This window comes from Dryobates pubescens, chromosome 7, assembly GCF_014839835.1.
Source record: "Dryobates pubescens isolate bDryPub1 chromosome 7, bDryPub1.pri, whole genome shotgun sequence".
Taxonomy (NCBI): domain Eukaryota; kingdom Metazoa; phylum Chordata; class Aves; order Piciformes; family Picidae; genus Dryobates; species Dryobates pubescens.
The window spans coordinates 45,078,651-45,221,083 of NC_071618.1; the positions used below are offsets into that span (position 1 = coordinate 45,078,651).

Below are 142,433 nucleotides of genomic sequence, written 5' to 3' on the forward strand. Positions count from 1 at the left end.
AACTAGATGAAGATTTTTATGTGGTTTTACAACAAGGTGTGGTGGGTTGAAATTTGCCCCCAGCATTAACTGCCAGAGCAGCTCAGCTGGGAGCAAATGGAAGCTGTATTTACAGGCTAAAACTACAGTGGAATGCAATGGATGTGTACAAAGCACACAGCAACATTCACAGATAGCTACAATTAATAAGCAACACAAAAGTCCCCCTGGTCAGAGCCCAGGGAAGCTGTCCCTCTGCCCCCCACCCCCTGTCCAAAAGGGAGAAAGGAGCAGAGAGAAAGGAGCTGCTAGGCTTCCCCAAAACAATGCAGCCAAGGTCAAGCAGGAGCAGATTAGTCTCCCTTCAGAGCACGGAGCGAGCAGAGAGGGCATCAGAAGCAGGAGAGATTGTTTTGGTACAGCCACTCTTACAGCAGAGGCTTCTCCAAAGGAATCGTCTGGAGGTCTCTGGTTTCCCTTTTCACACCCAGCAGTGATTCACACCCAGCAGTGATTCATTTAGAGTCTTCTACTTTTCTGCTTGGAATTTGTAACTGAATTTTAAAGGCACAGCCTCAACCTGCCACATGAGGGTGGTGAAACAATGCCAGCCCTTTGGTTTGCAAACCAGCCTACTCCTTTTCTCTTACACCTGCTGGGACCCTCAGCCTCCTCAGAGTTGTTTGCCGTGAATGGTTCGCTAGAAATCGGACTGGGTGCAGCGGTCTTTGCTGTGGGGCAAAGTGTTTGCTCTCCAGTGTGGTGCTGGGAAGAAGCTGGAGCAATGATTGTATGGTTTGGCTGCAAGATTATCAGCACCTTGAGTCCTGTGTCCAGTTCTGGGTCCCTCAGTTTAGGAAAGATGTTGAGGTGCTGGAAGGTGTCCAGAGAAGGGCAACAAAGCTGGGGAGGGGTCTGGAGCACAGCCCTGGGAGGAGAGGCTGAGGGAGCTGGGGTTGCTTAGCCTGGAGAAGAGGAGGCTCAGGGGAGACCTTCTTGCTCTCTCCAACTCCCTGAAGGGAGGTTGTAGGCAGGAGGGGGTTGGTCTCTTCTCTCAGGCAACCAGCACCAGAACAAGAGGACACAGTCTCAAGCTGTGCCAGGGGAGGTTTAGGCTGGATGTTAGGAAGAAGTTCTTCACAGAAGAGATGGAATGTGTGGCCCAGGGAGGTGGTGGAGTCACCATCCCTGGAGGTGTTTAGGAAGAGCCTGGCTGAGGCACTTGGTGCCATGGTTGAGTTGATTGGATGGTGCTGGGTGATAGGTTGGACTCAATGATCTCGAAGGTCTCTTCCAACATGGTCTATTCTATCCTATCCTATCCTAGCATTTATGTCACAGCATCGCTATAGCCTCTGCCCAGCCCAGCAGTTCTGCTCTTTGAGCACTTACCTCAGCACTGGGAGAGAGATGGCAGTGGGGCTAAAATGAGTGGCGTGAATAGGGAGGAAAATCTTGTGCATGCTCTGAAACTGCAGGGAGTTTTTTGCCTAGACCATGTAATTTTAGGTAAACAAGAGCATCAGAGGGGTCCTGGAGTGCTGCTCAGGTCCATTTTCTTGCAGTGCTTACAGAGCTAATAAAATGCCCGTTTGAAACTAGCTCCTGAAGCAGAAAGCAGCTTGCATGCCAGAGGGACCACTGCACTGCTTTCAGGGAGGAAGCTATTTAGGTTTCAGTACGTAGTGTTGCTAATTTTGTGAGGGTCACTTAACAAAGCAACGTTTGTGGATGGAGAAGGATGGCCTGTGAGACTGCAGGGCCTGGTTTTCACTGTGGGCACGCCTGCAGGTGCCTTGGGAAGTCCAGCTGCTGCTGTCACGCTGTCCATGGGGACACGGCGCGGGTGTAAGGACCACCGCGCCGAGTGGCTGTGGCATTCTGGTCTCATGATCTCCACAAGATGTCAGTGTGGATTTATTGGATTAGATAGAAAATCCTTGTGCTGTTTCCCTCTCCCCCCACCCCCCACCCCCCGGCAGATTAAAGCAAAAACTGTTTCAGAGCTGCACAATAGGTTTGATTGTGCTCTGGAATGCCTTGCCTGTGGAGGAGCAGGATTTCGAGCACTGGAGTCTGGGGTGGGTTGTGAGTGACACCCCGAAATGGGAGCAGAGCTCTGGGCCCACAGGGCAATGCTTTGTTCCTATCAAGGTGTCCTTACTCCCCTGGAGAGGAGTTGTAACGTGTACAATGTGCAGTCTTGCACTTGTGCACCAAACTGCTCTGTTTTACTCTAAGAGAAGCTGGAAGGCTGAAGGAACAAAACCAGAAGGGCCAGCCTGGGTGGCATGAAGGATCCGAGGGTGACTGGGTCAAGTCGTGCACTGGAGAAGCTAAAGCTTGCTTTGTTCCTTTGCATACAAAAAGTGTCTTGCAATGTTGAGCAATAGGCTGTGACCCTGCAGAGAAACCAGGACACAGTGTCCAACCCAAGGGAGTTCCCCTTCAGCCTTTTAGCTCTTTTGCATAGCATTCTTGCCTGCCAGAGAAACTGCTGAATGCCCTTTGAGGTGAATTCAGATGGATGTCGGCAGCAGAGGAGTGTTTCCACGAAAGAAGATTCTCTGAAGTACTGGCAGTGGTGATGAAAATGGTGACCCAAGCCTAGGTCGTGCTCTGTGTGGGAGGGAGCTCCCCCAGCCAGGCTGGGCTTCTCCTCTTCTGGAACCACTCTGCCCTGGGCATCGCTGGGCTACCCAAGGTTGCCCTGGGCTGCCAGCTGCTGCGGCAAGGAGCAGAGGCAGCGTGGCCAGCAGGGATGTGCCAGCGTTCCCTCCCCTCTCCCTTGCAGTGCCTGCTAGTTATTCTCATTTTCCCAGCAAAAGCCAAATCCAATGCAGATCCTTCTCCTGTCTCCTTGGAGCTGGGGCTGTGGTCCCCCTGCCCCACAGTGCTGTCCTGCCGTGGGTGGCTCTGCTCCTGCCATCGTGCTCGGAAGCCGCGGTAGCCGCTGAGTGATGATTCATTTGTGGTCCCTGGTGCTGCAGCCTGTCACCCGAGGGAGGGGAGAGAGCAAAAGGTGATGGTGTTTGTCAGTAGTGATAGAAATAGCCAAGTTGCAGGTTTCACTGGGGAAGTGGGGAGGCAGGCAGGGAGGCCAAGGCCATTGTGGTGCTTTGCCCTGCTCCCAGGCCTGCCCCACAGCTGGGAGGAAACAGCAGCACCCTGTTCTCCTCAGGGATGAGCATTTCCCCACCTGGATTTGCTTGAGAGGATCCCAGCCACTGCTCAGCATTTGCACTGTGCAGCTCAGCTAGAGATTGGAATGTGACCTCTCTCTTCCCTTGGTGTGTTGTGTCCCATCTCACCCTGGGGACAGCTGAGATGACTTTTTAGGGTCAAGGGGGTCCCGAGGAAGCGCTTGTGTTTTCCTGCCCTCCGTGCCATGGCAGCCACTGGGCTCAACTTGACTGGCAGCCACTGTGGAGAGTCATTCTGACTGTTCTGCTGGCAAAGGGGGCTTGCCTGGTCTAGGGCCAGGCTCTGTCTGCGTGCTTGCCATTGCTGTGGGCCAGCGGCCAGGATGTGCTCCTGGGATGCCCAGGGTGGGGAATGCTCTGCAAAGCCAGGCAGTTTTCACAGGTAAGGGACAATCTCATCTTTAGAGCTGACTGTTAAACAGAATGAATCCTGGTGCTCAGCATGCTGCAGCCGTGGTGGAGCAGGGTAAAGGTGACAATAAACCAACCTCCCATATTTAAGGGCAAAGCTGTGAGCTTGTTCCTCAGGTTAGCAATTATTGCCTGGAACTGATCTTATGCCCTTTTGGGGCGTAAGAAGACTCCACTGTGAACCCAGCCTAAGCTTCCCTGTTTGAGGGAGTGTTTAGTGCTTTCCAAGGGAAAGAAAGTAGCTGGAGGCACATGCCACCAGCTGCTCCTGAAAACATCCCAGTGCCTTAGATCAGGGCTTGTTCTGTTATATAATGGAGAGGGGAGACCTTACTGCTCTTTACAACCACCTCAAAGGAGGTTGTGGCAAGGTTGGTGCTGGTCTCTTCTCCCAGGTAGCAAGGGCTAGGACAAGAGGAAATGGCCTCAAGTTGCATCAGGGAAGGTCTGGATATTAGCAGACATTTCCTCACTGGAAGGGTTGGCAAGTGTTGAAACAGGCTGCCCTCGGACGTGGTGGACTCAGTATCCCTGAAGGTACTTAATGCATAGATGTGGAGCTGAGGGACCTGGTTTATGGGTGGAGTGGGCAGTGCTGGGTTAATGAGTGGAGCTGATGATCTTAATGGTCTCTTCCAATCACAGTACTGCTATGACTCTGTGCATATATTAGCTACAAGAGCCATGCATAGCAGCAAGTGCAAAACTGATTTGTAAAACTGGATTTATAAGACAAAAAGGGGGAGAATTAAATAAAGTGCATAAGGAATACTACAAGTTAGCCCAATTTTAAGCTGAGAATGAAGGTTTCAGCACCACTACTCTCAATGTGACCAGGGGCTGTGTTTTGCTCAAAAAGGCCTTGTGACCATCAAATTTCAGACCCTGGGAGACATTGCTCTGATGAGATTATGGACAGGCTTGCTGGTGTGATTTGTTTTGGTTTCCTCCCTCACTTCTCTCCTGGAAGCAGCTTAGAATTGCTGTCCTTTGGAAAAGGCTGGGTTAGGACAGTCACAAGATAGAGAAGCCTGAGTGTGGCAGTGCTATATCAGGTTGGCAGCCACACTGAGTGGCAGTATTCAGACTTGGACTGTGCTGAGGGTGTAAATTTGAGTTTCCAAGTGCTCCAAAATCAGAAGCAGCTGCCAGGCATGCGAAAGATTAGTTGCCTGAATTCAAGGCTGCATCAATTTGGTTCCTCAGTCCTTGTGAGCAGTGTGATTTACTAACCAGAGTGGTGGAGAAGGGTGAAGGCTGCCTAAAGCCGCTCGATCCTGTGACTCAATGCATCCCTATGGCTAGTGGGGCTGTTGTGAGCCCTGCTGGAGTGCAGAGCTGAGGAGAGGACCTTCCTGGTGCTCCTAAGAGGCCAGCTGTCTCCCCTGCTATTCATTTCCCACTTACCATGCTCCTAGACCTGAAGGATCTCCTGCTCCTTTGCAATCACCTTTGTGCTGATGTTGTGAAAGCAGCTGGCAAGCTTCCCCGCCGTGGGGGACTGCTCAGTTTCTATCCACTCCCTCTATAGAAGAAAAGAGCTTAGTCTGAGGGGTGTTTGCAGGTGTGAATAATGGAACTAAGGCTCCTTTCCCTCCCTGATTAATTGTAAAGATCTGGTGAAGAGAGGCAAGTGCCTGCCCTGCCTCTCCTGCTTTCCCAGGGGCCCAGTGCTGCTGGCTGCCACACACACAGGCTGTGGAGTCCTGACCCTGTGCGTTGACGTCCACAGGAGCTTTGCTGTCAGCACTGTTGCTCCCAGCATCAATCCCTGTGCAGGACAAGACTGTACCCTCATTTGGGGTGTCAGGCTGGGGGCCCCTTGCCTTTGAGTTGCTGTTGGAGGAGATTCTGTGGGTGTGCACCTCGCGAGGAGATCTGTGGGAGGGGATGCTCCTTGGAGGCTGCGTGGACTGTGAGCACATGTGCCATGTAACAGGTAGGTTTAGCTGGAGCACAACTGCCACCCCAGGCAGTTTTTCTGCAGCATGATGATAATAGGACTGGCCAAAACTGACATTCTGCTGCGGTGGGAATGGCAGAGGCCTTTCCAAAGCCTCAGCCTGTGCTGGCTCACACGGTGGCTCGTTCTCTGCATGGGAAAGCAATGGTAAAGAGAGTATGAGAGTGGGCCCTGTGCTTTATAAGAGGTGTGTTTCAGTTTGGCACTGGGCAGCAAGCAAAGTGGGCTTGGGAGGGCTGGTGCCCAGCCTGCAGCAGCCTGGTCCCCACACCGTGGTGAATTCAAAGTCACTGTGCTTCAAACACAGCAGGATGCAGGCTGTGCATCACAGCGTGGTAGGAATTGGGGACAAGTGTTAATTGTTGATCCCTCAGCATGAGGAAAAACTTCTTTACTGTAAGGGTGATGAATAGAATAGAGTAGAGTAGAATAGAATAGAATAGACCAGGTTGGAAGAGACCTTCAAGATCATCACGTCCAACCCATCAACCAATCCAACACCACCTAAACAACTAACCCACGGCACCAAGCACCCCATCAAGTCTCCTCCTGAACACTACCAATAACAGCACTGGAGCAGGCTGCCCAGAGAGGCTGTGGGGTCTCCTTCTCTAGAGCCTTTCAAAACACACCTGGATGCATTCCTGTGTGACCTGCCCTAAGTGACCTGGCCCTGGCAGGGGGGTTGGACTTGATCTTCAGAAGTCGCTAATGGTTGCACATCCACCAGCTCAGGTCTGTAGCTCCTGTGGCCACTCAAGGCCTGGATTTCACAGAGTTTTAAAAGGAACCTGAGTTTCTGTCTCAGCACTGGCAATGTGCTGGAGTGGGTCCAGGGAAGGGCAACGAAGCTGGTGAAGGGTCTGAAGAACAGGGCTTGTGAGGAGTGGCTGAAGGAACAAGGGTGGTTTAGTCTGGAGACAGGAGATTCAGGGGAGACATTGCTCTCTAGGACCTCCTTTCAGGTAGTTGTAGTGGGGTTGGTCTCTGCTCCCTAGTGGCAAGTGATAGGGTGAGAGGAAATGGCCTCAAGTTGCACAAAGTTTAGTTTGGATATTAGAGGAAACTTCTTCACTGAAAGGATTACCAAACACTGGAGAAGGCTCCCCAGGGAGGCGATCGAATCACCATCCCTGGAGGTGTTGGGAAGATGCATAGATGTGGTGCTAAAGGTAGTGGTTTAGCACCAGACTTGGTAGTTAGATAATGGCTGGGCTTGATAATCTTCAAGGTCTTTTCCAGCCAAAACAATTCTGTGATTAAGTGGAGTTTGGGAAGGACTACACAAGGCTCATTCCCAGTTCTCCACAGCTGTTGGGAATAACTTGTTCTTTGTCTCTTCTGCAGCACACCCTCCCAATGCACATTTAAATCAGATGCCAGTGTAGGAAGCAGGCAGCTTTCACCTGTCTTATCATCACCACTGAAGCATTTTAACTGTGTGTGATTCTTCTCCCGGGTCTCCTTCAGTTGCTAACGTGTTCCTATCCAGGATCTCTGACGCTGTGGGACCCAGCAACATCACCTCCAGCTATTAGCCGGAGCCGACAGCCGACTGCTGCAGTCTTGCCTCTTGTCTGGCCCTGGGGAAAGTGCTGAGACCTCTCAGTCAGATCTCCTTCCTTGTACCATGTGGAAATGGGTAAGGAAAAACCTGCTACCCTCCTTTCCTCATTATGAGATGAGAGAGAAGCTGCATTTACTTTCCACTGCCTTGTAGCTGCAAGGAGGAGAAGAAATGAGGCTGTGGAATGGAAGAAGTGAGAGGCTTGGGTCACAGGGATCCCCACTGCTGACCATCCAGGAGTCCACCAAACCCTGAAACAGACACTGGAGATGAGCAGTTTTTCTGCCTTCTCTTGTGGAGAGAATGTTTACTGAGTCATACAGCAGCAGTGCTGTGCAAACTGGGAGGGTGCCCCAGAGGAAAATCTGTCCCATCTGTGGCTTTATCAGGGCTGTTACTGAATGTCACTTACAACATTTAATTATTATTATTATTTGCACTTGTCCCAGTTTCTCCTGGCCAGAGAAAGTTACTCAAGCCATTGCTCAGGAAAGAGAACAGTGCTGAGCTGGTAAAAGAGAGCAAAAGTCCTGTGTTGGTGTGGGGTTGGTTGGGTTGTTTTAGCATATTTTTGCCATTCTCACTTTGGTGGCTGCTGAGATTTCCTACATCCCTCACCTGAAAGAGAGCTGAGCATGGCTATCAAAAAGATGAGGTGAGGTGACCAGTGCAGAGGTATGGAGGTGACTCTGGGTTAATGCTTGCCAGATGAAAAAAGCCCACATTAATTTATGGGCAACAAGCACCAGGGGCATGTGCCAGGGTGCTGGGCACTGGGGCTGCAGGGGGAGGCAGGCAGGCTAGGGGGAAGCTGGCAGAGGAAGCACAGCCCCTGCCTGCCTCTGCTCTTTCTCTGTGCTGCCTGCTGTGGGGTGAGAGCCTCTTGGAGAGAGAGAAGCAGCCATTCCACCCCGATGGCACGGACCCGGCGGGGACACGCTGGTCCTGGAGAAGGTGGCTTGTGGCAGCAGGTCTGGAAGCAGCTCTAGGGTTATGGCTGTAACTTGCCTCTGGTCATGGGCACTCCAACAGCACATGGCATGTCTGACTTGCATGTGGTCTGAGGTTGTCCCCATCGTGTACTTGAGTTGGGAGGAGTTGGTGGTGCTGTGAGAGGCAGCAGAATCAGGCATAACATGTGAAACATGGCAGGAAACTAAAACCCTGTGGCAAGTTCCCCCTACTCTTTTTGCTCTCCCTATAGCAAAGAGCAGCTGAGGGGCTTGGGGCCTTCTGCAAGCATTGAGCTTGGGCTGTTGGCTCCAAACCTACCCTGTTCAGAGCACAAACTCCCTTTGCCGTGGTCTGGTGTAAGAGTGTTGCGTGGGAAGAGCAGTGCCTGCTCTGCCCTGGCAGTGTGACCCTGCCCAGGAGTAAATGACTGCAGCCCTGATCAGCTAATGACAATAAAAATTAAGTGTTGCTGTTAACACACCTCTCCTTTCTTTGATTCTCCTAATTAGGCCAGATAGGGCAGCTGCTAATTTGAGTAGGTTCTGTGGCTCCCTTCAGCCAGCCTTTGCAGCAGCAGCCCCTGATTTTAGTTGGGCTATGGAAAGCTATCCTTTCCTGAACCATTTGCTAGACCTGCTTACCCCTGGAAGTGGTGCCACGTGGTTTGGCAGCACAGGAGCCAAACACCACCCATCAACAAATAACTCGTGGCATTCGATGATCCAGGGGATGTAGGTGAATAACTGCCTAGGAACTTCCAGGGAGATGCTCAGATGCTGGGTTTTGGTTGGGTTTGGGGTTTTTTTGGTGGTGACAAATGAGCTGTGAGTATCAGGTTACATGCTGTAGCTTTTGCAGGAATGGAGATAAAGATTTGAGGCCAGGCCATCCAGGGCTAAGTCAGTTCAAAGGCTCCTGACAAGGGTTTGTCTCTGGGAGGAATGTGCTGTTATACAATGGTCTTGCATGGAGATAGCTATGCTGCACCAAGCTGCTCTTGCTGGGAGCTAGGGCTGTCTGTGCTATCCCTTGCCACCCTAGAATTCCTGAATCTCCCGTGTGGGAAAGACCAATCCCTTGTGGATCAGCAATCAGAGTGAGGCAACACAACCTTCTAATCTGCTGTCGTAAGCAGTGCAAAAACCAGGTGTCTGATTGAGTTCAAACACAACACACCCCCAAAACAAAACCAACCAACCAAAACCACAACCAAAACCCCTCCAAGGAAACAAGCTCCACATTTGGAACTTAATAATTTCCAGCAGTGGAGAGCCCACAGCATCAGTGTGCAAGTTGTTAGAGTGGTTAGTTATGCTGAAGAAGTCACTGGAGTTACTGTAACCTCAGGTCACACCAGTGTGACCGAATAAAAACCTTGGCCTAGTTACCCAAAAGGAGCAGCACTTTGAGGTCTCTGTGTGCCTGTAAGTACAATGATTCTCCAGTGGCAGATGTGGAGAGGCAAGACCTTGCTCCACGGTGCGCTGCAGCAGGCAGCCGCTCGCCGGCGTGTTACTGGAGTGTTAACACCCAATCCAAGTGGCACTCCTGTTCGAGACAGTTAATTGGGCTCGTTTTATACATGAGGCTGGCTGCTGTCGTTGGGGCTCCATTGCTGCTGGCTCTGATAACATTTTTATCTGTTGACTTCCAAGCTGCTGCCCCTGCCACCAGCCACTCACGAAATGAGTCAGCTAACTTTCCTTTTAACCGTTTGTTCTGCTCCCTGGAGGTGTTATGAATATTGTGGTATGAGAAGCTGGCTGACACTCATTCCTTTAAAGCTTATGTAGCAATTTGGTTGTCACAAAAGGCTTCCTGAAAAACGGGGTCAGAGCTGTGCAGCAGCTGGGCAAGAACCGCTTTGGTTTCGGTGCAGAGGCCTGAGCGAAAACAGTGGTTCTGATTTGCTTAAAAAGCATCTTCCAGTGGACTCTGCTGCTGCAGTGTCCAGGTTTCACTCCCACAGGAGCAGTTCTTACAGGCTCTCTGAACTGCCCAGAAGCTGGCCAGGCAGATTTGTAACTCAAGTGGATTGTAAGGAAATACATGGCAAACCGTGCAAGAGATGATTTCTAATCACCATCAGAGTGATTAAAGCTCTGCCACCTCCCCTGAAGGTGCATTAATGAATGAGGAATTGCATGCAAATGGCACTGTGGTTCTCATTCCAGCTAGACACTGTGCCTCCCATCCCTCCTCTCACCCAGCCCCTTTGGAAGGTTTTCCCTTGAGCTTGTGCCCCAATAAATGGCTTCTCCACCCCAGGTGAAATTTGTACCAGAGGACTGAGGACATTCATCCTAGAGAAGAAGCACCACTGTAAGTTGTTACACCCTAAAAAAGATGTGAAGCCCTACAAACCAGCCCCATTCTCACTAAGGTAAGATGTTTCCAGGCTAGCTAACTTATCTCTTCACATTTAAAATGTCTGTGGTATTCTTCTGAACTTCCTGTGCCTAACTGCTGGTGCTATGCTTGCTCTGCATGGCTGTAAAACTACACTTTCCCACTCTAGACATGAGCAGAGAGCTCCAGCATCTATTTATCTTCTTTTCACACTTCACAGAACTACTCTGAATCTCAAGAAGTCTCTCAGATTATGCCTGTTCAGTGTTTCAGTAACCTCCTGTGGAAGTGCTCACAAAGGATTTCTCGTCTGTGGTGGTTTATTGTGCCTCCAACTCAGTGTCTGCTTCATGGTGATTATAAGATCCATGCATCATTTCCAGAGGTCATTTGCTGTCTTTGGGAGAAAATGAGGAATCACACCCCAGAGGATGCTTCCTGGACAGAGGATGGAGCCTTCTTTTCTGGGTCTGCAGAGTGGGCTGATGAGATGCTGCTGAGCAGTGGGCTTCTGGCAGCCAGTGCTGGCTGAGAGTGGAGGGTGGTGGATAGCCCTGGGTTTGTTCATGGCTGTCAGCATCCAAGGAAGGCCCTATCAAGTGTGATCATGAATCCATCTCCTCAGGCACCCAGAAAGGCTGACATAGTTGGTGGGATGTGGATGAATTTGAGCCCTTTGAAGACAGAAGATGATGGCAGCTCCTCCGTGCTTACTGCAATTGCCATGAATGTGGCCTGCATGGCAGAAACCTTTGATAAGGTTCCTGTGATTTATCCTCACCTAAACCACTAAAACCCAGCAGTCCCAGACTGCCCAGTGCCTGCCTGTCAGTGTCCACCCATCCATGCCCCTTGGGAGACACATGGTCATCCACTACCAGCTCCAGCTGTGAGGCAGAGCACGTGCTTACAGACACCGATGTGTGCCCTGGGAGAGCTGTGCTGTAATTGCTGAGTGCTGGATACCAGTTTATCACGTTCTGGAATCCTTTCTCATGTACACCCACTTTATGTGCTTCTTTCCTGTTTAGAGGAGAGATTATCCCAGCCTATAAACACCCCTGCAGAGAGATAGCTTTGTGCAGCTCTTCTCCATGTGGCAGAGGTAATGGTGAGGATGCCCATTGTAGGGAACCAGTGCACCGCAGGACCTGCCCTCCAGACTGCTCTGCTGCCGGGAGCTCTTTTGAGGCCAGCCCCTCCACCCACTGCACAGCAGCAAACCATCTCCACTCCTCATTCACAAAATGAAGAGCAACCTCCTCTCAGCAGGATTTCACAGCCAGTGGAAGAAGCACTGCTGGGAAGAGATGTCAACACCTGCTTTAGGACGCTCCCATAGCCCGGCACAGATGTCCCTCAAAGGCTGGGAGAGGTGACCCAGATCCAGAGCATCATATCTCCCCAAAGGGTGTTGCTGCAAAGTGCTGCTCCTTGATGCAATTGCTTCTTAGTGACAGCAGTGAGGTAGGTGTGCTTTCATGAAGAGCGCCTGCAGCTTCACAAGTCCCCGTGTGGGAGGCTTGCTCTGCTGTGGGTCAGTACTGTGGGTGGCTTCATCCTGCTCCTCTGCATAGCCACTGGCCCCAGGCCCTGCAGGATCCCCCCTCTGGCTCTGGCCAAAAGTCACCTGAAATCTGTCCTTACTAGTGGTGCCGGTGTTGGTGAAAGAGGTGATGAGCTGGACTGATAGTTGTGTCTTCTCTAGAACAATAGATAAGCAAACATTGGAGGAGGAAGAAACTGGTGAGGGGAGAAAAAAAAGCCCTGTATCTCTCATGGTATCAGGATCCCAGTGCTTGCTGACATGCTGATGCAAGCTGGGGCTCTTTCACGCCAGAATGTTTTAACAGGGCAAAAAGGCCACCTGGTCTTGGAGGCTGACCATCTCCCTCTCTCTGTAGAAGCTGAAGGGCTGCCTCCCCACTGGGTCATCCTGAAAGGAATCAGAAATGCCTCCACGAAAACCTAATGCTTCTGAGAGCCCACAGCGCACCCCTACAAATGTGTGTGTGTGGTTCTGCCTGTGCCAGAGCTCCAGCTCACGGAGCATCACAGAGCGTTTTCTGCTTCAGTTCTTTGGTAGCCTTTTTCTGGGTTTACCTTCAGCTGTTGTTCAATGACTTAAAGGGATGCACTTGCAGAGGGCATTCGTCCTTGGCACTCACTCCAGGTTACATGGATGGCTGCCTGAGAGCCTTCCTGCTTGTTCTTACCTTCATCAGCCCTTGTTCCATGCTATAGGCTCCCCAAGAGGAACCTGGTGTGTAACCCTAGCGGTGTTCCTCCATTCCTGTGAACAGTTCCATGGTTTGCATGCTCCAGGCTGTGCTCTGCTTTTCTCTCTGTCTCATTCACCTCTCAGCTGACCATGAGATGGTTCAGCAAAAGCAGGTTCACTTTTCAGAACCTTTCCTGCTGCCCCTGGGTGCAACACTGCGTTGTGACTCAGTGCCTCACCTCTGGCAGTGAAGAGCACCGCTCTCGGTCAAGAGAACGTTTCTGCCGCTCAACGCAGCTGTCTCCTGAAAAGTCTCTTCTGCTCCTCTTTAATCTTTCCAACTGCAGGTAGTGCATGCTCTGCTTCTCATGGGTACTTGAAGCCTTTGTCTGAGGACTCTTGTAAAATGTTTGTGGCTCTTTTAAGCGAAACAGATCCTTGAGGAGGCAGAACCTGCATGAGTGTTTCTTCCCGTGCTTCAGACGGTCCTCCGTGTGGTTTTCTGTAAGTTTGTCCTCTGTGCTCCTTGCTGGTTTCGCTCATTTTGCACCCCCTTTCAGCACACATTGCTCCAAAGGAGTCCTTCCTACCTTCATGAAAAGACAAAAAAATCTCCTGCTGTGCTCAGTGCATTCCCAGGATGCTTCAGCGCCTTGGATCCCCGGCTGCTGCTGCGAGGTTCTCACTCTGCCGGTTGCCCTGCTTCCCCATCGCTCTTTGCCCTGCCTCCGCTTCTGATATGAAATCAGCATTCCCTGCTGGAAGATAAGGTGAGCCCTGTGGCAGAGTAGTTAATGAGGATGAGTCTGTGTTACTCTAGCAGGTCACCTGTTGAAAGGAGCAATCCGAGAGGGCGAAATCAACCTTACCCTGTAGTATCAATGCCAACTGACTCCACCTGCAGCTCTTCCACACAGGAATATTCTGGCCTCCTAAATGTCACTGGTAATGATGACTATAATGCATGCAGGAGATCAGGCTTTAAAGTTCCTGTCATTCTTCTCTCCTTTTCCACTGACATCAGGTCAACTTATTCATTTCTATGTTGCTGATCTACAGCACTGGCATGACATCTTGGAATATAGTCAGGAGCAGAGGCTGAACAACACTCACAGATTACTAATTTATGTAAGGGTTTATCAAAGCAAAGCACAAAGATGCTTTTAAACAATAGTCTTTTGTTAATACCATCAATGCTATCAAACACACAATGTCATGTTTAGGTGGGAATGTGTTTTGCAGAGAAGAATGCAGTTACAGATGCAGATCTTTCTGGTCAAAAAATGGTGTCGTGTATAGCGTGACTGCTGCCTTCAGTTTCATGTCTGGAATGATGTGGTTCACCTTTGTATAAAGAGAGTGGCTCAGACTGGATGTTAGGAAGAAGTTCTACACAGAGAGAGTGATTGGCCATTGGGATGTGCTGCCCGGGGAGGTGGTGGAGTCACCATCCCTGGAGGTGTTCAGGAGGAGACTTGATGGGGTGCTTGGTGCCATGGGATAGTTGATTAGGTGGTGCTGGATGATAGGTTGGACATGATGATCTTGAAGGTATCATCCTGTCCTGTCCTATCCTATCCTATCCTATCCTATCCTATCCTATCCTATCCTATCCTATCCTATCCTATCCTATCCTATCCTATCCTATCCTATCATCTCTCAGTCTTCAGTGCTGTTGGGCACCTGTAAGTTACCTCAAAACTGAGCAATATGTGAAGGTTTTCCATCCAGCACTGAAGTGGGGGTGCTAGCCAGCACCTTGTCCTCAGACACAGCAATTGCCTCAGAAAGTATCAGTTGATGTTTGACATAGATTGGATCGAGCCCTTGACAACCCTTAAAGAGAAGGCACTTGAGTGACAGCTGTGAGGGTTGGGGAGTTTTTATTTTCCTTTTTTCCCCCTCCACACTGCTTTAAGGGAGAGCTTTCTTGGTCAATGCCCTGTCAGTGGTGTGACTGGAAGTTTTGAACCAGAGCCAAAGCTTGCCAACAAGCTCCTGCTCATTGACATGCTCTGATGTTGGATTCTGTGAGAGCTGGGATTTCCCCTGGAGAATGAGCAGGGCCTGTTGAAGAACCTGCACATAGCACTAGCAGCCTGCAGGAAGGGTGGGCTGCAGAGGTATGAAGGTAACTCGTGCCCAGGTCATGCTGGCTCCTCTGTGTTGCTCCCATCACATCAGCTCCTCTGGCTTTCAGGCTAGGGTTTCAATAAGAGAATATTCTCTGCCTGTTCCCCCCGCCTCCAACATTAGGTTTGCCAGAGCAGCTCAGCTGGAAGCAAATGAAAGCTGCATTTACAAGCAGGACTGCAATCTACAATGAAACACAGGAATATGTACAAGATACACAGGATTTACAATATTTACAGGTATTCACAATTAATAAGCAGCACAAGAACCCTGCTAGCTTCTCCCTCCTGCCTCCCCCTAATCCCCCTCTACAAAAGGGACAAGAGACAGAAGCAGAGATGTTAATACCAGTCACAACAACAGCAGAGCAGAAGCAAGTTAGCATCTGCCAGCTCGAAGCAGCAAGAAGAGAGCAAACTAGTTTACATTACTAGCTTAAATCTGTAATCCTTCCAGTGGGATTGCTTAAATTGCCATTATTTCCCTTTTTACACCCAATAGTGACCTATTGGCATCTTTACTGCTTTCTGTTCAAGATCTGTGAAAAAGTTTAAAGGCATGGCCTAAAACTACCACAAGCAACTACAAATGGAGCTGAGGGTGGTTGGCAAAGACCTAAGCATTAAATCTGAGGTGCTTGAGTCATAGCAGGCGAATCCTACCCACATGCTGAACCTCTGCATGAAGCTGCATGCAGGCTCTTAAATGGCTGTCTACCCAGAAGCCATTGGCCAGCACAGAAACAACTTGAAACCCACCCTTCCAGCTTATGACTGGGGAGATCGTTTAGCCTGGAGCAGAGGAGGCTCAGGGGAGACCTTCTTGCTCTCTCCAACTCCCTGAAGGGAGGTTGTAGCCAGGTGGGGGTTGGTCTCTACTCCCAGGCAACCAGCACCAGAACAAGAGGACACAGTCTCAAGCTGCACCAGGGGAAGTTTAGGCTGCAGGTGAGGAGAAAGTTCTTCACAGAGAGAGCTGCATCCCTGGAGGTGTTCAAAAAGGGATTGGAGGTGGCACTTGAAACCATGGTTTAGTAGTCATGAGGTCTTGGGTGACAGGTTGGAATTGATGATCTTTGAGGTCTTTTCCAACCTTATTGATTCTATAATTGCAGGTGCTTTCCCCTTTGTCTGGAGTCACAAGCTGTGCCAGGGGAGGTTTAGGATGGATGTTAGGAAGTTCTTCCCAGCAAGAGAGATTGTCCATTGGGATGTGCTGCCCAGGGAGGTGGTGGAGTCACCATCACTGGAGATGTTTTAGAAGAGCCTGGATGAGGCACTTGGTGCCATGGTTGAGTTGATGAGATGGTGTTGGGTGATTGATTGGACTCGATGATCTCGGAGGTCTTTTCCAACCTGGTTAATTCTGTTCTGTTCTACTCTACTCTGCTCTACACTGTTGGAAGGCAGCAGAGGTCCATATTACCACCATTAACAAGACTCCATTTTCTCCACCTAAGCTGAGCAAAGCTTTTGTGCAAGCCACGTGCACTGCCTTGAGGAAGGTGGCCTTTCTCCCACGTTCTTGCTGTGCCTGCAGTGATATGGCTAACAGGAGCTGTTGTTTCTTCAAGAGCAAAACCAGACTTCTGAATTGTTTCCAACGGCCTTGGTTGCTCTTTTGGTTTCTAGCTAAACTCGCTGCCTTAGAAGAAATCCCTGTTGTGAATTGCCTGCTTCCCTCAGCAGGCCCTGGTGAATCATCCACAAGGGAGCAACACGGTGCTGCTACCATGCTCAGCTCAGCAGCTGCCAGGCTGCTCTGCATCTCTGCTGCAAGATGATGCCCAACATGGGCACTCAGCAGCTTTAGTGGCTCGGTCCTATGGCTTCCAGAGAAGGGCAACGCAGTTGGTGAGGGGTTTGGAACACAAGCCCTGTGAGGAGAGGCTGAGGGAGCTGGGGTTGCTTAGCCTGGAGAGGAGGAGACTCAGGGGTGACCTTATTGCACTCGACAACTACCTTAAGGGAGGTTGTAGACAGGCAAAGGTTGGTCTCTTCTCCCAGGCAGCCAGCACCAGAACAAGAGGACACAGTCTCAGGCTGCGTCAGGGGAGGTTTAGGCTGGAGGTTAGGAGGAAGCTCTACACAGAGAGAGTGATTGCCCATTGGAATGTGCTGCCTGGGGAGGTGGTGCAGTCACCATCACTGGAGGTGCTCAGGAGGAGACTTGATGGGGTGCTTGGTGCCATGGGTTAGTTGTTTGGGTGGTGTTGGATTGGTTGATGGGTTGGACGCGATGATCTTGAAGGTCTCTTCCAACCTGGTCCGTTCTATTCCAAAATTTGTGGCCTTTTTCTCTTTCTCCTTCCTAGCTGATTCAAACAAGACATGTCATCAAGATTTTGCAAGAGAGGTTTCCAGATAGTTTTTGATAGCTGGGCTGCCTGTGATGGGAGGCGTGGAAAGCCTCTGCGCACCGGGGAGCTCGCTCTGTGGTGCAGTTGGTAGGGGAGGAAGCTGAGTCGCAGCTCTCCGTGCTTGGCTCTGCCACCGCAGAGTCAACATCTTGCAGCTTCAATTCCTGCGAAACACTCTCAAAATATTTGTCACAGGCTGCTTGTGCTCTGAAGTCGATGGGAGCAGAGCAAGCTGTGCAGCACAGCATGCCAGCACGCTTGTGAACAATCCTTTCTCGATGCCTGTCACCGCTCTGCTTAGCGCTTACCTTTGTGCTCGCCGCAGCCACTTTCTTGACCTGGCATTTACCCCCACGGCACTTACACACTTCTTTGCTCAGCTGCTGGTCTTGTTGGCTGGCTTGGACATTGCTGCACGTGTCAGCTAGACAGCAACCCCACTGAGGAAAAGATGTGCTGCTTTCATCTGACATGGGCACGTGAATTGGATGAAAATGTCACAGAAAGGATCCATTGCCGAAGGTGGTTTTGAAGACCTATTTGCACAGCCTCACAGACCTTACCCAGATGGTTTTTTCTGATCACCATAAGAAAGCCTTGGGTTTGATGATGGAGAAGGAGGTGCTACCCATACTGTAACAGTGATGCTTGGGATGAAGACTTCTGTAATCAACGTGCCAGTGCTCCGCAGCCGATGTTTTCCAAACCACCCATCTGCTGTGCTACTCTGGTTGCTGATTTCACAGCGCCAGTAACCGCTGACTCTGCTTCTTCATCTGCAGCTAGATCTAGCTGAAAACCAAGGAGTAGACAAAGATGATCTGGCTGACCGCTGCTGCAAGAACTTTCCTCTGCGCTGTGTTAGGCCATAGCCTAACTGTGTACTGAATTGTCCCTGGAGAAACCAGAATTGAGGGGAAAGATTGTAATGCAAACCCATGCTGCTGCAAAACAGCAGTAGGGCAAAGACAAATTCCTGAAGATCTGTCAGAAAAGCAAACAAAACTGAAAGCTCTTCTGGTGAGTCAGAAATACTTGGCCAGCACTGTCTGTGAGCGTCAACCTTTGGTACAACCTTTCTCAGCTACTGAGAAATTCAGTATCCTGAAGGGTGATTTCTGCAGTCTCTCAGCCACTGATAGCTTTTTTAGAGTATCACAGCATCTTTCAAGGCTTTTTGGCCCTTGTCCTCTCTGTGAGCTTCTCCTTTTGTCAGCAGCTAGGCCCATTCTTGAGCTACCTTCCCACCCTTCCCAGAGACCTCCATAGGATGACTGAACATTGCCACCTTCACTCTTTCTCTCTCTTCAAGCTGCCAGATGTTCAGCACTGGTTAAAGTTGGTGCCCTGGAGGAGTCTGGATGCCAACGCTGTAAGATAAGAAGTGTAAAATGCAGTTATTGTCCGTTTGTCAGTCTCCAGGGTGACAAAAGCTGGAGACTGTTGCTGACAGACAGTCATCTCCACAGCCTCGGGGCTATGGGAGGGTAAGTCCTTTCCTTATGTCTGTGCATTCTGGCAGGCTGAGGCTCAGAGCCTGCCTGGTTTGGAGTACTGACTTGGAATGGGTTGCACTCTACTCTGCTAGAGTTTGAGTATTGCTCTGGAAGAGGCTGTATGTCTGCTTCACACCTTAAATATGCCTCTCTGCTAACACGAGGTTGAGGAGAAAGGGTCTAGACAGGGGCAGGCTGGTGCCTGCATTTGCACTCTTGATTTAGTTTTGATATTAACAGAACCCCTCATTAGATTCACATGATGGAGCAGCAAAGAAAGTGCCTGTTTGTGGAGGCTGGGGAGAGTCCACAGAGATGTGGGTTGCTGTTATTTGGCTGAGTGGCGCCTCCTGACATCACGAGTGGCTGCAAATCTTGCTCCGGAGCAAGGGAAGGGAGCTCTGCCTGGCTGCATGAAAGCATCACACATGCACAAGCCTTTCAGCATCCAGCATTGCATGTCTTCTCTTTTGTGATGGAAGCCTTGTTTTGCAGCAAGTTTCAAGTGCAAAGAGGGTAATGATTTTTGAGTTTTGTGAGGAAAAGTGTGCCCCCAGCTTGTGTGCAGAGCGAGCTTCTAACCACACCACGGGGGGGTTACAAAGAGTAAGACTGGGGGTGGGGTGGGGGGGTGGTGTAGAAGAGGGTGAAAAAAAATAGGTTGTAAGAGAAGGTTGTACTGAAAAAAACCCCTAGGAAGATATCAGTTGAAAGGAAGACACATCTGGCAGATCTGGAAAAGCAACAAGCAGTCCTGCTTTTCTGCACCACATTTCCTGGGATGTGAAACTGCAGGTTTTCAGCACAGCTCTGCAAAGCTCAAGTTTATAACAAACCAACATATGGTAAGGACTTTTTGGGGTTTTTCCCCCTTTCTTTTTAATTATTTTTTGTCCCTTGTCCATTTTATTTTGACACCTGAGTCCTTCTTCGAGTGTGTATCCAGGCATTCAGTGGCCATTACTGCTGGGTCATCCTGGGCAGACTGCTAGCAGGAAATGCTGAGAGTGCCTTGGCATTTGTTCAGGTGGGTCAAGAACAGAGCAGCTGTCTGCCTGATAAACCACTTCATCAAGAGCTGTCAGTCCCTGGGGTCCCTGAACCCCTGTCGATGCCTGGCTATTAAGAACGGAGCACCACCGGGCAAGGGCTCCTTTGCAGCTCCAAATCTGCTTCTTTCAGCGCTGACTGGCTTTGCCGGAGACACCGCAGGGAAGCACCGCCTGGGGGTCCTCACTCTAGACGTGTGGGTGCCGCAGGGCATCGTCAGCCGTGCCTCAGGATTAAAGAGGAGGAAATGACCGGCTACCAGCCAGGCAGTGAGGCGCAGGGACAGCTTTGCGACAGACGCTCGACCAGGTAAACTTCACTGCGCTGTTAACTTTGGAAATGCGAAACTGCTGCTGACTGCACCCAGGGCAGGAACTCTCCATCCGCTCACCTGTTAAACCTCCCCAAGGCACGCTGTGGTGAAGATGTGGATGTGGCCAGGGTAAACCCTCTGGGAGGCACCCACGCAGACCTGCCCCGCAGATTGCCCATTGTTCCTTGGAGCCACAGCTCTGGGAGGACAGTCCCTCAGCGCCTTTTAAGTGTTCTCCTGGGTTCTTTGTTTTGCAAAAGCTCCAATTCAGGATGCTTTGGTACACATCTTGTTTAGTTCTCATTTTCCCTCTTTCCCTGTTATTTTCCTTTCTTGCTGTTTTTTTCCCATGTGACTTCTTTTTTCCATTTCCTTACCTCCTCCCACCCTCTCGTTTCCCCCTCTCTTCACTCTTTCTGCCTCTTCATTGCATTTCCCCTTCTCCAGTGGCTCTGGCAGCCGTTGGGGTGTCCCTGTGAGCTTGTGCCTCAATGAACCGATCCCCATCCCCACAAAGAGAGGACATCAGGGAGCCCAGTTGTTTGAGGCTCTCCTTTGCTTGCCTTTTGTTTGTTTGGTTTTGTTTGCTTTGGTTTTGTTCGGGTTTGGGGTGGGTTTTTTTGAGTTTTGGGGGTTTTGTTGCAAGCTGCTTCGTCAGCCAGAGAGGCTGATAGCCACAACTGGAGCAAATAGTGAAAGTGGGTGGCTTTCAGGGAGCCACTGCTGATTCCTTTGCAGCTGCAGTATGATTTCTGTAGCACGTGGGTGGACGGATCTGAACAGCTCCACCGTTTACCTCTTTGCACCTGATGCTTTTCTCCACCTCAAGCCCCCTCCTCAATCTCATTAGAGATCCTTTCCTTCTTGGATAAAACCAGAAGCCACCAAACTGCCACTTGCCATGTGCCTGATCACATGGCAGCTCATCTGATCCTGCTTGAGGTTCACTATTTGGGGCTTGGCAGGTGCAAATGTGAAGTTGAAACTTCTGGTTGCTCCTCTTCCCTGTTTTCAGGCCAGTGCGTGGTGTGCCTTTAACTTCAGGCAGAACCTGCTGCTGGGGCCTTGCTTAGTTTCAGTTTCATCAGTATATTCTCCTGGTAGGCCAGGCATAAGCAAGGTTTGCATTTGCAGCACGAGATCTTAAAGCACTTAAGTGAAAAGCTCTTAAGTGGAAGGGTTGCATTGGCAGACCTTTGTTATGCCCATTTTGCACAGAGGTTAAGGAAAAGCACAGAGTTGACGTGATTCATAAGCAGAGAGTGAGTTGCTTGGGGTTGCCATCCTTCTGCTGTGGACATTTATGTCATGGACAGCATTTGTACACTACCTATTTATTGAGTAGCCTGCCCAAAAGTTGCCTTCTGCAGTGTGTAAGCCACCAGCAGCATATAAGCATATGTGTCACAATACTGTCTTGCTGTCATTGTCTAACCATGCTTGCATCTATATAAATCTAGTGTAGAATGTATATAAGGATGTCATGCATATGCATTTGTGTAGTGTATACATAATGCACTCATTTGTATGCAAATGCAGGGCTATACATTTATAAATATTCTTTTCAAACATGAATTCATCAATGGGGGGAGGGGGGGAAGTGTGTTTCTGAAGTAAGTCTTTTATTATGCCACAGCCTCTCTACTGATTCTGGCTCCAAAGGGTTTTTTTCCCCTCACTGATGACAGGTAGCTATCAGTTTTCCAGCGAAACAAAGGGAAAAGAAGATGAAATAGTTGTCAAGCATTGTGTTGTGCCATGCTATGAATTTGCCTTCCTACAGACTGAGGAGAAAGCACTGAATTGTGCCGGAGCTGTCAAGTGTCCTGCGTGCAGTTTGGTGCTCAAACACAATGAAACCACCTAACGTACCACAGCTGTCGGCAGCCGCTCCCCCCTTCAGCCATACATCCAGGGGAACGAGGAACGCACCTGAGAGCGTTGAAACATTGACCCCAGGACGTGGGAGAGTGTTGTAGTAGATCATATTTACCACAAAACAGAAACCCAACACCCTGCAAAACAGCCACCCTGCTCGGAGCGCGCTCGCTGCCAGGCACAGTGGCCTTTGCAGAGGGGTGGGCCGGGTGATTCAGCTGCAGCTGAAACCTGATAAACTCTTGCCTTCTGTTTTTACATCACAGCCAGTGATTGCACATGACACATGAAAACCAGACACTGCTACCTTCGGTATTTGTGATATCAGTCCTGGTAAGGATCATTTCTTGGACGTGCTGTACTTCAGTCTTTCACTTGTGGGTGTAAGAGGATATATACAGAATAAACCAGGTTGGAAAAGACCTTCGAGATCATTGAGTCCAACCTAGCACCCAACACCATCTGATCAACTCAACCATGGCACCAAGTGCCTCAGCCAGGCTCTCCTTAAACATCTCCAGTGATGGTGACTCCATCACCTCCCTGGGCAACACATTCCCATGGCCAATCTCTCTTGCTGGGAAGAACTTCTTCCTCACATCCAGCCTAAACCTGCCCTGGCACAGCTTGAGACTGTGTCCTCTTGTTCTGGTGCTGGTTGCCTGGGGGAAGAGACCAACTCCCACCTGGCTACAACCTCCCTTCAGGTAGTTGGAGAGAGCAAGAAGGTCTCCCCTGAGCCTTCTCTTCTCCAGCCTAAGCAACCCCAGCTCCCTCAGCCTCTCCTCACAGGGCTGTGCTCCAGACCCCTCCCCAGCTTTGTTGCCCTTCTCTGGACACCTTCCAACATCTCAACATCTTTCCTAACCTGAGGGGCCCAGAACTGGACACAGGACTCAAGGTGTGGCCTGAGCAGTGCTGAGCACAGGGCAGAATGACCTCCCTGCTCCATGTTTAAATGGAAGGATCCTGAGCCTAGATTGTGAGAGTCAAGAGATGGCTTGAACTCAACAGTGCCAGGTTAACATGCATGTTTGGTCTCTGTGATCTTCAGATCCTTTCCAACCTAAACACTTCTATGATTGTGTGAGCTAGTGTCAAATATTTCTGCTGTTTATGACACGTGGGAGCAGAGTCTGGTTCCCAGTAACCTGTGCCTCGCTTGAGCTCCTTCAGTGAACGTGGTTTTGTACAAATGCTGAGAACCACACCTCGTGGGAGTCTGAGCTGTGTTAATCTCTCCAACCAGAAAAGTCACATTATTATTTCTTTTCTTCAACTGGAAAAGCATACCAGTGCTTGTGGCCTGAGCTCTTGCACAAGGATATCTGCAGCTAAATTCTGATTCCTTCAAACAGTGCGACTCAGAAGTGGTTTCCATGAAAGCTTGCTCCCAAATCTTGTTTACATTTTTTGCAGATGCTAAGAACAAATGAGGTATGAGTGACATCAAAGGAAATTGTCCAGAAATACTTAGTAAATATTTTTACTAGCTATTTTGAGTAAAAAATGGTTTTAAAGTGCTGAATTATTTTAGAACGTGCATGGCTAAATATTTATTGTGGCATTTCTTTTAAGTCAGGGTGATCTAGCAGTCATTAGGTCTGCACTGGGACTTTGGTGGTGCAACACCCTGCAGCTCCATCTCCCAGTCTGAGGAGCACACCTTCACCCCTCTTGGAGGCTCTCCTTTCTCCCTTCATCCTGGTAGCAGCACCTGCTGAGCCCTCTGCTGCTCTCTGCCACTGAAGCTGCTATGGAGAAATTGGAGAAGGAGGAGTGGGTTGGCTGAGGATTGTTGCTGTCCAGTTTGAAGACCTGCTGTCAGTTGCTCCCAGTGAAGAAAAGGATGAGGAGGAGGAAAAGGAGGGGGATGCAGAAGTTACTGTGAGAATCCCAGTCACAGCAGCCCAGATCCTGTTGTAAGCAGTGAGGAGGTGAAGGGGACAGTGTTTGGCTATTTGGGCAGTTCTCCCATCATCAGCCATGGTTCCCCATCTGAAGAAGTGCAAGGGTGAAGGGTAGGCTTCCTGGAGGCTGGAGCTGCACCATGCTGTGCTGGGATCTGGCAGCTTTCATCTCAGAAATATGTCCAGTGAGGTAGGCAGCCAGCACAGCCGGTGTGTGGCCCTAGTTTCAGCCATGGAGATGTAGATTCAGAAGGGCCTTGCTGCTTCTGTGGGCACCATTCCCTCCTGTCTGTAGCTGGAGATGTACCTGAGACAAGGTAACATCAAAGTCCTCATCAGCAAGCATCCTGACAACAGCTTGGTGACATGCATTTTCTTAAGCTTAAGGATTGGGTCATGGCTTTGAAGTCTGTCTCTGCCTATGCATCTTCTGTGAGGTCTTCTGCATATAATGTGAGGTCATGGTGGCCCAATCTTCCCCCTGTGAAGTAGGACTAATGCTTCTGCCTTTTGTTTGCTGTCTCTCTACAGTGACCATTTAGCCCACTAGCCCAATGCTGTGCAGCACGGTCTTTTTCTGACTGCTGAGCTTGGGGGGGCTGCAGCCCTTCTGGGGTGTGCAGGGGCTCGGTGCATTGGATAACAGGAAAAGACATGAAAGTTTGTGCCAGGCAAGGCTGAGGGAAGCTTGTTTCGCTCCAGCAAGTGACCCCTTGAGGTCAGCATCGTCCTGCCCATCGCTTGCACTGAGCCACGGGACACTTCTGGATCCCCAAGTATCCTGAGGATGTGATAGCAAGGGAATCACAGAATACTCTTTCCACATGCTGTGAAATGGGATGAGTGGAACTGGCTGGCCTGGAGGAAGCTAGCTGAAAGCAAGTGTGAACTACTCAAACAGAAAGCTTAGCATCCCTGTGGCTGGTCAGCTCTGCCCTCTGGGCTGGTGAGTCAGCTGCCAGGGGGATGTGTTTCCCTCCCTCAACCATGGAGTGGACCTAAATAGGATGGATGGATGGATGGATGTTAGGAAGAAGTTCTACACAGAGAGAGTGATTGCCCATGGGAATGTGCTGCCCAGGGAGGTGGTGGAGTCACCATCATTGGAGGTGTTCAGGAGACTTGATGGGGTGCTTGGTGCCATGGTTTAGTTGTTTAGGTGGGTTGGATTGGTTGATGGGTTGGACACAATGATCTTGAAGGTCTCTTCCAACCTGGTCTATTCTATTCTATTCTACTCTAGTCTATTCTATTCTAAATGTGACACTCACTTCTCCTCGGGCCAGCTTGGTCCCACACTGCCTCTTAGTGCTGCTGAGTGAGGTGGGAGGCAAAGGGCAGGGCAGAAAGAGAGTGGAGGCATTAGCACCATCGAATCATAGTGAGGGATTAGCAGATCTTTGAACTATCTCTGTGGTTCCTGTGGTTGGTGGGGAGAGATGCATAGTCCCAGGAGGTAACCCACACCGGTGAAGTAAAGCTCCTGCTCCGAACTGTGCTGCAGAGGGACTGCCTTTCTCCATCACCTGTGTAAGAAGACTCAGGCTGGTTGGAAGAGCTTTTGACATCTTGAAATCCCTTAACTGGGCAGTGAGAACACTCTGTCCACCTGGGACATGTCCAGAATGCTGTGTAGGGAGGCCCTCAGTCACCCTGGGCTGGGAAATGTGCCTGAAGTGTTACACCACCCTTCTGATATCTAGGCTGGTGGAAGCATGGACTTGTAACCAAAGCAAATCCCTTCTGAGAAACATGAGGGAACTGGAGGTGCTGAACTCCCCCACGTTTCCTCAGAAAAGAAGCTTTCTCCCAGCACAGACTGGTGCTTCTCTCTGCTTTCTGTTCTGTTAAGATGTTTGTACTCTCAGTGTGCACATACATGCAGAAAAAAAGAGCTGCACATGAAGTATGAGTGCTTTCAAATTCATGCAATCTGCTGAATTTTATCAAAACCTCAGCAAATGAATTACACAGTCAGTAGTAGAAAGACAGTGCAGATCCTTTATTTTGGCTGCCTCAAGCCCAGAATGTGAATAGGAGGCTCTGCTTTATTCCAGTGATGATAAAAGGCAATCTTCAGGTCTTTAATTTGAGGGGGGAAAAAAAAGTACAAGCTGATGCTAAGGATGATAAGAGATATTGTATTGTAGAGGAGGGGAAAACGGGAGCAGGAGTAGGAGTAGAGAAATGCAAAGGTGGAGTGTAGGAGGAGGACTGTGGGAGTAGAAAATGAATTGTGGTGCATCCATCAGCGTTTCGGCATGCTGGGAGATGAGATAAACTTAATGCTGTCACTTGTAGATGCAGGAAAATTTATTGTAGTGAGCCTTTGCTGTGCTGAGCTGGTTTAGGATGAGGGAGCCCCCCTTCAGCAGAAAAATGTGTGGTTTTGTTCATGGCAGCATGTCTCAAGTGTGGTTAACAGCGTTGGGGTGCACCAGGAGAGCAGTGCAGGAGTTAGAGCATACTGCTTGTGTGAGCCTCCCTTGTGTCACTTTGTTGCTTTGACTTTAAAATTGGTTGACCTGAAAGGATTAAACCCCCAAATACTTTCTGAAGCCTTGAAGAAGGCTTAAGCAGAGGATCATGTACGTGTGGATTGTGGCCTTACAGAAGGACTCATTCACCCAGGCAGTTCCAACAAAGTCAGAGCAGAGTGCATGGATTACTCATCCCAGGAAAGTGCACAGCATTGTCTCATCTGCCTTCATCCTTATTCCAACCCTTGGCAGACCTGGGCCGAGCCAACAGCATGCAATGATCAAAATCCCCATGGCAGAGCTAAGCTCTGCATGTTGCATTTGTGAGTCATGGGTCCCCATTTGCCAAGCAAATGCAGCATTTTGAAGGCTCTGGTTTTATTGCTCTCTACCTCCATGTGTCTCACCCTGCACTGCAGACTGCTGTCTGTATTCATTGCTGAGTTTTGAGCTGCAAGAATGTCACTGACATGGGTTCAAACATGGCAGAGTCCCTCCAAGAAGGTGAGGTGAAGGACAGCAATGTTGTGTAGGGCCAAGAAGGGGCAATACAACTATTATCCTGCAGAACCAGCCAGGCTGAACTGCAAACACGCCAGGGCTTCCTAAAGTCCCCCAGCAGTAGCTTTCTTCCCAGTTTTCACAGTTGGCAAATGACAAAAGGAAAAAAAAAAAAGCCCTTTTTTTGCAACATCTGCGTGTAGCAGTGGGGCACAGGGAGCAACATCTCCACCTCTGACCACAGGGAAAAGCAAGGAGTGAAAGAGTTACAAAAGATCTTTAGAAGAAAGCCTGGTTAATAAATCCATTTCCTTCAGCAGGATGGGTGCCAGCCTGGCTCTTAGATTTCTCTTTTTCAGACACCAAGGAAGGCAAAAGAAAATGTTTCAGTGCTCTCAGGCACTTCTTTTGTTTTGGCTCTCATTTAAGCACATCCATTCGCTGCGCGTCCCTGGCTACTTCTCACCATTATATAATCTCTGCTTCTCCAAGGCAGGGTGCTCTCCCTCATTGCAGGGCAACTACTGCAGCCGAGTTGTGTAACGCTGCCGGATAAAGCTGTTCCAAGCTGAAACGTGGCATGAAAGTTATTAGGTTGAACTGGGACTATTTTGCCTAAACTGGGGGGAAAAAAACAAAAAGGGAAAAGAAAAAGACATACGAGAAAAAGAAAAAAGATTAAAAGGAAAAAGAAAGAAAAAGAAAAACAAAGAAAGAAAAGGAAAAAGAAAGGAAGGAAAAGAAGGAGAAAGAAAGGAAGGAAAAGAAGGAGAAAGAAAGGAAGGAAAAGAAGGAGAAAGAAAGGAAGGAAAAGAAGGAGAAAGAAAGGAAGGAAAAGAAGGAGAAAGAAAAGGAAAAAGAAAGAAAGGAAAAGAAAAACAAAGAAAGAAAAGGAAAAAGAAAGAAAGGAAAAGAAGGAGAAAGGAAGGAAAAGAAGGAGAAAGAAAGGAAGGAAAAGAAAAACAAAGAAGGAGAAAGAAAGGAAGGAAAAGAAAAACAAAAAGAAGGAGAAAGGAAGGAAGGAAAAGAAAAACAAAAAGAAGGAGAAAGAAAGGAAGGAAAAGAAAAACAAAGAAAAAGAAGGAGAAAGGAAGGAAGGAAAAGAAGGAGAAAGGAAGGAAGGAAAAGAAGGAGAAAGGAAGGAAGGAAAAGAAGGAGAAAGGAAGGAAGGAAGGAAAAGAAAAAGGGAGGACAAGAAGGAGAAAGAAGAAAATGAAGGGTTTTTCTAAAGTCTGTGGGTTAATATAAAGTTGTGGGCTGAATACTTTAAAGGATTTGGAAGACACAGAAATGACTTAGAGGCAAAGGGGCTCTGAAATTTGATGAGCAGCCAACCTAAAATAAGGTATAATCACCTTTGGCACCTGGGAAAATAAACATGACAAACCCAGTGCTTGAAAATGTGCTCAGTTCCTATGCACTTATGCATCTGTTGCACTAACTGCAGAGTTAGGTGTCAGTGCTTGTCTTAAAAAGGGTTTTCATAACAGAGAGCATGTGCACGTAGATGTATGATCTGTCAGCAAATTACACGCTCTGGGCCTAAATCCAGCCCTAGACTCTCTTCCCTTCATCATTGTTATTGGTTTTCAGAAAATATTTTTATAGGAACAATGAGCTGTATTTAAATAACATTAAGGCACTCTGCCTGGATGCAGGCAGGAGGGAAGAGTAACAGGTTTGCTGGCTCAAGGGTGACAGTTACCCCGCTTCAGCGGCTCTTGGACAGGCAACATCAAAGGCCAGGGCCGGTTGTGATTTTTGTGATTTACTAACCCGTGTCTGGAATAATTTCTTTTTAAAAGGCACTGCAAGCAGATTTTCTGGAGAGAAGGGTTTGCCAGTTCGGTGTTCAGGTAGTTGCACCTCATCCTCGCGATTGTTCCTCTAGCTTAAGCGTACACCTTCATTTGAATTTTAAACAGACTAACGCTTCTGTGTCGTCGCTTCGTATGTGTATGGGCTCGGGAGGCAAAGCTGGCACGTTCTGTAGCTGCTGCCTCTTTGCAAGGGAGAAAAGCAAGTCTTACTAAATGGTGTGGCCTTGGGCTTCTCCGGGAAAAAACATGAACTATGTCTAATAGTTGACTTAAAATGAAATTATCCCGAGCTCCCGTGCCTGCCCACGGAGTAAAAGACCAGCTCACGGTATGAAAGCACGCTCAGACGGAGGAGGTTTATCACTTCGGGAGGCGCAGACACTTTCCGGCGGAGAGCCTGCCTAGGAGCGACGAAGGTAGGGCAGCTGTCGCAGCCCCTAGTCCCGTCCCCCAGCGCGGGCCCTGCCAGGGCCCCTCCCCGGGCGGCAGCGGCGCTCCGCACGCAGCCAGCGCCACCGGGCTGCCGGTGGCAGCGGGGAGCCGCCTTGGACCCTCCCACCCCCTGCCGTGCAACCCCCTGCAGCCGGCGGATGTCCCCAGGATCCCGCAGAAGCGCGGGGCGGCAGGCGCTGGCACCGTCGGTGCGGGTGGCCGGACCCTGGCAGCAGTGACCAAGGCAGAAACACTCGCGGACTTCTTTTCCGCCCCCCTCAGCTCGCCGTTACTTCCTTCGCGTCCCACGGCCGAAGTGCACTCACTCTCCGGCCGGGCAAGGGAGCTCCGACACCCCGCGCACCGCCTGCTCAGTCCCTGCGCGGAGCCAAGCCTGGGGCTGCGGGGGGCACCGCCGCCCACCCACCGCTTCTCAATCCCCCTACCGCCTTCGTCGCCGGAAAACAAAAACCACCCAGAAACAGCACGGGGGCACGGGCACCCTCCTGCCAAACCGGCCCCGCGGCGGGAGGCGGGCGGGCGGCGCGGCGCTGCCATTGGCGCGACGCGGGCCGTCCCTCCCCGCCGGGAGGAGGAGGAGGAGGAAGGCTGGAGGCGGGCCCGCGTGGGGCGCTCGTTGCAGTCGGTGCGCGCCGGGCGGCCGAGTCGGTGCTCTTGGTGCCGCTGCAGAGGGCAGGGAGTTGGGCAAGGGACAGGGCGGTGGGGCCGGAGCTGCGAGGGGAGTTGGTGGCCGCGCCGTCGGGGCCGCGCCGGTCCGCATCCGGAGCCTGCATGGGGCGGCGGCGCTGAGCCCAGCCGCCCCGCTGCTGCCGCTGCTGCCGCCGCGCTCCCGCCCCGGCCCCGCCATGGCCGAGGCACCGCAGCTGGTGGACATCGACCCCGACTTCGAGCCGCTGCCGCGGCCCCGCTCTTGCACCTGGCCCCTGCCGCGGCCAGAGTTCAATCCCCCGAGCTCGGCCACCTCGAGCCCGGCGCCGTCGTGCGGCGGGCAGCCCGAGGGGGCGGCCGCTGCCGGGGCCAGTACCGCTGCCTCGGGAGCGCTCAGTGCCGACTTCATCAGCAACCTCAGCCTGCTAGAGGAGAGCGAGGACTTCACGCCACTGGCCCCTGCTGCCGCTCCCCCGGAGGCGGCCGCCTGCCGCTGCGGGGACTACCCGGCGCCCGAGGCCGGCTGCCGTCTCCACCCGCCGGGACCGCCGCCGGTGCCGCCGGTGCCGCCGCCCGTGTCCGGTCTGTCTCCTGGCCCCGTGGCCGGGCAGCCCCGTAAGAGTAGCTCGTCGCGCCGCAACGCCTGGGGCAACCTGTCCTACGCGGATCTCATCACTAAGGCCATAGAGAGCTCCCCCGAGAAGCGGCTCACGCTCTCCCAGATCTACGAGTGGATGGTCAAGAGCGTCCCCTACTTCAAGGATAAGGGCGACAGCAACAGCTCAGCCGGCTGGAAGGTGAGGGGCGGGTGGTGGGGGACCCTCTGTCGGAGAGGGATTCCCGCGGAGCTGCGGGCGCCGTGCTCGGTGCTGCACATGCTGCCGCCCGGGCAGGGAGCCGTGGAGCTTCGGACAGCCGGGCAGGCTGCCCGCCCCCAGGCGGCTCGCTGCCCGCCTCGCAGTTCGCAAGAGTTCCTGCTCCTTGCCTTTTTTTTTGTTGTTTGTTTTCCTCTCCCCCTTAAATTTTTCCTTTCCCCCCCCCCCCCCCCCCCATCCTTCGTAAGGGAGAAGAGCGCTTTTGCCCTCCCCGTTGTGGAGCGCAGTAGGGGACGGGACCGCACCCCCTCCTCCCGGCTCTCCGCCTACCCCACCCCCCACCCCCCCGCCCTGCTCTGCCGAAAGCAAAAGTTCACGCCGTGTCACGGTGCCGTCTCCGGGCGAACCCGCCGGGAGCGCCGCCGCCTCCCGCTCCCCCGGGGCGACTGGCTGGGGCCGGGGTTCAACACCCAAGTCGTGGGGGTTGCTGTCGGGCGCAGCGGAGGCACCGCCGCCTCGCCCGGAGCTGCCCGAGCGCGGGAGGAGTGGTGGGGGGTGGAGAGGTGCCGTGCCGGCGGCCGCCCCGACTCGGCGGGGTTTGCCGTCGGGGGGTGGAGAGGGGGCAGAAGCAAACAGGGATGGGGAAAGATCAGAGCGGAGGCAGGACAAGGGTTGCAAAAATACCGTGTGTTTAATGAGTAAGCTGGTGTATTTGTCTTGATGGCTTTGTTAAACTTAGGTCGCGGGAATGTCTTTCTTCTGTAAAAGAGTGGGACGAAGTTTCTGCTGCAGCGTAGCCTCTGCAGCCGTAGCAGCCTGGCAGCAGTAACCTGTTGGCCGTGGGGATTTGCGTTCAGGCTGCGCAGCCTGGAGCCGAGCGGCCGATGGAGCTCAGAGCCAGTCTGTAGGGCCAGATGCCCGAGCGCTGCCTCTCCCGGTCCAGGGAAGCACCCGCTCGCCAGGTCCCGTGGCCGCCGGCTGCTCTCCCAGGCAGGTGGCCCAGAGCCTGGCATCGCTTTGCACGGGGCTGTGTGGCCACGCGGGACACCGTGGTGGCGGCTGCGTGCGGCCAAATGGTACCCTCCAGCTCTGCATCCCAGTGGTTGGTGAAAATACTGCCGTTGCAAACAAATCGTCTTCCTCTGAGGCCTCTGCTGAGAAAGTATCACCCACCTGTGCCCTTGCTCGCGGTGCAGGCAGAGCGCGTTGTTTCGTGGCGCTGCATGAGAGCGCTGTCAGGATAAGCTTTAGCCGTCTGCGTGAAGACGAAGCCTCCACCGCCCTGCGGAGAGGTTAAACGGTGACAATAAATGTGTGAAGTGCGGTGGCAGTACACGGTCCTTTTGTGTTCCTGAGTTTGGTCAAGTCAGAGCCAGCCAAACCCTTTGCTTTGCTTTATAGAATTTGTGTTATTTGCCTTTTTTAGAAGCAAAGCAAGTGTGAACTCCTGCTGTATTTGTGTGTTTTAACTGCCTAGCTGGGAATGTTTGTTGCAATCTTTTAGAAGATGTATTCTCGTAGAGGTAAGCAACATCCTGCTAAGGAAATGCAGATTAGCCTTAAACTCCTTTTTAGAGGAAGGCTTTTAAGGCTTTTAAAAGTAATTTGTTAGTTTCACTCAGTGTGTTTGACTAAAAAATTTAAAGGATAATTGTCTTAAGACATCTTTCATGAACACCTTAACAGGAGAGAAATGACTGATAGCTGACAACTAGCTAAGGTAACTTGTCACTTGAAAATGGTGGGGGTTTTTCCAGTGATACTTCACTCTCCCTGAAAACAGCAGGCTGTCAGTTTCGGGAGGAGTGGAAGAGAACTGAGAATTTAACTAAGCGAAATAAAATCAAAACAAAGGACTCCCAAGTTCAAGCAAGCAAATAAACTCTGCTGGCTGTGTAACTCAGTAGGTGCTTCTTACTCGATGGCTGCTCTTTCTGTGGTGCTTCGGCGAGTTAAGAAGCCTGGCACTCGTCTTTGCAACAGGACGACCTCTCCCTATGCCCACATAGCTCTGCTATGACAGGGACAGCCGTTACTGGTATGGTTTTCGGTTGTGGTACCCTCTGGTAGGGTGCAGTCAGTCCCCTGCCAGGACTTGTGGGTTAATACACATGTGCTCTCCTACCATAATTAAGTAGTTACTGTGTTCTGCTTTGGACACATGTTGCCCTAATCCCTTTTTTTGCCTGCGTCACTGCCAGGCCGCTCAGAAAGCTGTGTGCTTGCAGGTTTTACTGCTTTAACCAGATAAACGCGATGTTTCCTAAACACCTTTTCAGGTTTAGTTACCGACAGCCTCTGTGTGTCAATGTTACAACTGATCTCCGTGAGCCCGTTGCCTCCTTTGTCACCGCTTACCACGGCTCAGCCTCCGTAAGGATTATTTCTACTTTCCAGTGCAGGAGCTGTTGGTTTACTCACGCTCTGAGGGCTGGGGACCTGCTGTAGGTGCAGACGCAGGGCTCGGAGTGAAGCCCGAGTCAGCCGAGGGCCCCCGATGGTTGCTCCAGCGATGAGCACAGATTAGCTGCGGGTGTTTGTGCTGACAGAGGGAGCGCGGGTTCGTGTTAGACTCTGGCACAGGCTTAGGGTCGGGAGTATGCTGTGTGCGGGGGCTCCGCAGTTTGGGAAAGAGCGGGCAGGTTGTTTTTCTTGCCACTTAAATAAAGCTGTGAGACACTTACCTTGCTGGAGTTTGCATATTTGTAAAGGCACCTTTCAAATTATACATGAAATGTATGGAACGCACAGGAAATTAAAGAGACTGTGCCCTTGCTGCGTTGCAGCAGTGCTGTGCTGCTCACCCAGAAGACACGGGTTAACTGCTCTCGTGCTTGTGAGTGCGTAGAGCCCCGATTTAATATCTGATGCTGAGCTGCTTTTTCATTTTTGCCTGAATGAAAAAGTTCAGCAGTGTCAGCACTATCTGTTAGGAGCTCAAAATAGCACCCAACCTCTTCTGAATAACATAATTCAAACGAAAATGGCTTTTAAAATAAGACTATAACAGTAGTAACATAAAATTATCAACAGTGGATTATTAAAGTAGGCAAGATTGTTCTCAGTAGTTTATTCCAGATTTTCTTAGCACAAACTCTGCTTTATAAACAGAACATCTCCTTGAACTCGAGGGAAGCAAAGCTCCTATTACCCCCGCCGTGCAGTAGCTACCTTGAGTGAAGGAACACTTGGTGATTGGCGCTGCCAGACCTGCTGTATTGTTCAGTGCGGAGGAGAGCTAGTAGCAACTGGTGTTGCTCAGAGAAAGCTGAAGCAAGAACAAGATCTGTTTCAGAGATAATAAAGAAATTGTTGTGAAAGTTCCATGGAAGATTGAAACTTCTCCTAGCAGCAGTTAAGTGAAAGCAAACTTTTCCCCTTACCTGTGCTAGTGGGAGGCATAGGGCTTAAGACAAGTCTGCAGTCCTCCAGGAACCTTCCTGCAGCTATAGAAAATCCTTCCTTTACTTGCATTTGCTGTCTTCTTGGCTAATCATCATATCTAACGTGCAAAACACCTCTGCAGTGTGTTTATTTCAGGTTGTCCATGCTTCATGGCAAGATTGCTGAGATTTGTCATTAAGGGGCTATCACAGTTAAGCTTCCTTGAATGGCCTCATCCCTTTAACCTACTTTTAAAGACAGGCTCAAATAAAAACCTGCATTTGTTTCTTAAACTGATGACACAGAGTTTTGGTGGCACTCATCTAGAGCTGGATGAATGTGTTGTTTATTTTTCACAGTGGGAGGTGTTAAGGACACATGGGTATTTACACCTCCTTGACTTCTGGTCCTGTGGAAACTCGATCACCTACATTTATTTGTTGCCATTGCTGCAGGAATGAGAATAGAGGGTATCTAGCTGCAGAAGGATGAGTGGATGCAAGCCTGGAAGTCTGAGGGCAAGCCAGTGTGGGACAGGTGCTCTGGGTGGCCTTACTGTGGGAATACTCCGTGGTCATGACTGTTCTGTGGTAAATCAATCTCCATGCAAAACAAATCCCAGGTTGTGGTGTTTTTCATTTGAAAGTCACATGCAGGTTGAAGTGTGTGAAAGATTTTGTGAAATCAAGAAGGATTTTCACAGAAGTTGTTCCCAGCTCGTGGCTCTAGATCTGTGAGCAGTTGAAATTGTGGAAATGTCTACCATTCATTGGAAGTGAAATGAATGCATCTTCGTGAGAGATTTTCTTTTACCACCAATTTCTTTCTGTGTTGGAAGTATGGCAATTGAAGATTGCCCTGAAGAACTGCTGTGTGTTCCCTCGGTGCTGGTGACATATCTGTAGTCATTTACTTCTGTCCCTGCAGGATGTTTCCCTAGGCGATTGGTGGACCCCCTGGCATCATGCGTTGTATTAGGCATATGGGCAGCAAGGGCACATACATATGCACGTATCAGTGTCTATGTTGGGTTTATTGTTTGTGGATTCTGCCAAGTTACATGTGATGACAGTCATACCTTTTTCCATGTGGTACTAGGAACAGACCCAACAGCTTGCATCTGCTCTGCCTTGACGCCTGATCTCAGCTGGAGCAGGCTCAAAGCAACGGCCAGACCAGTTCCAGCTTCTTGCCCATCCTCTTGTCAGTTTTACTATTTAGTGGCTTGAATATCTGCTCACTGCCACTAGAAAGTCCTTCACAGCAGCCTTCATTTTCTAGCTGTGAGTCACCAGCTTGCATTTTGCTCAGTTTCAGATATGAATGTTCGGCTTGATCTTTGCAGGTGCAAGGTGCTCTCGTGGCCTGCACCGGAAAGACTCCTGGTGAAGCTGTATTGCAGTGCTGGCCCTTACACACTCATGCCTTTAAAACTTACTTTTGTTTTTCCTTTTATGTTTTGCCCATTTGACCTCAGCCCTTGCTTGAAGGAAAAAGCCCATTCTGACCTCAAACCTGTATGTTGCTGTCCTGTTTTTGGGGTGGTGCGCAGGCTTCCTGGCTCCGTCCTGCAGGCAAGGTGTGGCCAGGAGGGACTAAGCCACAGCCGGGATGCTCAAGATGTGTCCACTGCCAGTGGCTTGTGCTGTCTAGTGCACAGTGGCCCAATGTTCATTGGTGGTTTTGAGCTTCCCATCAGGGCCCTGAGTTATGTATTGGAAATACTCCTAATTTTCTTGGGCCATTTTCTGTTTGCTGTGATGTCTGTTCAGTTATTTGTATGATTGCAGGCAAGATTAAACACCAAAATGAAATGCCTGAGTGGTTTTGTACACTGACATAATGAGCTTAATTCTCCGCAGCTGCCCTGACCGTAAAGAACCGCAACACACAAGTGAGGTAACTGCCGTCTTCACCACATATTCCTCATGGCATGCTCAAGTACTTCCTTAGCATCATTATCACAGTTTTGCATCACTTACACTCTTTTATGAGTTGTCAGTGAAGTTGGTGCTTTAGGGAAGCGGGGGCTTTTTTCTGTTGCCTGGGGTGGAAAGGGCAAGCTGTGTGGTACAAGGGGCTAGAGATAGCCAGGTAAGGAACATAAGCTTTTCTTTCACTTAGGGATTTTTAAGACTCCAGAAGTGATGTGCTCCTGAGATGTCTGTTCAGATTGATCTGTCTATTCATTTAAGTTTCCAGAGCATAATGCTATCTAAAGCCATCCTCCTCTGTTTACATAACCAGTGAATATTTTGTAACAGGAGTGCTTGGCTTGTGGAACAAAACTGCTGATACATCTTGCAGCCACAGATCTGTGAAATAGGTTGGGCTCTGGCTCCAGAGCTTCAGCCTTCATCCCCTTCTGTTTTGGGGGAAAGTTTGTATGTGAAGCAAGGATTGCTAATGGAGACGATTTTATTATCTGGAGCATGGAATATTGAAGTAAGACATGGTGAAGCTACTTGGTTTATTGCTTTCCTCTTTCAGAAACATGTAAAAGATGGATATATTTACTTTGTTGTGAGCTCCTCTGAAGAAGAAACCTCGAATTCACTGATGGTGGCTGCAGCTGGTCGTAGATAAGCACATGGCAATGCACACTAATATTGCAATGAATTGTATGGCATTTCCTTTGTAAATCTGGCTGCCAAAATGGGTTTAAATGTTGGGGAAACTGCTCCTTGTGATGATAGGCTGCACTTCAGAAATGAAGTGCACTGGGAAGAGCAACATTTCTGCTGCTCCATAGAGAGCTTCAGCGTGAGTTGAATTGATCTCTGAGGACAAGTGCTACTCACATTTAAGTATTCTTTCTAAATATACTCAGGAGATGTTGTTCACAGATGCTTATCAAACAAAGGTGTTTCATTCCTGTACTGTGATTTGTAACATACAGACATCTTAAGTTAGCTGTGCAGCAGCTGTATCATGAAGTTCCTTTGTAGGTCTCCATTCCTAGCGGAGGAGGTGCAGGAATAAAAAGGAAGGAGTCAGCTGCTGTTACTGAATTGGTGGTTATCTGCCTAGAGCTTCATTAGGCTCCATGCTTGTGCTAGTAGTGGGTACCGATCTTCACCAGATCACTTACTACCTAAAGAAGCAAATGTATTTAGTTTTGAAGCACTTCTGCAGTAAATGGCAAAGGTTTAGCAATGCTTTGCTTTGTGGTACGTGGGACAAGAAGTGGCTAGGTTTAAAAATGTATTCACTGAAGCCTCCTGGGACTCTGACAGCTGCTGCACCAGACAGAGATTAGGCATTTTGCTGGAGAAGCAGGGGACAACACTTGATTTGCTCAGACAACTTACTGTTGTTAAAGGCATCTTGCATCACTGCACAGTATCAATGATGTTATAGTTCTGTCTGAAAATACGTCTTGTTCTAGAGTTAATTAAACTTAAAGGTACAAGTCTCCTCTTGTTCTAGCCTTAGAAACCTAATTTTTGGGAATGCTAGGAATCCATGCAGCTGGAGGTGCATTCAGTCCTGTTGCTGCTTCAAGCCAGTGTGCCAGGGATGGCTGTGCTGCATTTCTAAGCAGCCGGTGTTGGCCCGGGTGCTTTGCTGGTGTGTTAACTGCAGCCCAGGCTCACGCCGGTGAGAGCCTGTGGGGCTCCCTTCTTGTTTGGTCAAGGCCCTTTTTGTTGCTCAGGTCTGAGCGGTGTGTAAGCTCTGGGGCCCGGCATGTGCACACTTGAGTGAATGTACTGTGTATGTGTGGGACATGGTAAACCAGCACAGATTCAGATTTCAGTTGGGCTTGATTGCCAAAGAAGTGCTTGCAAGCAGAGATGCCCTTAGCCCCTAGCATTTGCCAACTGAATTACATCTCCTCGCTATACTGTGTAACATGTAAAATATTTAATTAGCTTTTTAAACTTAAAAAAGGATTCAATATCTATCATTTAGAGGCTACTTCGTGCCAGGACTCCATGAAAGGATGAGGTGGGCTGCTTGCTGATGCTTCTTGGATGCTGGCATCTCCTTCTAAAAATGTAACACCCGCCCCCTCCTTTTCGTTAGCACCAGAATGAAATTTCCACCGTGCGAGGAAATCAGGAAATTAAACCATTTTTGTAATAGAATGAGCAGTATGCATACATGAGGGACTGTTGTATGGACAAGCAGCCCTCGTGCTCTCCGTGGAAACCTCAGTTTTGGGGAAAGCTGAAGGTTCATAAAGACAGGGGATGCAGAGGGCAGCTGGTCGCTGTGAGGCTGATCTGCAGGCTCGGTGGCTGAGCAGCCGGGACTCACTGCCACCACTTGCTCCACTGTTGATGTTTCAGAGGAGGTGGGCAGCAAGTGAGCAAAAGTGCTGTATCTTGGAGGGCTCTACGCCACTGCTGTTCACCTGAGGCTGATCTTAAAACCTCCAGGCTGAAGCTGGCTGTGTGTGGATGGGTAGCAGCTGCTGTGTGCGGGCTGATGCCCTGGCTGCCCGTTCTGCTGCAGATCCACCTTCTGGAGAATCCCTGTCCTTGCTGGTGTTCTCTGCTTTAATGCTCCAGTGATCTGTGCCTCCTGATGCAGGCAGAACTTGTGGCTGTTTTGTTTATATGCTGACTTGTTTTGAGTTTAGACAATTGATGTTTTAGTTGTTTTCTTTTTGGCAGTTCCCATGTGCAGGCAGCAGAGGGTCTTTGCTTTTGCTTTAGCGGGGAAGGGGAGCTCTGGAGCATCGCAATATGGACATTTATTTTGTAGGAGAAAATCCAAGTGCAAAGTGCATGCTCTTCCCCCCCCCCTTCTTTTCCCTTCCTGAAGAAGAGTGATGCAGAGAAGTAAGAATTTGGGCTCCAGTTGTCAGAACAGTGTTGGCAGCGTGGCTCGCAGCGAGAAGGTCGCGACTGCTTCGGCTTTCTTGTGCTTAGCGCCAGAAACTGTGACGTGGGTGGAGTTTCACTTACCCATCACTGACTTCTCAAACTACGCAGTTAGATAAGGCTGAGGCAACCTGCTATAAATGTGGTGACTTGTTAGACCGCATTTATTGTGCAAATGAGCTTACATCCTGCAAGATCAGCAGAAACACACTTCAGTGTTTGCTTGGATGGAAATTAATTAAAACCTGGCGACTGAAATTAAAGGCATGGGTTTGCTGCCCGTTGTGCTCCGTGCAGCTACCTTGCAGTTCCCACAGTGGGAATTAGCACGCTTGCAAATGTGTTTTTGGCGTGTGTGAGTTTCATGCCAGAGTCAGAGCTGGGTTCTGGCATTTGTGGCCTCCTTAGATTTAGGCAAAACCCGTTTCACTTTGCCTGCCTGCCCTTTAATGTATGTCCAATGTACTTGAAGCCACCGATGGGAGCAGGGTTACAAACGCTCCAAAAATACATTGCTGCGCTGGTGGTGGTGGTGGTGGAGGCTGATTTGCTTGTAGCTGGCATTTGCTTAAAACTGATCAGAGCTGATCTGCTAATTTGAATGTAATTGTTAGAATAACAACAATGAAAAGGGTACCTGTGCCATACACACCTCTGATGTGTATCCAGATTTCCATTTTGATTGCCCAAAGCATGCTCCCAGACAGGGAGATCTTTGGTGTTTGCCAACTAAACTGGATCCTATGGTGATGCTTTGCAGTCTGTAGAAACTCTGAATCAGGTAGCCAACAAAATGAAGATACTGTTACTCAGAGATGCTTTAGAGCGAGCTGCTGCAGTTCTCCCCTGTCAGAAAGGGAGAGGCTTTCGTGCTTTGTGCCTCTCTTCACTGTTACTGTGTTGATTTCTTTTTTCCAAAAATACTCTCTTAAAATGCGAGTTATTTGCAACACCCACAAGCCCTTCTCCCAGGAAACCTGGCTCTGGAGACAACCTGGTGGTGTGCTGAGGGAAGGGGGCATTATTCCTGCTGTTGTCTCCTCTCTGGAAATGTCTAATTAGCAGGTGTAATTTATAACTGCTTGATTACTCTCCCTCTTCCCTTTCCCTTCCCCTTGCAGCAGTGCCCTGTGAGGCTCCAGCATCAGTGCTCTGTAGTGCTAGGTTCCAGGGGTCCTTCCAGCTGCCCTTAACAGCAGTCTCCTCAGGTGCAAGCATTGGAAGGTGTGAAAAGGAGGGGAGGTGTGAGCAGAAGGCTTTTCAGGAAAGCCTGAAGCCTGGCTTCTGCTCTGGTTCTAGCAGGGTGCTGCTGTGCAGGTTTCTCTGGGTGTTGCAGTCGTGACCTAGCAGCTCTTCCAAGCTAGAGCAGCCTACCGGCAGAGTCCTGCTGAAATGCTGCTTGCTGTTGGGCCTGTTTGTGGGTACAGATCTGGTTTGCTGCTCAGGTGAGAGGAGCAGGTCAGGGAAAGGAAACACGTTTACTGTTACTGGTTAGAGGGAGGTTCCTGTAGGTTCACCTGTAGGTTCCTCATTACTTAAAGCAGTTAAGGTAAATCCTTTGGCTTCTCCTGAAGGTATTGTGGTGGTGTGTTTCTTCCTCAGTAAGGTATTTCATCCTCTCTAGAGGTTCAAGGTGGGGAAAGCAATGCTTGTGCTAAAGTGCAAGATTTATGATGGAGTTGTTGCAAGATACATGTTTATTGATGAAGTTCTTACTGGTATGTTACTACTATTTTAATTAATTTTGTCCATAAGCTTTGTGGTGATGTCAAGGGAGGTTAAGCTGCCAGAGCCAGATCTGGTTCAGGTCTTTGCAGTTGGTGTTTGCCTGTCGCCACTGCTGAGCTTGTTCTACTTCAGCCCTTCTGTCATGGTTTAACCCCAGCTGGCAACTGGACACCGTGCAGCTGCTCACTTGCTCTCCCAGAACCAGTGGGGCTGGGGAGAGAATCTTAAAAAGAAACAAACCCCAAACCCAGAGTCAAACTTACAGGTTGATAATAGGACAGAAAAGGAAGGGAATAATAATAATAGAATATAATAATAATTATAATAGAATGCCATACAGCAAGTGATGCACAGTGCAGTTGCTTACCACCTGCCAACTGATGCCCAACCAGTTCTTGAGCTGCAGTATCCCATGGCCAGCTCCCTTTAGTTCATATACTGATCATGCCATCATGTGGCATGGAATACCCCTTTGGTCAGGTTGAGTCAGCTTTTCTGGCTGTCTCCCCTCCCAACATCTTGTGCCCCTCAGCCTCTGCTGTCAGGCTGAGAGGAGAAGCTGGAAAGTCCTTGGCTTAGTATAAACAATGCTTAGCAGCAGTTAAGTGTATTCAATGTTACTCTAAATCCAAAACACAGCACTATCCCAGCTACTAGGAAGAAAATTAACTTTATTCCAGCTGAAACCAGGACACCTGCTTCTTTGAGCAGAGCTGTGCTCAGCTGAAGGATCTGCAGCTCCAACCAGGAGCTGTTAGAAATTCAGGGTGAGGAAGCAGCCTAACATGTGAGCTAATCAAATCGTGTTATATAATTCAAACTTAAATGCACCACATATTTTTATCAGGCTAGATGTATTTGTGTCCTGATTAATATCTCGAAACCTATACTGCAGGAAGTAATAACAACAAAAGAGGTGGAATTTAACATTTTTAGATATGAAAAGCCAGAGTGGTGCTGCATGTTTAACTCAGAGCAGCTTCACTCTTTCCTATTTGTTATGCTATCCTGGCCCTGCCATCCTTGGAATGGCATGAAGGCAGAGCTGGGAGGCACTTCCATGTTTTAAATGCTGGTGACACAATGCTTGGAAACCTTAGAGAGGGTTGGAGAGGGCTGAACCAGGAGCTTTCTCTTTCAGCCCAAGTTGGGGGATTGTTTTTCCCCCCCCTTTATTCCCCATTTTCCCTTGATGAATATGCACAGCCTCCAAGTAAAACTGTGGTGTCAGGTCCTTGTATCTGTGGGACTGCCTTTGCTGTGAGAGCTGAGCATCTCTCTTGATGTTGTGTGTCTGTATTCCAGCTGGTGGGGTATTAATTCTGATCCAGGGTCTGGTGCTGGGTGCCATTGGTGTGTTGTGCCCTTATCCACAGTGTAGGAAAAACCAGTAAGTGCATTCTTGAAATAAAAACAGGGATGTGAGTTTCAAGCAGTACTCTAAAACACAGCCTGTTGCAACTGATTTGGGGAAAATAAAGAGATGCTATCTTAAATGCAGACTTTTCCATGCTTGTTAGGAAACTTGAGTCACTCTTGAATAATCCAGTTTGTTCAGTCTATGAAAACCTGATATTGCACTCTTGCCTGTTTCTTCTTTACAGTTCTGTGGCAATGGCATTGTAATAAGTATTAAAAGGAGAAGCCATAATCTTCTCTCCTTGCAGCCCAAGCCAAGGCTAGTCATTCCCTGATGCTATGAAGTCATCTGTTGCTTTGAGGTTTCGAAGTAAGACTTTGCTCCAAACGTCTGCTCTGGGCGAGTGCTTGTGGCATTAGCGAGGGGGTCCCGGTGCCCTTCTGCTGCCTCTAACCCCTTTTCAGACCCTCCTCCTGTGGCCGAGGAGGCTGCTGATGCCTCCTCCTCCCTTCTGGAGCTCTGGGACAAGCATGAAGGTGTAAATGAATTTGCCATGATTGCACAAGGCAGTTATGCAACAAGGCTGACGTGGTGGCGTATACATATGTAGAGAACGCCTCACTGAGGAGATGACATTGAGCAGTCTCACCCCCTTCTCCTCGAAGCAGTACTAGTCTTACCCCCCTGCTTGGTTTAACTTGCATATTGAAGCATATCAAATCCTCATCTCACTTGGCTGAGGATTATTGTTGGTAGAGCAAACCAATAAATTGGTTCTTGTGGACCATGTATTTGGGAAGGAGTTTCCATGAGCTTGGAGCCCGGAGCCCAGGCAGTGAACGCTACAGTGGCTGGTCCTGGGGCAGTGCCCTGCCTTGCAGTCAGCTCTCGTACTGTCAGCGCAATCTGAACCATCTAAGTGTGTGGTTTGGTTCTCGTTTCTTTTTTTTCCTTTCCAAATGAGTGATGGAGTTTCAGTTGGAGGCATTGTGTGCTGCTCCAACAGGTCAGTGAGCAAGTGCTCCTTGCATCTGGAAACCTAATTCCTTACTTCCTATGTTTTCTAATTTCTCTGGAAGAAAGTGTGCAGCACTACAGGCTCCTGTCTTGTGTGAAGGAGAGAGACCAATGGCATGGTGCTGGAACTGCTTTGTTTGGGGCAGGCTGATTTGTAAGGCTGCCTTCACGCTGAATGTGATACTGTTTTGTCACTTCCCTGGCAAGTTACCCTGTGTGTCACCTGCACTGGCGAGCGTTGCTGCCCTGGGAGCCTGGAGCAGGGCTGCAGCTGAGCAGAGAGGTGGTGATACCCCACCACTGCATTCACTCACTGCCTTGAGGTGTGTGTGTCTGCTGCCTACCTGTGTCCTCCATGATCAGTGAGCTGAGGGGCTGCAACTGGGGCTGGAGGTGCCTTCCTCGGTGGATGTTACTGCCAAGCAACTTCTTGCAGATGTCTTGGACACAATTTCTGATGCCTTGGGGTAGAGGATCGATTTCCTGAGGTCTCCTGCATGTCTTCACCTGAGCACTTCTATGTTCAGCTAAGATGTCCAGTCTCTGGAAGCTGAATGTAGCCCTTCTCACCAGGTGTGACTGGTGGTGGCAAGATGATGTGCTGCAGCTCCTGGCCTGACTTTGGGTGGCACAGTTTTACCTGTGTGTGGGAAAATAAGCCTTTTTGTTCCTGTTTCTTCCCTTCTTGTTCCTGGGAGGTACGACAAGCACGTGATGGTGTCTTCCTGTACAATGCTTGTTGCTGATTGAAAGAAGTTCTGCAGACTAAGCAAGGAGACTGACCTGATGACTCCTCTTGACAACTGCCTAGTTTAAGTTAACATTCAGAATATTTTTATCCTAGTTTACTCCTTAGAGGCTAATAGAGTTCTGCTAGAGTAATTTTCAGATGAATCATACCATCTGCCATGCATCCTTTGCTGTTTCAGCAGTAGGGGAGGAGAGGAAATGCACACATACAGTGGTCTGAAACAGTGTGTTTGCATTCACTTGAAAACAAATTCAGTCTCAGAGTTTTGGGTGTGGGGGCTTTGGGTTTGTTTTTGGTTTTCCTTTTTCCAGCAGGCATTTTGTGTTTCTTGCTTTGGTTATCAGTTCAACATGCAGGGATATTGCTCTGCTGGCTGGTCAGTGCCAGACTTTGCAGAGACTTGCAAGGCACGGGGCATGCTTGATCTGGCCTGCTAGTGAGTTGAAGAGAACCACCACCAGGTCCCTTTTTGAAAACACAGGTCAAATATTGACCCTTGGGATTTCCAAACCCAGCCAGCTGTGACCTGCACCCCTTTTGAAAATAAAGAGAATAAAGAGGTTGGAGGCAAATGGAACCAGAGCAGGTAGCCTGGCAGTGTAGAGGGAAAGGCTACTTGTGAAGTAAGTTCTGTAGGGTTGATGTTCAAGACTTGTTCTTCCAGGTGCAGTTCTGAGCCAGGGGAGGAGCGTCCCCAGCATGCAGCTGCCTTACCTGTGGGAAAGGGCAAGCTGGCATTTGAAACCAGCAATTCATAACCACAGTGGAGCACTGGACATGTTGTGTCCCAACTTGTGTTTTGTCCAGAAGCAATTATTTGGGAGACTAGCCAATCTGTTAGAAAGGTTCATGGGTTTGGATTTGGGGTTGGAAAGGGCTAGAATCACGATCTTTGTGCTTCAACCCTACCCTGCCTTTGAGAACAGTCCATGATATTAGATAACACTTTAATTACTACCAGGCAGAGTTAATTCATAGTTAAAAAAATCCCCTGCTGCCTTTCCTGAAGACCTCATTTTCTCATAAACTGATTTGGCTGGTGAACTGTTGCACCAAGAAGTGCTAATAGATTTTTGTGCTTTGTTCATGTCTTCAAGCTTTTTTCCAGAACTTTATCTCCTGCTTGGGTTTAGTGCTCTGAGGAACCTTGTTTGAAGAAGTCGAGAGCAGAGCATTGAAGTGCAGAGCAATTAAACTGCTTGCTTCCCTTTTCATGCATCTCACCCATGCCCCTCGAGGGAAAGCTGTAGCTGGTAAACTGCAGAATTAATTATGTGAGGTCAGTTGAAGGCCTGGACAATGGCATGCTCTCTTTTTCAGGCAAGAAAGGCACTTTTTAAATGCCAGGAACTAAAAGCAAGGATTGCTTGCCTATGGATAGGAGTTGTTGCTCCAGATATCAAGCTGACATGCAGGCAGATATATGCTACACTTAGATGAGGATTAGTTTGTGCCCTGAAGCAAATGGGTTATTAACTCTTGTAATTTTATTTTAGCATGTTTAACAGCAGATACTGTTGTTTATAAAACCCATTTAATCCTTTTTTAATCGTTGCAAGTTATTTTCCAGTAGTTATCCTGCAGCCATGAGTTCCGGTGCTTAGTTCTGCACTGAGCAAAATGTCTCGTTGGTCTCTTTGCAGGTATTTTGAAGTCATTCTTTAACACATTGGATTAGAATTAACAACAAAAAACCAGTGAAAAAAGTTGGGTCTTAACTTCTGTTGCCTTCTCCTCCCTCCTCAATTGCTTCACTCTTCACATACCTGGAGATTCATTTCCTTTTCTTCTTTACTCTTTTGACTTTCTATGATGCATCCCCATTTCCCTTCACTTTTCCTTGGTCACTGCTGTTGCTGATGAGAAACACTAACAGATAAAGCTGGCAGATTTTTATTAGCTTGGGCTTTGCTCTGTACCTCAAGGCATTTATTGATAAATAGGGGCCTTGTATTATGGGATGTACAAACAGGAGCATGTGACTGCCCCCTGCACTGGATTTGAGAACGCAGGAAACAGTGGTGGTGTTGGTGACATCGTGATGCTCTTAAAGGAGGCAGTGCCTTTTCTCAGAGCTGAAGGTATCATCCAGGAAAGGCTGACAAGCTTTCAGGTGTGCAGGAGGCTCTTTGTGTGTGAAATAAAAGCTGTCAACAACTTCAAAATATATAGCTGAGAAAAAAATATTTCCATTTTCAAAGATGGTCAGAGTCAGAACATCAGATGTAGAGGTGGGGCATCAGGGAAGGTGGAGGGCTAAGTGGCTCTCCCAAGGGAGAGAGGTAGAAGCTGTTCAAGCTTGAAGAGGTTGATGTGAGGGGAAGAAGAGCATAACCCACTATAGTTACTGGCATCATTGCTTGATCTTTCCCCCCATGTTTCCTGTCTCTTCCTGGGGTAAGAGCTGGTATTTGCTGTGTTTCTTCATTGCTAGCAAGCTGCCGTGCTAAGCCGTGGAGATACCCAACAGGCAAACAGGGGCTGTGGTCTGTCCTTTGGAAAGCAGGCTAAAGTGAAAGTGCATAAACCACCTTAACTTTCAAGTTATAATCCAAGTTGAGACAGAAGTGGAGTCGCCGTCATTGGAGGTGTTCAGGAGGAGACTTGATGGGGTGCTTGGTGCCATGGCTTAGTTGTTTAGGTGGTGTTGGATTGGTTGATGGGTTGGATGCGATGATCTTGAAGGTCTCTTCCAACCTGGTTTATTCTATTCTATTCTAACTATTTACATCAAAGATCACATACCAGTATGAGTCTTTTGCTAGGCATGTTGTGTGGAAGCAGCATCAGATGGTGGGTGCATAAAATACAAGTCATGCCGAGGTCTTCAGGTCTTTTCATCTGTGACTCAGCCCTGTGCTGTGGCAGTGGAGATTTCTTGTGAGGTAGAAGCTTCCAAACTGCCCCAGTTATTCTGCTAAACAACAGGGTTCAGCAACACACCAGCTGAATTTGCAGCTGTGGACCAGGGCAGCGTTTTGTTTTCGTGAGCCTTCTCTCGGGCTAGCATCCCTGTGGTGGCTCAGCAATTGGTGGCCCTGCCCGATGGCAGTGTGCGAGACTGGGGATGCAGGCATGAGGGGCAGCTTTGCTGTGCTGCCCCCTAAGCTTTTCAAGTGATTGACTTGAGTCCTGTCTCCCCTCCTTGCTGGAGGTCAAGGAAACTGGAAAGAAGAATTCTGTTCTGTGTATGGATGGCCCGTCTGCTCAGCAAGAGGGGTGGAAAGCCTCAGCCCTCTTCAGGTTTGTTGCTCAGTCATGGCCACTGTGTTGGGGCCTTTCAACCTCTACAAGAATCTGTCCTCTCCGTGCCAGCCCTTGAGATGCAAGGTAGTAATGCTGCCTTGCATGTGGAGGAAGTTCTGCACTGTCAAGCACGTGTCTGAAATGGGGTGCATGCACATCTGTACAAGAGCTACTTGCCAATGCAGTGTGAAGGATTAGGAATGAGAATGAGACAGGGATAACATTTATGGCTCTCCAAGGGTAAGAGCTTTGCCTCTTGGCTCTGATTAAGCCACTGCTTAGCCTGTGAACATTTTTGTCTTTTAACATGGGGAGATCTGCTATTAGAAGAGATTTTGCCACTGGGGTCGGATGGCATAAAGAGGATACTTGACTGAGTTGAAAAAATCTGATTAGTCTGTCTTTTGCTGGGAGAATCCTTTGCTCAGACCTATCCCAGGGATACGTGAATCACGCAGGGGAGAAGTTGAAATTGGCAATCAAGGCTTTAAGCTGTTGCTGTTAAGCGAGTGCTAAATGAGCTTTGCTCTAAGAAATGTGCCTGTTCTTAGAAATGTCTTTAACGGGGTCTGAGTTATACTGAAATGGAAAACTTCCTTCCAAATTAAAGGGGAAAAAAATTACAATGAGCAGAATATGCTTTTATTGTCTGAAACTTCTGACCAGGTTTATTGCCTGTGCTGCTGCTTTGCTAAAGTACCACTTACACTGAGTTTTATTACACGAGGCATAGAACAGCAAAATGTATCTGTACTGACTTGAATATTCCTACTCTCCTGTAACATCTTTTTTCCTCTGCCAGGTAAATCTTGATTTAAGATTTGACTTCTCATCTTGTTCTGGCAACCTTGTGATCATGTGTGTAACTGCTGATGGGAACTGGTTGTGTGAGAGCCTGGTGAGGTTCTGAGGTTCCTCTGCAGCACTGAAGCTTCAAAGTAGGAAATAGGGGTTTCTTCTCTGTCCCTCGCTGATGAGCTGATGTGTAGACCACAGTCCTCTTCTGAACTCTTTGTGAGGTTGCCTGAAGTGGACAGGTGTCATAGTTGCCTTTAGTTAAGCCTAGTGGTTCCTTTCCGTGTGTTCACTTTGTCGTTCAAAACACCTGCTGGTGTTGCAAGGAAAGCCCTGGGGTAACAGGAAAAGGGAAAGAAGGCAGATATGAAGAGGGTTATGCATTCTCTTCATAGGAGGCTGCTCTGTTTGGGATGGGTAGCTGGTGAAGGAGAACAGGTTTCTGTTCCAACTGTTCACGAGGGAAATACATTAGCAGGCATGATGAATAAGTCCCTAGAAAGGAGGCAGCCCGTGTGAATATTCCCACAGGTCCTTTTGGTCTCAAATGATGAGATACTGTCAGTTTGGGGAAAAGGCCAAGGGGCAGCGTCAAGTATTGACAAAACAGCCTTGTCACATCCAGTCCTGTGGTCCTGAGTCCACGGTGCTACAATGGTATCACACACTTTGTTGTTTCTATGTTGGGTCCTTGAGGACCTGGCCCGCTTTGCCCTGTTGAACAGACATTCAGAGCTTAGGAACCTTTGAGTTTCTCTCTGTGCAGGCTGTACTTTGGCAAGTTGATTTGGAAACCAAGGTCTGGATACCTTCTTGTCCTTACCACAGTGGCTTTTAAAGGACCGGGAAGAGGGTTCTCTAAGAAAGATTAAAAATGACCAGTTGTTAGGCCCATGACTTCTCTACTATTGCAGTAGCAATAGTTGGCTCCTCCAAGGAGGTGCAAAGGTGACAGTCTTAGATGGGGTTTAACCAGTGCCTGACCCTGCTTTGCAGCACTGGAAAGTCTTAACTCTGATCTCTGAAAAACTGAGCACAACCACAGCATTCACACATAATGTAGGGGGTTTGTGTTTGTTTGTGGGGTTTGGGGTGTTTTTCCCCCCCACATACCTTCCATGCATATCCAGCCCAAGAGGGGTCTCAGCCTTTTGCATTTTGAAAATAAGACCCTTTGATAGAACCTTCAATACAGGTTAGGAGGTGAACCCCAAGGCAGCCCCAAGGAGAAGGATCTGGGAGTCCTGGTGGACAAGTTATCCATGGGGCAACAATGGCCAATGGGATCCTGGGATGCATTAAGAGGAGGGTGTCCAGCAGATAGAGGGAGGTTCTCTTCTCTCTCTACTCTGCTCTAGTGATGCCCCACCTGGAATATGGCATCCAGTTCTGGGCTCCCCAGTTCAGGAGGGTCAGGGATCTACTTGAGAGAGTCCAACAGAGGGCTACAAGGGTGATTAAGAGACTGAAGCATGTGCCTTGTGAGGAAGGGCTGAGAGTCCTGGGGCTTTTTATTCTGGAGAAGTTTGAGAGGGGATCTAATAAATGTACAGAAATAGACGAGGGCTGGGTGTCAAGAAGGAAGGGACAGCCTCTGCTCACTTGTGCCCTTTGACAGGACAAGGAGCAATGGATGTAAAGTACAGCACAGGAGGTTCCACCTCAACACAAGGAAGAACTTCTTTACTGTAAGGGTCACAGCACTGGAACAGGCTGCCCAGAGGGGTTGTGGAGTCTCCTTCTCTGGAGACTTTCAATACCTGCCGGGATGTGTTCCTGTGCAACCTGCAGTAGGTTCTGTGGCCCTGCTCTGGCAGCGGGGGTTGGACCGGAAGATCTCCAGAGGTTCCTTCCAACCCCTAACATGCTGTGAGCCTGTAATACAGAGCCACACACTGTGCATCCCAGTTGCATGTGATAGAATGTGCTCTTTGGGCCGGTCTCAGGCTTGCCTGCTCCCAGGACAGATGTAAAGGAGCAGCTGAACTCCAAGTCGTTTTGTGCTTCCTAGAAAGTCTGTGCAGGCTGGAAGGGTTTGACGTGAGGACAAAGGCTCTGAGGTGCTGGTAACCTCAGCGGGTTGCAGAGGAGTTTCCTCATATTTGGGAGTTACGGTAATCAAAGCAAACAAATGTTTGGGTTGTAGTGTTTATAAGACAAGACTGAGAGAGGAAATGAGAAGCCTTTGAAATGTGAGTTAAATCAGGAGTGCCATGAGTTGTGTTTTTCTTGCCTTTTGCTGTGTAGAATCCTGCATTCTTTTGCTGAGGCTTGGTTAAGGAAAATTTTACTTTCTAAAGAGAAGAAGCTGCGTGTCACAGAGAAAAGGAATATCTTCAAGGTACACAGTCTGCTACGTGATGGAAGGGCTTGTTACGGAAAAAACCTGCAGCTGAAAGGTGTGATAGGATTTCCTAGCAGTTAAACAAACAAGCCAAACCCATTTTTGCCTGGAAGCATGAGCTCCTCAGCTGCATCTTAAGTGCAGAAGCAAAGGAAAAGGTGCAGAATTCCGTGAGTTAGCTATCAACAAGCTGCAGTTGATGAGGAAGGTGGCTTGCTATGAGTTGTAATTAAAAAAATGGCGATCCCTCTGCTGAAAATGGCAATAATAAAAAGAGCTAAAGGAAGCTCTTGTGTGGTTCCCAGCTTGTGTGCTTTTCCAGCTGTTGTCCAGTGCAAGGTATGACGTCTGTCTGCAAGTCTTGTCTTCAGACATACGTATTCTTTTCCATGATCTTTGGGTCAGAAGGAAGAGATTTTTTGCTTCTACTGGTGTAGGATAGAAAAGCTTTCAGAAGCAGCACTGTGTAATGTCAGTGAACAGGTCTGTTCCTGTCACAAGCCAAAATGGAAATAAATGAAGGAAAAAAACCCAAAACCCAGCCCCCCCCCCCAACAAAAACCCCAAACCAAACCCAGAAGCTTGAAACGAAGCATTCCTCCTGCATTTTTAAAGGTTGAAACCCAAAGTGTGGAAGAGAGGGAAAAAAATCCTGTCTCTGTCTGTGGGACATTTATTAACCCTAATTTCTTGCCCTTCCAGATGCTGAGTGCTTGTGCTACCCTGCAGTGTTGTCATCAAAATTGTTTTGATTTGCAGCACTTTCTGAAGTGGAGCTCTGATGTGAAACGCGGCCCAAAAATGCTGGAAACTCAGTTGAGAAAAAACCCTTTAATGAGTCACAAGGCAGTAATGAATCCAGCCTCTATGCTCCTTGCTGTGGTGTTCATTACTATGGCTAACTGTCACTGAACATCTCTAACAAAACAAAAACTGTCATTAAACATCTCTAACAAAACCAACCAAAGGAAAAAGGAGCTTTGGGTCAAGAGTTAAGTGGCCTTGCTTAGGATCTGTTCCTGGTGGGTAGCCACTTGCTGGCCAGACAAAGATTGTGAACCTAGTGGACCCCTGAGGGATGTTTAGAAGGGGCTGAAGGGTGCTGTGGGGTTTGGGGGGCTCTGTACAGGGAGCTTGCAGTACATGGGGACTGCAAAAGGCAAAGGAATGAAAGCAGTTGAGTTGGAAAGGGGGTGCAGATTGTGGGGGTGAGGTTATGTTTGTGGGAAGCTGTGTGGGACATGGTGGAAAAGGGGTTTTGTAAACCCTCAGGAAACCATGGCCTGGCTTGTTGTGTTTGTGTAGTTTTAGTGTATCAGCCTTTCACATGCCAATGTTTTCACTTCTTTTGACATGTGTTTCTCTTGAGGACAGCTGGGACGAGCAATTGAAAACAAAGGCAAACCTGAAAGTACCACAAACGTCCACAAAAGAGTCTGAAGCCCAGGGAAGCCCAAAAGGAGCAGAGTTTCAGTGTCCTTTGCTGCTGCTGGTGGGGCAGCTGAGAAAGGAGCACAGGGCAAAGGAGAGGGCTGGAGCTGTGTGGGGGCTGGTGGTGGAACCTGCAGCTGAAGCTGGGACTATGAGTCAAAGTCCCATGACTCCATTGCGAGACCATTAGTCCTTTTAAGTAGCTGCCTTCAGGGCTGCCAAGAATTATGGCTGATGGATAGCACCAGAACAGAACTCGAATTATTTGGGGTTTTCAGCTAGAAGGCAGCACGAGGTAGAGACCAACACTGCAGCCTGTCTCACAGGCAGACTCTGTCACTGCAGAACATGTATGGGAAAGAAAACTCTGACCTGCTGCAGCTATAGCTCTGAGTCCTGGCCACCGTTAACCAAAATCTCTTGAGGTTTTAAAGGTTGTGATAAATCTGATTTACCAAAGAATGCAGAAGAAGCTGCAGAAAGGATATGCAAGAAAAGGAAATTGTCCATTTGTATGCTTAAACTCTATGCTGGAAAAGCTTGCAGTCAGGAGACACCCCTGCAAAACCAACTGCACTTTTATCTGCATTTTTGGTACAGCATTAGGCTTTGGGTCATAAATAACTTAGTAGTTATTGATTGCCAGTTTATTAGCAGCGCTACTCTGGGAGTTAACAGTTGCTTTTCATACTCCAAAGCATTAGATTACAATTTGCTATTCTACATATAATGCAGAAAAATGACATTTCCCCCCCCCCCCCAGAGTGAAATATTGGAGAAAATTTATATTCTCAGTAGGTTGTTTGAATCCAAAGACTTTTGCATTCTTGGTATGTCTAAGCTCAGCTACTGTGCATTGCAAACATGCAGGTTCAGAGAGACTGCAGTTCTGTGAGACAGATACCTCCCCTGGAAGCGATCAGGGCTGCCTCTGTGATACTCACCCCAGATTTCTTCTGTTTTACAATTTCTGCAGGCACCAGGCTATGTTTGTTTCCTACTATTTCAAGTGTTTTTCTTTCTTTTTCAAATCTGAGCGCTATTAACATTTTTATACACAGAAGAGAATTAACCAGGTTGGAAGAGACCTTTGAGATCATCGAGTCCAACCTATCGCCCAACTAAACCATGGCGCCAAGTGCCTCATCCAGCCTCTTTCTAAACACCTCCAGTGGTGGTGACTCCAGCACCTCCCTGGGCAGCACATCCCAATGGCCAATCTCTCTTGCTGGGAAGAACTTCCTCACATCCATCCTGAACCTCCCCTGGCACAGCTTGAGACTGTGTCCTCTATATAATTTGCTTATAGTTTTTGTTTCCCCATCTTGTCGTATGCTTTCTGTATTCTTCTGTTCAGTGTTCTAGGTATGTAGGCCACTCTGTGTGTGTGTGTGTAAAAATATGTGCTCCAAATTCAAGCTTGAAATAGCCATCTTAATATGTCTGCTTTTTGGCTAAGGACATAAAATAATGAGGCTTATTTTCTTCTACTCGTTACCGTTCTCTTCGCTCACAGACAGTGTAAGGACTGATTGCACCTCACCGGCCATACTCCTGCTGTTATGTATTTCTGTGCTAGGTACAGGATGAGTATTTTTGGGATACTGGTGCTTTGTCTGTCTCTGAGTACTTTTCAGTGAAACAGTTAGTGTGGTTTGTGCGCAGTGTTTGGGCAGATCCAGCAGAAGTAGGGCACTGTTGCTTGCCAGCAACGCGTGAAGCAAGAGATAGCACCGTTCCTCTGGAGTCTGCAGCCAGAGGTCCTGAGCAGCTGTGAGCACGTTGGGAGTGCTGGAACCTGATTAAAGACAGTTTCTCGGGAGCAGAAGTGCAGGTGAGGTTAGGGCCTAGACTTTTACCTTAGCTCGGGCCACCCGCTGTTTACAGGAGCGGAGCGGTGGAATCGCTCTGGCCAAGAGGCTATTTGTCACAACTTTCATATTTGCCTCCTTGTGCAGTGTTTTTGCTCCTGTGTTTTTTTCCCCTCAGGTATTGTTTTTGCAGACCGTACCGAAAACAGGCTGCCTTTTCTCCTCTGATTTGATTGTAACGAGGGCTTTGTTAATCACAAGTAAGTGTATCAAGGCAGAATGACTTGGTTATTTTTACATTTTCCTGTTTAAAAAAAAGGCAGCCTCAGTAAGTGAGCCACAATGAGCCGTGATGTATTTCCTCCATCAGGATGGAAAATAAGCCATTTATTATTGCAGCTCTGACTCACAGTGAACCTGCTGACACTGAGACATTTTATAATCATAAGGAACAGGTTAGGGCAGTAACTTGGACGCCAGGCTGGGGATTACCTGCTTATTACAGTGTTTTACAACCTGGATGCTTTAGGTTTTCTGGCAGAATGTCCTAAACCTCACACTAAACACTACGTTGTTATTGTACAATTACTGCTTGCATGTCTTGCTGTAGGTGGTGCCAGCTAGACAGATGCCTTCGTTGTAATTATCCTTTTTACTATATATAAAGATTTCATCCCTTTAATCCATGTAAATTTTACTGCTCTTGAAAGTGACACTAATAGTTATTCTTCTCACCCTTCCTTCTTGTCCTGTTGTCCCAAGCTGACCGGGGCTGGGCTTGCCTAATCCAGCAATGGGATGTTTCTAAGGAGAACTTGGATTCTGCAGGACACAGTGCTGATGACTCAGTAGACAGCAGTGGTGGTCATTGCATAGTCCCCTGACACAGTCTGCAAGAACAGCAGGGCTAGCTCCAGCATCCTGGCCAAATTCCAGCTGAATAATTACTTTCTGCCTGCTTTGAGTTCCTCTGCAGCTTCAGCTGGAGAAGTTGAGCCTCATTTCCCTTCTTACAAACAAACCCAGGGTGTTCAAGCGGAGTGGCTGCTTCACCGCGCCTTGGAGGTAACTGTGCTTTGATGCTGAGCGAGCGACTTTATCCTTGCACTTGTGTATAGCCCAGGAAATGTCTGCTGCATCTTTGTATGATAAGTCCTGGCTTGCGTTCTTTGTGTTCATGAAAGCATCTGTCCCATTATGCTTGGTGCTTGTATAAATAACTTCAAAATATATGGCCTGGTAACAAAAATAATCAGAATGTGAGCGTTTGGCTCCCAAGCCAGCGCCCAGAATGCTCCTTTGGTTGTGACATGTCTACCTTTTCAGTAGCAGCCTGTGACTGTGACTGCATTTAGTGATAAAAGGGGCACCTGTGCAGTTGATAGCCTTTTGGTAGTTATATATTGAAAGATATCTGGGAAAGGAATATTGAGATCCTCAGGAATAGAATAGAATTAGCCAGGTTGGAAAAGACCTTTGAGATCATCGAGTCCAACCTATCACCCAGCACCATCTAATCAACTCAACCATGGCACCAAGTGCCTCATCCACTCTCTTAAACACCTCCAGTGATGGTGACTCCACCACCTCCCTGGGCAGCACATCCCAATGGCCAATCTCTCTTTCTGGGAAGAACGTCTTCCTAACATCCAGCCTAAACCTCCCCTGGCACAGCTTGAGACTGTGTCCTCTTGTTCTGGTGCTGGTTTCCTGGCAGAAGAGACCAACCCCCTCCTGGCCACAACCTCCCTTCAGGGAGTTGTAGACAGCAAGGTCTCCCCTGAGCCTCCTCTTCTCCAGGCTAAGCAAGCCCAGCTCCCTCAGTCTTTCCTTACAGGGCTGTGCTCTAGACCCCTCCCCAGCTGTCTCAAGGATGAGCACTTAAGATGAGCTAAGACTCTTCCCATATAGCTCTTTAAGCATAGCAGATGGTCTTTTGCTCTTTGATATGCATCACAGTGGACAGCCTCTTACCATATGTCTCTCTTCTGCTCAGACCAACAGCTCCACACAGATAATGAAAGAAGTAGGAAGTTAGGTCAGAAAGTCATCTGCCTTGAGAGTGTCTTCAGGAATGAGTTCCCTCAGACGTGTAGTTACTTGCAAGAGACAAACAGCAGGTAGAGGAACTGGCTGACATGTCTGAAGATCTTAGCCCCTTGACTTTGTGTGGGGGCTTATGCACTAGAGCTTGAATTGCTTTCTTAGGAGGAAGATGGAGAAATGAACCTCAGAGTAAAGCTTCTCCAGAGATTTCTTGTTGAGTTCATCTGCCAGAGGCTAATTTTGTGCTTGCCAGATAGTACATGTTTGAGTACAAATACTAAATCAAGATTCAGTGAGACTTCCTATGCATATAATACCTGTGTTTTGGCCATTTATTTCTCCTGAAGAAGTTAGACTTTGCATAATCTGCTCTTAAATTACTCTTTAATTGCTTCATCATGTCTATTCTTGATGAGGAGATTACTCATGTCTTCTTGAAGCCTGATACTTAGCAGCATTCTGTAGTTAGCCATCAAATACACTATTCAACACATGTTTTACTGTTTTGTCTCTTCTCCCCATGGGTGCTCAGAAAGCACACCAGTGTGGCAGCATTTCTCTCTTCTAGTATTGAATATGTGCAGTATTTGATGTTTGAGGGAGTCTACAACTCCCTGAAGGGAGGTTGTAGCCAGGTGGGGGTTGGTTTCTTCTCCCAGGAAACCAGCACCAGAACAAGAGGACACAGTCTCAAGCTGTGCCAGGAGGTTTATGCTGGATGTTAGGAAGAAGTTCTTCCCAGACAGAGGGATTGGCCATTGGAATGTGCTGCCCAGGGAGGTGGTGGAGTCACCGTCACTGGAGGTGTTTAAGAAGAGAGTGGATGAGGCACTTGGTGCCATGGTTTAGTTGATCAGATGGTGTTGGGTGATAGGTTGGACTCATTGTTCTCAAAGGTCTTTCCCCACCTGGTCTGGTCTATTCTATTCTGTTCTAATTTGTTGTTTAACCAATGCAGGTTGCCCACTTAGCTGTTCAGCTTAATTTGAACAAAGCATCAGAAAGGCTACTTAGTAGGTTTCTGCAGTAAACTCTGCTTGGTAGTTTGTTTTTAAATCCTCTTCAGGCAGTATGTGATACTTAGGAGCTGTCAACATCAGAATGCAGGAAAGCATATGGATTAAAACCTGGCAGAGAGTGTCTGGTAGCTTCAGACTCCATGGAAATGGCAAAATCAGTTCATCAGAGTAGCCCAGGAACTTTTCATTAGCTCTGTTGAAACTCTAGTGTATGTAAGGATGTGTAACAGGTAAAGGCATAGACTTTCTGGGAGAAAACATCTGATGGTCCCCACAGGAGTGGGGTTCTTTGTTTGTTTGGTTGCTTGGTTTTTTAATAAGTAAATGTTAATTCCAGGCTTCATAAATTATTGTGTGATGGAAGAAGCAAACCATGTTCCTGGTCTCCTTGCTTTTCGTATGAAGCCTGTCTTTTAAGCTACCTCTTCATAAATTTGTAATCTTTGTGTATTTGCATGCAGAAGGAACTCAGGTATGCAACCAGCATAGCTCTCCTTAAATTGTCCAAGGACCCAATACCTTGACTGCTTTTTCTGTAGGCTTGCCATCACTCAGCGCCATGGATCTGCACAGATGTTCCAAGATGAAGAGGAAATGCTAGGCTAAAATGTTGCCATATCAAATCTCAAAACCCCCAAACAAACAAAACCCACGATGGGAAGAGGTTATACAAAACCACATAAGCTGAGAGTGGGGTAGACCCAAGGGAGAATTTGTCATGAAGCCTTCACGGTGAGAAGCAGATTGGTAATTTGTCATTTACTGACCTGCACTCACTTGAAGAGGAAAGTGAAAGGCACAGGTTTTGAACAGACTTTGACTGTGGTGTTTGCAGAACAAGAGAGCTTCTCCCAGGACAGGCTTAACATGTGAATGGCACTGGAGCTCCTGTGTGAGAGTCAGGTAGCAGCTTTGGAGGTTGTTAGAATAGAACAGAACTAACCAGATTGGAAAAGACCTTTGAGATCGAGTCCAACCTCTCACCCAACACCGTCTGATCAACTAAACCATGGCACCAAGGGCCTCATCCAGGCTCTTCCTGAACACCTCCAGTGATGGTGACTCCACCACCTCCCTGTGCAGCACATTCCCATGGCCAATCTCTTGCTGTGAAGAACTTCTTCCTCACATCCAGCCTAAACCTCCCCTGGCACAGCTTGAGACTGTGTCCTCTTGTTCTGGTGCTGCTTTCCTGGCAGAAGAGACCAACCCCCACCTGGCTACAACCTCCCTTCAGGTAGTTGTAGAGAGCAACTGAGCCTCCTCCTTAGCCTCCAGGCTAAGCAACCCCAGCTCCCTCAGCCTCTCCTCCCAGGGCTGTGCTCCAGACCCCTCCCCAGCTTTGTTGCCCTTCTCTGGACACCTTCCAGCACCTCAACATCTTTCCTAAACTGAGGGGTAGGTGCTTTTTTGGGGTCATGTTGGTGTGCAAGTAGGAAGAGCTGTGTGATTTAAATTCAGAGTAAGCAATGAGCCTTGTGTGTGTATCAACAGAGAATGTGTAAGTGTTCCTTAGCAGTTACAATGTGGCTTTTTTTTAAGTACCCTTTTTGTGTTGTCAAAATACTTTGTGTTTTCTCTGCTGTTGTTACTTAGTCCAGCTGCGTTGCATGTTTGTTACCACAAGTCTCTTTCTAGGGAAGCCACCTAAGAGAGCTTTCTTTCTGCTTGATGCTTTCCTTTAAACTTCAAAAGGCCTGAAGTACATCATTATTTATGGAACAGCAAAGACATTATTGCACATGTTTTGGAAGCGTTAAGATAACAATGAGAGCTGCAGGACTGAATTCTAGGTACTTACATCCAGGTCAGCAAAGAAACATATGGGGGTTACATCTCTTAGATGCACAGTGCTGGGTAAGAGGAAGCTTTATAGTAAAGTAGCAATGTACTGGTGATTAACTTCATAAATGCCAAACCTCTTTCTACTGCAGTTTTTGATATGCAAGTCTGGTTTAAGGCTAATAATGAAGTGGATCATCCCAAGCCCGCATTTCCCATCAGTTTCTCAAGCTAGGTTTGTATTCGTCTCAAGCACATGGGCCTCCTGCAGGCCATTTGCTTTATGGTAGAAGAATTTTTGTTGAGAAATTGTAGCTGAATAGGTGTTTTGGAAATTCTCCTTCAGGATCAAGCAGTTACAATTGGACCACTTCTCTATTTGTCCTGTACATAGCTTATAACCCCCAGTGAGCAGCAGTCTGCTAGAGAGCCTGTTGGTGGTAGTTATCCCAAGTATTTAACAGGAAGAGTTCCTCTAGGAAGCATATTGCTTTGTAAAAAAGACTACAGTGGGAGCTCTGAGCTCAGCTTGCAGGAAACCCAAACCAGGGTGTGATACTTCATGCTCCTGGGTCTCTACTCACCTTCTTTCTTTGAGCCATTACTTGCTCTGTGAACCCACCACTGAATATCCACCGAAGACGACTGCCCCCCAGGGTTGTCATTCATGGAAAGTCAGAGAAGGCTGCAATGAATTCTTAAGCAGTTGCATTGTAGGAAGCATTTAGGTGTGATTTTTGAGGTGTCTGTCTTTCTGGGACATGGAAACAGTCTTTTTATATGTATATACACATATATAAATATTTTTAATATGAAGTATATTGCCTGCTTGTTAAAGTTCGAAAATGGCTTGTTCTTCCCTGCCACAACATTTCTGTTCTCTTCCCTCTGTTATAAAATATGCTCTCTGAAAAGGCTGCTCCCAGGAAGAGCTCCTGTACTGCAGTTAGCAGCTTTTTCTTTATACCTGATGGGAAATGGACCTTCTAACATGCTCTCTGCAGAGCTGGGGTGAAAACACCTTCCAGTGTTCTTGAACACCAGCCGTTGTGCAAATAGTGGGGGATGTTGAGGCGCACTCTGACACAGGTGAAGCTGACAGGGGGATGGCTGCCAGTGTTGTCTGAACCAGAGACTGTAAGGACTTCCCCTCCACTCAGTCCTCTGCTGCACTGGGAGGAGCAGCTTCAGTCACAGAATCACACAATGGCAGGGGTTAGGAGGGACCTCTGGAGATTAACTATTCCAAACCTCCTGCTAAAACAGGTTTGCCTGGAATCATCATTGCCCCTTTGTAAGACTGCAGTGAGAGAAGAGAGCTCAGCTCTCAGTCCTGGTTCTTCTTCCCCACCCCACTGTTTCCTTCTCCCAAGGCAAAGAAACCCCCAGCTTGGTCCTTTCTTCCCTGCTGCAGCAGCCTGGAAGTTGCTGGCCATGAATAAGGATTGCAGCAGGGCAAGACAGCTTTTTGTAGAAGGCATGAGGCTTGGACAGATGTGGTTAGTTCAGTCTGAGTTTGAGCAGATAAGGGATGGGTATGCTGCGGTGGAAATGCATACGAGGTGGATGGGGGAAGTCATGCCACAGGGACGGGAAAACATGTTTTTTGGGGTTGTTCTCCACTTCCCACATACCAACCTGGTAATGGCACCAGATTCAGTTTTGCCTGTGCTGTTGAGAAACTTTGAGCTGTTCCTAGGCAAGTATCAGTCACACATACTTTGTCTGGGTGAGGGTTTGATGCCAGGATTGCTAATCGGATCAGGAAGTCTGGGTCTACTTTCTTCTACAGCAGTGTGTGGGCAGAATGCCGTGCCTCCTGCTCCTGTGGGTGATTGAACTTGCTGGGTTTTATAGCTTTGAGACTTTGGCCTCTATCACATGCATCAGCATGAAAGTGGTGCCAGGCTAGAGCTTCTCAAAGAGGCGTTTATGCGGGGAGGCTTCGTTCTAAACCACCCTTGGAGTCACCGGCTGCAGTAACATGTTAAAGAGGCTGTTAAAGTATAAGGGAAGCTGTTACTAGAAGTATGAGAACATGTACAGCCAAAGCTCAGTGTTTCTGCTGTGCATGGCCTGTGCAAATGGGAGTTTTGACTGAAATGGGGTAGAGAAACACAAGTGAAACTTGTATTTCTGTTCCAGCATAGAGAGGTAAAGGAATCAAAAGCTGTGATATTGCCAGAGTGGACAGCCTTTAGAGGATCCGAAACTCGTGTTTGTGCTGGCATTTCAAAATGGATAAATAAATGGCATTGAAGTTGGAAATGTGGAAAACAGGATAGACACATGGCTGAGTGTTTATGAAGATCTATCCTGTCCCAGACCTGCAGTGCAGCATGTGATGCTGTTGTTGCTCCTCCAGCAGAAAGTGAGGGGAGAGAAAGCATGGTCACCAGAGAAACGTAAGCATTCATGTGGTTGAGGATAATCTGAAATCCTTTCACAAGGGCTTTTTCCTTTTGGTTTGTTTGGTTTTTGTTAGTGCAATGCAGAGCACACAGGACTCTGAAATAGCAAAAATAAAGCAATTTGTTTCTCCCAGAGGTGTGTTCAGTTCATTCCTTAGTTCATGACTTCTGTTGTAGTCAGTGTGCGGCGGTGTGGGAGACTGCAGCAGCGCTCAAATGCACTTCAGTCCCTTGGAAACCACAGGTCTGTGTTTTGGTTTGGCAGATGCTTTTCTTTAAAGACCTTACTTGTTGCTGCTGTTGGAAGTCGTCTTAGGAGAGGGAGAAGTCCTTCCTTTATGGCAGGTGTTGCAGAAATTTTTCCTGACTCAGGAGAGGGAGACCTTGAATTCCTCACATGGTGCCAAAATGCAGCAGAGCAGAGCCTACTGCAAGCTTGCAGCAGCAGAAAGCCGAGCGAAAAGGACTTTCCTAAGTGCAGATCCTTGAGATCCTTTCTCAATTCAAATGTCCTGCAGCCTGTGCAGTGTGGCAGCTGCATGCCACTGTGTGCTTTGCTTCCTATAGAATGGTAAAGGGCAAAATGCATTTCTTCTTCCTTTTCCCTCTGCTCCTGAAACTCATAGCCCTGAGAGGCCCATTGCCAGCCAGGGCAGGGTCCTGCTCTCAGCAGCATTTCCTGTGTCAACCTCTGCCCTCCTGTCTCGGGGCACCATAACTCTGTGACTGGGCTGTCACAAGCTCTCTTCCTGTGATTGTTATCCCAGCATCTCCCCTCCAGTTTGTTTTACAGCACAATGATAGTGAACACAGGGAGGAAGAGGCACGGGGAGGAGCTCCAGTCATAAAGGGATTTCTCCCCCCGAGTATTGCTGTCTGGCCAGGACAGACCATGCCTGGCTTCCTCGCCCGCAGAGAGGAGGACTGATGTACAGGGAGAACGAGGTGGTAGGCATCCAGTGGCAGTGAATCTGTGAGATGGAGCTGGTGAGAATTGGAGACATTTGACCCACCAGGCCTAATGTCAGGATTACAAACGATTCATCGGGGTGCATTTAGCACGGTCTGCCCGCAGGCTCCGTTTGCTACGTGACAGCAACCACAGCGGAGGTTTTAAAAGTGAATTTCAGAATATCAAAATGGCCTTCAGTGGAGCAGGCCTAAGATCCTCTGCTACAGTTTTTTCCTCTGTGCCTGGCACCTCTTGTATTTAGAGTTCAAGGCAAAGTCATGCATTTATCCAGTGAAACACCTTCACATTCAAGCAAGGAAGGGCTATCTGGATGGCTACCTGGAGCACGCCGAGTTTTGAGGTTACACCTGTCTCTCTTCATAAAGACTGTATTTTCATGTTCTTGATTTGTCTTGTTAGATTGAATGAATAGCAAATAATGCTAGTGTCCCACGGAGCTCCTGAGCCATGAGGCGGTACTGCTGTTACTGGTGTGCATAAAATGCTCGCTGCATTTTGCAAGCTGAGAATCTCCATCGAGAAAGCACTTGCTGCTGTTGAACTTCTCAGTCATATTTCTTGTTCAGAGCAGGAAATCACAGAAAATATTAAATACAAAAGAGAATCCTCTTGACTGTCCCCCCAAAAATTAACACTAAAATAGTGAGAGTCTCTTTTAGGATAACTTTCACTAAAACCATTCCAACCTTCTTAGAAGTCATATATTGTGTATAGTACCTTCAGCTGTAGGAGCAGGAAGGCAGAATGAGGCTGACTTGCATGTGCAGACATGTCCACAAATAGCAGTGAGGACAGAGTTCACCCCTCAGCTGTGAATGGGGCTTGCAGAGGCAAATTAAAATACTGTGGGTTACTTAAGTTAAACCTTTGGTTAAATATGTAGTCAGAGCAAATGTGATACATAAAAAGCAACTGAAAACACATGACAGGCAAAAATATTTGTGCATTGGTATGAGCATTAGGGGAAAGTAAGTTATCTGAGCTTGCCTCTGCATATTCCTTGGGGAGGGGAGGAGGAGATGTTACCAGCTGTTGAGCAGCGTTATTCAGCAGGGTGCCTCATCTAAGGATTTATATACACACATATAAGGAAATAGTTATGTCTGTCTCTCTCAAAAATATTGGTGTTCTGTTGCAAGTATGTGTATCATGTCTTCTATATAGATATAAATAAATGTATATAATTATATTATTTTTGCTTTGTAAATGGTATTAATTATATGTAATCTATAATATAATATATAGATATATTTATTCTATATATAATTATATAACTCTATATATACAAACAAATATATATATGAAAGTATATATAAATATATATATATAAATAAAACCAGCAACCAAAGCCAATAATCAAAACCCTAAAGCAAACCTGAACTGCATAGGCTGACCAATGGCTAGGTAAGGGTGCTGCTGCCTAGGCAAACGCTTTACTTGCATGCAGCCTGTAGGAGACAACTAACATCTGTGTGCTAAAATCCTGTCTCTGCAGCAGTTGTTTTCATGGAGAGAAAAGTGGAGCAAAATGTGTTTTGTTGTTGTCTATAGGTTAAGGTGAATCAGGCTTAAGTCTTTCTGCTAATTTTCCGTACACAGAGTTTCTTTGTGAGCAGAAACTTTCCTCTGTACCACAGGTCACAGTTCTCTTCAGCTTCCTGACATGTGGTTTAGTAGAGGCTGTTTTCATAGGAAATCACTGAGTGGGAAATGCTGTTTGCAGGGTAAGAGGGAGACAGCTGTGCTATATGGGGGTTTGTTTTCTGTTCTTCCATGACTGCCACTAGATGCAGGCCTGGGAGGACTGCTTCCAGTCTTACCTGTATAAGTAACCCAGCTTTAGCGGTGTGAATGGAATGAAGGTGTCCCCAAACCAGATTTCCTGCTTCATTCATCTCCTCTGTTCACATTTCACTTATTTGTTAAGGCCAGCAGACATTATGAAACAACTAAAATGAAATCATACTGCTGTAACCTGAGGGAGGAAGAGGAATTTTGCTGGATCATGGCGAATAAGAGTACCCTATAAATTCTGTGAGGAGAACAATCTGCAGTGCCAGAGCAATGCTCACATGCAGCTTTTTGATGGAAACTTTGTGGCAAACAAAACTTCAGTGTTTGATGCTGTTAATGAAGCTGCTGGCAGTGATGTCCACAGAACAAATGCCCACTTTGATTTTGCCTTGGAAGTGTAGTTTTGTGATACATAAAGAGAAAAAACTCTGAAGGTAAACCAGTTGTGTCCCCCGTGAAAGTATGGTTGCTCAGTACAGTGGGAACTTGGGACAGAGTAGAGCCTTCCAATTTCTGTCTCCAGATCAATTGTGCCTTGTAGGAGATACCTCAGAGGAGACCTTCTTGCTGTCTACAACTCCCTGAAGGTGACTGTAGCCAGGTGGGGGTTGGTCTCTTCTCCCAGGAAACCAGAACCAGAACAAGAGGACACAGTCTCAAGCTGTGCCAGGGGAGGTTTAGGTTAGAGGTGAGCAAGAAATTCTTCCCAGAAAGAGAGATTGGCCATTGGAATGTGCTGCCCAGGGAGGTGGTGGAGTCACCATCCCTGGAAGTGTTTTAAGAGGACACTGGATGAGGCACTTGGTGCCATGGTTTGGTTGATTATATGGTGTTGGGTGATAGGTTGGACTTGATGATCTCGAAGGTGTTTTCCAACCTGATCTGGTTTACTCTAATGGGTAGACTGGAGGTGTTTAGGAAGAGACTGGATGGGGTGCCTGGTGCCATGGTTTGGTTGATTAGATGGTGTTGGGTGATAGGTTGGACTCGATGATCTCAAAGGTCTTTCCCAGCCTGGTTAATTCTCTTCTATTCTCTGCAGGTGTATTTGGGAGGAAGACTTGTTTCTACTGCACTCCACGTAATACATACCCTCCTCAGTCTCTTTCACGTAGCCTGGCTGTCCTGGGCTGTCAGCTTGTTGGGTCACTGACTCGATAAACTTCTGTGCCTGGCACAGTGAGGCCCTTTCTGCTCAAGGTCTCTGGGTGCTACTGCAGTACAAATATTTAATGATAAAACATGCTTATCTCCCGCCAAAAATCTGGCAGCATCCTTACCGAGCTATTATTAAATTGTCAGCTCAGCCATATGCCGAGCGGTCGAGGCGAGCAAATGTTCGCGCTGGCGCTCGCCCGGCGCGTGAAGGCTCGGAGGGAGACAGGTGGCCGTGTTTACACCATCCAGCACTGCCTGGTTCCTTACAAACAGAAAGTTGCATTAAGTGACTTGTGCTTCACAGCAGCTTAAAATTCTACGGACTCGATATGCTTGAGCCGGGGTTGGTTTGATTGGGCGTGAAAGGTCGTGGCGTGCGGAATTGAGGGGGCTGGGATCTGCGTGTTGAAGGTGTCTCTGCGCTGCCCCTGCAGAAGCAAGGGGAGGAGTGAATTTATCAGACCTTTCCCACAAAACAAAGAGAAATCAATCAGCCTTGGCAATGGCAGGTTAAGGTTTAATAGTGGTTTTGATTTCACAGTAACAGAAAAGTGGCTTAATGTATGCATTTCACCGCTGCTGCTATGTGCCGTGGAGACGCGCTCGGGAAAACCCTGGTGCTTTTTTAGGCAGCGTGTTCATCTTTTCATCTGCGCTCCGCAGATGACATCATTTATCACACCTTGGCTCTTGGAACACACGAGCCTTAAGAGCCCACCCAGTGACTGTCAGCTATTTCATTTTATCTTCAGTTTGTCTCTTTTTCAGGAGGGAGAAGTGGGGATGTTTTCTGTCATTGTACTAGTATTTTTTCCCACACTTTTGTTCTTGGAAGGTAGCCTGTCTGGCAAAAACTCAAAATAGGCTGATTTTTCTGAACATGCTTGGAATTCTCCTTCAGAAATCTGCAGCAAGAGTGCATAGTCCTAGCTGTGGTTAATGAAGATGATGTTTTGATTCATTTCAGTGTTGCAGACCATGCTTTTTTTCTTTCCTGTGATCTTGCTTTAAAAATGAATTAATAACTGTGTCCATTGTGAAAGCTATCAACTGTGACAGCTATTTGCATTCCTTTCATTAAGAGCTGTGCTCTCCTCTGGGGCCTGCTGCAGCCTCTGGGATTTGATTCCCCTTCCTTCTTTTTTTTTTTGGTAAAGTTTGTACCAAGCTTCTGAAATAATAAATAAGAGAAGAGGGAGATGTTATTTCTCCTTTCTTATTTTTCTTTCTTTTATCTTTGTTGGTGGCACTTGAATGTGCTGGGAGGTAATGAGCTGAAAATTCAATCAGAATTTATACCCAACATTTTCCTCAGGAATGCTTTCAGCATGCTTGATGCACATTCATTTGAAGGAAGTTACTGATTTGTCTTTATTGATGGGTGTCGCTTTGTAATAGTTCTGCTTTTTCTGTCCGTGCAATTTCGTTGGGATAGAGAGAAGAGTTCCCATCAAAGAAATGTTCATAAGTATAAAAATCAAGAACATTAATACTTGCAATATCTGATGCTGTTTTCTTGAGCTTCCCTTGCTTGAAGCACCAGCTAGTTGTGTTCCCAGCGTCCTCTTTATCTTTTTGACCCATGCATTACTTCCTTTGCAGTCTTTCTTTTGCCAGCTAGAGAGTCTGTAACCATAAGGCTGTCCTTCAGCTCCAGAGTGCCAGGAACAATGTCCCCCACTCCCGAGATGCCTCCTAACATCATCTTTGCAGGCTGAAACTAGAAGAACTGGACCACCCCTGGAGGTGGGGGGATTGAGGCTGGAGGTGAGGAGGAAGTTCTTCCCCATGAGAGTGGTGAAGCCCTGGAATGGGTTGTCCAGGGAGGTGGTTGAGGCCCCATCCCTGGAGGTGTTTAAGCCCAGGCTGGATGAGGCTCTGGCCAGGCTGATCTAGTGTGGGGTGTCTGTGCCCATGGCAGGGGGGTTGGAACTAGATGATCCTTGTGGTCCCTTCCAACCTGACTGATACAATGATACCTCCATTGACAACACACCCCAGATCCTCTCAGAGGAGCGTTGCAGCTGATGGACTAGCCTAGGGGTACAGAGGAAGCAAGGAGAGGCTTGCTGCTGCTGTGAGCAGAGCTCCTCCGATACATGTTCATAGCTGGTTGGGCTGTAAGGGTGATTTAAATGTTATTCATACAGTAGCTAAACCACAGCTTGCAGTGATTGGGTCTGAACTCTGTTTTCCTAAGCAGAGAGGTGTTGCCATCTCCACAACACTTCTGCTTTTCAGTCTATCCTATCATTGTTTAACAACTGCATATTGCAGGGGAAGTCCTTGACTCACCCAGACAAACCTGCCCCAGAGCAGAGTAAACCAAAGATGTGCTGGGGGAGTTCAGTGACAAGGGATGGATATTGGAGCCCCAGTGACTTGCTTTTGGAAGGCTTGGAGAGGGATGAGTCAGTGGTTTGGGAATATGAGGCCCCTTGTAGTTTTCCATTTGAATATTTGGAAGTCTTTCATGCTTTTCCTAGCACACAGAAAGTGCAATTCCTTTGGAACTGCTGTGGGCCAGGATGTCAGAGGAGCACAGAGGTAACATGGATTGAAGTGCTGGTTAAGACAGGGTACCTAGCTGTCCTTCCTGTGGCAGTGCTGGAGACCTCAGGGTATGCAAGAAAACCATCTGAAGAGATAGGCTAAGGGAGACATCAGAGAATCACAGCGCAGTTGAGGCAGGAAGGTGCCTCTGGGAGATAGGCACTCCGGTAGCCCCTTGCTCGCAACTGAATCTGTCAGGGCTGTAATCAGGACTGGGTCCAGTTGTGGTTTGGATATCTCTGAGGGCAGAGGCTCTGCAGTCTCTGTGGGCAACTTTTGCCACTGTTGGACCACTGTCACAGTAAAGGTCTTAGAACAGGGAAATAGTGATCCTTTAGGGTGAAGGGGAGGTAGGGCCTAATAAAGTGGTGTTAGGAAAGCAAATGATCACTTTCAATTTTGTTAAAGGTTCTGAAGCACATTTCAAACAAAGATCACTGTTGAGAAAACAGAAGCTGCTCTGTGTTTGTATTGTGTCTCTAACCATGAGAAAGAACCTTTCCTCTGGTGGTGTCCATTCACAGTGTGGTTGCAGAGATGGCACCCCCTGTCCCTTACTGGCCATGCCACATCCTGCCGAACCACCACTTTCCCCCTCCTCTATCACATCAGATCTGAGTGTCTCATCTTCACTTTCAGGGCCTCATTTAACCTACCACTATTTTCACATTCCACTTCTACCCACTCCTGTGAGTTCCTGACAGTTTGCCTGCAGTATCTGTCCCCAGTTCTGGTTGATGCACCTGTACAAACCCTGTTCTGGTGATCTTTTGTTGGGGAGAAACCTTCTACAAAACTACTTAATTATCTTATTCAAGAGCCTATTTACAGTCTTTGTAGTGTTTTGAAGACCTTGGTAACAGGCTGGGTTGCTTAAGTGTTCCTATGATGCCTTGCAGATGCAAGTGCCCTCAACAGTATACTGCTGCCATATCACTGCATGTTGCTATATCCTTCTGTCTCAGGTTGCATCCCCCTGCCTGAGAGGCAGTTGTTTTTCTCCCTCTGCAGGAGGCCCAGCAGAATCTTGATAGGGTAATCCATAACTCAAAATAATAGATGTATGATGTAGAGACCTGATTTGTTATCTAGGAGAACCCGGATGAACAGCATCCTTCTGCAGAGAGCCTTGTGGCCCAAAGGGTACAGCTGGGTTTGAGGATTAAAGTGAAAAATATATGAAAGTGGAGTCCCTCAGGGATCAGTGCTGGGACCAGGCTTGTTCAGCATCTTTGTGGGTGCCATGTACAGTGGCATTGAGTGCACCCTCAGCAGGGTTGCTGATGACACCAAGCTGTGTGGTGCAGCAGGCAGCTGGAGGGAAGGGATCCATCCAGAGGGACCTGGACAGGCTGGAGAGCTGAGCCCATGACAACCTCATGAGGTTCAACAAGACCAAGTGCAAGGTCCTGCAGCTGGGTCAGGGCAATCCCAGGCACTGATATAGGCTGGGCAGGGACTGGCTGGAGAGCAGCCCTGAGGAAAAGGCCTTGGGGGTGCTGGTGGATGAGAAGCTCCACAGGAGCCAGCAGTGAGCACTTGCAGCCCAGAGAGCCAATCCCATCCTGGGCTGCATCAAGAGAAGCAGAGCCAGCAGGTCAAGGTGGGTGATTCTCCCCCTCTGCTCCACTCTGGTGAGACCTCACCTGGAGTACTGCCTCCAGTTCTGGAGCCCCTATTACAGGAAGGATCTGGAGGTGCTGGAAGGTGTCCAGAGAAAGGCTTCTCCTGTGAGGAAAGACTGAGGGAGTTGGGGCTGTTCAATCTGGAGAACAGAAGGCTCCCAAGAGACCTTCTTGTGGCCTTCCACTATCTGAAGGGGGCTCCAAGAAAGCTGGGGAGGGACTTTTGAGGGTGTCAGAGAGTGATAGGACTGGGGGGATGGAGCAAAACTAGAAGTGGGGAGATTGAGATTGCATGTTAGGAAGAAGTTGTTCCCCATGAGGGTGGTGAGACACTGGAACAGGCTGCCCAGGGAGGTGGTGGAAGCTTCATGCCTGGAGGTGTTTGCAGCCAGGCTGGATGTGGCTGTGAGCAACCTGCTGTAGTGTGAGGTGTCCCTGCCCATGGCAGGGGGTGGAACTAGATGCTCTTTGACATCCCTTCCAATCCTGACAGTTCTATGATTCTGTGGTCTAGGATTATGCTGCTTGTGGAGGGTAATTCATCCTATTCATTATGAGATGCAGCTGAGGTCCCTTCCAACCCTGACAGTTCTATGAAAGGGAAGAACAGAAGAATCTTAAGTAGTCTTGTAAGGTGACCTCTGTTAGATGAAGAGGTCTGAACTCTCAGCAGTGCTACAGCCTGTCCTTGGTTTGAGTAGGAGAGGAACAGTTGTGTGCTGAACTGATCTCTGCAAAGCTCCCCTTCACCAATGTGGTCTAGGTTATTGAGGGATTTCAGGCAGATGAAGCCCCCAGGAAATGAAATAGAGCAAGGTCTTTTGCTGGGAATTTGGGAATGATTCCATGTGTCTGTGCTCCAGGGTACTCCATCCCTGGTTTTGGGGCAATACACTACCCAAATTATACTTGTGCTTGTGGGGGCAAGAAGCTGTCTGTGGTTGGGGTGGAGGGAGGGAAAAGTACCTAAGCTGGTGATGGACTGACATAATCCTGCTCATCTCTGTGCCATGACCTGTTGGCTATGGGTACCTTTGGTGTTCCCCTGTCCTCTCTGTGCTTGTGTTCATAATGCAAAGCAGCCACCAGTTGGTAAGATGAGGTGACTGTGAGTCTAGTGACTGATGTAATATAGTCCTCAGATGTCTTTTTTCCCCCCCTTGAGACATGTCACTATGTAGAGAAAGTGAGTGAGAGGTCATGTGGAATTAATACAGAAAATGGATTTTTCAGAGGTCATTCTGCCCTGTGCTCAGCACTGCTCAGGCCACACCTGGAGTCCTGTGTCCAGTTCTGGGCCCCTCAGTTAGCAAAGATGTTGAGCTGCTGGAAGGTGTCCAGAGAAGGGCAACAAAGCTGGGGAGGGGTCTGGAGCACAGCCCTGTGAGGAGAGGCTGAGGGAGCTGGGGTTGCTTAGCCTGCAGAAGAGGAGGCTCAGGGGAGACCTCATTGCTCTCTACAACTCCCTGAAGGGAGGTTGTGGCCAGGTGGGGGTTGGTGTCTTCTCCCAGGCAACCAGCACCAGAACAAGAGGACACAGTCTCAAGCTGTGCCAGGGGAGGTTTAGGCTGGATGTTAGGAAGAAATTCTTCCCAGAAAGAGAGATTGGCCTTTGGAATGTGCTGCCTGGGGAGGTGGTGGAGTCACCATCCCCGGAGGTGTTTAGGAAGAGCCTGGCTGAGGCCCCTGGTGCCATGGTTTAGTTGATCAGATGGTGTTGGGTGATAGGTTGGACTCAGTGTTCTCAAAGCTCTTTTCAACCTGGCCTATTCTATTCTAGTCTTATAACATGTCATCTCTGTGGCCTGGAGTAATTGTGTGTTCCTGCTGTGATTGAGATACTACAGCAGTAAATGACACTGAAGTGAAATGAATCATTTGGAAAGTGAAGTCACTTTTATAGTGGGATGCAGAAGGCTGTCTCATCACAGGTGTGCTTAAGAGTTTTACTAGCAGCAAATCAAGCTTTGGGATATGTTAGTAGTCACACAGACATAGCAACAGTTAAATGTTTGTTTTGCTCCTTTTTAAGGGTTACTTTCTGTTATGAAATAACTTCTGCCTTAACTGAGGGTTAGTAGTGCTTGATCATTGACATTACTGCTACCCTGATGTCTCTCAAACACTGGTTTTAATGTACTTGATGTTATCAAAAGGTTGGAATTTCTAAGAACTGCATTCTTTGCCTGTTAATTTTTGTCCTTGCTGCAGTGTCCAGATGCAAAATTAAGAAAGGTGGTTGATGATTCTTGCTGGTAGAAGTGAAGCATGTAGGAGCTCACTTGCTTCTCTTCAACTGCTCTAGGCACAGGGGGTTTCAGGGTGAGTGTGAAGCTGCCAGGGTCCTACAGCTGGTATTTGCATGTTTCAGGGATCTGCCTTCTGCCTTTCCTCATACCAAAGCAAGTCATCTTCAGTTTAAACGATTTTAACTTCATACAGTTTTGCTGAACTTTGGCTCCAGGCGAGATAGGAAGGGAGCAGCGTGCAATAAAGTCTTACTTAATCATGTTGCCATCTCTTCTCTTTAACAAGGAGCCTTTTGAAGCAGAGTTTGCATTTTTGTGGGGTCCAGCAGGACTGCAAACTTGTTGGTTTTGGTTTGTCAGTGAATGGCCCTTCCCATGCTTCTAAAGACAGAAATACCAGGTGGAGTTAGACTTTATCACTGGCCTTTGAGTCCCTGCTGCTGTTCTTGTGTTCACCTGGGTAGTTCCCTTATAACAAGCAGAAGCTTAAGTTTTGCTGTAGTTACAGTTTGAGCTGATTAGATGCTGAGGACAGTGTGTATTCTAGATCACTGCTGTGGTAACAGCAGCAGCTTTGTTTTCTCAGGAAAACTCAGGGTTGTAAGCTGGCAGATCAGAGGAAGAGTTAAATTCTGGAGGTGGCTCTGTAACGATAACCAAAAATCCAGGTGTGTGCCGTATCCGCCGATGCTGCGAGGTGCTGAGTTTGCTTTCTGTTCCTCATGGGCTCTGCTGACTGTGACCAGGCTTTTAGTGTCAGCCCTGAGTTTTATGTCATCTCTTAATCTTTAAAAAAAACCATTTAAAGTACTTACTAACTTAATCTCTAGAGGGAACAGGGAGAAGAAGAAAGGGAGGGCACCGCTGGCTTCTGTGCACCGGGGTGCAATGCTCTTTTTCATCAGGAAGTGTCATTATCCCGTTCTCGTTTCACTTCTCTTTCCCTCATATCCATGTCACGTTTTTCAGTCTTTTATGCACACCCTGTCAGAGCCAGTTATTTAACCATCTTAACAGAAAAGTTTGTGCTTGGTCAAATGCCAGATTTTTCAGAAGTTGTCCTAGTTTTTTGTGTTTCAGGCCAGAAGTGGTGCCGTGTGCCTGTCTCCCACCAGACATCACTGGTGCTGCATAGGCTTTATGGGCAGGTCTTATGCATGTCAAGTTGGCCATTGCCACGGAAGACAAGCTAATGGTGAAAAGTTTGTTGAAAGGCTCTAAGGATGAGGAATATATTGATTACAAATGTCCTTTGAAATGTGGATCCATTTTCTTATTTATGTTTCAAAATATCCTGTACTTTCCTATCAGGTCAGGAAAGCAAACAGACATAACTGAAGTAGACCCAGTTGTCTGACTGAGGCTCTCAAAACCAGAGTCTCGAATGCAGTGCATCCCAAAACTCAGGAACCATTGCAAAGAAAGCTCAATACCATCCAATGAACTTTGCTTCCCTGAAGAAAGGGGAGGAGAAGGAATCACCTGCAAGTTTTACATTTCTCTGTCCCTGTTTATAAAAGCAGACTCAGACATCTGCTTCTGCCCTGGTGCACTCATGCTCGGTGCCCCTCTCACTGAAGCGTGACGTGTCTTTGTGCCTCAGTTCACACGGCGCTTGCCCCGGTGCTTTGAGGAGAGCAAGCGTTCTGGAGGTGGTCCCAGCTGTGCCTTGCAGGTTGTGAGGCCTGATCAGCACCCCAAAATCTCCAGCCACAGGCAGAGATGTTCTTGGCCCCGCTTGATAGGATGGTCCCTCTCGTGCTGCAGCTTTGAACCCTTGTAGGTGGTGGCTGAGCAATTTTGGGGCTGCCTTGGAGCACAGGTTCAAGGCCATTGGCAGTCGGGCGGCTGCCCACACCAGAGTGCCAGTTTCTGGGTTGCACAGCCTGGGACGTTGGGCTTGGTTGCCTTCCCCATGTCTTGTGTATTTAGGTGAAGCTCAGACTTCAGAGGCTTTGTGGTTAGCAAGCGTCTCGTGTGTGTGGTGAGGGTGGGTCCCTGGGGAGGGCCTGCAGTGCCCTGCTAAGTGAACATCCAGTTTTTATTTGAATTGAACTCTTATTTTTGGAACCATGGGTGACTTATTCTTGGAACCCCATTTTTCAGAAACCCATCTGCAGGCAGTGTTGCCAGGATTTCTGGTACAAATATTTTGTCATTTGCTCTTGAGACAATCTGTTGTTTCAGTCCTGGATGAAGTTTTGTAATATGTTGCTCGAGATAGCGTGGAAAAAAATATCTAAGTGGCGGTGCAGGCTTCTAGGTGAAGACACAAGGTTAGAGTTGATTAATTTAGTTTGAAGTAGAAAATGTATCATTTGGTTTTATCGATGAGCAAAGTCTGTAACATCTTTAACAACCCCAATAGAAGCCCCCCAACAAAAACACCAGCCCTGGCAAGACTTTGGTGCACCTATTCTTTCCGTGCCTGACTGCAGCAGCTGAGTTAGAAGTCAGCCACTCTTTTTTTCCCAAGGAGTACTGGGAGCTCTCACATTTGATGCTCACTTTGTTCCATCCTTTCTGACTGATCTCACGAGCTCAGAGCATGCCTTGCACCTGGCAGCCTGCTGGTTTTCATTTGATTCTCTTTTCCAGAAACAGCTCATTCCCATCCCTAGTACCTCTCAGTGGCTGCAGGAGGGCCTGCCTTTGCTGGCCACTGATGCAGCAGGAGAGTTGCGGAGAGCTTTCGGAAGTTGCAGGATTGTAAGAGAGACTCAGTCTTTGTTTTTGAAGGACGATTCTTATTCGTTACCAGATTTGTGTGATGCTGCACAAGTCTCTCCATTTGCCCCCTATCTATGTGTCCAGAAGTAGAAGACACATTGGTGTGCTGTTTTGATATCAAATGATAGCATGCTACCAGTAATTTTCTTAGGGAACCTAGTCTGAGCACTCCGAGTCCTGCAACCAACAATGCTGAGTTGTTAGTGTAGCCCCTTCTGGTGTTGTCAACGATGTGATCCTCCCTTGGTTGATAGAATCACAGAATCAATAGGGTTGGAAAAGACCTCAAAGATCATCAAGTCCAACCTGTCACCCAACACCTCATGACTACTAAACCATGGCACCAAGTGCGACATCCAATCCCCTCTTGAACACCTCCAGGGATGGTGACTCCACCACCTCCCTGGGCAGCACATTCCAATGGCCAACAACTCTGTGGAGAACTTTCTCCTCACCTCCAGCCTAAACTTCCCCTGGTGCAGCTTGAGACTGTGTCCTCTTGTTCTGGTGCTGGTTGCCTGCAAGAAGAGACCAAGCCCCTCCTAGCTCCAACCTCCCTTCATGTAGGAGGCACAGGAAGATACTGTAGGCTGGTTGCCCATGGTAACTCCATGAGTGTTGCATCAAGGGGTAACTGCTGAAGTTTTGTTTGCTGAGATTTTGGAGATTTTTATTTTACCTTTCAATTTAGAGATGTTTGCTTTACCCTTCTCTTTTTATTCCAGATGTTTGCTTTACCCTTCTCTTTTTATTCCAGATGTTTGCTTTACCCTTCTCTTTTTATTCCAGATGTTTGCTTTACACTTCTCTTTTTATTCCAGCCCCTCACAATGAGACAGAAAAGTTCCTCTGTAAGGAGGGTATCAGGAGAACAGGGTTTTGTCACCGAGTGGGAAAGAAAGGGGAATAAATGCACTTGCCATGGCTTATACAGGTTGGACTTGATGATCTTTGAGGTCTTTTCCACCCTTGTTGATTCTGTGACTCTGCAGTGTTGTGCTCTCATGCCTCTTCTATTTAACTGGCAGCCTCTGAAAAGTTTAATCCCCAACCTACTAAACGGTTTAAGATTTCACACGAATGGAAAAGAATTCTCAGCCTTCCGAGATAGCCTTCCGGAGGTGAATCACCTTCAGGAGAGCTGTGGGAGAAAACTCTAATTAATAATTAGATCAGCTTTCTGCATCTGGGAAAGCTGTTGAAGATGAGTTTTCCAACTGTAAAGAGAGAACGGTGTCCTCCTGATCCAACACTTGGAGCGTGAGTTGAGTGGGTTGACAGGTTTATCTTGGCAGAAGCAGCACTGAAGGTGGTAGCTGATGCTAAACCTGTGCTAAGCAAGACTCCTTTCTTCAGGGAGCAGCTGTGAGTTTGGGAAAGCTTTGCATACTCACAGAATTTATGTGGAGTCCTCACAAATACTGTTCCTTTTGGCTCCTCTGCCCATTCTTATAGCTGGGCCTTGGAGCAGGCAAGCGGCGCTCCTTGCTCAGCCGGTGCCAAACAATTCTTTCTGCCGGTGTTGTGCTTGCTCTTGTTTTGCTCTCTGGGTACCGCTCGCCTGGCACTGGTCGCTGCTCCGTGCAGGAGAGGTGAGCAGGTCTGACAGCACGTAGCTTTGCTGCTGTGCTTAACTTTCACTTGTCTTCTTCCTGCAAAATAAATAAATAACTGATGCGTGAAGGGGAAAAGCGTGGGAGGAAAAATGTCAGGAAACTCAAAGGTGAAGCTATTTCCTCCCTCAGTAATATTTTTCTTCTGCGTGTTGTTTCTTCTCCTCAAACAATGGGGTGAATTTGAATCCATTCTTAACTATCAGCCTTGCCATTGTTTATTCATAAATCCTTTCATGTGTGTGACAGACCTCAGGAAAAGCCCACACTTCCATTGTGAGTCCTCTGGGCAGGCTCTCTGGAGTACAGTGCCAGTACCACAGGGCTCCAGTCCTCCTCTGGGGTCCCTGTGTGCCAATTAATTAATGGTGAAGCGTGTAATGTGCGTGATTTAAAGGTGTGGGCAGTGATCTTGGATAACTCTGGCAAAGCCTGCCTTTTTTTTTTAAAGCAAATAAATAGCTCAGATAACCAGAACAAGGATTTCTGATGTTAATTACTTCAGTGTAACTGTGTTAGCTAACTGTTCATGTGTGTCTGCATGAAGGGGTGTTTAGCTGAAGCAGGTGAAAGTTAGTTCTGTAGTATAAAACAGGAAGCAGATGGGTACTAATTAAAGCCCTGTTGATGATAAAAGGGTGACCAAGCTTCTGAAGCAGCTGCTTGACTAATTATATATATCTCTCTATATATATCAGGTACATAGTTTATAAGAGCCAGCCTCCCCACACTTCATTGTTTCTGTGAGGCCAGAGGAAATGCGTGTGCATGTGCATGCGTGCTGCCATGGCTGAGGCATGCTGCTTGCAGCTCCTGCTGTCTGCTTTCTTCTCTGTGCTAGAGAGAAAGGTGTTTCCCAAACATCAGACAAAGGTGCCAGGCACCTCTTCATCTCCCTCCTCCTCTCCCTCCACCTTTCCATGTGCACCGGGCTGGGAGTAGTGCCTGTCAGCACTGGTGCCATAGATAGGCTTACTGCGCCTCACAGGGTTTTGTGACTTGGCTGATCCGGGAGAGCTGTGCCTGGGAGAGAAAGTTACTCTTCACGACTGTTCCTTATTGCTCTCATTGTTCTTTGTTACAGCTTTCTCAAAGCGGTTAAGAAAGTCAACCACCAAAATACCAGTGGGAGTGTCAGCCTCCTCTATTGTGACCCACAAATCATCGTTGTGGTCTTCAATCTTCACAAGTACTCTCTGTGCTGCCTTCGCTGACTTTTCTCTTACCTTGGGGATGGTGGGATGGGGGGGGGGGGAGGGGGAGGGGTTGTTAAAAACCTGCAAGCATTTTGTATCAAAACGTAGGCAAAGGAAAAATAGGTCTAAAGCAGAACAGATCTTCATATGGTAGAAACAGCAGTCTTAATTGAAATATTTTCATGCCCTCAACAGAAAATAGATGTTGGACACAGAGAAATAAATCCTAAGTTTCTGTTGACTTGAGCAGTGTTAAGGTTTGTCCCTGTGTTGAATCATAGAAACCTGTTCACCAGTGGCTCTTGCTGCTGGGAATTGGTGTGGGGGAGCTGGTTTCTTGATTGAGGAAAGTGCCAGTGTTCAGTCCCAGTTCTGGAGATGTCATCATTCTGGTAGAAATAAAGTCAGCTTGCTGTGAGCAGGAGGGAAAGGAGGAGGAGGAAAATCTTGGTCAGTAACAGTCTTGTGCCCAGTAACACGCAGGTTCAGGGGACAGCAGGTGAGATGTGGAGGAGTACCTTCTGTATGGGGAAACTTGTTGCTTTGACCACATGTCTTAGGGAAGAGTGCTTAGGAATCAGGATTTCCAGGAACCACTGGAGTGTATGGAAGAATGGCAATGTTGCCTTCTCCTTTGGCCAGTATGTCTTTCAGGGGATTTTCTTACAGTCAGGCTATTTGCTGGAGTTTACCAGGTGCCAGGACCTGGTCTGGGAGGGCTTTCCTTTGTGCACTGACTGCAGAGTTAGGAATTCTCTGCAGTTCAGGTTTCTTAAGTATTCTGGGTTTTTTTATGACTCCTCAGTGTTTCTCCAGCAGCAGTTGCTGTTTGAGCATACTTTGCTATCATCCTTGTGTAAACCTCTGTTGACCTTATCCTTTAAATTGTCCTTTTGACAAAGTCTGGGGGCTGGGTTTCATCTTAGGTGGTTCTTGCTCTTTTTCTGCAGTCAGCAACTTAAAATGGTCTATTTCCTTCCTGTGATGCAGGTGTATTTAAGCCAGGATTACAGGAAAGCCAGTGCAGAGTGAGGAGATTTGCCTGCCACTACCTCCCCTAGCTCTGCTGTCTGAAGGATGTTAATTTGGAGGCCCTAGGGGGCTGTGGACTTTAAGCTGAGAACAGCTGCAGTGGAGAGGATGTGAATGTGCCGATTGACTTCACAGAAAAAGCAAAGATCTGCGTGGTTAAGGCTATTTGAGAAGTAGGCAAACCTCTGTGGCAGTGTAGAGGAGCCATGCAAGCTGATGCACAAGTTGCGGTGTGCCTTTTGCTGTGCTAGAGAGCAATCTGCTTGTCACTGCCGCTCTCTCTATGGTCTTTCTTGGGGTAAAAGACCTTTAAACCTGCCTTAAATGTGTAGACCTTTAAATCTGCTTTAGATGTGCTTCTGTGGCTGTTTTTCTTCGCAGAAATCGGTGCAGCTGCAGGGGACTTGTATAAATTAGACTTCCCTACTGTTCTTCCTAGGGGTGAATGCATGTTTTAATGCTTTTGTTGGTCATGCTCAATCTTGAGTCTTTTAACATTTGTATACTTAACACAAAGATGGAAATAGGTGAGAACTGCTAAAAAAAATGTACCTTCTCTGATGAAATACCACTTGATTTTCTTGGAAGAGCTGCAGAGCATGGAGATTGTTGTGGTGGTGGTCAGAATCACTCAGCTACTGCTCTCCTTGGAAAAATCTGTCCAATGTGTTGAATTTGTGTGTGTGATGGCTTCTATTGTTAGGCAAACTTTAAGCAAGATAACTCTGAGCTTCCTTATCAGATGCCCCAGAGATACCTGACGTCGAAGGAAGTAGAGAGCAGTGGAGGAGTGAATGAGGGATCCTTGAGTCATTGAAGGAGGAGGAAAGAGGAGGATTGAGCCCACGGCCCTTGCACCAGGTTCCGTTGTTTGAACATGGGGTGTGCAATATGTTTTTAAGTGGTAGGAACTCAGAGGATGCCTTGGTTGTTTCATTAAAAGGCAGTGTCTAAGGGGATACCTGACTCTGTGAAAATACTAATTAGTGCCTAGATATCTTCAGGGTACAACGCCCAGGTTATTGCTCTAAAGCTGACTTGCGGAAGTACCTTTTTTACCAAGCCAGTCTTGTAAGAAATCTTCTTTCCTTCAGCTCTTTCTCCTTCCTAGGTAAATGAGGAACAGGTAGTTCAATCACAGCAACTGTTAATTGTAGTTCTTTTAAGAGATACAGACCTCCTCTTGCACCAAACAACAACTAGCTTGTAAATGTTGAGGTCAAGACCGTCCTATGAGTAGAAAATTATTCTGTGGTTATCTTCTCTGCTTTTATTCCTGTTTTTCTCCTGGAATAGAATTGTGTAAGGGAAGAGGCAAGGACGAAGAAGGGATAGACCAGGTAGGCATTCCTATTATTATTTAAGGCCACACACTGTGAAGTAGATACATTTAATACTGCTTAAATGTAAAAGCAGTTATACTGCAATTATTTATGTGTACTCTCAGTTTCTACCACTGCCTTTTGAAAGTCAGATATCAGCTTTGTAGGACAGGGGGTCCAGTACCATATTGCTCTGTTGGAGAGGCTCTTTTGTACATGTATCAACCCTAAATGTAGTGTAAAACAAAAGCAGAGAATAGTGATGCCTCGTGTGAAGCCTGGCATGCATGCAACTGGTGGAGAGAGAGAAGGGGAAGCATCATTTTCTGTAGGAAAATGTGGCAGCTCTTACTGCCTGGTTGGCAATGATTTGGTTCAGCCCACCCCCCAGTTGCTTTGTTCCAGGGGCTGACACAACAACTTGGGAAGTTTGCAGTTCAAAAATATTGGTGAGCATAGAGAGAGTGATTGGCCCTTGGAATGGGCTGCCCAGGGAGGTGGTGGAGTCACCATCACTGGAGGTGTTTAGGAGGGGACTGGATGGGGTGCTTGGTGCCTTGGGTTAGTTGATTAGATGGGGTTGGGTGAGAGGTCAGACACGATGATCTCAAAGGTCTCTTCCAAGCTGGTTTATTCTATTCTATACTCTTTCTTATGTGTTTCCTTGTACTTCTATTTAGTCACACACTTGAAGTTCAGGGATGGATGGTGAGGAATTCTTCTGTTGTTACTGGTTTGCTAGAGGTGTTCTGCAGGTGAGCTGGTAAGTGTGTTCCATCTCCAAAAGATGGGTATTTTTGGATGGCTGTAAGTGCACTGAGGTTTGCTTGGGTAGATTATAGATGTGTGTGGGGAGAGGGAGTTATCCTGCCAAGCACCTTTATTTTTGGGTCAGAAGTCTGTATTCTTCCTAGAAAATGAGAACTTCCAAAGTTCCCTTTAGGGGGATCCAAAATAAGGCTTTGGGTGAGGTCATTACTCACCTCTGCCTTTGGGGAACAGAAAGGATTGGGGTTTTGATCCTGCATGCTTGGAGGGCTTGAGGAATGAATGTGATGTTATGTCAAAACTCAAACTCTTAAATTTTTGAAGATACATTTTTCATGAGGATGCCCAGAGGAAAACATGAGGAAAACATGCACTGAAACAGTCACCTTTCTTCCCTTTTATTTACTTGGATTCCCACGGCTTCTTGAATGGAGGCAAAAGTCCTGCTGCATGAGAATTGAAAGTGGGAAAGTTAATGTCCAATTGAGGTCTACAGAAAAAAACCCTTGAGAAATTCCTGAACTGTAGCTCTGTGATTTCTGCTTTGGTGCAGACACAATTGTGCATCAATTGTGTGACTTTTGAACAATCTCTCTCTCTCTCCCTTTTCCACCCTCCAGTCCAAAGGGCATATTCCTAGGAGTCCCAGGGAGCTGGTAATCATGTCCGCAGCAGCTGGAGGTCCTGATGAGCAGCAGTGATGGCACGTAGTTCAAAGTCTCTTTTCCAACACTCTGCTTAGTGTCAGGGGGAGCATAGGCAAACAGTGCCTCGCTGGGGCTCTGCCTTTCCCAGCTGTTACCTGCAGCGCCCGCTCACGTGTGAGCGGGCTCTAGAAGAGCTTGCTTTGTTTTCCTATGATTTCAAAACCAAGCTCCAGCAAATACGGTTACTTTATATTCTGCTGTTTTTCACGTCCTGTTTCTTGCTCCTGTTTGTTGGTGTTTTGTTCTGGCCACGCTTGTGAGCCAAGTCATAGCTGCGCTTTTAGGTTAAGGAGTTGTGTGTGAAGTTAAGAATTGTCTTGCTGTTGAAAGTCAGCAGCAGGCAGGAAGAAATACTGACTGGGCAGCATATTGCTGTGTAGGCACTTAATGTTGTTGCAGTGTGATATAAGGTAAAATATTGCTTATTTCCTCTTTACTGTTCAAAACAGCCTGAAGCATGTTATGACCAGGATCTAAACAATAACTGAAAGAGTGAAAACAAATGTTTTACCAGAGAGAGGCAGGGCCTGCCAAATGCGCGATTTACGGCCACAAGAATAAGCAACAAACAAAATGCTTGAGAGCACCTGACTTTCAGGGGGAAGACTGTGATTGACTTTTCAAAGGGGAAAGCAAGTGTGCAGACACCCCCTGCAATATCTTCAAAACTGGAAATGATCCCCAAATTAAGCAGGAGCGGCAAGGGCTCTGCAGTGCCTGCTGGAGTTTGCCAGCGCTTCGATGAACCTGTGGACATGAACCCCGAGGTGTGGACATGAACCCCGAGGTGTGGACATGAACCCCTAGATGTGGGCATGAACCCCTAGATGTGCCAGTGACAAACTGCTATAAAACTTCATAAAAAGAACTTGTCCAGAGAAATAATACTGGAGAGGATGCCCCAGCAAACGTGCTTGCCCTTTTTTCCTCTTTCAGCCTTGTTTTTGAGGACGCCCTTATGTGATCCACAGAGTAAATAACTTCCTGTGTCTTGATAGCTATTGCAAATGACAGCTCCTACTGCTGACATCCCTGCTATTTTTAATCTGATGTAAGTTTGTGTCCCATGAAGTTGTGGTGGTTTTTCTCAGTGTCCCATTGTGACCCAGCAAGCCAATTCACTCGAGAGAAGAGCTTATGCATCTTCAGAACTTCATGAGAGCTGTGTTGCTTTCCTCTCTGAGCATCTACAAGAGGGAAGACTAGACTGTGGTACTTAAAAGAAGCAAAAGCTGTCAGAGGAGGCAAATAGTGAGCGAGTCCCTTGTCCCTTTGGAGTGTCTTAACACTTCCTTTCTGCAGCCCTTTCAATCGATTAGGGCATTTTAGCTCCCTGACTCTGCTGTGCTTCTGCCACAACACTTCAGTACACGTCTGGGGAAAGCTGGAGGAGAGCTCTGCCTTCCTCACCTTCGGGCAAAGGCATGGGAGGCCCATGTCAGCCTTTGTGATTGCAAAATCGGATGTTGCAGTCCTTAAATCTGAATAACTAGCCAGGCAGGCTCAGGCTGCCCTGTTGCCCATGGGCTTTTTTCATTGTGGGGGGATGGGAGCTATGATGGTGAAGTTTGGACCAAGCAAAGACTGTGACCTGTGGGAGGAGGGAGCCTAATCTGAAAGATAAGAGCTTTTTGAGTTTGTGGGATTAGTGAAGGGGGATGGGAGGCTTTTCAAAACCAGTGTTTTCTTCTCTGATGAGGGCGATGGCAGTGTCCTTCCTGGGACACATCCTGTCCCTCCTGGCAGTCTCCAGTGCACACGGAGACTCCTTGTGTCAGGCTCTGTTCAGAGGAATGGGGGAAGGAGTGAGGTCTGCTCTGAGCAGCCACAGTGAGGCTAGATATCAAATGGAGAGAAATAGTAGGGAGGGGAGATTCATTAAACCTAGTTATAAGGAAAAAAATAGCATCCAGCATGCCTGCCAAAGCTCATTTGTGCAGAACAGTATCCCACTCTATCAGCTGTCTTAATTTGTGTCCAGTGGGGTCCTGCCTCTCTCTAGCTGCAGATGTGTATGTAATAGGTCCCAAGCCACAATGGTGTAGCTTGTCTTCCTTTTTATTTCCCTCATTGTGATATTTTACTGTTTTAGAAAGCTGGGGTGTTAGGGTATAGAGGTGAACACTGATGCACCAGAGCTCTTGGGCTCTGTTAATTCCATTCTTGTCATTAAAAACCTAGCTTTTTCTTGTCCTTTTTACTGTTCTTGTTTGGCAAGGAGGAAAGCAAGCAAATACAGAACTGATGGTTTAGGTCACTGATGCCAGATGACTTTCAATGGGAATGTGGACTTGCCAGTATGTAGATTGTAAATAGTTCTTTGATTTAATAAGGTCAGTTAAGTACAGAACACAACCTAAAGTAGTGAAGGCATAGGCATGCTTCCAAAACGGGTCTGAGGGAAGAACTTAGCCTTTAGATTCCCCTCCTCTGTATGCCCAGATTGCTCTAAGAAATGGTACTCTGCTTCCTGTAGCCTTCTGCAAGTTGTGAGCGTGTCTGGGGGTAACTGGGGTTGGAGTTGGTACTACATGTTGTTGAAGACCGGACGACTCTGGCTTCATAATGCTGAGCAGATGTCACAGAGCCCAGGGCCGAGCGCCAGCGTTCCTTGAAGCTGCAGCCTGGAGAATGTCACGGAACGCAGTGCTCGAGAGGAGGACGCTGGCATGAGCGCTGCAACCACCCTTCAGGACTCCTCTGAGTCCCAGGACCCTCCTGTGAGAAAATAAACGGAAACCCCTTTAAGTATAAACCACTCCTTATAGGAAAGAGGGTGGGTGTGCAACTGGCCAGCCGCTGGGGAGGGGCAATACATGCTGGATCATAACTCAAGGCTACAATGAAATTTGGATGAGGGCTTTTTGTGAGCATTGCAGTAGTAAATCATGTTATGTAAAATCCACTAAGCTTGAATTAGAAGGAGCTCTCTTGAAGAGAGTGTGTTGGTGGTCTGGCACGCTTCTGTGGTGGGGGAGAAAAGTATCAAGGCAAAGTGTGTTCAAAAAAGCTGGGTAGAAACACAATACCTAGAGTGTGTGCTGCCTCCAGCATGCACAGAGGAGAGTGCTTGGAAATTGGTACTTGCTTCTTGTAACGTTGGAGTGAAGAGCAAGTATCAGAGAAAAAGAACAGAAAGAAGAATGGATAAATATGGACTGTGTAAAGCACTGTCCTTTATCTACCTATTTGCAGATGATGTGGTTTAAAGAGAACTTAAATCTGATCCTGGTTAAGCTATTGTGCTAAAAAGAAATTCATTTTTTATGCTAATACTTTGTTCACAAGAAAGTTGTGTTTGGGGTTTTTTATATATATATGGGGCAGGTAAAAGGAGAATTGTGACTAGAGGAAAAATAAATAGTAAAAGCAGTGGCTTTATACACTGGCCTGTGCTCACATACCAAACAACTAAAGGAAAAAGGAATGTCCCTGTCTTCTTTCCTCTGTTTCTTTTGGTTTCTACAGCAGCATCAGATAATTGCAGGGTTAGGTGAAATTCACAGGCTGGTTGGATTTTTAAAAGCAGTGAGACCTTCAGCATCTGCCTTACTGTATCTGCTTTAGAGAGTCTCTAAACAAACCAAAAAATCCCCCTCAGTTCTCCTTTACTTTTCTTTGTGTAGTTTTGGGGAGCACACTACAATTTTGCTGGCCTATCCTGGCGCTTGCTGTTGTCAGAGTACAGACCAAAGGCGCACTGAGATGTGGCGTAGGAGATTGTTCAGCCTGTAAATGGAAGGCTTCACCCTTCTTTTTACAAGATTTGCAGTTTCCTTTGGCCAGGGATTTCCTGTGGGGCACAGCAAACCCTGCTGCAGAGGAAGCTTGCTGCTTTCATTGACTCTTTGTTGCTGAAAAACTAGTAGTCAGTGACACCCATGTCCGGAGCATTGGAGTCCTTTGCTTGCCAAAGGAAAAGCCTCCCCCTGCTGTGCCAGTCCCGGGGCCAGGAGCAGATTGCTTTCTTTTTGAGTGTATTTTTTCATCACTCTGCACAAACACTCAACTCAACTTTTTATATTACTACATCTGTACATCCCCCTTGCTATGTTGCTTCCCAAGGCAAGAAATACAGTCTTGGTGCCTTTCCTGCAAACAAGGGAACATCTCTCTGCTGCCCTTGTCAGACCAGTCTGTGCGCTGTTGTGGACATAGCGCTGCAGGTGCACTTGGCTCCATCTGTGGATCCACGGCTGCAAACTGGCAGCTGCTCCTTCTCCTTGTCTCTAAGGAGAGGTCTGGCATGTGAGTGTTGTTCAGTCTGAAAGAAGTCCTCAGGCCTTTCCAGCCAAGGCTGTCCCATGGCAGCACAGTGAACGGGGCAAGTGTCCTGGGCTTAGCCCATGTCTCCAGTACATCCTGCTTTGCTTTACCAGGCTCAGTTCTAACTCATTTTCCACTGTTGTGGGCAGTCTATTGCTTGTAAATCTGTGACGGTCTTTATGTTGTCAGTGATTTTGTGAAAGCAAACAGTAATCTATGAAGAGAAGATGTGTGCTCCCTAGTACAGCATCCAACTGAAGCCAAACACTTAGTATTAGGTCTGCTTGTGCCTTTACCTCGGCAAGTGGCAAATGACTCCTGCGGTCGTTACGCAGGGCATTCAGCACGTAAAGCTTACATGACAGCTCAGGATCTTTCCAGTTGTTCCATATATGATATTTAGGCTTTTGCAGCAATCAGATCTCCTCTTTTGGTATTGGTGGTGACTTTTTTTCTTTTTGGCTTGGTTTTCCCTTTTTTTCCTCCTTTCTTTCTTAATTCTTGGAAGTTCTCTTCATATGCACAAGGGCTAGTGACCTATTTTCGGACTGTGATGTTTCTGGCCTCTGTGGTTTACACTGAGACTTTGGCCTAGTTCTCACTGTATTGCCTCTTATTGATGAGAATGTGCTTTGTGGGGTTCCTTTTAGCCCGATCTGCTGGTCTAATTCGTACTGATATATTTAGCATGCACACACATTTGTGCCTCCTCATTACTGCTAACAAAGGTCAATAAAAGCTTAGTTTTACAAAGGAAAATAAAAAAGAGGGGAAGGTTTCTATAAACAGTGCTGAAGTCTGTGTGATGAATTGGGTGTAACCGTGGAGAGTGGCAGAGGTGAAACAGGCTGTCTGTTAAACAGGAAATGAGTGATTAACATTTTTTGTCCTACTGATCATAATTATCCCCACCAGCTGGAAAAAAATAAACTCCCCTTAGTCTCTCTTTACTGTAGTCACAGAACAAAGCTATTAGTCATTCTGGCATTGTATGGATGAACTGCTACTTTACTACTCTACATTTTCATTTGTTTCCAGTGGTGGAGTCACCATCACTGGAGGTGCTTAGGAAGAGCTTGGATGAGGCACTTGGTGCCATGGCTGAGTTGATCAGATGGTGTTGGGTGATAGGTTGGACTCAATGATCTCAAAGGTCTCTTCCAACTTGGTTAATTCTATTCTATTTATTTAAACATGCTTTGCATGTCATTGTGGGTCATATTTTCCTTGCAATAATCTGCTTGTGCTCTGTGTTTAAGGACAGCTTTGCCTCAAACTGTTGCTGCTGCTGTAGTGCCTGTGTCCCTTGGACAGCTGCATTCCCACTTGCTGTGTGAGTAACTGTGAGAGAGCTCACCTGCTTTTTGCAAGGCAGCAGCTGTCCTCAGGGCTTATTGCATTGCAGGTGATTGTAATGGTTTAAATCCCTTTGCTGAGCACACATAAGCAGCGGTGTGTGCTGCTAATCCTGACCCCACTGTCTTGCAGTGGTGACATTGGCGTATCTGCAGGTGTTCTCTCGCTTACCTCTCTTCAATAAAAGGTGATGTACTTTTCTTGTACACCTGTTGGCCTATATTCTGTGGCACTGTTTTAAAATACATTCACTATACCCCTTACCTCTGATGGTTTATTAATTGAATTGTTTGTCAGCTTTTCTATGATAGCACCTGGGACTGATGGCAGGGCACCCAAATTATGCACGTGTTCTGCTTTACTGGTTTTTGTGCTACTGAGATAGTTGCTGGACAGGCTGGTTGCAAAGGTCAGAAGTCTGAGAACCCTGAAAGAGGGAGGAGAAGACAACCCAGGTATAAGGGCATCCTGACTTTGAAATGTCCCTCTTCAGTGAGGCCTCAGTGTTGGCATCCTGTGTCACTAGTGAAAGACTTCACCATCATAAGTTGTATCTGTGTATATGCATGTATACACACACACATATATATATGTTCCATATTTGTGGGAAACAGAAATGTTTCCTTACCAGGAATGGATCCTTGATATTTGTCAAACACTTGCTTTCCATCTGTTGGACTGGAAAGGCTACAGCGTCAGTTGTGTAAAGGCAGTATTAGGATTTGTCTAACCCATCAGGCATGTAGTTGTCCTTGCTAGCTTTGAGTTGTTTATTTCTTCCAGTACCTCCTGTACTGCACAGTGTTTGTCAGATCCTAATGGCTGTTTGGTCTCCTTTTGGTCTTTTTTACAATGTTGGTGGTGTGTTGTTTTAGTAACATTTCGCTGCTTTCTGTTGCCTTTCTGTCACCTCTGAAAACCAGTGGATTTCAGATAACCCTGCTGGCTGCCTTGGCTTTCCTGCTGGTTGTACCAGAGGAGGAGGAAGTTCCATTTGAAAAATCCTTTTTAAAAACCTCAACATTTTCATATGCATCTTCGTCTGTTGTTTTTCCTAATCAGTGTCACTTAGTTTGCTTGGCTTTAAAATGCTAGCAAATGTTTATATACTTGATGTAAGCTGTGTTGATATTATATCATGCCTGTATTGTGGTTAGGGAAATGAATGTAGCTACAAAATGGATTACTGGCACTGTTGTAGGTGGTCTTTGACATGAGTGTGGCTCCCTCTCGCTCTTGGAGGTACACCACACATATGGGTGACTGTGAGAGGTTTTGGTCGGGGTTGTCACATGTGGAGCAGTATCCAGGTGTGTGTTTGCTCTGTGTGTGTTATTCTCATACTATGCTTTACCTTGTTTATGGTGTTGATGCTCTTTCTTTCTAAATGCCCATGTAGGGAAAGTAGGCAGGTGTTCTCAGCTTACTAGAAGTGTCCAAACTGCTGTTATGGGAAGGTATGTCAAAGGAGTTTACCTAGAATGAGGGGATGGTGTCTGGGGATAGCACTTGGGGATTACTCAAATATGTCAGTAGAGTTGCCAGTTCTGACATGCAAGAATGCATAGCCAAGTCCCTGAGACATGAGTGTTTGGGCCCCTGAAACATGAGTGTTTGGAGCTGTGCATGTGTTTTTTACATACTCTCTTCTGGAGGAGAGAGCTCCAGTGGTTGTAAAATCCTATCCAGTCCCTGGTGCCACATGTGGCGTTAAGATACAACCTGGAGGATGGCCAAACCTCTTTGGTGTCCAAAGTTTTTCAGTCTAATACAGCTATAAGAGGGAAGCATAGAAGAATATAAATCTGTGAAATCAACTGCAGGATGGGCAGGACTTAAATGAATGCCACTGGTGTGTGGACAGAGAAGATGCCCTTCTGTGCAGGAGGGATGCATAGCCAGGCAGTGGTAACATTCATGAATGGAAGAAGGGATACTTTGCTGACATCTGATCAAATGAAACGGTCTATGGAAGTATCCCTGGGTTTGAAGATGGTCTTTCATGGGTGGTGATCTGGGAAAGACACTAGCTGTGCCACCACCCATAATGAAAAGCAGAAAGAAACAGTGCAAGGGCCCTTTCTAGTGAGAATGAAGTGTTTCTGCACTTCTTTCAGGGGATGCTTCTTAGCCATGTAACAGTGCAGGATGAAAATCAAGCCAAACAAAAGCACCCCCTCAAGAACAAAGGACCCAAAAAAGCATGACCTGTTTGGGAGGAAATCCTGCCCTTCCAGCTTCATGCAGCTGCAGGTGGCAAATTGCCAGCATCTTCTAAATACGACTGTTTGACCTGAAGCAAAGGGACATGCTTTATGTCCATGCTCTTGTCTGGCAACAGGGAAGGTTGCTGAGCTGTAATCAAAGAATGCTACAGCGAGGTGGCAAAGGTAGCCATTCCATCAGCATGTGAAGTCTTTGACACTGCAAGCAGCCAGATGTGCAGTTCTGTTGCACACTGTGCTATCCTGAACCCTTTTGGGAGAGGAATGCAGCTAAGGGTGTTCATGAACAAGTGTGCTATCTGTTGACCAATTGCTTTTGAGTGTTTCACACTGGCTCCCAGGCAAACCCAAGCTCCCTATGCAGCATCTGCATTGGAGCTTCTTGTGTCTTACAGGTATCAGGCAAGACAAACAGGATTGCCTTACACCAGACTGTTGTACCAAAGGAAATTCTGATGCTGCTGGGGTTATCAGTGTTGCCTTTCCTCCTTTGCTTCCTGCTTCTGCTCCTGCAAATTGGACAGGATGGTTGGAAACTACAGTGGATGCAGGCAGTGTAACTATTCCAAGCAGACCTGCCTGTTTCTCCAGGCATGGTCTGGCTTAGCCTTGGATAGATGCAGCATGGTGCTGTTTACCATTGGTTCACCCCTGGCGCTGCTGTTTGGCTGTTAATACTGAAGGAACCTTGAGCATGTGTGCTGGTGAACTTCCTGTCCTTTCTGTACTTTCCAAGGAGTTGTTTTATCACTTCTTCTTAGACTAACGCTTGCCATTGGGGCTCAAGAGGAGGGTGAGCGGAATATCTGGACCTGCTGTAGAGCCACCATGTTTCTGTTGCAGTAGTCTCCAGCTCTCAGTTGAAATGAATGGGAAGCCTCCTCCCTTCTCTTCTGCTCTCTTTTTAATTTTTAATTATTTTTTTTTAGTTGTGATTGTCTTAGGGAATCACAGCAGAACCAGTCTTGAGTGTTTATTCCTTGAAAGTTGATCTCCAGCCTCCAAATCCAGTTCAGACACACTCAGATACTCTGCCCCATCTGTATTTGCAACCATTTCAGCTAATGGCAGTGCAAGCTGACTAGCAACATGTGCAGACTGTCTGCTGGAATGAGGTGTGGGAAGCAGGGAACTGCTGAGACACCTTCTGAGTGAAAATGGATGCACAGTCATTAGGCTGTTAATTTTAATAGAGATGCTTGACCTGTGTACTATGGAAGCAGTCCTGCTGTTGTGGCCTCCCACGTTGTTATGTCTGCCTCCAGAGGCCAGCTCCTTTTGTCTTTGTTACTAATGAATCTATATTCAGAGGTGCCGTGGTGTGCTTTATTGCAGTATGTCCAGGTTTGGAAGAGGGCTTAATAGCATCTCTCGCCCATTTAGTCCCTGACACACCCCTAACCCTTGACACACCACCATCAGCATGTGCACCTTGATAGCAAATTCACTGGTTTTTCTGCAATGCATCCACTGTTGCCCGAGTTCCTTAGGTGGCTGTCACAGCACTGTGGCTGAGTCGGTGTTGCCTGTGTCCCAATGTGAGTGTATGCAGCTGGGAGGAACCACGGGCACTTATAGGTGCTTTTACCAAGTTTGGGGTTTGCAGCTCCCTGGATACTCTCAGATGCAGTTAGATCCTTAGAGGGGTGGGTTTGCAAAGGGGTTAAACAGCAGCTCTGCTCTGCTCTGCTCCCCTCTCCTTTATATATTGTAACGGCTGGGACAGAGGAGAGGCACCGGCGTGACTGTTACGCTCTTGCATCAGTAAGCACAGGCCTGCCATGCTGTCAAGTTTAACAAAGCAATTGTGGTTTTGAGCATTTCTCTTTAGGAAAACACCAAAACAATTTACTGGAAGATAATTAAATGCCTCATCTTTAATTATAATGGAGATAGGATTTTTTCCCCCCCTAGCAATTACTCCACTTAAGTTGCATGTTTCAGTCTGAATATCCCAGGTTTAAATGCAGTATTAGGTGTCAGCAGAGCTACTTGCACCCAGGGATTAAATGGTTGAGACATGTATTTCTTCAATTATCTTACAGCATAAAGCAGTTTGAGGGTTTCTGTCGCACAGAAGCGCAGCCAGCAGGACGCTCTCGCAGCAGTGCGGTTCAGCCGTAGGAGATACCGGAGATTCAGCTGACTTACAAATGTGTACATTCAGAGCAATAGTGTCCTTGGCTTCACCAGTGCTACTGGCTGGTATGGGCTCATCACAGCGTTTTCAGCAGATGCTGGTTTTGCATGTTTTGGCTTGTAAACCAACAAGTGTGTGGATAAGCCAATCCACAGTTCCCTGTCCGTATGCTGAATGAAGCATGGCTCTGCAGACCTAACGGGAGCGGAGGCTCTCTGCACTTCATGCGAAGGGCAGAAACTCAGGCCCAGGGGACAGCCCACAGGTGGGAGCAGCCCTGCTGTGGTCCTGAGGAGGTTTTGCTCACATTCCAGCGCAGATGCTGTCAAGCGATCTGGCACGCACCGCCCCTGTGCAGGAACTCGCCTCAGAACGCGACGGCTTGCTTTTCACGTCATTCAGACCAGGGTTTGGGAGGCTTTGCTTCAACATCCCACTCAAAGCCACAGCTGAAGGCATCTCCCAGCGTGCTGGGGCCGGTGGTGCCGCGGAGTGCCTGGGCTGCTGACAGCTGCGCTGCCCCTCCGGCTGCCAAGATCCACCTCTGAAGCTATACTTTTTTATCAGGTCGTGTTTGCATCTGGCAGAGGTTTGTAGACACAACATCATTAACAGCAGTGCATATTTTCACAAGATTTACCTCTTCAACACTTTTTCCAAGTTAGTAAATCATAGCTTCTTTAATGTCCTGCTGGCTGTGTGAAAAACAGGAATTTATGTAACAAGCTCTGGGCCACAAACCTTTTCCTGTTAGGAAAATTCTCTCTCCTCTTTTTTTCTTCATTGCTGGCAGCGTTAGGAGACAGCTCTGTTACTCAAAGAGCGACCTCAGATGTCCTCAGCACAATAATACCAGATTATAACATTTTTGATGACTAAGGAATAGCAGTGATTTCTTAAATATTTAACGCTTTTGTTTCAGAGAAGAGGGAAGGGAGCCTTAGCCTGCTGTTTTCTCTGCCTGATGTTTTGTGTGTTTGCTGTGCCTGTTTTGGTAGTAAACACGCAGCAGCCTGAGCTGGCTGGCTGTGTTTACAAAATACAGTGAAAAAAACCCCATGAACTGGTGCAGGAGGTTTTTTAATCAACAGACACGCAGAGCAACTTTCTTGCGACATTTCTAGAGCTGGACTGGTGTCAGATAGGGATTCAGCTGTGGCCCTTGAGAGAAAACAACACACTGTGCCAGGCTGACCTCACAAGGCTTCCTGGTCAGCCTGTGGGGCTGTGGGCAAGTTCGAGGATGGGTTTTGGGGCTTATCCTCCTGATGTGCTAGCTACACCTGGTGTAAAACTCAAATCTCAAGGCCTTTGCTAATGCCCTGTAGCGAGAGGGATGATGAGATTTTGATTGCAGGGTTACCTGCAGTGAGGAGATAGAGTCCTGTGTTAATTAATTAATATGAGAATGGCTTCCTTTCAAACTGAATAAGGAAATACTCAAATTGTTGCTGGTGTTTGCTTAGCTGGGATAATTTGTTAAAGATGGTTCTTTGGCAGGGGAAGAGAGGTTGGAAAGGCTTCTGAGGCTAGGCATTCAGTCTGAGTCCTTGCTGTGCTGGTTGGACAATGAGCTGCCATGAGGCTGTGTTCTGCTGTCACAGAATCATAGGATGGTGAGGGTTGGAAGTGACCTCTGGAGATAATCTGGAGTCCAACTGCCCTGCTAACATAGGTAAGCCTAGACCAGACTGCACAGGAATGCGTCCAGGCAGGGTTTGAAAGTCTTCAGAGGGAGACTCTACAGCCTCTCAGGGCAGCCTGTTCCAGTGCTTCATCACCCTCAAAGTAAAGAACTTTTTTCTTAAGTTCAAGTGAAGCTGTTTAAGTTGGGTGAAGCTGCACTCCTGTGGGGACAGTCTCAAGACATTGCTGCCTGTTAGATGTTGCATGCCTTAGAGATGCTGCCCACAACTGCTAAAGGTCTCTTTTGATCCCAGGATTCCTGTTGAGCTCTGCAGGTGGCCAGGCTTGCATGGGCCGGTTGGCTTTCTGTGGTCCACAACGTGTCGTGGCCCTTGCTGGGAACTTGAGCCTGTTGTCTCAGTTTTGAGCCATGCCCCTTGAGATGGTTGTTTTCACCTGGCATTTCTCCTTATGGGCTCAGCTGCTTTTGTTCAGTCAGCTGGAGGTATAGGCAACAGGGAGGATGTGCACCTTTGGGAAGGCAGAAGGACACAGGAGGAAAGGAAGAGAAGGTGAAAGAAGACATGTATGGAGATGCTGTTGTCCCAGGCAGCGCCCTGTGTTGGGAGATACAGCAAAGGCAGCTCTCTGTTTGTTTATAAAAATTAGCACTCCATCCTCAGCCGGTTTTCCACATGTGTTTTCTCACATAACAGCAGTAATATAAACCTCAGGAGTGCTCCGAGGCAGTGCTCACAGGCTGGCATGTTTGCAAGGTTCAGGGGTGTGCAAGATGGGAACTCGTTATCAGAACAGAGTCTAGCGTCCCTGAACTTGGGGAAAAATAATTGAACCCCCAAACACATCCCTAGAGTGCAATCAGGTTCAACTCATTAGAGTGAAACTGGTAAGATCATCTTCAGTCTTACTCTTGGACTTCTGGTATGTTTTGTCTCCTTCATGAGAAATTAGTATTTCAGAGCAGCTCCTTTTGGTATTTTATTTAAATGTTTATAATGCCAGATGTGCTCAGGCCACATGACAGGCACAGCAGCAGGACAGCCCTTAGCAAGCCTGTTCCAGCCAGTTCTGAGTGGGGAGCTGATAAAAGATGTTTCTAGACTGGCAGGCTTTCCCATCTCATGGTTGCCCTTCTGTTTTCAGACAAAGTGAGAGTATGTTTGCAAGGACAAGCCGCGGTGCCCCGCGGAGGGCGCGTGTTCCCTGCCTGCCTTACGCCCTCTCTTGTTTTTCAGAACTCGATCCGTCACAACCTGTCTCTGCACAGCAAGTTCATCAGAGTGCAGAACGAGGGAACGGGGAAGAGTTCCTGGTGGATGCTCAATCCTGAGGGAGGAAAGAGCGGCAAATCTCCGAGGAGGCGAGCGGCATCCATGGATAACAACAGCAAATTTGCCAAAAGCAGAGGCAGAGCTGCCAAGAAAAAAGCATCCCTTCAGTCTGGTCAAGAGGGAAGCGGTGACAGCCCTGGATCGCAGTTCTCGAAGTGGCCTGCAAGTCCCAGCTCTCACAGTAACGACGACTTCGATAACTGGAGCACATTTCGACCTAGAACTAGCTCTAATGCTAGCACAATTAGCGGAAGGCTTTCTCCTATTTTGCCAGAGCAAGATGATCTTGGTGACGGGGACGTGCACTCCATGGTATACCCATCAGCAGCCAGCAAAATGACTTCTACTCTACCCAGCCTTTCAGAGATGAGTAATTCTGAGAACATGGAAAATCTTTTGGATAACCTTAATCTCTTATCACCTAATACATCAATGACTGTGTCAACCCAGTCTTCATCTGCTACCCTGATGCAACAGACACCAGGTTACTCATTTGCTTCCTCGACTACAAGTATAGGTTCCCCGAATCCAGACTACAGGAAATTTACATATGCTCAAGCTAGCATGAACTCGTTGCCCCAGATTCCTATGCAGACTCTCCAAGACAGTAAATCAAGCTATGGATCGATGAACCAATATAACTGTCCCGCAGGGCTTCTGAAGGAGTTGCTGACCTCCGATTCTCCGCCGCACGGCGATATCTTGGCACCGGTAGACACTGGCGTTTCCCAGGCCGGTGGCAGGACTCTGGGCCAAAGCGTGCTGATGGTTGCTAACTCGGTGATGCCAACTTACGGCAGTCAGCCGCCCCACAACAAAATGATGAACCCTAACGCCCGCCCTCACCAAGGACATAATCAGCCCACACCCGCGGTCAACGGTCGTGCCTTGTCACACACGGTGAACACCATGTCACACACGGCAGGTCTCAATCGCTTGTCGACGGTGAAGACTTCGTTACAAGTGCCTATGAGTCACCCAATGCAGATGAATGCTATGAACCCATATGCCCCTGTTAACAGCTGCAACGGCTATGGAAGGGTGGGAATTGTTTCCCTCCACCAGGAGAAGCTTCCTAGTGACTTAGATGACATGTTAATTGAACGGTTGGACTGCGACATGGAGTCGATCATCCGTAATGACCTTATGGATGGAGAAACGTTAGATTTTAACTTTGACAGTGTATTGCCTAACCAAAGTTTTCAGCACAGCGTAAAGACAACCACACACAGTTGGGTGTCAGGCTAGGATGTAGTAGGAGGTAAGCTGTGCTTCTTATAATAAATCTGAGGAGCTGCTGAAAGGAAAAGGCATGGCAAAATGCTCAAGGTTTGGGTGGTCATCTGTGTTGGCACGTGAAGTGCTTCTCTTGCAGTCAGTCACTTTCCAGGCCTTTGCTAAGTTGAAAATCAGGTTTGCACCAGGCGTTAGCACCGCTGTGTACCAACTTCTCTCACTTCATGTGGATCGCTGATGTATGGCTTTTAACAAACCAAACTTGCTGGTAACTAGCAGTTAATGAATATATATATATTTTTTTCCTTATTAAAGATATTTTGAAGTTAGTTTGAGCATATTTTAATAGATTTAACCTTTTGGCCTGAATGTTAATTTGTTCTTTTTGTTGTTTCTTTTCTTTTTTTTTTTTTTTTTTCCTTTTCCCCCTTTTCTTCCTAGGCTACAGTTAAATTCTCCAGACTTGTCTGACAGCAGGAACTGAGAAAAGCAGTACAAAGATGTCCTTCGCCTTCCTTTTTCATTTCCTTGACAGAGCTGTGCTCATGCACTAGCTTTCTTTGGGGTCTTTTTCGCGTTTTGGTTTTGTTTTGTTTTGTTCAGGGTATTTTTTTCCCCTTTTTCTTTTTTCTTCCCTTCGTCGGAGTTGGCAGCAGAGAGAGTATTTTCCTGTACAGGATGTTTGCCCCAAACTTGCAGGTTATGTGCTGCTGTAGATAAGAACTGTGCCATTGGAAATTTCATTACTCTGAAGTGCCAAATTCACTACACCGTATAATCACAGCAAGAGACTCTCACTTGCATCATGTTGTGCTTTCGGTTTTGTACAGTATGACCTGTAGAAGAATTGTTTTTTAAGACTGTCTGTTTTGGTCCAAGACAAGTTTATAAACTTTTGTAAGGATACTGTGATGATCTCATGCCCTCAGTAAGTTTAACCTCCATTGATGTCACCTGTGTTTTGATGAATTGAGATAACTGTGGACTTGCCTTGCAGTAGTACGAACTGCATTATTTTACTCAAAGTTGCCACACATTTCATATGGGAACAAAGCAGCCTGTCAAATACCTTCCTACTAAGCTCACTGCCTATTCAAAGCAAGCAGTAGGTTAAATGCCATTTGATAAGTTACCTGTATTCATGTAAATTTATGCAAGAATGTATCTGGATTTCATTGTTAGACTAATGACTTTGTTGTTGGACTCGAGATAATTTTCGGAGTACTTTCCAAGCTATTTTTCTTATAATTAAAGTCTACTTTTGTTATATAGACAAAAAAAACCCCAAACAAATAAATACCTGAGATCTGGCAGCATTCATAACTTCCTCATTTTGTACAGTATTTTAACAGGATTAAGGACATGTTTTTATAAGTTTCCCTAGCACTTGGGAGTGCTAATAAAGGAAGAACTTAATAAGGATCTTGAATACAAAACATTTCTGTCCCTTTTTGTTTTGTTTTGCTTTTTTCCATTGTGTGATGTATAAATATAGACAACTTTATGTTTAAAAACTATATTTAATCACTTTTATATATGCATTTTTAGAAATGTCATCTGCTTCTACTCTCATTTTAACTTTGACTACCCCGGAGCGTTAAGTATTCATTTTTAGATGCTTGTACAGTGCTTCGCATTTATATTTATTTCGTGGAGGTCTCATAATGTTTGTGCACTCAAGAGCAGGGCCTTTTGGAGAAAATTCACCATTTCAGCAAAATTAATGACAAAACTGTAATTTGTCTTAATTAGCACTGGTTTTATGGTTTGTCAGCACTGCTGTTGTAGTGCAGCAAAAGCGCCGCTCGTGAGCGGGAGGCTGAAGCTCACGGGACACCTCACTGCAGCACAAAACATTGCCCTTTTTTCTTTTAATGAGAAAGATGAAGTAAGTGGCAAAGTTACAGAAATACATGAACTTCAGGGTAGAGGAGAGCATGAATGAGAGAGGCCTTGTTCCCGTGGAGAAACTCGTTCTTGTTGGAGCAGACACACTGAGGGCTACCTGAGCGTCTTAGAGAAATGATTTCTGGTTTTTGTAATCAGGCTCCCTGGTGTGTGTGGATGTGTGGATAACAGGCCTCACCTGTCTCTGCCCTGCACATATTTGTGCTACAGAAAGCCTTGGAGCCCCTTTTAGTGCGCTGACAAGGATGAACAGCTTTTGTGCTAGGACTGGCTGTAGTGAGGAAGGGAAGAAACGAACATTTTTTTCACTGTTTTTTTTTTTCTTTCTCTTTTGTCTATGTAGCCCATGACTGGAAAATGTTCCAGCTGAAACTTATCTTCCTTGTAGTGGTGTATGACAGAGAAAGAAACGTGATGTGCCAAGAAAGTGAGGTTTAGTAACAAGCCATGTGTTTAACGACCCTGTACGACTTTCCTAAGGCTCCGCAATGTATTTATCGATGTGCTAGCATTTAGCTCCCCGTGGGGCTTAAATCACTACTAATTACAGCTGGTCCTACTTCTTTGATATCCTATTACAGCTGTCAGCAGTTCCAGAGCCTGACGTTAAGCTGTCCTGTGATACAGGATCTCCCCCAGCATGAAACTGGTCTTTGAATTCCCGTTGAGCAAAGTGAAAGGTTCTTAGCGTGAAGCCTCAGTGAAGCTGCCTGCATTAACAGGCAAGTGTCTCTAACGGCCTCTTCACCATCAGATTCATGGTCTCTGGGAAGTGATGGTAAATCCTGGCACAGAGCAAGCAGGGGCTCACAAATGGCTTTCTGAAAATCCTTCTTTCTACCAAGTGCACAAAAATGTTTGCTCCCAAATGGGCACTGTCATGCTTAGGCCGAGTTTCTGAAATGCACCTCTGCGTGCAAATAAAAGCAGCGCTTCATGCTGCACTCCATGGGGCTGCAGCTGAACATGCTACATTTGGAAGTGTTTAGGAAGAGACTGGACGAGGCACTTGGTGCCATGGTTTGGTTGATTAGGTGGTTTTGGGTGGTAGGTTGAGACTCGATGATCTCAAAGGTCTCTTCCAACCTGGTTAATTCTATTCTGTTTAACAATATACCTCCTGTTTATTTACTGCTACTGTATCACTTCCTGTACACAGATATTTACTTCACTTCCTTTTATACCTATGAATAACATAAATGTAGCTGTTCCTTAATTACAACAGTCTGTAGGAAGCCCCTGTTAATTATTGTGAGAAAGCAGGTGTAGAGAATCAGAGTTTTGGGCTGTGGGGTCAAATTATTATTCCCCCGCTTTGGTGGTGCCTCTCTCATACGGTTTTGTAGTTGTATTTGTGGAATACTGTTAGGTTTGGTGGAGGGACATGTCATCTGCCTTGAAAACAAACATTATGTGACCTCTAGTAATAAATCCTTTCTCAATAAAAGTACCAAGTTTCTGGAGTAACTTAGTTTGTCAGAACTGTTGTAAATGATTGGTTTGTGAATTGTGCAGATGATCTGACCTATGCAGCCTTGTTTTTGACTTTTCTCTGGTTTGTACTGTTATTAAAAGTTTATTGTATGATAGAGCTGTTCAGATATTTTAAATATAAAGATGTATTGTATCCATGATATAGCTATATGATATATGTTTGGGTAGCAGATGCGTTGATTGGAAAGCTCTGCTTTGATAAACTGACAGTTTGCCTACACTTCTGAGCAGAAGTCATATTGCTTAATACTGGCTTAAGTCAACAGAGCATCCCTAAGAAGTTAAAATTGGACCAATTATTAAACAGTATAAAATTTGCACTTGTTTAAACCACTGGATGTATGTTAGTACTTTTTTTGTTTATTATTTTGTTATTTTTTTTACTGCTTTGAAATTCCTACTTTCATGATGAAATTGCTAGGATCCTTAATTTATGACTGATTTAAGTAAGAGGTGTTCTCATCATTGTTGTTGTCATTGTGGTGATGATGGTGGTAGTTGTGACGTGAAATGCAGCACAGCTTCTGCAAGCAGAAAGCACATTAGTTGGCATTTTGAAGCTGGCCTCATTTTGGAGGGTGTTCCACAAACCAGCAATATGATGATGATGATGAGGTTGGTGTGTGCATGCTGATAGTTCCACTTGCGAGCGGAGCGACAGCTCCCCAGCGCTTCACTGCTCCGACTTAATCACACGGCAGAATTAAAGCTCATACGTGGATATTGCCAGAAGAAGTGCCTCTGACAGACACACCAGAACAATCCCTGACAGTTCCTTGTATAAAGCCATAAATGTATATAAATTATGTTGAAAAGGTTTTGTGTCCTTTCTTGTATCTGGAGAGTGAGGTTTGCACCAGGATTCTGCTTGTGGTTAGGAGTCCTTCTCTACTCAGACCTTGTCGCAATCGCTTTCCTTACCACGTAATCTTTTTGGTGGTGATGGTGATCTCCTTTGGACAATCCTGATGGCACTAGCAATTTCATATGGGAAAATACCTCGTGGTGCACAGTCTTGCCTGGCAAGATGGTACCATGTTAACAAGCAAACACTAACTGCACAACAGTTCACAAATTTTCCATGAGGAGTTTCTCTTCTCTTGGCATTGCTTCTGGAATTGAAACCGTAGCAGGTACAAGAGCCCAGCAGGGCTGCCTCACCGGTGTGTGCTAAAAGCAACTTGTTTACAGGTCTTTGAGACTAAATGCAGGAGGAAGCCATGCCTGACTCGTAGGGCTTGCAAGAGATCTTTGTGTAGAGACTCCTTGTTCCTAGGAGCTGCATTAGGCAGCGTCAGACCCTGTTGCCAGTGCTTCAACAAGCTTAGTTCACTGAAAATTACAAAAAAGAATCCTGAAATCCTTTCAGAATGGGTATTTGTAAGTATGAGCTCTTAATAAAATTGCTATGACATGAGATGGTAGTTAGTGTATCAGAATGTTGTGTAATACTGTGTTAAAGAAGACAAAAAAAATGGGGAGGTTAACATCCATCAAACTGCAGGAAAGAATTAGGCTTTTAGTCTGAATTATGTGTTAGACCCTAATGCTATTAAGCAGCAGCAAGGCCTGGCTTTGGAGGGACACTTTTCCCTCCTCTCCCCTTCTTAAAGCCAGATGGTTCACCAAGCCCTCTTGGCCTTTTCTTTTTGCCTCCTGCCTTGCTCTGCCCCTCCTGAGGTCCCTACCTTTTCTTGCAGGAGGAGGTTTTGTCTTTCCTGAACATTGGGGCTGTAGGGGCCAGCCTGGCACGCCTTTCCTCGCTGTGTCTCAGGCTGGGGGGGCTGCAGTGCTGCTGTGAGCAGAGAGGGAGCAGCAAGGGCAGGGTTTTTTTTCTTTCTTTGCTTTTTTTTTTTTTAAATTTCAAAACAGAGCTGGAAGAAAGGAGGGGAGGCTGCCAAAACAGACAGCCAATAATAACACCCACACCACAGTAGTCTTGTGAGGCCCAGATCCCTGCTTGCCTGCAGGTGGGGAGGGAGAGGGGTGGCAGAGAGCAGGCATTAAATGAATTGCTGGCAAAAATGCCAGGCTGAACTGCAAGTGAGCAGAGGTAGACTTAAAGAGTGTGAAAGAATGCATTGCACACAGAAAGGCAGAGATATGTGACAATAATTTCCCCTTGGGCTTTGCAGTTCCATCTTTAGTTTAGCTTTGCCCTTTCCAGTGTACTCTTTGGAAGGGCTTTTGCCTGTTAGGGGAAGCTGAAGATTTCTTCACTGATGTTTTGAAAAGACTGGCTTCTGGAATGGGAGGGTTGTAAGAAACAGAATGGATCACAATCAAACTATTCTTTTTGCTCCCTGCTCACTTCACATTTTCCCCAGGCCAATGGCATCCTGGCCTGCATCAGGAACAGTGTGGCCAGCAGGAGCAGGGAGGTCATTCTGCCCTGTGCTCAGCACTGCTCCGGCCACACCTTGAGTCCTGTGCCCAGTTCTGGGCCCCTCAGTTTAGGAAAGATGTTGAGGTGCTGGAAGGTGTCCAGAGAAGGGCAACAAAGCTGGGGAGGGGTCTGGAGCACAGCCCTGTGAGGAGAGGCTGAGGGAGCTGGGGTTGCTTAGCCTGCAGAAGAGGAGGCTCAGGGGAGACCTTCTTGCTCTCTCCAACTCCCTGAAGGGAGGTTGTAGTCAGGTGGGGTTGGTTTCTTCTCCCAGGCACCAAACAAGAGGACACAGTCTCAGGCTGTGCCAGGGGAGGTTTAGGCTGGATGTTAGGAAGAAATTCTTCCCAGCAAGAGAGATTGGCCTTTGGAATGTGCTGCCCAGGGAGGTGGTGGAGTCACCATCCCTAGAGGTGTTTAGGAAGAGCCTGGCTGAGGCACTTGGTGCCATGGTTTAGTTGATCAGATGGTGCTGGGTGATAGGTTGGACTTTTCCAACCTGGTTAATTCTGTATCTGAAGACATTCTCTTTGGATGTTCACAAAGCCATTGTTGGAAAGGATGCCCATCTAATTGGTACATGGGTAGTTACTGCTGTCAGGAGAGATAGCTGATGCTTGTCTCTTGGGAAGGGACTGGCTAGCAATTTATGCCAATCTGGCAACAAGGGATTTGAATCTGATGATGAAGCACAGAAAGCTCAAAGCGTGCTTGTGCTCTGAGTCATGGCTGCAGCAGTGAGCAAACATGTTTTTGTGCAGAATTGTCAGCTCTTGTGTCACGGCGACTGACAAGCCAATCTGAAGTACAAAGGGCAGTAGAAGCTGCCACCATTTATCTTGCAGCTGGTGTGCAAGGATGGGGCTTGTGAAGACCCTGAGAAGGAAGAACTTGCACTGAGCTGTGCCTGTGGTCATGCCCACTGTTGGAACTGCATGCAAATCCCTGCTCACTACCTGGTGATGTTCGCCTGGGGCGGTGCTCTGGCATGTGCCAAAGTGATAGCTAAAATGAGAAGGCAGGGACAGCACCCCTCTGGTTTTGTTTTGCTGCTTCTTGTTGGACCCTGGGGCATGCAGGAGTTTTGCATTTATTTTGTTGTGAGTAAACTTCTTGCGTGGGTGTTTATCACTGAGACGATGGGAAGAGGGAGGAGGGCTTCACGGAGCACAACTCAGGGAGCGCTGCAGGAAGCTTCTGGTGGGTGGAACAGGGCTGTGGAGTGAAGAATCTGACAAGGAGCTTGTTCATAACTTGGGCCCTCAACATTTTGCATCCTTGCCATGTGCATATGTGTAGTCATGTGTGCTGTCCTTCAATGAAGAAGTCTTTCTAAGTGGTTGCATTTCTTTCTCAGTGCCCTATGGTGACACTGCCTGAGCAGGCAGCTGTCCAGAGCTTGCACAAGAGCCTTGCTGGGTTTACAGTGACTGTGGACTTTGGCAGGAATGCCTAAATTGTTTCTGAAGTATTCAATCAACTTCAGTTTTGCTGTAGTCAGAGGAGCTCTTGGAGTAGCCCATGATAGCAGTGCATGCATATGGGGAGAAACTGCAGGTATAATGAGCTGTTCCTGAGATGATGATGCAACGGGCAGAGGCGGCTGGAGTGCTCCGGGGCAAGGCTCAGTCTAGCAAGAAAAGAGCTTCCTTTCTGCTGGATTTTGAAATGATGTGCAGTAGCAGCCACAGACAGCACAGCATCCTGGGCCAACTTGTTGCTTGGGGCTTTATGACCAGGTGAAAGCAAGTGAGGAGCTGTGAAACCCTGTGAGAGCTGGAGTCTCATTTCAGGAGTCCAAATGAATTACCTCTTCCTGCTCCTCCCTTTCATTCCCCCTTCACCCTACCAATTTAAAGCATTTGAGAGTACTGTTACTGTTTGCTTTTGGGGTTTTGGTTTGGGTTTCTTTCAGTCTTTCCAGTCTGCTCAGAGCAGCTGGGCTAGGCAAGACCTTGTGTCCTTCCTTAAGCCCTAACAGTGATAGTTACATCCTCTCTTAGCCCATACAACACACCTCTGAAGCTAACCTCCAAACAAACCCCCCAAGCCAAAGTTGATTCACTCTGTGGATGGCTCTAGGTGCCCTTTGAGGTGTAAAGTTTGCCTTTGGCTCTCCTGCTGGGAAGATTCCACCTTGAAAATAGCCTGAGGGTGGCAGGGGGAGTCCTGAGGAAGGGGCTTGTCTCAGGGACATGCAGCTGCTCCACCGATGGCCCTCTCAAACACTGCCTCAGTGTCCTTTAGACCTTGTACTAAGCCTTGTTGATCTGCAAGGCAATGCTTTCACAGGAGGGGTTTCTGAGCAGGCTTTCCACAGCACAGCTGTCTCATTCTGCTGCAAACGAACTGCTGGAGTAAGTGCATGCACCTGGAAGTTTATTTTCATTGTAAAATAAGCACAGCCTTCCTATCTACAGACTCCTTGAGCATCTGGCTGTCTTTATCTCAGTGGTCCTGGTGTGAAAGGTACAGCAGGCCAAGAGCCTGCTGGTGGCCATGCAGCATGTAGATGGATGGGGCTAGCATTCACTTGAAAAACAGAACTAAATTACAATCTTCAGTATAATTATATTCAACGTGCTGGAGTCCAGTGTAGCTGCTGGGACCCCTGTTGCTTAAATGGAACTGTGTGCCAGAGAAATGGAGTGAAAATGGAAAATGGCAGTGTTGGTCTTTGCAAGGGCTCTTAGCATGATCAGAGGAGCTGAGCTTGACTCCCATGCCTGGTAACTTCACAGAACATCTAACACACAGTGGGTACCAATGTGGAGTGATGGGGGGAACAGTAGTGGTGTTCTTGCTGGAGGGAGCAAAACAGCACACGTGAGGGGACGTGAATGATCAAGGTAACCTGTTTGGATGTTCAGTGGCTTTAGAAATTGTCCTCGTTGAAGTTCCAGAGACAGCTAGCATGCAACAGAGGTCCTCTCAGTTCTTACTGGGCTTGAAAGGGTTGACCATCTGAGTGCTAGCAGCACCTGGCGTTTCCAAACTGGGGAAGCTGCTGCTGTCTTGTGTCAAGGACCTGAGCTGTTCAGTGTACTTGAACAATGATCAGCAGAAGTGGTGGATGACCTAAATGGCTGAATGCATCATTATAAAGGATAGTGAAATGTCAGGCTGTGCCAAGAGCTGCAGAAGGGGCTCAAGATGTTTTATGACTAGCTAGTAAACCAGCAGCTATGATTAGGTGTTCATAACATGAAATAATGCACAGGAGAGAGGGGCAAAGTGGGTCTAAGTGCCTACAGATGCATAATGATCCCTGAATGAGGTGCCACTGCCATGACAGAGATCTTGTAGCTGTTGTATTTCCTGCCAGTCTCAGCTCACAGCTAATGGTGGACAAAAAGACTCAGTAGAAATAAAAGCAGAAGAGGAGGATGGGCAAACCTCTATTGTGCTACTGCTTGCATGCAAAATGCATCTGTACCACACATAATGTATGCTGGTTGGTTGCCATAAGGAGTGTTGCAGGGCTACAAAGAGCCAGGAGCAGGACTCCACAGAAGAAAGGATGAGTGAGGATGGGCATAGGTGAGTGAGGTAATAGAGGCTTGTAAAACTGTGGGTGCTGTGGAGAAGGTGAATAGGAAGTGATTTATCAGTGTTTCTCACAACACAGTTGGAGACATCCAATGAAATGATCAGGCAGCAAGTTTAGAGCAAGCAAGAGGAAGTACTTCTTCACACAGTACACAATCAAATGTGGCACTCATTGCCACAGGATGCTGTGGAGACCAGGAGTATAAGTGGAGTAAAAGAAAAGAAGATTATCCAAGTCAATAGAAGATAGCTCCACCAGTAGCTATTAAATACAATGGTCCAGATGTGGCATCTAGCTCAGGAAGTCTCTAAATGGCCAGCTGCTGGAAGTTTGGAGCATGTACTTGGGAAGGGATTACTCAGTCTGTGCTCTGTTCCTTATGCTCTTTTCGACTATGCATCTGCTCCGGGCTACTACCAGCGACCAGACGCTGGCCTAAGCAGATCTTCAGTCTGACCTCAGAAGGGCATCTTCAGATTTGTAGCTGTGCTGGGGGTAAGTCCAGCCAGAAACAGCTGCCCAGCACCCCTCTGTGAGGAGGTTTCAGACGTACATGTGGACCTTTCCGTTCTTCCGTCAGTGGTTGTGGACTCTCTTTCTCTGTGTTGGGTGGCACGAAACTTTCACTGGGAAACATCAGCTGGGGTTATGTTCTCACCATAATAAAGAAATATTAAAGGAAAAGGAAAATAGGGGGATAAAAGGGGGGAAAATGGTTAGATTTGTAAGCTTTTAGGTCAGAAAAAAGTACACAAGGTAGATAGAGCAAGGAGAGACAAAACCTGTTCTTCTCAGGCAGCTCTTCTCTAGCAGGTCTGTGCAGGCTGTGCTCAGGGCAGCAGTAAGAGGATGTTACAAATACCGGCCTGGCTTCCATACTTATGACTAAAGCTCTACTTTTTCACTTCTGGTGGTAGGTCAGGCATTAAAGTTGTTCATGTGGGCATGGGAAAACCTTTCAAAGATAGTCCACAGTGATACTGGACAGCGAGCCCAGCAGAATCAGAAGTAATGGTGTGCCAGCAGCTGCGTGTTCTCCTGCGCTAACAGCTGAGGCCAACCAGAGGAGAAATGTGTGTGAAATACGCAGTTTTATCTCTTTATAAATAGTTTAATGATGTAGAATGGAGTTCTGGTGGAAGGCAGAACAGCATTTTCTTGCTGGATCCATAGTTTGAGCTCTTTCTTTCAATTGTTGACAGGCTTGTTAACTCACTGCAACTGATGAAGAAACGCTGACCTGAAGATGAATGAAAGGCGAGGCTTGTTATCCTGCCTGTGCCTGAGACACCTCACTGTAGGACTTCATGTGTAGAGGCACTGAGTAGACCTTGGAACCGAGCCTTGGGTGACAGCAGCTATAAATACTGAGTGAGGGTGAATGTATGCTATAGCTCACTAGTCAACACGCAGGGAAGCACAGATTTCACTCAAGAGATGAAAATATAATGCTAATAGACTACCATATGCATTGCAAACATAGCTTTCTTTCCTCAGATCTGTGGCCAAAGCTGCTTCCTCTGCAAGGCTTTGAAATGTGAAGCCTGATCAATGCTGACTCTTCTTCAAACACTCAAAAGGAATTTTTAAGAGCGCTGTCAGGTCTGAGTGTTTCCCTTCAGGAGCCGGTGGTTGCTTCCCCTAAATTCCCACCATTAAAAGAAACTGGAGATATCTAAACCTCCATAAATGCAATCTGTAAGTTGCTCACCTTAATGCTTGGCACCTTAACTGGCAGAAACCTAGGCTTTTAAATGTCTTTCAAATTGAATAATGGAGAACTCTGCATTTTCTGAAGCGTTGCTTAGCCTTTATTATCAAGCAGATCTGTTCCCTCTTCTCTGTCTTTTCTCACCCACCTGCTCTCTGGTGATAGGTGTGGTAATGGCTTAGTGACACCCCAGTCATGTGTGAAATGCCAGAGGCTGGGCATCCAGAGCTCCTTTCTGTGTTTATTGGCAGCTGTTAATGTTTATCAGCTTCTCTGTTGCTCGCTTTTATTGGTAGTGTTTGCAATTTTCAGACATGCTGAAAATATTCCTGTTTCTGGAAAAGCTTGCCTCTGACACTCTGCAGTGAACAGTAGTTTCGCATGAATGCTTTGGGAGGCTGCTGTGTCCCTCCTCAGAGTCTCCTACTTGGTCCTGAATTCTCTTTTGACTGCATTAGCTATTAGCAATGTGAAGATGTGTTGAGGTCATCCTGAGTGGCCACCCACCCCAGAAGCTGGGCAGATACTCTTGAGGCTCTTGCAAATGCAAGGCAAAATGCCTGAGCCTACTCCCTCTGAATAAATTTAATTTGGAGGTGGTTTGCATCAAGTGGGGTTTTTTTTTTGGGGGGTGTTGTATTTTTCCCCCCCTTATGTGCAAGTAGATCTCTGTATCTACTTGGCCACTTACTGCAGCTCTTTGGAGAAGTAATGTCTGCCAAGCAGAAGCTGTGACTTCCTGCACCTTTGACCATGTAAAAGGAGCCCACAACCCAGCTGACAGGGGCAGCTCCCTTATTCACTGCACTTCTATGCATGCTCATAATTTGACTCATAATTATGAGGAAGGCCTCATAATGCCCTGGTCTAAGAGGCAATTGCATACCACCATCCCGGTTGCCTTCTGTGCATTGGTTAGTGAATGAGTGATGATACAAAGCTGTTCCTGGCAGCCAAGGGGATGAAATCCAGCTGGCAGAGCTGCTGCCACAGGGTCTCAGTCAGGCAGCCCTGCTTGCTCTGCATTTCTGGTGCTGCCCTACTAATTGCTGCAATGTGACTCCTACCCACGGTGCAGGGCGAAGACGTGAACTGGCAAATGATGGCTCACCTAGGCCCACTGTAAAACCCTAGAATAGAATAGAATAGAATAGAATAGAATAGAATAGAATAGAATAGAATAGAATAGAATAGAATAGAATAGAATAGAATAGAATAGAATAGAATTAACCGGGTTGGAAGAAAACTTCGAGATCACCGAGTCCAACCTATCACCCAACACCATCTAATCAACTAAACCATAGCACCAAGTGCCTCATCCAGGCTCCTCTTAAACACCTCCAATGATGGTGACTCCACCACCTCCGTGGGCAGCACATCCCAATGGCCAATCTCTCTTGCTGGGAAGAACTTCTTCCTAACATCCAGCCTAAACCTCCCCTGGCACAGCCTGAGACTGTGTCCTCTTGTTCTGGTGCTGGGTGCCTGGGAGAAGAGACCAACCCCCACCTGGCTACAACCTCCCTTCAGGGAGTTGGAGAGAGCAAGAAGGTCTCCCCTGAGCCTCCTCTTCTGCAGGCTAAGCAACCCCAGCTCCCTCAGTCTTTCCTCACAGGGCTGTGCTCCAGACCCCTCCCCAGCTTTGTTGCCCTTCTCTGGACTGTCCCCAGCTCTGAAGACTGCTTTGATTAGGTAAGTCACTCCTACAGCTCAGGCTCTTTGGAGCTGCTCATCAAGAACCCTAAGCCCTCCCTGCTGATGGCTGCATGAGGGGAGCAGTCCTCACAGGGACCTGATGATATTTGTTTTCTCTTTTCTTTTGAAGGATTTAGTTTACCAGTTGGAGAACTCCTCTAGGGGACCTTCTCTCTCTCTTTTTAGAGGAGTACTTTTAAAAAGGTTTAAAAGTGTGATATATTTTTTTTAAGGTCTGGATACATTTACCATGTTCAGAAATTATTTTCTCATTGCTCAGATGGGAACAGATTCCAGTGCTGTGATGGGAGCAGGTTTCATGAGGAAGGATGGGAGTTTTACCTTTTTCTCCAGACAAGACAAAAGCATGGCTCTGCTCAGGGAATTTAAAGTAAAAAGATAACCTGCAATGCTCCATGCTCGCTCGGGTATAGGCAACACGTTTTGCCTGGACAGCTGAACAAGGCACATCCTGATCCTCAGGTTTGTGCAGAGAAACTTGACTTGCTGTTAGCATGACCTAGTCTGAAAGGAATCCAGGAGTGTGGAGCACAGATATAGGCACAGTCCTTGACAGATGATGGAAACAAAGGGGTGCTAGGTTTCTCAGTACCTGTTTTTCACAGCGTTTCCTATGGGCCTCATCTCTTTGGAGAGATTTGTGCTGGTACTTACCAGCATTGTGTATGGTGCATGGGGCCCCACTGGCCGGGGGCTTGGAGAAACCTGCTCCAGGAAATCATCTGCTTTGCAGTCATTGTGGGCTTTGTTATGAAATGGGAAGCTGGGTGGGAAAAAGGAAAATGAAGAGATGGACTGAGTAGCATGCTGGCAACTAGCATTAGGAGCCAAGTCTTTCAGACTGGGTTTTGATGTGTTTAGCACCAGAGAATCTAAGGAGAAAGAAAACCAAAAGGATCTGAGTTGCAGAAAGGAATGGAGGTAAATGAGATAGGACTGGGGAGGACAGGTAAGGGCCAGCAGAGAGAGTTGGGGAGGGTCACCAGACATTCAAACCAGTGATGGGCAAGGTGTACCTAACCTGGGAGTTACTGTGGTGCAGAGAGCCAGCAAAAATTTCTGTGGGATCATGGTCTCAGTCACACATCCAGGTAAAGCAGCTTGTAAGCCAACCTGTCTTCGTGCCAAAGCTGATAAACTAATCCAAACCAGTGAGCTTAATGGAGGTATTCATAGCTGAATGAATGACTGTATCATACTATGGAGTGTATTAATAGTCCATATGAAATAAATAGTCTAGACTACATACAGAGAGTGTTTGGTCACCAGAGTGCTGGCAACCATGGACTCCCAGCTCCTGGAGAAGTTGTTAAGGGTATTTTTGTGGCTGCTAAACCATGAACCTTGAAAGTGAACATGCCAGTTGCTGGGAGTCAGACACCAGGTAGAGCCATGCTCAGTGCAAGCATGGTACCAGTGGAATCGAAATGAGGCAGATGGCAATGGAAATGGAGATTATTCAGAACTGAAAGCAGCCTTTGAAAGACAAAATGTTGCTTGTATTCTTAGTGCTAGAAGCAGGGAGATCTCCTGGGTTTTGTTTCCAAGACATCAGGTCTCCTCAGATTTTGCTAAATATGTCTTTGCTTTGTTGTATCAGCTTTTAATCTATCACCTTTTTGGTCTCAAGGTCAGGGCGAATCACATGAACTTGTGGTACCTAGATAATGGTGGGTGGGTGCACACCTCAAAGACCTGCTGTCAAGGCTGGGGGGAGGCGGGGGGGGGGGGCTGGTTTTCTGGTCATCTGAAGGGAAACTGGAGCTGGGATTCATGCAGCCAAGTGCTGCGTTTTGGGATGGGGCTATTAGTGGTCTGTGCAAACTGGCACTTACCTGCAAAAACAAACAGCTGAGACACACCTTCAGGATCCTGCCAAACCAAACACTGTCTGTGGCTGTGCATGTTAGTGACTGCAGAGTGCAGGAGACTCTGGCTACTTGTCCTTGCCCTTTTGCTGACCATGCAGAGTCGCTGCATGCAGAACCGGCCCAGGGAGCTGATTCAGCCAAAAATTAAGTTGCCAGAAAAGAGATTTTGTGAATTATAGAGTTGGAGAAGAGCAGCTGTAGCTAGGAGGTGGAGTTATGCTAGGTCAGCACTTTCTTCAAAGTAAGGCACAGGAAACCCCAGGTATTAGTACCCAGCCTAAGAGGCGCACGCCGAGACCTCCAGCCGTGCCTGTGCTAGCGAGCACAAGGGGCAGGGAGCAGCGGCCGGGCAACAAAGCTTTCACTTTGGTGACAGTCCCGAAGGACCATGCTTTAAATACCACTTTGCTCATACTTGCTACATTCTTTTCCTCTGCTAAGCCAGATCCATCTGATTAAGAGAACTCAAAACAGTGCTCCTGGTCTAGAAGCTTTGGAGTCATTGCTTCTTTTTATCCTTTTACCAACATATTTCAGCTGAGAGTGAGCTTGCTGAAAGCTAAACAAACATCGAAGCTGGAACCTTAAAACTGCAACACAGTTGCAGATTTAACAGCTTAAATAATATAGCTAATGCAGTCAGGCCTGCCTGACTTGGGGTCTAAACTTGATCCTAGAATGGCAGCTCCCCAGTGCTTGTCCTTCCAGTGCTGATAGCCAACACATTCCCAATGGTTTGAGAGAATTCATGACAATTCTCCCACCCATCCTCCCACCCTCTGTGGGCTTTGATCCACAGTTAAAGCCCCTGGAGAAATGAGTAGAAACCAACATATGCATGTTTTGTAATACAGAAGGCTTTCTAGCAGGCCCTTTGCTTTGGGGCACAGATGGATATGTGCAAATGAAACTCTCCACACGTAGCTGGGTGCTCAAATTTATTCCCAGCTCCTCACAATTGTTTTGGAGTATAAAGTCTGTTTGGAGGAGAAGGCAGTCTTTTTCCTTCTCCGATTTCTTCTCCATCATGCCATTAGACTGTGCAATGCTGTAGTTCAGCTTCTCCTTGCAGTGGTCAAGCACTCCACAACTAGGTGCAGCAAGATGCTGTTTTCCGTCTAACAACCTGTTCAAACATGGCTTTTGTGATGAGGCGTGAGCATGCCTATAACATATGATACTTGTCATAGGTCACTGTTGAGATATTTTGCTGTGCTTTTATTAAACTGGCTGATGTCCTCAGTTTGAACTGTCTGGTTCTAGCAATAAAATTCAGCAGCTGTGAGGTCTATCAGGTGCTGAGGGACCTTTAAGCATAGGTTAAGCCTGATGTCTTTAGGTCAGATATTTGCCCTCAGAGACTTCATGCTATAAAACTGCATTTGTTGGAAAATTTAAGCTGCTAAATCCACAAATGTGTTCCAGTTTTAAGGTCTCAGCTTCAGCATTTGTTTAGCTTCCAGCCCTCTCACTCTCAACTGCAATGGGCTGGTAAAAAACAAATAAATGAATGAAATACTACTCCAGAGCTCCTACAGCATGGCCTCAGAACCATGGGGTGACCTACCTATTTCTCAGGAGATTTTAAGAGATTGGTTAGTGACAATTGCTGCACATGTGGAGTTCTTCAGATGAAAATGCATACATGTGCCTATCTGCTGCTCCTACAGGGGCACTTACTCAGGCTGGAGCTTCCCTCTCCTTTGTGCACTGTAGAGAGAAGGTCTGTGCGTGCAAGAGCCTTGCACAGGAGAACTGATGGAGCCCTTTGGCCATTCCCTGGTATTTCAAGGTGCTGTGCTGATAAATACAGTAGGTGTTTGAGCTAACTTGGAGTTTTGGGCTCATAGCAAAGTGGGGGGGGGGGGGAGGGGGGAAGTCCCTGGAAAACTCCTCAGCTTGTTTTCTTTTTTGTCAGCTGGTACTAAGGCAAGTGCCCAGGCATCCTCTGCTCTGAGCAAATTTTCTTAGTAATACTATCCTCTGTCCCTGTGGTGGCTCAGCCATTTGTTAATGCATTGGATTCTTGTTAGACAGCTGTACTGACGTGGTATAGCAGTGACCCAACAAGTCTGAGCTATGTGCTGTATCAAAGAACAGATTTCACTTGATACTTTGAAAATAACCATGTCACTTTCGATTTCTTTCCCCATTTCATTATTATCTTTGCTCCTACGGCTGCCAGGACAGTGAGAATCCCAGACCCAAGCTAGTACGGACAGGTTAAGCTGATTGTTTGCTCCTTGGTCACACACTGAACTCTAATAGCCTTTGGCTGAGTCTCAGAAAGCAAAGATGTGTGATTCTGTGGCAGCTCCACCCCAGCCAGAGATGAGGGAATTATTCTCCATGATTTGCAATGGCAAGAGCAAGTCTTCCCTCCCACGAGGCTGCAGTACAAGACATGAGCTGGCCTAGCTAACTCCTGCTTTTTGTTCAGCCTCTGCAAAACCTGAAGAGCATGAGAACAGAATCACAGAATCATCCAGGTAGGAAGAGACCTCCAAGATCATCAAGTCCAACCAATCACCCAACCCTAATTAATCAACTAGTCCATGGCACTAAGTGCCTCATCCAGTCTTTTCTTAAACACCCAGGGACGTTGACCCCACCACCTCCATGGGCAGCCCATTCCAATGGGCAGTCTCTCTTGCTGGGAAGAACTTCTTTCTAAGATCAAGCCTAAACTTCCCCCTGCACAGCCTGAGACTGTGTCCTCTTGTTCTGGTGCTGGTTGCCTGGGAGAAGAGCCCAATCCCCTCTTGGCTACAACCTCCCTTCAGGTGGCTGTAGATGGCAATAAGGTCTCCCCTGAGCCTCCTCTCTTCTCCAGGCTAAACCAAGCAGCTGATGTGAGTGGTGGTGGTGTTAGAAATGACAGGGTGGCCTTTGTAGATATCTTCTTTAAAGCGCTTCATTTTTCCAGAAGCATGGACAAACTGAGAAGAAATACTGACAAGACCTTTGTTCTAGTTACTGAGCCCAGACTGACTGCTTGCAAAAACAATGTAAATGGTCTTCTTTGGTAGGTTTCTGCTGTTGCTTGCTGTTGAGGGAAATGGTTGCTGTTTCACATGGGATCAAAAGACAATGTCCACAAACCTTGCCTTGTTTTCTTACACTGTATGTGGGCAAACTGGTCACCCTTCATCACTTCAAGTGCCTAGGTAGAAAGTGCTGCTGTTCTAAAGCAAGGGGCTGCTTGGTGAAGAAGGACACCAACAGCCTAGGTCCAAGTGTACTGGAGTGAACAGATAGCTCTAGTTTGCTGAGTGCTGATCAAGAGCCACACAAAAAAGTGTGTGGCTGTGGCTGAAGACAAATCTACTACATTGTCACAGTGCTGTCAGAAGTGAATCTGACTCCTAGTCAGACCGGGTGGGTTCTCTCACTCCTGATTTCAGAACTCTGCAAAAGGGATATCTAGATTCAACATAATTTCCCTGCACTCCAATTTTCTCTCTGGTCATTGAAGAGACAGAGGCACTTTGAGGGTATGATCTATGTCATCCAAACCTAGGCATCTAAAATGGATCTAAAATGAACTGCATCCTCTAGGACCTTATTTTGCCTGTTGACTATAAAGGGATTCTGAAGTATCCAGCCCTACTGAAGATGCTTCACCAGTTACCTAACCTATGCTTTCAGCCCTTGAATTTTGTCCTCATATTTTCTGACAGATTGGATGAATTTCTGTTCCCCAGTAATGTGCTGTGGTTTTCTCTCTTAATCTTCTCTGAGGAACAGATTGGAGTGATTGGCTGGAGTCCTCATGAGGCACATCTTTGAAACTCTTTAGTCATTCTTCAAGTTCCTCTCTGATTTCCAGTGTTCCCCTCCACACCAGAGCTGGGGACACTGAACTAGCAGCAGTAATATGATTCCAACCATGAACTTGGTACAGGTTGCTTCAAACATCCAAAGACTGTATTTGTGTTTTGGCCAAAACACAGCACTACAGGTTTTCTATCAAATCATGACCCATGATCTGTCAGAATCATGAGTGCCTGAGGGGATTCTCTGCCTAGGGAGCATCCCTTAAGACCGTTGCTTGGTCTCAATGATCTCAAAGGTCTTTTCCAACCTGGTTAATTCTGTTCTGTTCTGTTCTGTTCTGTTCTATTCTATTCTATTCTATTCTGATTATTGCCATTGACATATTCACAATACTGATTCTGATTAAACTTGTCATGCATTTTATTGATTTCCTCATCTTCTGTTTTCCTGAGCCAAATGTCAGTGCCCATCTGTGGACCATCCATATTATTAAAGCTCAGGTTAGTGGTTTCTTAACTGTAGTTTGTAGACCTTAGTGATCTCTGAGGCTGTAGTAAGTACCCTTTGTGTTTCACTGGCACATCAGATGTGTTAGCTGCAATGTGATGTCTTATGTGGGAAAGATTCTGTGATGCTGATGTACATGTGTACTGGGACTGACCCACATTTTCAGACCCTCTGAACACTGACCCTTTACTCTGTGGCACAACATCCCCTCATGCAAAGGATCACAGCACACCACTTTCTTCTCTTCTAATGTGCTCCTCATGGGAAAAAATGCCCAGCAAACCAGGTATGTGGAAGAGCTGCTTGGTGATGAGCTCTTGAGAGTAATTAGTCGAGTGTCCTTAGCTGTTCGCAGCCCAGAGATTTCTGCAAAACAAGCCTCATTATCACAGTCACTTACAGCCACCGAAAGACATTGCTGCTTGCTGTACAAAAGGGTGTGGACCCTGATATACTGCTGGGTTTTTGGAGACATAATTAAGAGGCCATCTACAATGTAAACAGTCTCAATAAAGTTGGCAGTCACTGCCAGGAGCTAGATAGTGCAAACCAGCCCAGCTCCTGTTACCCCACTGGCTACATTAGTTTATTGTCTTGAAGTTAGATGCTTTGCAAAGGATTAAATGATGTTGTGGACATTTGCTTTTCAGTTTTGCCTTTGGTTTGTATCAGGCTAAAAAGATCTGGGGATAAAGGAGTAAACCTGTAGACCTGTCTGACCAGTTTATCTTGGAGGCTGCACAACTACCTAAATGAAAAATATCCTTCTAAGGATATTTTATGATGGAAATGGAGTTGTTTAGTGAGAGGAAATGGATATTATCCGGTGGAAGCTATTGCCAAGGTCCTTCCATTATTCACATAATCAACATATTCCTAGCTCTAGGGAGAAGTACTCCACCAAGCATGGTTATAATCCAGAAGTTCTTTCTCCAAGAACAATAGCAACAGTCGAGAAACCTGCAGAGGAATGGAATATTTGCTCTCCAGGATAGTTGTTTGTGAACAGCTCGGGTGCTCTCTGTGGGAGGCTCCAGGCATGTCTCTGCTGGCAGGATCCAAAGCTCATGCCAGTCTGAACACCTACGCAGCAGGGTGCTCTTGTCAGCTGGGGACACCAGGTCTGAAAGGAAGCTACTAAGTTGGACCTGTGTGGTGTGCCTGAATCAGATGCCATTGCCGTGGCTGGGCAGAGGCATCGAGGGCTAACAGGGAGAGTGTGCTGGTTTGGGAGAAGGGCTTACACCACCCAGACCACTTCTAGCTCGGAGGTACAGTGTTGATTGCCACATTGACAAAGCAGTAGGTGTTAGCTCTGATGTAAAGGTGGTGGAAAAAGCAAACCAGATAATGGAAGGGGTCATTCAGGGGCTCCAAGAGTCTGCTTTGAAGAGTGTGTTGGTGTCTGGCAGCTAATACTTTGGAAGCTCACCTTTGCTCAAAGAAGGTCTTAAAACCACCTTGATGCTGATTTTCAAATGGAGTGGCAGGCAGTAGTGCTTGTTGGGAGAGGCAAAATGGGAAAAAACCCCTAAACTACATGAAGCCTTTAGAAGCTGAGGGCTTGCTGGTGTGTATGCTGCTCTGCTGTACATTTGGTCTGCCTGTAGATCAGAACAGCAAGGCTTTGAGAGCTTTTGTCAGAAAACCTCAAAGCTTTTGATGGTGTTACAAATGTCAAGCACATTTTTCAAAGGAGGAAAGTACCAGACTTTGCACAAGACAATAGGGACTTTATAATACCACAGGAAGCTGCAAGTGAGAACTACAGAGAAGTTAAGCTCTGTGATATTAATGCATTGTAAAACTGAGCTCTTGACACATTCGATTTATCCCTCTTTCAGGACCTTCCCTGGCACATGCAGTATTACACTGGTTGAACTGTGGAGTGTAGACTTGTCACCTAAAAAAAACCATGAGAGTTTCCCCCCACGTTCCAGTCCTTCTGAGTGAAAATGTTAAAACAAGACAATCAAACCCAAGCTCTTACTCTCGACTGTACTTCAGTAGGGAGCGCTGTCTTCGGCTGCTGGTCTCAAAAGCATGAGGGAAACAGCGGTGTTAGGAAGATGACGAGTGGGCAGGTAGGCTATTTCTGGACCCTACACAAGAGGTGAGTTGGTAATTGTTCATATCTCAGAGACATTTGAAATAAACAGGGAGTTAAAAACTTCTGCCCCAGACCTGGCGATGTGCTGAACAGAAACAGCTAAGATTACAACAGGCTTGTAGGAAGCTTAGAATAAGAAATGACCCTGAAAATACTTCAGCAATCTGCCACTCCTTTACTACTGGCCTTGTACCAACCATCTAGGATATTGTCTTGGCTGAACTGGAGCAGAACTTATTATAATCTACCCAAGACTAAATCATCTCTAGGTAATTGGACAGTGGAGAAACTGAATTATGAGATACAAATGAGTCCATGGGAGAACATGGGGAAGATTGCTGAGCTGATATTGTACGTGGCCTGAAAGCACTGTTTTGTGAAGCCTTTCAGATTCCCCCCCTTTTGTATCACTAGGCTAGTGTTGGCTGAGTATAAAAATGGGTATTTGAAATTAAAAGCAAATCAAGTTATCTTTGCAAACTAAGAGAGAACAACAAATCACATGGACTACAAGAGCCCACTGAAGCTATTTCTAGGCTTTGTTTTGCTTCTGTGAAGTGTTTATCTAGTTTAATGACTAGTAGGGGGGAGAAGATATAAACTTAAGGAAGATCTTGCCATTCTAAGAACATTGATTTATGAACTCAAGAAGAAAATGCTCAATGTCATCTGTTCCAAGCATTATGCTTTCCCACTAGCCTTGCTAGGACATGCAAACGCTCCTAGACCAACAGGAGATGTCCTGAACACAAGGCTGAACTGTCGCTTGCAGCTGCCTTGGCTTCGCACCACACACACACACAAGCCTACATGGCAGGCTGCAGCGTGGCTCGGTACACCCAGTGTTCCTTTTCTGTGTATAACAATTCTTTCTGACTGTTGACCTTTTCCTGGGCACATCCCTCTTTGGAAAAGAGTCATGGAAGATGTCTTCTCCAGAGTTACCTGCTCTGCCCTGCTCCTTGGGTGCTTGTCCATCCCTGGTCTAGTCTGTTCTGTTCTGTTCTGTTCTGTTCTGTTCTGTTCTATTCTATTCTATTCTATTCCCCCTACTGACTGGAACAATGCTTGAAGGGAAATTCTCAGCCCTTCCTGACAACTGTCTCAAAACCTGCTTATCACTGCCTGCATTTGTAGCAATCTTCCCAAGTCTAACCCAAAGCCTGCTGCAGCCAGCAGCAAGCCTGTGAGCCTATCTATTCTTGCAGCTCAGCTGAAGCCTGGGTATGAGGGCTCAAGGCCCAGACACAGACACATTAGAGGGGGACTCCTGAAGGTCAGTAAAGGTGAGACTTTGTAAGAGAAACAGTAAAAAGGGCAGTGTAGATTGGTGTATACTGAAATTCACTTCCCAGCTGATGTGAGTGGGACCTGATCTGGGGCCCTCAACACAGGAAGGACATGGACCTGATAGATTGGGTCCAGTGGAGGGCCACAAAAGTGCTCTCCTGTGAAGACAGGCTGAGGGAGCTGGGGTTCCTCCACCTGGAGAAGAGAAGACCTAACAGTGATCTTCCAGTACCTGCAAAGGGCCCACAGGAAGGCTAGGGAGGGACTGCTGACAAAGGCCTGCAGTGATAGGACAACAGGCAATGGTTTTAAATTAGAGCAGATTTATATTGTATGTTAGGAATGAGGTCTTTACCAGGAGGGTGGTGGAACACTGAAACAGGTTGCCCAGGGAGATAGTTGAGGCTCCATCCCCAGAGATATTCAAGGTCAGACTCGATAAGGCTCTGAGCAACCTGTCCTGGTGGAGAATGTCCATTCTCACTGCAGGGAGAGTTGGACTAGATGACCTGTGGAGGTCCCTTCCAAGCCAGGCCATTCAGTGATTCTATGATTCATGGCATGTGCATGTGTAATTGCCTCTCTGGGACGTGTCTTCTGCTGGGAGGAGAGGGAAAAGATGAGAAAGAAAAACAAAGAGTGCAGTTTTCAGCAAGTGTTTTGAAGCACCGTAAACCAACTATCCTTTTAAGTCCAAGAAGTTAAGCTTCATAGAGATAGACTTTGATGATTTATGCTTGCAGATTGAGACTTACCATATCAGCAACTTGTGCTTGCTTAGCATTGCTTTCCTGACTGTGCTGAATCTCTGTGTCTTTAGGTTTTACTAGTTGAATCAGGGTCCTGGTACTTGGAGTAGGGTTTGCCTAGGCAAAGAATGAGGAAGGCTGAAGTCTGGGTAGTCATTATTTCATCTCCGCTGTCATGCCTTCAGAGGCCATAACATAATCCATTGCTGCAGATACTATTTTTCACACACTAAAAGGAAAGACTAGAGAGGGTTTTCCTTTTTTGTCCTGGGCTTAGAAAAAGCCTCACAGGAAGTGTATTTCCCTTTCTCAAAACAAAACCCGGAGCAGTTGAAATGCAGGGAGTCATTTTCATATTGCTCATTTCCCACTGCAGCTCAAACAGATCACGCTGTAGAGCTCCCGAGATCATAGAGGCTCTGATAATGCTAAAGATATGCTCAAGATTCAGTCACCCTTGAGTTAAAAGGATGCAAACTGTGTCTAGCAAACATGGCATTTCCATAGGAGATTTGAATTGGTTTGCTTTTGTAGTAGTGTTGCAAAACAGGCACACAGAACCACCTCTCAAGCAAAACAGAGGCATCCAAAAGACAATATACCTTCCTTCCTGAGGCAGATATTTCAGGAGTTGGGGAAACACAGCTTCCTGTGTTCTCACATGGATTTAGATAATGAAACCCTTGACTGATTGAGAGAATAGAGCATTACACAGTTGCTTGAAAATATTGCTCTGTTGTGGTACAGTGTGCTGTGGCACTGCGCTCCCAGCTGCACTGAAACCTTCTTGTGTACATGTCCTAGAAAACAATCACCACCTCCAGGCTGTGCCTGGTCTTTCCAAAAGGTGCTCAGGCTGGCAGTGGGAGGAGCTGGAGGAGACTGGCAGATGGGGGGGCGGGAGGGAAGTGTAGTGCTAATGAGCATAAAGAGGTTGGAAATGGCTAGTTCATTTCTATTCTCTTAGAGACCTGATTATAGGTGGGGCTGGTATCTCTGAGGAGCACTACCATGGAAGTCATGTGAGACTTGGCAGCTCAGTGCTCTGCTTTTAATTATTACTCACACTCTCAAGGCTCAGCTGTGTAGGCTGAAGTTTTCAATGCAGTGTGCTGCCATAAGGTAAGTCCAGCAGGCAAAGGAGACCAGAATGTCTTGTTATTTATTTGGTTTTTGTAACCTAAAGGAGAGGTTTAGATAAGGTCAAAATTTGGCGGGGGGGGAGGAAAGAAAGAAACAGAATCACAGAATTAGCCAGGTTGGAAAAGACCTTTGAGATCAAGTCCAACCTATCACCCAGCACCATCTAATCAACTAAACCACGGCACTAAGTGCCTCATCCAGGCTCGTCCTAAACACCTCCAGGGATGGTGACTCCACCACCTCCCTGGGCAGCACACTCCAATGGCCAGTCTCTCTTTCTGGGAAGAACTTCTTCCTAACCTCCAACCTAAACCTCCCCTGGCACAGCTTGAGACTGTGTCCTCTTGTTCTGGTGCTGTGTGCCTGGCAGAAGAGACCAACCCCCACCTGGCTACAACCTCCCTTCAGGGAGTTGGAGAGAGCAAGAAGGTCTCCCCTGAGCCTCCTCTTCTGCAGGCATGATTCTATGATTATGAAGAATGATGCTGCAGGAAAGAAAGGCATAAAGAGAGCTAAGCATGGGCCTTACCTTCCCATGGACCTGGAGAATGCTTAGCCAGACCTTCACAGAGCATTGCAGCCATGGCCTTGCACTGCTCTTAGAGCCTAATGGATCGGAACGAGAGCTGCTACCTGTGCCCTGCAGCAGAGCCTTCATTCATGTTGTAGCCATGCAGCAAGGCAGCATCCCTGCAGCTCTGGGCTCCCCAGGGGAAAGTCTCTCTGGGAGAGCTTTGTTTTTGTGTGTTTGATTAAAACTTGTTATTTTGACCTGCAAGGCACAGGTTTTCCCACCAAGCAAAACGATAATTCTGGAAAGGTTTCCTTGCCCCAGCCACCCCTGGGCTCTGGTCTATGAGGTGTGGGTGGGTCTGTTCCCCTTGCAAGGAGGCAAAGCCATCAGCTGCACTTGTGCATTAGGAAAGATTTGGGGAAAATAAAGTTATTTTAAAACCACCTCCCCTTTCCCACCATATCTGCCCCTTTCCCACCCCACCTGCCCCATTTTCCCCCCAGAGCACCTGGGCTCTGTTGGAGTCTCCTCCCACCCCAGGTGTGAGCCATATTGCCCTTCCCGCCCACTCCCCTATTTAATCCCCCCCAGGGAAGGCAGAAGCCCTAAGCTGAGCCCATCTGGGCTGAGGATCCTCCTCCTCTCATCACTGGTGAGTCCTTATGGTGCACACTGGGTGACTGGGGTGGGGACAAAGGCCGGGGGGCCTGGTGGCCCCCCGGCTAGATAGGAAGAGGGTCGATGGCTACTCCACTATTGTCTGTGGGTGCTGGTGGGGCCTCCTCATGGGGGGGGGGAGCAGGAGCTGTGTTGGGCCAGGCAGAAAGGGACCTGGGGGTACTGGTTGATAGTGGGCTGAACAGGAGCCAGCAGTGTGCCCAGGTGGCCAAGAAGGCCAATGGCATCCTGGCCTGCATCAGGAACAGTGTGGCCAGCAGGAGCAGGGAGGTCATTCTGCCCTGTGCTCAGCACTGCTCAGGCCACACCTTGAGTCCTGTGTCCAGCTCTGGGCCCCTCAGGTTAGGAAAAATGTTGAGGTGCTGGAAGGTGTCCAGAGAAGGGCAACAAAGCTGGGGAGGGGTCTGGAGCACAGCCCTGTGAGGAGAGGCTGAGGGAGCTGGGGTTGCTTAGCCTGCAGAAGAGGAGGCTCAGGGGAGACCTTCTTGCTCTCTCCAACTCCCTGAAGGGAGGTTGTAGCCAGGTGGGGGTTGGTCTCTTCTCCCAGGCACCCAGCACCAGAACAAGAGGACACAGTCTTAAGCTGTGCCAGGGGAGGTTTAGGCTGGATGTTAGGAAGAAATTCTTCCTAGGAAGAGAGATTGGCCATTGGGATGTGCTGCCCAGGGAGGTGGTGGAGTTACCATCCCTAGAGGTGTTTAGGAAGAGCCTGGATGAGGCACTTGGTGCCAGGTTTGGTTGATATAGATGGTGTTGGGTGATAGGTTGGACTTGATGCTCTTGAAGGTCTTTTCCAACCTGGTTAATTCTATTCTATTCACAATCTCTGCCTTTTTAGCCTCCCCCCTGATTCTTATCTCTTAATACTCAAGCCTATCACTTCTAGCAAGTCTGGACATGTCTCCCCTTCTTATGGAGAAGGGGAGAGGAATGAAGTAGGTAACAAATATTGCTCATGTCACTTGATGGACCACCAGGAAGGATTTGTGTAGTGTTGTTCAGAGGGAGGTAAGAACTCTACAAACAGGAAAGCAAGGGGAAAACAGCACCTGCTTGGTTTTCAGGAGTTTCTATGTCCCTAAAGGTCTGGCCCTAGTGATCTGCTCAGTACTTCATTATTAGGAAGTCCTGCTTGAGTCTTCTTCATCCAGGATACTAAAACAGCAAGTAAGCTTCTCTCTCATGGCCTCCTTTCCCTTCCTAACTCAAGCAAATCTGCTTTCCTGTTCCCTCTGGTTCTGGCTGCTTGCTTTAAAGCCCCCTTCTCTCTTTCTCTAAAGCAAAGCCCCTCAGTTATTATTACTTGAGTGATACTTTTTTGGGGGAAAGGGGGCAGGCAGGTGTGTGTCTGTTGGTTGTTTTTAATGCTTTCATTTCCATGTTTGGGGCAGAGATCCAAAAGGCAGTAGGAAATGGGTGATTGCTATCAAAGAAGGCTCTTTTTGATCCCTGTGAAAAGTCTCTACAGGCTTGGTCACGTGTAAGACCTGTGAAATGTGGTGAGGTAGGAACTTGCAGCTCTGTCTTTTTAGAGGTCAGATCTTCTGAAGATGTCTTCCTCACTGGCCATCTTCCAGCCCTGGCAATGTCCTCAGGTGCATGCTACATCCCTGGTGAGCGTGGGAGTCTATGGTGGGTTGTAAAACATCCCCTGTGGCTGTGTTGAACTGCTGTGGGCAGAGACAGGAGCAGCTGCTGGAAATGAGAATGGGATGAGGAACAAGTGTCCTGGTCATGGTCATTTCCTGGTGCCCCAGGAGGACAGAGGAGAGAGCTGTGTTACCCGAATATGGGGGGATGAAATAAGGACCTCGGCGGGTAACGAGCAAGGAGGGAAACAGTGCTGGAAGATTGAATGGGGGAAAACTCAGCTTATATGGATGGGGGAAATAGCAAAGATTAAAGTGGGAAGCAGCTGAGCTCAGTTGAGTGGCTGAAGAAGAGAGGAGGCTGGGACTGACTGAACAAGGAATACTGGAAGCAATGAAGGGTAGGAGATAGTCTGGAATATAGAATATAGAATCAATAAGGTTGGAAGAGACCTCAAAGATCATCACGTCCAACCTGTCACCCAAGACCTCTTGACTACTAGACCATGGCACCAAGTGCCACATCCAATCCCCTCTTGAACACCTCCAGGGACGGGGACTCCACCACCTCTCTGGGCAGCACATTCCAATGGCTAACAGCTCTCTCAGTGAAGAACTTTCTCCTCACCTTGAGCCTAGACCTCCCCTGGTGCAGTTTGAGACTGTGTCCTCTTGTTACAGTATCACAGTGGATGCATTCTTCCTCACCTGAATGAGGCCAAGGGCGAGAGCCTTCGTTCTTCACGTAGGAAATGCTGTCTCCTTCTCAGGACCTTGATGAAAGATCTGCTAGGTAGCCACGCTGTGCTGCTGCTGCTGCTTCAAAATACCCACCAGTTTTCCCAAGGATGTGAGAATGAGAACCATAAACACTCGTGCTAACGTGGCCTTGGCAGGATGAACTCTGAGCACCTGAGGGTTTCTCAGTGCAAAATGGCAATATTGCAGTGCTTTGGGAAAAGAGCTGAAAAGGCAAACTCTGAAGTGGAAATGAATTCCTAGACCTCTTGAAGTATTTTTATTACTGCTGATATGAGAGAAATATGAATGTGTGTCTTTCACTTGATTCATGTTAGAGCCTTGCTGGAACGAAGAACACAACACAGCTGCTGCCAGGAGGCTGGAGCTCATGTTCAGTTGAAACGTTTGGTGAGCAGCGCTGCGGAAGCGCTGCCTCCGTGGCACCACGTGCTAGGCTTGCCCCTTGCCTCAGCATCAGGCCTGAGACAACTTCTGGAGAAACAGTTTGTCCTGTCTTGGACATATCATGAACAGGAGCAAGGCCTGGAGGAAAATCACACAGTCAGCTTGGGTTAATGGGCCTTCAACACAATGGCAATCAAAAGATTCCCTCTGAACAAGCCAGCCAAGGTAAGGTACGACTGCACCAGTGGTTTACAGGAGGGAGCATGAGCCTGCGGAGGACAGGGTACCTCTGATTTTAAGGGGGGTTTCTGCCAGCTAATTCTGCTGTAGACCTAGGGTCATTGTATAAATTTTCATCTCCCATTTCCTTTTTCTCAGCTCAACAGAATTAGAGCTGCTGTGTAAAGTGCTTATATTACTAGGAACAACAGTAGGAAACCCTTTGTTAACCTTAATTTCCCATCTAATATTTCTCTGCAGCGTCAGCCAGTCTCCAAGGAGATAGGCTTGTTGACAATAACTCCAAATTGCTGTGTGACTGTCAGATTGTACAGCTTCTAACGAGCAGATTTCTCATTTTGCCCCTGGTTAGTGGTTGGTTTGGTGTCTTGTTTTTAACCCAGGGACCGTGCAACGTCCAGGGCTTGTAGCATCTCTGGCGTGCTAAGTAAATGACAGACCTGAGTTTCCTGCCCAAGGAGCAGTGTGTCTCTATCAAAGTCAAAATCCAGCAGGTTGCTGGGACCTTACTGTAAAGCACTGCTAGCTCTGCACCTTTCAGGATGCCCAGAAGAGGTGAGTGCCCTCAGTACCATAGGAGTTACACAGTTAGCTGTGGGATAGAGAATTTGTCTTTTAAGATGGAATCCTGGGATAGGCAGAAACCCTACTTGCCAACAAAGCTGAAGGTGTCCAGCATGATGCACAGTCCCATATCTGGACACCATGGAGGTGAGTCTGCAGTCCATGTTGTCATAGTACACAAGTGCAGTTATTCTGTGTCTGTGTAACTCTCTTGGCAATCACAGCACTAAGTGTTCAGGTTTTGCTGCTTTACAGAGTCCTGTCGATGGAAGAACCGCAACAGTTCACAAAGCAAACCTTGATTTTGTGAAATGTTGTCTCTTCTAAATGCATTTGTTTCAAAAATGGTCATGTTCAGACACAGCCTGTGTAATCTTCCTCACCACTTTTCCCTCCTGCTTTCTGGGGCTGTTGGTGTGACTTTCATTTCTCTGTCTAGAGGGAGTATCAAGGTGGTCTGATCAGGATGCTTCATTGCATTCTGAGGTATGAAAGCACAGCAGAGGCCCAAAATAAGAACAGGTCTTGTCTCTGTGGCAGAAGAGGGCTTCCACCACCTGGAAAGTTGTCAGGTGAAAGAGGAGTAAAGCACAAATAGTCACTTAAGCTCCATCCAGCTACAGGAAAACAATGTAACTTCCCAGGAGCCACACTTTACATGAATGAAAACACACTCAGGTTTACCATTGTGGTGATTTAGCTGCTCTGAGCTATTAAATAGATTACTGAAGCCTGGAAAATTCAAAGGTAGGTTTTGGAACATCATTGCACTCTTGAGAAGGAGAAATAAAGCTCATAAGAACATGGAAAGAAAAAGAAGCATGGTGAGGAACAAAGCAAGGCTGAAATAGTCCTCTGCTTCCCTCCTGAAGGGGGGAAAAAAAGGTGAGGCAATTCATAGAAACAGTGACTCAGAGCAGTAATTATTAGTGAAAGAAATAATTAGTTTATGATTAGCCTTTTTTTCCTGTGTGCTCTCATGTTTGGGCAAAGCATATTGTTCTTGCAAACGTCGAGCGGACATTTATCACATCCTCTGCCATAATTATTAGTGACAAGGCAAGTCTGAATGAAAACAAATGGAAGAAGTAAAGTGTTTATCTGGCTGTGGGTTCTGCCTGATAGTGGCTCATGACATTCTTTCCGTCTTGTACGTGCGGGAACTAAAGGAGAGGTTTGGCCCTGGGGTGTGCTGGGTGTATTACCGTGGTGAATGGAAAAGGCCATCCCCTTGAACTCCCCTAACAGCAGGAGAAAGAGGCCAGTCTCATTCCCAGGAACTCTGCACTTTGCATTCCTGTTCTGGTCACACCTTTATCCCCTTTTTTCCTTTCAAATTTCAGTTGCACTTGCTGAATTGTGCAAGGTACCAATTCAGTCTCTCTGACCTGCTTGCAGAGCACCCAGAAGTCTTACCAAGTTTTATACTGGAAGAGTTGAGCTGGGATGAGTTTCCTCCCAGTCTGAACTCCTTTTCTAGAAGAGGGAAATAGAAGAGAGGATTCCTGCTGATGGGTGCTCAGCCTGCGAGGTGCTGATCCATGTTTTGGGCTCTAAATGGTGGGAGAAGAGGTGAAGCTTCTGGCATTACTGCTCGTGCACAGCCTCCCCTGCTAGAGGGGCATCGATGCTGGGGAGTTGTACTGGGTGGCAGCAGAGGAAGGAAACAAACCTGTTCAGCAGAGAAGAGGATTAAAGCTATTACCATGTGTTTGCTCCCAGAGACTAGGTTAGTCTAAGGCAAAGGGTTTAAAGGGGAAGACCTTGAGAAGAGACTTTGTAATGGTCACCCCTTTTGACCTTTGAGGTAAAATACTTGTGGATTTCAGAGACCACTTTATACACAGGGTCCTGAGTGGATCCTTCCTCTCTGAAGCTAGCTGGCCCTGAAGCAACTTGAGTCTCACAGAAAAGGGCTCCAAAATTGCCTGCAAGAGAGCTGTTTTTTCCCTTCATGTTTAGATAACATGCTTGAGTTGTTTGTTTATCAGGGATTTTTTTGATACCCTAAGAAGTTTTACATTAAGTGAGGGCAGAAACACAGTTTCTCATGGTCTAAGAAATGCAGTGCATGAGGAGTAGATGGTGAGTCTGATAACGAGGCATGAGCTTAGTTCTCTTCGTGCTGTTGTGTGACATCCACTGGAGATCCCTGTATCAAGCGCTGGGACACCGTAGGTGCTGGACTGCAGGGTGATTAGGGGAACTCAAGGAGATCATGTGAGCACTCCTGGGCTTTCATCACCTCTTCATTGCAGGGCTGCTCTCCAGAACATGCCCAGTTTGGGCAAAGAACCCCAGTGACTGATTGTTAAAGGCAATTGTTTGGACTCCTAAATACTGAGTGCTTCAGTAGTAGAGGTTTCTCCTTAGCAGGTTAAGAGAAGTCTTTGGTGTCCTTTTTGACTCTTGCAGTACTGACTTCTACACATGTCTCTTTAAAAGCCAGCTGTTATTTAGTTTGCTTGGTTTTGGATAGGTTTCCTCGGCAGTTGAATTGATTTGGGGAAAGAAAGCAAAGCCTTCTGATTTTAGGCAACGTCCACGGTGGAAAAAATTGGAGAGAGAGCTATTTGCTGATGAACTATGTGAGACTGAACTCAGAGCAATCTGAGGAGCACCAAACCTGGAGACAGCAGGAAGTGATCCGTGGTGATTCTGCAGCATCATGCCAGTCTGAAACGGACAGATCCACATTTCAGGTAATGCACTGCATTCCACCCCTCAATCAGACAGCTTTCCTGAGGTGAATTTCAGGTCACAGTGCTTTCTCTTTAATTTTCCACTCTTCACTGAGTTCAAAATACAGTTTAAAAAAAACAGTGGGTTTTTCTTTTTTTTTTTCAGTGTGGTGTTTCAGTATTTTCCTTCTGGTCTGAGCAGAGGAAGCAGAGAAGAATGGGAAAATAAATAAAATCAAGTAAGGTTTTCTGGAAGATCAAAAGAGTTTAAGGTTTGGGGCTGAGGTTTGAATTACTTTTTATTTTCTAGGAGTTTATTTTCCTTCCACCCTGGGCCTGAATACTGTGTTCTTCAAGATAACATTGTTCAAAATCTTATGAAATTCACCCATAAAAGAAAGGGAATACTTCAGTTTGCAGATAGTTGTGGAGAGCTGTGACCTAATTACAACAAGGATAACAAGCATTAAAGGAAATAACCTGGATGTTATGGAAAATAAAAGCAGGGCCAAGAATCTAAGGCTAGCTAGAGAAACTAAACATTGAGACTGTTCCTTTGGAAGGCTTTAAATCAGTTTAGTGTTGGTGAAAAGTGCCAGACTCGGAGCAGAGGAAAATGATGCCTTGTATTTATTTACAGGGGGAGAGACTGGTGTGTGCCAGTGACAGCATCTCCTCTGTGAGGCTATCGCTGTGCTCTGACACTCAGCTGAACTGACCACTGGCAAAAGCAGCTGAAAAGTCCTTCTGTCTCTCTTCCCTTCTGTCCTCTGAGCTTGCCAGCAGCCTGACTGCACTTCACTTCTGACAGTGACTTTGATCATGTGGATCTATCCAGCAAGAGCTACTCGGAGACAAATGACTCCTTGCATTCAAGACCAGGAACAGCTGTCAGACAGCTAAAAAATAAAATCTTAATTCCCCTCCCCCCTCTTTTTTCCAGACAAATCTGAATGCCTGTGGGTGAAGAGAGGGACCAGAGACAGGCTTTCTCTCGTTGGAACACGGAGCTCACCCCGAGTTTTGCTCACGATGCATTTCCACGGCGCTTTGGGAACAGCAGCAAGGAAACGCTCCACAAACGTTAGCTGCCCTCCAGTGAGGCAACCTGGTGAGGGGGCTAGGGCAAGGAAGAGCTGCCTTTCAAACTGCTTGCAAGACTAGAGAGCCATCAATGGCAAGAACTGTGTCTTTTCTTCATTGTTCAGAGCAGCTTGCTTTCAGATCTGAGCCTTCAACACTGGCTGAGGCAGTAGGCTCTGCAGTCCTTGTAGAGCCCTTGTGGGAGCCCTCGGATGGTAAGTTAAGGTGGAATATCAGGAACTGTTCCATGAAATAGAGCTTATTTTGTTTCCTGAGGTTTTACCTCCTGCTGAATGTAGACCTGGGGCTGCATGAAGGAATTTAGTTTTTGTTGAATGTTTAGTGAGCAGCTGAAAAGAGTCCTTTCATGGGGCCCTAGATTTGGTGGTGGGGCTTGATCTGATGATGAGGAATGCCTGGCTACCTGGAAGCCACTCTAAAGCCCATCTCCTCTCTGAAGCACACAGTTCAAAGCATTCTGTGGCTCATGCAGAAGATGTTATGGTATCAAGCACATCTCATTTTGAGGAAGACTCCCCAGCCTTGTAGGCTTAGGCTCCACACTGCTGGCCACTAAGAAATCAGGCCAGAGATGCTTAGCACCTTCAGACAATTCAGAGTTTCATGCCTTGGAGGGGAAAAAGGCAGTGCCTGTCTGCAGCTGCAGATGACACCAGCTTTGAGTCACCAGTGCTAATGGGATCCAGTGACTAACTGGGTGTTTCCAGGAGGCAGCCATTTGCCTTGGAGAAGAGGGAAGGTGTCTGTGAGGATCTTCTCTCTCTCTTCTGGCATATGGTACCATGCATACTGTGAAATTTGGCCTGGGATAAGGTCAGATAAGGGCAGTGGCAGAGCCAGTCTTGTGTCTGGTGCCTGGTATTAAAACAAAGGCTGAAAAGGAAATGGTGATCTGATTTTAAAATGAAACATAATGAGGCACTGCAAGGAAAGACCAGAAGAAAAATTAGTGCTTAGAGGGTTGCTTTCAAAAGTCTGAAATCTAATTCCTAGGAAAGAGGCAAAAATAAACAGCAGGGTAAGGGAGCTCCAGGTGCTTTAGTGACACCAGTGTGGATGTAGGAAGGAAATCTGGGGTCAGGTTTTGTTGCTGCCAGCTGTAGCCAGTGGCAGGGGAAGGCCTGTTCCCCATGTGAGCAGCTCCCTCCAGCCACAGCCCCTTGCTGAAGAGTTTGTGCTGCAGCAATCCTGGGAAATTCCCTGTGACTTGCAGCTTCAGGTAATTGCTTTGTTCCTCTGGAGCAGAGAGATTCCTGCCTGGCTGTTACTGGCTTGGGATGCTGACCCAGAGTGGCTGGCTGGTAACGGCTGGTGCCAGGACTAACAGCTGGAAGTGTCCTGCATGGGGAGGGTTTTCATGCAGAAGGGTCACCCCTGGGTCTTTCAGGAGGGAGAGCTGGCTCTCCTCAGAATTCAAGAGGAAAGTGTGAAAGTATTCCCCCCTGCCTCCAACAATAACCCTGCAATGGCCAAAGGAAGATGTACTTAGTGCTTGCAAAAACGTTTGGCTTATTGGAAAACCCTGGGGACAGCAGCACTTCCCTGACTTGTACAGAGGCTCTTCACTGGCAGAGGGCTTGCCAGCTTTTATCCCCTGCCCCACCAAGCTAAATTATGTTGAGATCTTTGGGACTGACTCCAAAGGTGATAAAATGGGTCAGCTTTCATTTCCTCTCATTCTTTGATCTCTCTCCTGAGGCTGCCCTCGATGGAACATAATGAATTGATTTTATTGTTGATGCTGGGATGACATGGCCTCAGTGGGGGGGCAAATCTTGAAGACTTGTAACTTACTGGGACTGTTTCAGGGAGGCTGCATTGCTTTCCACTGATCTCTCTCCATTCATCTGGAAAAGTATTCCCTTCTTTGTGAGGTATCTGTAGCTGGATGCTGTGAAGGTGGCTCTCTGAAACACTGCAGCTGCCCTGGTGATCCATCTGTCCTCTACTCTTGAAAGAGAAGCCCAGAGGGTGGTTATCCAATCCACATTTGTGTGTTTCTGTGATGAATAAAAATAATTTTGATGATAAAAGAATGGGTTTTTGCACAGCCTGGGTACAGAGTTGCAGATTGCAGTAGGTTGGAAGGGACCCTCAAAGGTCATCTTGTCCAAAATTCCTGCAGTGAACAGGGATGCCTCCAACTAGATCAGGCTGCCCAGGGCCTTGTCTGACCTTGAATGTCTCCAGGGACAGGGCCTCAACCACATCCCTGGGCAACCTGTTCCAGTATTTTACCACTCTCATTCTAAAGAACTTCTTCCTTGTGCCCAGCCTAAATCTGACCTGCTTCAGTTTGAAACTGTTGCCCCTTGTCCTGTCACTACAAGCCCTTCTAAACAGTCCTTCCCCAGCCTTCCTGTAGGTCCCCTTTGAATATTCAAACACAGCTGTAAGGTCTCCCTGGAGCCTTCTCTTCTCTAGGCTGAGCAGCCCCAGTTCTGCCAGCTTGTCTGCACAGAAGAGGTGCTTCAGTCTTCCAATCATTGTTGTGGCCCTCCTCTGGACCCACTCCAGCAGGTCCATATCCCCCTTGAGTTAGGGGCCCCAGAGCTGGACACAGCACTGCAGGTGAGGTCTTGCCAGAGCAGAGTGGCAGAAGTCACCTCTCTGGTCCTGCTGGCTTTGCTTACGTACTGTGCACCAAGTCACCAAATAATGCTGAGCAATCTTTACATGCATTTCTTTCCATCCACCCCTACATAAAACTTACTTTTTCATATGTCATGTTCTCCTGTTTTAAGGTTATCCAACAAGATCTACCTGTAGTTAGCTCTAAATCCCTCTGCACACTGGATTTTGGCACTGAAGCAGAGCATTATCACCAGTGTCCCTGGGCTGAGTTTCCTGAGCTTGCCAGTGACATTAAGGAGCCTGGCAGCAGTTGGGCAGCTGGGGTAAATAAAGCTTTACACCCTTTAGAATAAGGGTTGCTATTTCTGCTGGCTGTTCAGTAAGGAAGACTTTTACTCTTTCTGCCTGTGAGACAGGAGCTCCTTGAGCATATGGAAATGTCTCCTCCCAGCTTTCTCGCCTCCCAGGAGCAGTGTTTTAAAGGTGCCTTACTCTGTGCCTGTGTTATGCCAGTGCATACAATCTTTGACTGCTTAGCTTTCCAACATGTATCTTCCACTGCTTTGGTCATACATGGTGTGAAAAGTGAAACAAGCCTGAAGGCCTCTGAAGGCTGGCATTTTTGTTTGCTTTCTTCACTGTGGTGGTACTCTAAGGTTTTAGAAATGCTGAGGTCAGTGAAAAAATCCTCACCAAAAAGTCTCTTATCCCAAACAAAAAGTTGCTTTGTCCACCCAGTGCCTTGTTCCACACTTCTGTTATCTGACCTGGTGTAAGCTCAGGTCTTTGCAGTGATGGCTACTCGGAGATTGTTGGTTGGACTTGGGGATCCCAAGGGTCTTTTCCAACCTGAATGATTCTGTGATGTTTGTGTTTCTGTGCTCTACATGAGGAGCAATAAGTGAAGTGATTAGTCAATACATAAATAATTGCTTAAATGACTGAAGTCTTTAATAAGTATTGAGTTATTCAAATGGTTATGGATTATGTAACCAGCTCCTCCCACCACTTTCCTCTGAGGCAGAAGGATTAATGTAGGTTTCCTACTGCCATGTACCTGCCCAAGCTACTTCTTCACCTGCCAATGGCTCCTAACCCTAACCAGCAGCCATCCTTACAGTCTGTCTTGCTTCCTCTGCCTTCACTTCCTTGTGGATGTATTCTCAATAGCTCTGCTCCTTGCCTGGTAGTTTCAGTGCTATATAGGGACAGGAATCATCACTTTTCTTTTAAACTCCACTCCTATGATGGACTCTTCATGTCTCCCATGGTTTTGTGCTTCAGTACCTCTTCAAGGTGAAGCCAGTGTTCCTTGGGTGTGGATGGCTGAGTCTGACATGAGAACACCACTTCTCTACCAATCTCACATCAAATATGGCAATGATTAGGAGCAGAGCAGAGCACACAGCATCTTTCTGCCAGTGTTTAAGCTCATGACTGATCATGCCTTGAATGCTTAGTGCAGTTCTGCTCCCCTTAGCTTAGAGAGAGTGTACTGAAGCTGACAGTAGGGCAGCAGAGGCCAGCAGGTACATGATGGACTGGAAACACGGGGCCTGTTCAGCCTGGAGGAGAGGCCACTGGGGAAGAGATCCATGCAATGTGGGAAATGGCTGATGTGGATTGAGTGTTCCATGCCACACAGGAATGGGGCCCACATGATGAAATTCTTAGGAACTAGCTTCAAAACAAGAAAAGGGACTGATCCTACATGTGCTAAGCAGCACATGTAGGGAATCCTTGCTGAGGGTCACAGTGGATTCAAAGAAATTGCACTATCCCAAGAGCAGACTGAGAGCCATTTGCAATAAAAATCCATTGTGAGTTGCTTAATGGTCAAACCACAACTAGGAAAGGAAATCCCCTGAGCTGAAAATGTTTTGAGGCTGCAAGAGTGTCAGAGGGAAGTCTTGCACGTGCTGTCCTATTCTTGCTCTTACTCTGGTCACTGTTGAGGATGGGGTAATGGACTTGGAGGACCCTTGATCTGAAGCAGCACAGCCTTTTGTATGGTGTTACCATCACAAGTGGCACCACTGCTTCAGGCCATGGCAACAATTACCTGCCTCCTTGACTGACGTGGCTTGGGATCACGTTTGCTCCACTTGGTAGCTTAAGTCATCCTATAATTAACTAATGCTCCCTGCTGCTTCTCCTCCTCAGTCATCTCCAGATAATGACCCTTCAGCTTATGGTGACAGTACTCACTATTACTCCATGAATATATTCACTTTTGTTGAGTAGCTTGGAATTTCATCCCATTTTTTGTGTCTCCAGTCACCTTGCTCCTCCAGTTCGCTCCCCCAGGAGAACAGGAGCTGTCTCCTGCGTGCTACGAGCAAACACCAGCAGCACTCTCGCTGTGGGAATTGAGGTCTCTTGCAAAAGCACTGAAGATGGGGCCGAGGCTGCTCCCTGAGCAATGCTGTTAGTAGCTCGCCTATGGACTGACGCTTCCCCTTTTGCCAATACTCACTGCTGTCTCTCCTTCACCTACTTCCTTCCCACTTACAAGTTCTGCTGTTCAGGCTGTGATTCTGCACAGCCTGTACATACGAAGAACCTTCTGGGCTGGGTCCACCAAGGCAGGTAGCACAGGCTTAACCCTGCTCTGCTGGAGGCAGCTGCAGTCTCCCCATGCCTTTGACTCGGTGATGATGGACCAGCATTAGTATCATAAAAAAAAAGGAAAAAGGCCATTTTGGTATTTTTCCCATGTGAGGTAAATCACAGGGACACTGCTGTGCTCCTGCCAGGCAAGCAAAGTTCTGAAGGGGAGCACATGACCCCTAAAAGAAGGGATGAGCAGAACCTGATGATTTGGCAAACTAGAGATGTGCACAGCACTTATGAAGATGCCATCCCCAGGGTCAGAAGTTCATTTTGGATCAGGACTGCAGCAGTATCTAGCACCTGCATGTGCACATGGGTGTTAAGGGTGATGGTTCCAGGGACCTGAATTCACTGAGAATGAACTTACAGAATCATAGAATCAGTCAGGGCTGGAAGGGACCACAAGGATCACCTAGTTCCAACCCCCCTGCCATGGGCAGGGATACCTCACACTAGATCAGGCTGGCTAGAGCCTCATCCAGCCTGGGCTTAAACACCTCCAGGGATGGGGCCCCAACCACCTCCCTGGACAACCCATTCCTCCTCACCTCCAGCTTCATTCCATTCCCCCTAGTCCTATCACTCCCTGAGATCCTGAGAAGTCCCTCCCCAGCCTTCTTGCAGGCCCCCTTCAGATACTGGAAACTTCTCCAGTGGTTGGATAGCTGTTCCCTTCCTTCCAGCCTTTGGGCTCTTTGTCTGTGTGATGAGAGACACTTGAAGTTGTCTAACAGAGCTGTGTTAGGCCCTGTGCAGCTGGTTTTGTGCACACAGAGTGCTTTTTGGGCACTGACACTTCAGGAGTTTGTATGAGTGGAATGTGGCAGTGTAGGCATTTCCAGATGCTAATCCAGGTTTTTCCAGGTACTAATTCCCATGTGCCTCTCCTGTGCTGTTGCTTCTAGCTAATGCAACCCATCTTTAGGACCTGGCTTCTTAATCTGCAAAACAAGGTCAAGTAGTTCCAATGTAATCAGCCAATGTCACTCTTTGTCTTGTCAAAAAAAAAGGGGAAAGTTTGGCAGGTCTGGGGTCTGCAGAGAGGTTCTCACTCCCCTGAACTTTATTTAGAATAGAATAGCATTAGCCAGGTTGGAAGAGACCTTCAAGATCATCGAGTCCAACCTATCACCCAACACCATCTGATCAACTAAACCATGGCACCAAGTGCCTCAGCCAGGCTCTTCCTAAACACCTCCAGGGATGGTGACTCCACCACCTCCCTGGGCAGCACATCCCAATGGCCAATCTCTCTCTCTGGGAAGAACTTCTTCCTGACATCCAGCCTAAACCTCCCCTGGCACAGCTTGAGACTGTGTCCTCTTGTTCTGGTGCTGGGTGCCTGGGAGAAGAGACCAACCCCCACCTGGCTACAACCTCCCTTCAGGGAGGTGGAGAGAGCAAGAAGGTCTCCCCTGAGCCTCCTCTTCTCCAGGATAGGCAACCCCAGCTCCCTCAGCCTCTCCTCCCAGGGCTGTGCTCCAGACCCCTCCCCAGCTTTGTTGCCCTTCTCTGGGCACCTTCCAGCAGCTCAGCATCTTTCCTAAACTGAGGGGCCCAGAAGTGGACACAGGACTCAAGGTGTGGCCTGAGCAGTGCTGAGCACAGGGCAGAATGACCTCCCTGCTCCTGCTGGCCACACTGTTCCTGATGCAGGCCAGGATGCCATTGGCCTTCTTGGCTGCCTGGGCACACTGCAGGCTCATGTTCAGCCTACTCTCAACCAGCACCCCCAGGTCCCTTTCTGCCTGGCTGCTCTCCAGCCCCTCTGACCCCAGCCTGTAGCACTGCCTGGGGTTGTTGTGGCCAATGTGCAGCACCTGGCACTTGGATGTGTTCAATCTCCTGCCCTTGGACTCTGCCCATCTGTCCAGCCTGTTCAGGTCCCTCTGCAGAGCTCTCCTACCCTCTCTAAAGAGATCAACTCCTGCCCCCAGCTTGGTGTCATCAGCAAATTCACTGATGATGGACTCAATGCCCTCATCCAGATCACCAATAATAGAACAGGCTGGGGCCCAGCACTGGTCCCTGGGGCACACCACTGGTGCCTGGCTGCCAGCTGGATGTGGCAGCATTCACCACCACTCTCTGGGCTTGGCCCTCCAGCCAGCTCCTAGCAAAAGGTTGCTTGGTTACTTAATCATTTTAATGTTTCACTTGCAATTTCCTTCTCCCTGTGGTATGTCTGTTTGAGTTCAGCTGAGACTTGAACAATGATATTCACATTGATTGTGATTGGCTAAACTTCCCATTGGCATCACTGGGCAGGGCAGCACAGGTCTTAGGAGATGTGCCTTCAAGTCACAGTGCAGGGTCTGCAGTTTAAACCGTGTGCCTGCAGAGAAAGGGAATCTTGGTACTGCCTAGGCTCAGTAATTAATTGCCCTGTGACTGTTCACTGCTTGAATCCAAACTGCTGCCACTGGGAACACTTGCATTTAGCTTGCAGGAGTGTGATGGAAGCTGTTTGTTTACATTGTCTCTCATTGCTGATGTGTGTGGCAAGGGCTGCAATTTTACTATCCTCACTTTAAAAACAGCTGTCTGGGGCTTTTAGTGCCACTGATTTCTAACCAGCTTTAGGAGCAGCATTTCTTCCTCTCACCTCAGGTGGTCAAGGCTGATCTGCAATTATGCTTTCAGTGAGTGAATGGGAAAGGATTGTGTTTTCCTTCTCTGCTCCTGGCAATGTCTTTTCCTCATTGCTGCAGGAGGTTCCAGCGTGGTGGTGATGTCTCTGGCAGAGTTGCAGTCCCTCAGGTAGCACTCAGCACTTGTCTCCTGCTTTCTTGCTTGGAGGGTTTGGGGGAGGGGAAATATTCTCATCCCTATAGATGAGGGCGAAGGAGACCTCAGTCAAGTGAAGTGACTTGTGCTGGAAAGGAAACACTCTCCTGATGTCTGTGCGCTTGCTATCACCTCCAGCTTATTGTGAACCACAACTCAACTCCTAAGTGAATTGAAGTGGCTCTTCCCTTTGAGGTCCTATGTACAGAGAAGCACCATCTAACTGAAACAAGCTTTGTAAGCAGACACAAAGCTTAACCTTTCATGTAAGGTTTGCATATCAACACAACCAGGAAACCAAAGGGAATTTCAGGAGTGTGCAATTTGTCCACATGCTTGGGCTTTAATCAGAGAGACAATGGCTACACAGGCACTGTCCTGGCTAAGGTGTTCCCAAGAACTGGCCTAGTGCCTCTCCTCTCTCTCCTGGGCTGGATGGCTCTAAGTGAGACCTTCCTGAGTCTCTGTGGCAACCCCTCTCTTGATGTCTGCTGAGCTGTCAGAAGGTTTGGATGGATCTGACAAACCTGGTGGCCTTCTACAACAAGGTCACAACATCAACAGATGAAGGCTGAACAACTGAGGTCATTGATCTGGACCTGAGCAAAGCCTTTGACACTGTCCTGCACCACGTCCTGGTCTCCAAACTGGTGCAGGATGAGTTCCATGGAAGGACCATTCAGTGGGTACAAAACTGGCTTGATGGCAGCACCCACCCAAAGTGGCTGTCAATGGTTCATGTCCCAGTGGAGGCCAGGGACAAGCAGAGCCCCTCAGGGATCAGTGCTGGGACCAGGCTTGTCCAACATCTTTGTGGGTGCCATGGACAGTGGCACTGAGTGCACCCTCAGCAAGTTTGCTGATGACACTGAGCTGTGTGGTGCAGCAGGCAGCTGGAGGGAAGGGATCCATCCAGAGGGACCTGGACAGGCTGCGGAGCTGGGCCCATGACAACCTCATGAGGTTCAACAAGACCAAGTGCAAGGTCCTGCAGCTGGGTCAGGGCAATCCCAGGCACTGATATAGGCTGGGCAGGGACTGGCTGGAGAGCAGCCCTGAGGAAAAGGCCTTGGGGGTGCTGGTGGATGAGAAGCTCCACAGGAGCCAGCAGTGAGCACTTGCAGCCCAGAGAGCCAATCCCATCCTGGGCTGCATCAAGAGAAGCAGAGCCAGCAGGTCTAGGGAGGTGATTCTCCTCCTCTACTCAGCTCTGGTGAGACCCCACCTGGAGCTCTCTGTCCAGTTCTGGAGCCCCTATTAGAGGAAGGATCTGGAAGGTGTCCAGAGAAGGGCCATGAGGATGAGCAGAGGGCTGGAGCTGCTCTGCTGTGAGCACAGACTGAGGGAGTTGGGGTTGTTCAGTCTGGAGAAGAGAAGGCTCCCAGGAGACCTTATTGTGGCCTTCCAGCATCTGAAGAGGGCTCCAAGAAAGGAGGGACTTTTGAGGGTGTCAAAGAGTGATAGGACTGGGGGGGATGGAGCAAAACTAGAAATGGGGAGATTGAGATTGGGTGTGAGGAAGAAGTTGTTCCCCATGAGGGTGGTGAGAGACTGCCACAGGCTGCCCAGGGAGGTGGTGGAAGCCTCCTTCCTGGAGGTGTTTGCAGCCAGGCTGGATGTGGCTGTGAGCAACCTGCTGTAGTGTGAGGTGTCCTTGCCCATGGCAGGGGGGGTGGAACTAGATGCTCTTTGACATCCCTTCCAATCCTGACAGTTCTATGATTCTGTGATCTAGGATTATGCTGCTTGTGGAGGGTAATTCATCCTATTCATTATGAGATGCAGCTGAGGGTCTGGGATCCTACTTGTTAGTGGTGGTTTGCTATGTGTCCTTCAGCACTTCCTTTTATCTAGCACAGTCTGCTCTGCCCTCTGTACCTCAGTATGACACATGGGGAATCTCTCTGCCACACCGTGGTGGCTTCAATGTGCCTTCCCCACACTGATCCTCTGTACATATCTTCCAGATGAAGAAGAAGGTGTGGAATTTCTTGCAGGGCTACGTGACTCCTGCAGGTGATGGGCATAATCTGAGCAGCTCATGAGGGGTCTGATACCAGAGGTATGTGACAGGAGAAACACTCTCAGAGCATCTGTAAGGGTCAGAGTAAAGGAAGGCAGGTGTTCTCCCCAGCTGGCTCAAAGTGGGCAGCTGAGGATGGAGGTGCAAGAGTTCAGAGGGAAATGCTCTCACCTTACAGTAATGATCTGTCCAGGCCCTTTCCCAGCTGGGAGGAGGATGGGTGGCCTTGTACTTACTAGCACTCAGTAGGTTCTATTTTCTTTTCCCCAAGATCTCAAATTTTTCACAGGTTTAGTGAACTTGTGTGGTTGCTTTCCAAAGCATTCAGCATCCACAGCAGCCAGTTCCCTGGTCTGAGCAGTTCTTGTCTCCTTGGCTATTGCTGATACAGAAGCTACTGCATTTGTTTTTTAGCCTTTGTATCAGTCCTTCACTCTACCCTTTCCACTTCTGCTGCATACTTTCTGAAACAGAAGGGCAAAATTCAGGATGTAGCTGTGCCATGATCCCATCTTGTCTGTGCTAAAGATACTTCTCCCAGGCCTGAAGGCAGGGAGATGCTGGGCCACAAGATGTTCAGGCACTTGTCTGCACTATGCTGCACAGCTTTATGTGCTTTCTGTTGGCTCTACCTCTCTGCTGGAAACATTTGTGGGAGGACAGATGACAAGAGAGTACAAAGTAAGAGCATGATGCCTGCAAACTTTCCCAGTTGGTGTAGCCATGGACAGACTCACTCAGAGACTGGATAAGTGAGTGGTAGCCGAGCAATAAGCCCCTGAGGGTGCTGCCGGGGGGATAGTAACAGGAAAGTGCAGCACAGCCAGGAACATCTTGCTCTGAGCAATCACATTTGAGATCTTCAGCAGTCTGTAAATCACCTCAGGGGCTGCTCCTTTGCTTCCATTCAATCCATTGGCTAATACAGATGAAAACTACTTAGAAGTAGATAAAAATCACCTCCCCTGATCACGGTGTAATGAAGCTGAGTTTCTTGCTGTCCCTAGGCAAACTGTAGCGCCTGTTGATGTGTCCCTCCACAAAACCACTTCCTTAGTCTTTCAGTTATTTAAAAGAGCATACTGGGCTTTCTTTTTTTCATGTCTTTGTTTCTTTTTCCCCCAAAAAGACAGGATAAGAGGAAGAAAATATCTCACACCCATGTGCACTGCTGCAACTCATCTTGCTGGCTGAAATTTTGCTTCATAACATAGACATTACTCTTCACCCCAGTCCCTAGAGGTGAGCACCAGATCCTCTCTGTCTTGATCTTATTAAAACATAGTTTTCATAAACACTTCTAGTAATAACACAGATTATTTGGCACACCAGCTTTTGTTTTGGAGAATGTAGTATTAATTGGAGAAAAGATTATTGATTGAAAGAGGAGAATGGGTGAAAGCTGTTCATGGCCATTGTAGGAGTTAGTATTGCAGCTCAGGTCTGCAGCAATTAGTTGTCAGCACTGTGATCATTATTGTGTACTGGACCTATAGAATATAGAATAGAATATAGAATCAACCAGGTTGGAAGAGACCTCTGAGATCATTGAGTCCAACCTATTACCCAACACCATCTAATCAACTCAACCATGGCACCAAGCACCTCATCCAGTCTCTTCCTAAACACCTCCAGTGATGGTGACTCCACCACCTCCCTGGGCAGCACATCCCAATGGCCAATCTCTCTTTCTGGGAAGAACTTCTTCCTAACCTCCAGCCTAAACCTCCTCTGGCACAGCTTGAGACTGTGTCCTCTTGTTCTGAACCTATGCAGCCAAGAGGCCTGTGTGTGCAGGACAGAGCATGCTCTTCACATTTCCCAGCTCTGCAAAGGAAGCATTCTATGGAAAGCATCATTTAATCAAGGTTTTGTTTGTTATTTCAGTTCACTTAGCAGAGCCCACCTGGAATACTCTCTTCATCTCCCCCAGTATAAAAATACATGGACCTGTTGGAAGAGGGCCACAAGGATAATTAAGCATCTGGAGCAACTTCCCTACAGGTTGAAGAGAACTGGCACCAGGGACAGCTTATTGCAACCTTTCAGTACTTAGAGAGGGCCTACAGGAAGGATGAGGGGAGACATTTTAGAAGGTCCTGTAGTGGTAGGACAAGGGATAATGACTTTAAAGTGAAAGAGAGTAGATTTAGATTAGATGTCACCACTGTGAGGGTGGTGACACACTGGCATAGGCTGCCCAGAGAAACTGTGGATGCCCCCTCCCTGGAGGCGTCCAAGGCCAGGTTGGAAGGGGCTTTGAGCAGCCTGATCTAGCAGGAGGTGTCCCTGCCCACAGCAGGGCTGGTTGAACTCGATGGTCTTTAAGGCCCCTTTGAACCCAAAGCATTCTATGATTGCATGGTTTCATAGAAAGTCTGCACAGCTTTAGGTACTGCAAAACATAGACTTGCATGCTCCCACCAGTGAGTGCCTCCTGCTTGGTGACAGAGATTGGAATCGATTCTGCTGCTCCAGTCCGCTGAAGAGAAAGTCCTGATCATGAGAATGAGTGGTGCAACCCCTTGGCCATTTCACAGGGATGGGATGCTCTTTTTTCCCCCCTTTCCCCTGTTTCGTTGCTTCTTTGAAATGCAGCAGATGAATTTCTGTGCTGGAAGGAGCCAGTGCAGTTCTTGTCTCAGCAGGAAATGGCTTTTTGCTTGACAGTTGAATACACCCATCTGAGGCCACTCTTGGGTGACTCTCACAGAGCTGCTGCTGTAAGCAGCTGGCTGAGGTGAAAAGCCTCCCTCAGCCCTGTGGTCTCTGCCCTCCACTTACCTGTGTCATGCAAAAGCACTGCAGATACATCATCAGGAGCTGTTTCCAGCAACTCTTTCCAGCCAGTCCCTTCCTCTGTCACTACAAGGAGCTGGGGTTTGTGTGTGTGTGTAGCTTCAGCTAGCCTTTACGTGAGGCTAGTGGACAGAGCACTGCAACAGGTTGCCCAGGGAGGTGGTTGAGGCCCCATCCTTGGAGATATTCAAGGTAAGGCTTGCCTGGGCTTTGGGCAACCTGATCTGATAGAGGGTGTCCCTGCTCCCTGTAGGGGGGTTAAAGCAGATGACCTTTGGAGGTCCCTTCTGACATAAACCATTCTGTGATTCTAGGGTTCTGTGATTCTTTGCCTGCCCAAACTACTGCTGTATTTCTTTTCCCTGCTACCATGTGCATTCTCTAGACATAAGTATCTCCATATAAATACAGCTGAAAGGGTTCTCTCACTAAGACAGGCCTTGAAAGTCAAAGTGGTAACTAGGAGTAAGTCACTGGGAGCTGCACTTTATTTTTCACCCCAGATAACACCTGCAGACCATGCCCTTCCTGGGTAAGAGGCAGGAAATCTTCATCACCCAGCACACCAGCTACACTCTCATCCGTTCTGCACCCTCTTAGTGTGCCTTTCCTAAAAGCAGCTTGTGCTGTTGTGCTGCAGGGAGACAGCAGCAGGATCTGGCTGTGGGCTGCAAAGGGCAGCCACGAGCTGGGTTTGTCTGCAGTGCTGAGGTTAGCAGTCTGTCAAACTTACCTCTCAGTTATGAAAGGCTTTGTGCTCATACAAGTTTGCATGGGGGCTGGTAGTCACACAGACAGAGTGCCACATGTGGAAGCAGGTCCTTCACCAGACATCTTTTGTAACAGCCTCATCCCTGCTGCATTCACCCAGTGTGGGACTGGTACCCTTAAGGCAGCTTTGTTTCAGCTTCATGCCTTCCCCTGACCTTCCTGATTTGGTCATCAAACAGGGGAGGCCTTGAAGCCATTTTCTAATTTTCTCTTGCTGCTGCATGTTTTTGCTCCTGACAGCAGCAAAGGTGATTCCTGTTTTTGTTTCTCCTGTTAGAAGTGACTTATTTGTATTCTCAAGAGATAGAGATGCTCAAGAGCTCATGGAAATACAGCTTTTATGTGCCCCATGTGATGGTTCTCACCATGACCTGTGTAGGAGTTTCTGTTCCTACCAGGTGAAATTTGCTACCCCACACTGCTGCAGTGCCACTACTGACTTACACCCTGAGGCAGCCACTGGCAACCTGATGGGCTGGAGCACCGAACTGGGAACTGGGGTCTGCACTAGGCTTCCTCTTGTGTTGTTTCACAGGGATGCAAAGCAGGAGTAATTTCTCAGAAGGGAAAGCCCAGTGCTGTCAAAGCTTCAGGAGTGCAGACCTCTCTGGCAGAGAATTCTTGGCAGGTACAAGCTTTGTTGGAGGCTCTCATGCCAGGTGCAGGTGCTGGACCGTTCTGCTGCGAAGAGCTCGCTCCCACAGCCCCTCCCAGAGCTGCGGCTTGTGGCTTTTCAGGTCAGCTGGCAGCAAGGGGAGGAAATGCACTTGCTTCTCAGTCTGCCACCCTGCAGCTTGCAGACCTGCTCCTCAGATGGGAAAAAGTGTATGTGCTTCAGACAGCACATCAGGGGCAAAGGACATCCCCAGCCCCACAGGGGCAGCTCCTATTCATTCAGGGGCTGTATTTCAGCTCCTTTTAGCTCTCTTAACAGTACAGCTGTTTTCCAGAGACATGGTAATGGGAGTTCCTGGTGGCAAGAGTAGAGCTTGTCTTGCTCCCCTTTGTGAGATGAGGCTGATTTTGTCATGCAGGGAGTGCTGGCAAGCGTGGCACAGACCATCCTGGCAATTGGTAGCGTTTGCTCCTGAACTCCTAGATGGCAATGACAGGAGGGGCAAGGGTCTGATTTTAGTGTCAGGATTGTCTTCTGCTCCACTGCCCAGGTGCTGGGAAATCTGTATCACAATGCATTTATTCTCTCCCTTTGCATCTCCCTGGACTTAGCTGGAAAGCTTACTACTGCTGGGGAGCCTTTTGCTTTGCCCGTGGGTGTGCTGTGAGCTGGGGAGCAGCAGCAGGTGAGTGGTCTTGGACATCACAGGGATATAGGACTGTGTCTTGAGCACTGTCAGAACATAGGGCTGCTTGGAGGTAGGGCTTTTCTTCCTGTGACCACGGCCTCCCTCATGTCCACAAGCACCACATTTGGGCACAGGCTCCTGGGTTTACAAGTGGATAGGGGAGCTCTTCCCTTTACCTGTTCCTAGCAGAATGAATGAGGAACAATCTATAATGCACAGGGTAAATTTCCATATGTGGGGTGCAGTGCAGGTGTGGTTTCCTCCACAATTATTGAGCACCAAAAGGATTTGTTCACCATTTATTTAATTTTAATGTAACATCAGTGTCCAGAACCAGATGACAAAGATCAGAGGAGGGAAGCAAGGGTGGTGGACAAGACAGGAGGTCTATTACATTGCCTGTCCTGGTCATCCTGAGGAAGTTACAAGTAGCAGCATGAATCTGCCCTGGCAGAAGAA

The 142,433-nt window shown here is 47.5% G+C and overlaps 1 protein-coding gene across 1 annotated transcript; it reads left to right on the plus strand.

Annotated features, from left to right (window-relative positions):
• The first annotated feature begins 29,608 nt into the window (after positions 1-29,608).
• On the plus strand, positions 29,609-95,660 carry FOXO1 (forkhead box O1). The gene is made up of 3 exons (XM_054163137.1): positions 29,609-30,485; positions 93,047-94,403; positions 94,820-95,660. Exons 1-2 carry the CDS (start codon positions 29,886-29,888, stop codon positions 94,388-94,390), a joined length of 1,944 nt encoding a protein of 647 aa, XP_054019112.1. The 5' UTR covers positions 29,609-29,885; the 3' UTR covers positions 94,391-94,403; positions 94,820-95,660.
• The last annotated feature ends 46,773 nt before the right edge of the window (positions 95,661-142,433 follow it).

Coding starts and splice junctions, on each gene's coding strand:
- FOXO1 (XM_054163137.1), top strand. CDS start 29,886: ATGGCCGAGGCACCGCAGCTGGTGGACATCGACCCCGACTTCGAGCCG. Junction 30,486..93,046: donor ACAGCTCAGCCGGCTGGAAG/GTGAGGGGCGGG, acceptor CTTGTTTTTCAG/AACTCGATCCGTCACAACCT.